Source organism: Pezoporus occidentalis, unplaced genomic scaffold (assembly GCF_034315485.1).
Source record: "Pezoporus occidentalis ecotype Australia unplaced genomic scaffold, CSIRO_AGI_Poc_V1 ctg93, whole genome shotgun sequence".
In the NCBI taxonomy this organism is placed as follows: Eukaryota; Metazoa; Chordata; class Aves; order Psittaciformes; family Psittacidae; genus Pezoporus; species Pezoporus occidentalis.
In genome coordinates this window covers 2839303-2943414 of record NW_026916294.1, presented here as the reverse complement: position 1 = coordinate 2943414, position 104112 = coordinate 2839303, and the positions used below count along the sequence as shown (strand labels likewise).

The window sequence follows — 104112 nt, the reverse complement described above, 5'->3', positions numbered from 1 at the left end:
AATAGATTCTTCTTTTATTAGCTTGGTTGATCTATAAAGCCAGTTTACCTTCTTATGAATACCGACTGATACTTTGCAAGACTATTTAGAAATACCAGGATATTCCACTATAATTCCCCAAGCAGGAAGCTTTCCATATTCAGAAGTGACCAGCTAATAACAGATCTACCAGAAAATAAGAGCTTCAGGTAAATGGGAACCAGATGACAAAAGCTCTAACTATCTCCTTAGCTCAAATAAAGCAGAAGATGCATTAAAGGCCATGTTCTTCCTCACAAAACTCCATTTTCTCTTCAGTGATTTTGTTTCTTATTCTCCAGTGAGCATTAAAATCCTGCTGTGCTGGGCAAAGGGAGGAGACGTGTTACACCGTGGCCTGGTAACAGTTCATTCATAGCCTTAAATTGCTTTAATCAGAGATATACTGGAACAGCAACACTCATTATTTAGTAGTTGAGAGATTTTGGATCACAATCTGAAACTTCATTAACATTTGCAAAAGCACTTTGGGAGAAACCCACTGTATCCTTAACTGATCTGTCTTCAACACCCTAAGGTACCTTTTTAAACTATAAGAGTCCATGTCATTTCTCTCAGAGGTCTCTCCACCATCTCCATGGTCCTGAAGACAACACAGTTAAACATGTGTTGGATGAAAGGCAACTAATTTAGGTTATCTTCTGTTAGGAGCACTTAAAAAATCATAGTTGTCCCAGTGTTTCTAGTTACCTTGAGCATAGAGGCTCCATCACATACGGCTGATTTATGGCTGTAGCTTATGTGGTGAAGTAATAACAAGACATTTGCAATACCAGAAGCCACAAAACATAGTTCAAATAAATCCTGAAAAGCAGCAATGTGGAAACACCATCCGTAAATCTGCTGTTATGTTTTAGAAATGGAATAGTTTTGCTGTAGCAGCAGAAAGCTGAGAGAAGTCAGTGTTAGAGCTGGATGGGTAAGCTGCATTCACCTCTGGCTCATGTTTCAAGCAGGGTCCCAACTGCAAAGCCTCCTGTGCTACCCTTTTCCTCTCTTGCTCCCTCCCCTATGCGAGCATGACAAAATGCTATTAAATAGGTTTATGCATCAAAAAATCAAATTTAAGACTGTTAAAGAGAAATAAGAATAGCATTTGATGAGCAAGAATCAAGCTCAAGTAGAAGAGCTCAGAATATGCTGCCAGGGCTACACTACCATTTTTATGTATCCCTTCTTAAAGTAGACAGTCACTTTAAAGAACAAACTGGCACAAGCTGGTACTTCAGGCCTTCAGGGAAGTTGTGTTGTGCCTAAATTGCAAGAGCTCATGCCTGATTAATCCCTGAAGTTAAAATTCTGTGTAAAACTAACTAATTAGAACTTGAAATACAAGTTTAGACAGTTTCAACAACTTTTGTGGTCCCTTCACTTATTATAGGCATCCCTCTGCAATGCAAAATGAACTTAAAATGAGTTTGCAGTCTTCTAGCCTCACATTTAAACAAATCCCATATTTTCTGTAGACTTTTACTACTAGAATAACTCAACTTCCCCCCAGTTTTCATCCATCCTTAGTTACAAATTTCACCTGGTTGATATCTCTGCAGGGTTTCCTCAAGAAGCACTGGGGCACACCTTTCATCAGCTAACTGTCCAGTACAATAACCTTTGTCACCTCCATCAATAACCAGTCTTTCTGCATAACAAAGCAGGGCAGATTATTTTCTTCTTGGCAGGAATTAGTAAGGGATAATTGGAGTTACATTACATTGTTAGCTGGATCGCCCAACAGCCAACAACACTAATAAAACCAGGAGTGCTGCAACAGAGCAATGCACTTTAGAGACCTTCAGTGAGCTGGTGACAGAAAAACACCTTATAAGTTGGTTTTGGGGAGGGGTTTTGTGTCACTCATATTCACAAGATTCTTCTGTGGTTAGACAAAGTTTTCTAAGGTACTCCTCTATTTCTAAATATCTTAAGATTCTCCATTTCTTAAGATTTTTCCTTAGGAAGCACTGCTAACCCAAAATTCTGGCCCCAGAACTGGGGCCAGCATTTGTCCCCAAAGCCTAGACAGACATTGATTTCTGGTTCTGCTACTGAACTGACAGAAATCAACAATGTGGCCATGCACCCACATCACTTTTGCCATGCACCTCCACCTCATCAGTTTGGGGAATAAAACTCCTAAAGTTGTCTCGACTGCTTGATTGTTCACTTTCAAATATCATTTACAATCAAAATCCAGCTTAAATGCGGCAACTTCACAATGTACAGTCCAGGAGGGCTGGTGTGTGTAATAGGACACATAAACTAACAATCATACACAAAGCTTTACTAAAGCTTTCAAATAGCTTCAAGTAAAACAGTAAATGAAGTATTACAGAGCCAAATTTGGTCCAACAGTAGATTTTTGGGGGGTGAAATCAGCTTTTAACATCTTCTGTGGCATAAAGCATAACAGCAGAGTTTAAATAAAGCCTGATGAAGCACATCCTCTCCATTCTCCTACGCAAGATACAGATCTTATTTAGCTGGTTCTGTGTCCTGTTGTATTCCTCTTCTGTATATTTGTATCTGGGTTGGTTGAATCCAAAAAACATGGCAACTATCCTTGCAAGGGATTCACAAACTGAAGAAAACTAAAAGGCTAGTAATAACTGGAATATCCTCCTTCTATGAAAGGGCTTTTTGCAACAGGCGTTTTACAGGATGGCAGAAAACTGCGGAGCAATCCTCTGTATGAACACAATGAATCAGCCAATGAGATGACATAAGGCACAATTCACTTAGTGAAAATCTTCTCCTTGCTTGAGAAACCTCCTTCATAACCCAGCATTTCTGGGATAGCCACATCTCCCGTCCTTCATTCCCTGTACAAAACATTTCTCCCAGACTATGCTTCAATTACACAAATTCATCTCTGTTTACTTCATTACGTGACCTCACTACTACCTCAGAACACCCACTTCCACCTCCATATGTACACCTGATTTGCTCTCTGTAGGGGTTGAGAAATGGAACTGGCATCTTTTACATTTTAGGAGGTTGCTGAGGAAAATTAACTGATTGCAACTGATTACAGGCCCCACCTTCCCAGATGCAGCACTGCCCTGCCTATGGCAAGCTGACAGACACCACCTGGAATAAACCTCAACCCACGCAATTCTTTCAGCTTTCTCAGATAATGTTCTTGCAGCAGTTATTGCTTCGACCCCTTTTCTTTATGGCCTCACTTCCTGTCCCTTGGCCAGTTCTTCCTGCTTCACTGGTCCTTACACCCTCCTACTTGTGCACCATGCTCTCTCTTTAGTTACGCTGGTCCAATCTCAGATGCTTTTCATAAAACCCTAACAGATGTAGCTGAAAAATCAACTTGCTGCCTACTAATTAACATAACAGATTGTAGGTCACACTGATTGCAATACACTAATAAAGTTTCCAATAAGTGTCAGTGACCTTTATTTTCAATTGCTGATAATCTGTTGTTAGTACTGAAGTATTTTGTCCCATGTGGGGAAGAAAAAGACTTCCAAATGCTTGAAAACATAGATAGGAATAAAAGAACTTTTTTTCTGTAGTCCATGTTAAAACAATTCTTTGTTGTCTTCACTGCTGTAAATCACAGAGGAACTAGAACCTTTGAGTCTTGAAATAAAGAGTTGGTCACTGGTTCAGCTTTTGCTGTACCTCTGAACATTTGCCCACGACCCAAATATACAAGTTCAAAGTTAGGACACGTGCTTTGGAGGTTTCTTCATTATATTTTTTCATTAAATGCCCTATTGATGTTGAATAATTGAAAAGGGATGATATACACTGTGCTCATGTATCATTTTCCACCTATAAGTCCTATTCTTATCAGTTGGAGAGAGGGGACTTCGGAGTACTGCCTGTGGAGCTGGTCAGGATTGCAGGGCAAGAAAAGCTGTTGTCTATAGGACCCCATCCTCAGTCATGGAGAGCTTGGAATATGTGAATGAGGAGTCTGAAGAGTAAGAAACACTTGCCATCCTTTGGCAGGAGTGTTGACCATTCACAGTCACTACAGATGCACACAATAGAAACACTACCCACAGTGTAGCATGCTAAGTGTCCCATGATGTTTCTAGCTGGATACTCTAAGTGAGTTGTCTGCTGACAATCTTGACTCGTCTTTATTCTGTAAAAAATGACATTGCAGAGCATTCAAATACTCATCTATCAGCTCTCCTCAAGAGCCCAGGGGATGAACAAGTCCCTATTCTGTACTACTTTCCCATGTTGTGCAGCAAATAAAAGAGGACAGACTGCACAGGTATATAAAATACACTGAAAATAGATCATGCTGTCTTGAATGAGTAAATATTCCATGTGTAAAGTCCTCTAGAAAAGTGGTGCATGACCTTGTAATTAAAGCCTGTCATGCTGCATAAGGACGGGGACTGAATTAAGCTTTCATGGAGCTATTCATACTTTTTTGCTTAACTGATTTTGCCATCATAAGTTGCTTTTTGATGTCTAACTGCAATGTAATAATTTTTATTTATAATCAACACATCACACAGTACTAAACAAAAATTAACCTAAGCATCTGACATAATGCTATATATGGAGATGTGGTGTTTATGTGATGTTTAATACCACTGGCAGCAAAAAGTACATTTAATGTGAGAGGATGGAATAACATCAAGTAGCTTCATGTTCTTCAAAATCAGAAAGGTCAGTCATGGCTCTGATCTTATTAGGAAATTAATTACTATTTCACCCTCAGCACAGGGGTTAAAACCGAGCAGGCCTCTGCCTTGGACATTTATACTCAGTATTTTCATCAGTGAATGTGTTGGTGCAATACATGTAGCTGTGAATATATTTTTGCAAATAGCTAAGAGTATCATAGAAAATAGAAATAAATTCAAAAGAATTTCTGTAAAACAAATAGAATCATAGAATAGTTAGGGTTGGAAAGGACCTTAAGATCATCTAGTTCCAACCCCCCTGCCAGGATGTAAGGAAATCTGCCCTTAGACAAGATGGGAAACAGCTGCTTAGGTAGCAGATCTGTACTACTCTGTCTCGGTGAGGCCCAGCTGGAGGCTTCTGTTCTGTTTTGGCCATGACAGCATTTGAAAAGCATGTGGAGAAATGAGAGAAAATCCAGAGGACAGCAATAAGAATAAGTAAATAGCTTAAGGACTAAGACTAAGGCAGAAAGATGCAAAGGGGTGGTGGTGTTTAGTCTACAGATGGAAAATCTAAGGGGAGGCATAGCAACAGTCAAGTACAGGAAAAGGTCATGAAAGACAAAAGGATAGTTTGTCAATAGGGTAAGAGAGGAACTTGAAATATAGACAGCATAGTCTATATGAAATAAAGAAAACTCTATTAGTCAAAGGATTCAGGAACATTACAACCACTACCTGGGTAGCTGATGCAGTTACCATTACAAAATGGTCCACTCTCAATTAGAACCATCCTATTTTGATTCTTCTGCAAGTGCTCTCTGCCATGCTGGTCTAACTGTGAAAGTTGCACAAAATTCATAACATACCCAATATACTACACTCTGGTTGTTACTGACCTGTGTGATAATCAGGTTTTTCTGTTGCCTTCAAATTGGTCTTTTGCTCACACTAAGGCTGGCCCTAGGTATTCAAAACCAAAGGGAAATGCCCTGGAACAGAGCAGCTGTTGGGACACAAGGCAAGAGATTGTCTGAGTTTGCCAGTATTCCATGGCCTTGGCAGTGACCTTTATGAAAAGGTAGTTGCTCTCCTGGTCTCAGAGCATGCATGGGCTCCTAGATGTCCCCATGTAAGTAATGACAAAGATGTCCTTTTCAGCATAACCTGATTAAACGATGTACCTTGTTACAGCTCTTCCCATTGTAAAGCTGCAATACCGTTCCTGGGCGCATACTGTTAGTGGTCTGCAGCCATCCAGAGGGCTGCTGCCTGGACCAACTTCATGCTGTTGACCAGAAACCATAAACTTGCAGCAAAATATAAACTCTGCTGACCCTCAGTGGCCATAACTTCACTATATACTATGGAATTTTATTGTTTTCTTTATAAATTCAAGAGTGCTTTTGTCCTGGTTCTGTTATGCACTGTATTATAGTTTGGGGGGGGGGAGGAGGAAAGGTATTGACTAACCTGCTAAGGGCAAAAACTGGGGAAGTCCTGTCAGCAAGAGAAGAGGATCTGCGTATCACAAACAAAATACCTGACCTTAAGATTATGCAGCAATTCAACAGAGCAAGTGCAATCTTAGATCTAGGAGCTACCAAAATCGACACTGTAAACTGAAGGTGAGTCATTCATTGGGACAGAAAGATTGGAGGCATGAAGCAAAATTATTAGAGACCACTACATGGCTCTAACAGACAGATATGATCCTTGGAGACACCAGGAGGTGCATGTCTGGTTCTGACAGGGAAGACTCAACATGCTCTGCTAGTGAGGCTTCACCTAGAATATTAGACACAAGTCTGGCTTTGAGAGCCAGGCAACAGGAATTTGAACATGCAAGTAATGCCGCAGGGTGACCAGGGGAACTGAAACCCTCTTTTATGAGAGGAACTTAAAGATTAACAGGAGCTGCCACAAAGGTGACTGCGTAAACACACTGACAAAGAAGGATACCCCCTTAGCCAGAGTCCTGTGACATCCCTGAGAAGTTCAGTGGATACCTAAATGATGAGGAGTAGCTGGCTGGACAGAAGAAATGCTGACTGGTGCAGGACAAAGAAATTGTGATCATGAACTGACCTTCCAGGAAAGTAGGAGTCAGCAACAGCTATTCTGGGAACTGCTATCCTGTGCCCACTTAAATATCAACACCAAAAAAGTACAGTAACTCACTCATTACCTACCTAAAATGAGCTTCTCTGCAAGAGATCTCCCAGACAGACTGCAGTCAAATCACGCTAAATGCTATAAAACACAGACCAGAATGACAGCTTTTCACCCAAATGGTTCATGTTTCCCTTATAAGCCAACTGACAGTAAACAGATGTTCACCACCACAGCAGAAGACAAGCAGAAGACAAGACAACCCTTAGGCTGACTCCACAGCTCTCAAAAGCACAGTCCCATCTCACAAGCTCCTGACACTCCTCAGGCCACCCCAGCAGCAGCAGTGGCTCTCTGCCAGTCAATCCCACTTTGGCCTCTGCCAGGACGTCGGTAGCTCTGCTCTAACTGGCATTCAGTTGCCTGAAGATTCCACATGCTGCAACAGTAATGAACAGCCACTCCACCACTTGTCTTCATCTGAACTTCCCTGTGTGTTTTACAGCTCTGCCTCTACATTACCTGTTTATTAAACAACCAACAGACCACATTTGGTATCCCTGTGCTTCTCCAAGCTGTTCTTCATAGAAAACTTAATCTAGGTTTTCTAAATTGCTCACTGCTAGGTATGTCTGATGAGGTGGATAGTTGAGCTGCACGAGAGAATCTCCTTTCTGTGTGTATGTTTATACACCAGCTGCCTGTGAGAACTAAGGCAAAACCATAAGGTTTGCTGTGGTTTTAGAAAGGCAAGTCATTTAAGACAGAAAGCCTGTGCTGTCAGAGGAGTTCCCACACCCCCCCCACAGCTGAAGAGTGCAAGAATGCCAACTTGCATCAATCTCAGGAAAAAGTGCTGTAAGTTTTGTGATTGAGTTAGAAATCTGAGCAACATCATCAGCCCAGATGACATGAATGTGCTAGTCACAGAAGTGTGAGACAACTTAGCTCTCCATCAGCTTTGATCTGCCTGAACTCACAGTTTAGAGAAAATACCCTGCAGACTTTTCCTCCAACAGGGTAACAACACTGAGCCTTGCATTTTCCAAAGCTACTGATAACAAATGAGTCTAGGACTTGCTACTCAGAATCTGTTTTCACCTTCAGAAAGCCAAATCTCATTTTGTTATGGCTTCAACAGAAAACTTGCAAACACAAACCAAAGCAAGCCATGTGCAGACATCTATATACAATCTGTAAAGGCAGTTATAAAACTGGTTTGAAGTGTCCACTCATCCTCTTTATCCCAATGCTGTTAGCTATAAGCATCATTGGTGGTTATTTCACTTCTTACTCAAATGCAGAAGAAAATAAAGAAAGCAATAAAGCATGGAATTCTAGGTTTTTTTTCCCTGTCACTTAGAAAGTGAAGTAGCCTGCAAGGGACTAGAAAAAGCCCACAATAAGACAGATAAGTCTTTTTCAAGGAGTTGGTCAGCTTCCTTAAGTCTGAAGTGTTCTAAGGAACTCATCAGCTGTTTTCAAACATGAGGCAAATTGTGGGTCTTCAGGAGCTCTCAAGAGACACCAGTGACTTTGTGTGAATTGGTAACCTGTTTCAGAGTAAATCTGTTTCAGCAGAGACTGCTGCTGCTAAGATTACTGTCTTTATGGAGGAAAGAAAAACAATAATCCAGCCCAGCAGCTACATGCTAAAATCATGAACCCTCCCCAGATGCTTGGTTGGCTCCATGGTTGAAGGGATGAGCCTGGTGTCAGGAAAAAAAACCCTGTGAATTAGAAACACTTTAGTTTCTAAACCAGTGAGGAAAATTTGTCAGAAAGTTGCTCTCCAGGACATTGTCAGATTCCCAATGCTATGCTCAAATTGTCCAGTCTTCACATCCCCATAACATGATTTGGAATGATCAAAATGAAGGAAAATATAGTTTTAGACAGCCAAACTATTGTTCTCTGAGGTCTATGTATAAACTGAAATCCTTTAAATCACTAGGAAGGAGGAAAAGTTACAGATAATCACAGAATCAGTTACAGATGCTTCTACTGAAGTCAACCTGCATGAATGAAACACCTCCTCTGTAACTTTTTTCAATGGACCTTGTTGAGGGAAGATTTATTTCAGAAAGAAACAGTCATCAGAGTCCAACAGAGACTATTTATTTCTGCTAGAAACTGTGCTAAAGTTTGAGAGGCTAAAAGACATTATGTGTATTTACACTACAAACGGAACAAGCCAACCAAGCATCTGAATACAGAAAGAGATGTTTCCCACAAATCCTATGTTCCCACCTGCTGGCAGTGTAGAGAAGTGACCAGCAAGTAACTTCCCAAATAACCTCTTCACAGAGTATACAGACAGTGTCACAGAGCTGGGGAAGCAGTAGGAGTTTGTGCAGGCATAGGAAATCATACCTAAGTACTTTTAAAAACCAGAAGTTTGGAAATTCCATCTTTTCTCATTCTGCTCCATGACTTGAAGTGCTTCGTTGTAGCTACTACTTCCATATGCACTCAATTCACATATCTTCCTCATTTAAGTCCTCCTTTGGCATACTGCAAGGATAAAGTACTCTATAATCATTAAATTTGCATTAAACTGGAGAAAGTAACATTCAAGATAAACCCTTTTACGTTAAATTTTAAATGACGAAACTAAACCCGATACATTGAGATTGTTTATTTAAGTGGTATTCTGAAACTCGTGGTTAAACATAAATCTGCAAACTATGAAGCTTAAGATTGCATGGTGACTGTCTGCACAAAATAAGGCTGTGTGGTCAATCTTGGAGCTGATGCCACTGAAGTCTGATTATTGGGAGTACAGGATGGCTTCGAGGTTGTAATCCATGAAGGCACCAAAGGAGGCAGGCCTTCCTACATCAAGGGTCCCCTTAGTTACCATGAGACATTGTTGAAACTGAGAGCATCACCAGCAGGGAAAGATCTGAGTGAAAGCAGAGGTCATTGTGGAAAAGCTTTTCTTTATACTGCACTCAGAACCTGGAGACAGGTACCCACTGCAGGGGCTCTTCCATGCCAGTCACATTCTCTGTGCTTTATTCCTCACTCAACTGGGCTAGTCAGAAGGAAAAAGAAAGAAGAAACCCCAAAGCAGCTCATGCTGCTATGACAATTTGGCAATGACCTTTAGAGGCAGATTACTTCTTTTTTAGAGATAATTAATAAGCATGAGCAGGATTTGTGTTAATGCTGAAACAGTTTAGACACAGAGATGGGATGAAATCTATCACCCCAGAGACAGAAAACTTTCATTTCTGTGCATTGACATGGAAGGCAGATGAACTACAGCCTCCTCTCATGTTCCCCCAATACTAAAGGTAAAGATCTGCTTCATGAGTTTGTTCTATACACAGACAATTAACAGTACATTTTAGTAATGTTTCCCATAAAAAGTCTTACCAATAGCACAGTACTGAAATCAATGCAACAAAATCAAAATGACAGGAAGGAATATTTACAACCACATTGTATCGTTCCAAAACTGCAAGATCAGAACTCTCTAAAGTGCAAAGTTCTCTATATTCTACACAGATACAGGGATCTGCTTTCTTGCTTATAGTATGAACCACCACCACCATTACAGACACACCACATATCCATGCTGAACACTGAAGTGACCAAACGTCATCCTTAGGCTGACAGGCAAAAACTCCTCTACTGAATCCAGTGGGAGGCAGACATCAGCATCCAAGGGGCAAATTTAGTCCCTCCATTGTTGGAGTGTCACATGCTGGATGGAGATTAACTACTGTAAACCAGGAACACGAAACAAGGAGGAAGTATATTTAAATACATGGAGAAAGGTATTTGAATAGAAAACTTACAAAGACCTCAATGGTTTGTTTTATAGCAGATTAAAAGGCAATCACTGCATTTTTTAAAGCACAAAATAGAGGGCCCAGCATGCCATAATTTATTTAGCTGCAGTTTTGTCCTAGTTCAGATTGGACACAAATCTTTAAGGACTATTTATACCAAATAGATTTGCAGGTTTAGCCATGAGAGCCTCTAAAACCAGAGAGAGGCCACAAACCCAGACTCTTGCAGCATTAGAGTATTAAAAAGTCACCATTCAAAGTACCTTATTTTTAAAGATTACTAAAGGAAATCATAAGAGAAGGAATATGGCTGTTACATTTCCAGATTAGCTGGAACTCCCAGTCTATTCACCCATATTCCTAAATATATTGGGCAGTTAATCTACATAGTATTTACAATTACTCTTGCCACTAACCAACAAAACCCAAAGAGAAAACTGCTCATTGACACACAGCTCTCTATACTTTGCAAACTAAACTGTCTCCAGTTTCTTATTTTGGGACAAAACTATCCAATGTTTGCTATAGGACTTTAACTACAAGTAAACAAAGTTTGCCTTGAAAAGCAACACATGTCAAGTGAGTTAGTTTGTTCCATTAGTCTATTTTTAAACTACTACATCATATTTACTGAAACAGCTACAGCATAAGAGGTTACACAGCTAGGCTTAAGTAATGCCATAATCTGACATAATCCACTTGGTTATGCCCCAAACTATTTACAATGAACTTGATTCAAACAAACCACTTGGTTCAAAAAAGAGTCCAAAGACTTACAAGTCCATAAAACTAACCTTTCCTAAAAAGTTGTTTGGGAATGATTTAGACATGATCATTTTGTTTTAAGATATTCATATATTGAATTATACCCATGGGCAAAAGCCTCATTGGAAATGAGTCCCAGGACCTAGATGTGTAGTAGATGGGAGGGAAAATGAGGGGAGGAGGGAAACTGGCATCTTAGTCTGCATAGAGGAAGTTAATCAGGATCAGACATATACACATTAACATGCACAAGCATCTGAAAAACAGTGAGCAACAATAAAATCATGATTATGAAACTGAGGTAACTCTATCTTGAGCCTTAAAGGGGGCAGGCTAAGCAAATGGTGATGACCACAGCTTTAAACATTTTCAGAACTGAAATTTGTATAAGCACAGTAGCTCCACTTTCCATTCTGGCAAAACCTAAGCTGGTCTCTTAACAATGCAAGAAGACTAAAAAGTCAGTGGATGAAATTATGAACAGAAATGAGAAAGTCTTCATAAACCATATTCCAGGCCCCCGTGCAGCATCAGAAGAAATGGAGGAATTTTAGATATAAATTCTTCTTGATACTCATCATCTTCTGCCCACCCAAGCCTTTGCGGAAGAGAAACTTCTTCCAAAGGAATTCAGCTGATTTTACACTTATTTTGTGTGCAAAACTGGCTGGAAGAAAAATCCATCACTGGACTGTTCTGCATTTGGTTCGCCTATGCCAGGCAGCACTAAGCATCTGTGCCTTTTGCAGCAACAAATTCTGCAGTTTGGTCCAGTATCTCAGGAAGAGTTTTGAGTTTCCTATTAACCTCCTCAAAAGCTTTTGTTCCATGGGCCTTCAAGGAGCTACAGTCCTGGCTGCTAAGCTAACTTACTCTAAGCCCTATAAAGAATTTCAAACAGAACTACATCACAGTGGAAGATGAACCAATCCAAACAGCACCAAGAGAGGAATGTGTTTACAGTATAGTTCATGGTAAGTGCATATGCCGTCACGTTTTCTTAAAACAGGAGCATTTGCAGGCTGTTCAGTTTCTTTCTCAGGTAAAGTGAGGTGCAACAACCGGTACCTAGAGACTGGAAGGTCTCACTTCAATGCATGCATCAGTCTTTTGTGTTTGCAGCACATCAGAAAGCTGTGTTTTTGTTGACATGGGTGTTCTGCAGTGCTCAGCACTAAAGAATGTTATCACATTTTCCACAGAAGACAGAAATGGAAGAAGCAAATTCTACGAAACACTTTCTTTCTTAGTCTTGACTGAGTTTTGCTTTTAAGCACATTCATATTACTTGCTGCATCACTTTCATATACACTTTGACATTAAAGGATTTTAACTTAAGGACAGACAAGCTAAGTACCTTACTACAAATTCTGATACAAGAACCCTAATCTGTAGAGGGAAGAACAGATACTAATCATTTCAGAATATAAATTGTGCTCCTCTTACACAGAACTTAAGGCTTTCTAAGTCCTGTGAAATACCACAGGGGTGTTACAAACCAAACCCAGATTTTCTTCCCTCACTCCAATTAGATGAATCTGAACACGACAGGGTGATGAGCTTGAATGGCAAAACCTGGACAAATAGAACTGTTCATGCAAACTTTTGTTTGCACAATTTAACATTACATAGCATATAATTTAATGGAAACATCCTCAAGCGTTACAATCATGATACTTCCTTTGCTATTTGCGGGTAGAAACTAAACCCACAAAAAGAAACTTTCTAGAGGCACAATAGGAACATTTAAGCCCATTCATTCTATGATATCCCACTAAACCCAAAAATATGTCAGATAAAAATAAACTCCTAGAAATCCACCACATTCTCAAGCAAGATAGATGCACACTAACAAAAGTAAATTAAATTAGTCTTCTAAATTAAAAAAGAAGGGTCAGAAAAAGGGAGATCAGAACTAAAGCCCCAGAGTCCCATTAATACAGCTTCAAAGTGAATTCATAGCACTTATGGCAGTTAAGAAATCTGGCATCCACTGTCTTTTTGAGGCTTTATATCTGGTTCCTTCAGAGGTTTTACTTCTTCATCTGGTTTTGGTTTAGCCTGCAAGCAAGAAGAAAAAGCCCTAAATACCACAAGTACAAACCACTGTGCCTGCACAGTATTTATGCACAGCTAACTTTACATATTCTAATTTAATAGCTGCCTCTATTTTCGAGGCTGAAGGCTTTGAGCAAGCCTTGAAAAAGACACATATTCTCTGTTTCAGCATCCTTGAATGAATCCTTTTCTAAAACAGAACCTTCTATAGGACTCACTCCTGTAACATTCCAGCATCTTACACACCTTTAAGAACTTCCTCTTATTCAGGACTTAGAAAACAATGACTCCTCATTTCCAGATGCTGACAGTGTAGCAGAAATTAACTGATTGGTCTCCTGGCACAGTGAAAATGTGAGCTCAGGTGGTAGCCCTTAGCTGGGGAATATTGCAGAAAAGTAAACCAGTAACTCTGTATTAGACACAGAATAAAGGTAACAAGAAAACAGCACATGAGATTATCTTACAGCGTCATCCTTTGGCCTCTTGGTGAGATCAAATGCCGCGAGTGTGTCAGGAGTCCAGTGTGCGTTCAAGGCAGGGAATTCAAAAGGAACAGGCTCTACTAAGCCATAGTTTGCTTTCAGCTCTAGCTGGGGAGCCTCTGCTGGCACCTTCTGAAAATAGCTGTCATAGAACACAGCAATATAGTTAAAACACAGTGCACCATCTCTGCAAGCCTTGTTTGCAGTTCTAAAGAAGAACAATCTGTGTTTTTTCAGTGACCCTCACTGCTGCTCTCTTTCTTTATTAAGGTACTGTCCAACATGCATTCTGTCAGAGAGATTCAGAAGAACAAAGGCAATTCCTTCTTGGTATTGTTCATCCCCTCATAACCACATGTTTTTTTTCGCTACTTGATAACCATTATTCCCAGCATTTTGATGAGAAAAGCACCTTTTGTTCCAAAAGACCTTAAAAAACATAGAGTCATATAACACCAGGTTGGAAGGGACCTCAAGGATCATCTGGTCCAACCTTTCGAGGCAAAGCACAACCTAGGCCTGATGTCCCAGCAGCCTGCCCAGCTGAATGTTAAAAGGAGGATTTAAAATACTTCCCAAGGAAGATGAAGAGGATGGTTCTTTTCCTCAATCAGCCTTAATGTGCCACAGTGCATAATAGCAACACCACTGCAACACCCACAAAGACTTGGTACAACATGAAGCCTGAATGGGGGTATAAAATTCAGCTTCATGTACTTAACAATTATTTTTGTTTAGTCAATTTCTCTATTATGCAGGTCTTTAAATACCATAACAAGGGAAATAACAAAACTATTATGGAATCCTAAATCACAAGAGGAGGGGAAGGGAGAAAGAAATGAGCAAAAGAATTCTAAAGCCAAGCTAATCTTGCTGTTTTAAACTGCTTCCAAACTCTTTTTGGAAGGGGTATTAACTAACAGAAAGCCCTATTCACAATATTAATTATACTTAGCCTAGTAAAGCTCCTAGCACCCTAAAGCATGTTCTTCACTGAAAGCATGTGTTTGCTTCCCTGTAGCAAAGCAGAAGCAGCTAAGTCTCTTCTCCATTTCCCTTCTGTCCTCTTTTGCTTACTAGGTCCCAGCAGTTGGGAAGAGAACATTAGAGCAACACAACAACCTCTGCAGGACTCTCTCTGGTGTAGAAGGAAATGAAACAAAGCCACTGAGGAATGAAGGTAGAAAACCACTTAACCTCTCCATGTCAGTCCAAGCTGCCCTGCTGAACTGGCACAGAACACAGAAGGTGACAGCACAGACCCATAGCAAATCTGCTTTAAGTTACATGCCATGCCCTAAAGGAATGTAAGAACTGGAGAGTAAAATTTACCATCCTATCTTGAAATAAAGGCAAATGAGGTAATAACAGCTCATACAGAGCACTGCACCAAACCATAAATTACTTACATGAACCCATTCTCTCTCTGGCATTTTTCTAGTGTGTTCTTAATCAAACTTCCCAACTTCCTAAAGAAGAGATGTCCAGAAGGTTTGGCAGTAGTCCCGGGCCCTTTGGTTTCTCCATATTCTTTGCACAATGCTTCAGCCTTGGCAAAAACTTTGCAAGAAATGTAACAAAAATCATTTACATGACTCTATTAAATCAGGGTTCTGATCTACAATGCTTCAGTTTTAGGAGATACCAGAATCCATTTAGGCTTTTTGCTTCTTAGAAATGAAAATAAACTAGCTCAAAGGCAGCACTTTCAGCCAAGATTTACTGCATCCAAAAAGTGACCAGGAACAGGAAAAAACAAGAGATAGCTTTTTGGGGAGGAAGATGCAGGAAAGCATTCTTCCACACAAGGCAAAATGCAACAATAAGCCCAAGAACTGTGCCACACGGTAGGCAAAAAGAGAGGGAATGAAGGTGTCCACACACAGGTGATGCCCCAGAATAAACAGCACTTAATATGGAGTGGGCAAGAAAACACTCTTCTGTGAATAACAGGCACAGTAAAAACACAGTATTTGGTTTACCGAAAGTAATCCAACTTAACTGCTTCTAACAAATTCTTTATTTATTTTTAAAATTAATATTAAAGGTTTCTCATGTGATGATTTGAGCATTTTTTATACAACATGGTAAAGTTATGCAGAGCAGACTGCTGGGGTAGCAATAGCTTTGAAGAAACACTGAGCTACTGCTAACTTCCCTTAATCTACCTTTTAAAGAAATAGAAAGGAAGTAAGTTACTGAAACCTGTTTAAAACCAAACAATCATGATCTAGATTTACTATTTAATGCAAGACAGAGCAACCTCCACAGCAGAAAAGGCTGCAGTAATTTAACATCCATCAATACCAGACAAGTGGTTCTCACACTGCACTGCACGTAGCTCAAAGCCAGTCTCTAACAGGCTGAGAAGTGAAGATGATATTTTCTGGAGCACTGTTATGAACGCCAGTCTTTGGTAAGATACAGGAAAGAATACATTTGTCTCTATTCAAAATCGTGCTGGATTTTCATCAGGTGACAGATAAAAACCTTAAGTTTATAGGAGACCAAAATAAACATGATACAGCAAAATAAACTAGGCATGTCATCATTAGACCCTATAATCCAGTCTCAATCACACTTACATTTCTCTGATTCCTGCAGAGATCTGATTGCTTCCCCGCATTTATCACTTGCCAGTAGAGTTTGACCATGGTAACAATAAGCCTAATGGGAGAGGACAAAATCATTACCAGCACCACAGGGCACTTCCTGCACCGATTCACCTCTGCTCTTCTTTACTTCAGAGTTGCAGCTCTTTGAAGCTGCCATTCCTTGCAAATAGCTGACAATTCAGGATTGCAAATCAAAGCAGCATTCACTGAACAATGCATTCAACATAAACACCATGAGGAAGGTATGGAGCAAGCTGTGTCAAGTCTAGATGAGAGTCTTTGAGCTGTTTTACCAAAAGCACTAGTATACGGTCTAGTTCAAACCTTTCTTATTGTATCAATGTGCACCACAATCCTGGTGTAATGGTTGGACTTGATGATCTTAAAGGTATTTCCAACCTAGTTGATTCTATGGTTCTATCAAGCCCCATCACAGAAAGAGGATGAACCCCAGTCAAGTTTACAAAGCAAAGATTAAAAACAACCTGAACAGTCAAAAACCAAACCTGCAACAAATATCACTGATGCAGAAGCGATGAAGCATTCTGCTGCTTGACATATTTTGCCATAGTCCAAATAACTTTTCCAGCCCCAAAAGTCCCATTCCTTTACACTTACACTTGAATATAGTACTGTATTCCAGTGAGAACTGAACTGCCTCTTTTCCATTATCAGGAATTGTTGAATTTAAAATACTAAATACCATAGGTAAAGGAACAATCCCATGAACTAATGCCTACCTTGCATTCCTTCCTTTCATTACTCTGTTCTCACAGTATTGCAAGTGGTACCTAAATCTACCATTGCCCATATCACAAAGAACAAAAAAGTACCACAGCATTGAGCCTCCCTCACCTCTCAAACTTGCTAGTAAGGCAAGCAGCTTTGAGCTACAGGTTCAGCTATGTAAGAGAAAGACAACTGTGTTAGCTTAGTTTGGGCCTTTATTACAGTGTGAAAGAGCCGGTTACAGGTTGTGGCAGGCAACAAGAAATAAACAGCAAACTGAGCAGCTGATGATCCCAAGAGAGGCACTGCACTTGCTAAGAGATCAGTCACTCTCAAAGGGACAGCACTTGGAACGGCACCTAACATTGCTTAATGCAGTTTCATTCAGGGAATTCAAAAAGATGATCAGTTAGATTGTGAGGCAGACAACGGAACAGCAGTATTACACTCAACCTGAACTGCTTCACTTAACAATATGGGATCAAAATTAATTCCACATTGCAGTAACTTCACTTGGTTCCACAAACCACTTCAAACACTGTCAACACTGCCCCATCTCCCTTCACAGCACAGAAAGAAAGTCAAGGCAACACTTAAGCCCCCATTCCCTATCTTGTCCTTAGGACAACATTAAAAGCTGTGACAGCTGTCAAGCAAAGTACTTACATAGGCCATATAGAAACTGTTCTTCAAGTTTAAGTACTTCCTCCATTTTCCTGCATAGGTAGCATCCAAACTGGATAATGTTTGATCTATAACACATATGTCAAGTTATTCTTTAAGACATTTCCAAAAAGAAAAATCACACACCCCCCAAAGACCAGAATTCTTAAACTCAGCAACAGATCTTAACTTTAAAGATGCCAGCAACATGTGACATAAATTACTTCTGCAAAAACACAGAGAAACTATAAGAAAAACCAAAACCATGCAGTTTATTGAGCTATCATGCAGTTGTCCCTGGAATCCCTGAAACTGCCATCCACTAAGTTTGGAAGGCTAATTCTGCTAAGTATTTTTAGGCAGCACTTCAAAGCTTGTTCCTAGTTTAATTTCAAGTAGCGACTTATAAAAGCCTACATATGCTACAATATTCCATCTCTTATATTGACTCCCATATTTCTGCTTTGTTCCTACTTGCCTCAGTAAAGCCACAGATAGCTCAGTCATCTGGAAGTATGTACATAATTAACGTGCATTACGCACGCTTTACAGTCTGCATCATCATGTGCTGCCCAAAGGTAGCTGAAACACACTCCATTTACATCAAGCCTCTTGTTTGCAGCTATTATATATCCTCAAGACATTACTCTGTCTTCTGTTTCCCCTCACTAACATTTCCTGCCAGTGGCTACAGAAAAGGATTCCCCAAAACCAAAAGGCTTTATCAAGATATATCTGTTACACTGATAACTGAAGCCTTAAATGGGCTAAATAGAAGCTAAATACACAAAGCATGTGTCCACTGAGAAACAGTGTTCGTATCACAACTGATGGGCGGGTAAAGTATGTCTGCTGGCAAGAATGCATAAACCAGGTCACTAAGGATACAAAACAAGACACTCACCAGCTTTTTGGTAGAAGTTAGCTGTTTCATAAGCAAGAGCAGCTATTAATCCTGGATTATGTTTCAGTTCAATAGCCCGAGCAATTGTCACTGAAAAAAGAAATTTCATCGCACAGTATTTAAGTTTAATTCAAGATGTCACATCAGAGCAGAGGTATTTAGTGTTTTAAACCCCCTGCATGAGCAGAGAACAAGTATTGTGCAGTCAAGCAAACTGCAGAATAAAGACAGATTGTTTCTTGGATAGAATGTTTCGAAATCCATAGAAAAGCTGGAGGAAAGTTAGTTTGAAGACTGGATAGTAAACAAGCTGCAAGTATTTTTTTAAAGGGACTGGGAATTTACATTAGGCAAGCATGGTGGTGAAGAAACTGAAGGAAAGGAAAAACGAAGAGAGAAGGAATGTCACACACAAGTTCTTCCAAACTGGTTACATGTGTAATACCAGACTGATTTTTGGCAGTTTCCTCCTATAATTGTAACTGAAGTTTCTTTAAAAGCAACTCACCCCACTAAACCACAGTACCTCAGGAGAGTTAAAACCAGGCATTGCTGCCAAGCAGACTTCATGAGACACCAAAGTAACCCACAAAGACTGTCATTTCCCAACCCAAACAAACGCAGATTTGAAGATACCTTCTTGAGCTTCAGCTTGGCACTGGATGATGTATGAGTCAATAAGTCGAGCTTCTAAATCTCTTCCCTTTTCTACAGGTGTAATCAGTTTTGGAACGTGACTTTCCTAAGAACAAAGCAAGTCCCAAAGTTAGTTTGGACTTAATACCACAGCTGCCAATGCAAAGCAAGTCCCTTATTCCTGCATGGATGCGACACTGAGTGAAGATCCCAAGACAGTTGGCTGCACTGTGCATGTGCTATCGGGCATTACTCTTCCACTGCCACTGGGAAAGAGTAGCAAGGATTGAGTGGTTGCACAGCATGCCTTTTATTTCTTGCATCATTCAGACAGTCTGAGGTATTTGTTTATTCTGTAACCCTGTCAGAAGAGCAAATGCTTTTCTAAGATAAAGTCAAGTACTTGGAAACAACTTACAGAATAGACAGCAAAGACAGTTTTTCTACCTTCAAGTGTTTAAAGATCCCAGCTGCTATCTTCAGGCTTCTGTGAACGTCTTTTGCTTCATCTTCTGTTATACTAAGAATACAGAATAAATGGATGAAATCTTGGTTAGAAAGGACCTCTAGGTGTCATTTAGTCCCACCTCCCACTTTTGGAGAGCTACAGACAACAGTAGATCAGGTCAGTTATGGCTTTGTCTAGATGAATCCCTGACAAATGGAGAGCCCACTGACTCTTCAAGTAACCTGTCCTGCTGCTGTGCTACCCTCATGGTAAAGAAGTTTTTTTACAGTGTCCAATCATTAAATAATCAAATAGAACTCACTTGAAAAAAGAAATGAAAGACCTTCTAATGTCTTTCAAGTTAAAGGTAACTTCAAGTGTTAAAAGGCAAAAGCTTTAGAACTCTGTAGGGCTAAAAGTCAGCAGAGCTGTAATTCTGAGAATCCTTATTTTGTATCTGGACACTCAGAGCAGGACCGATGAAGGGTTTATTCAGAACTGACACTTTCTCTATACCACAGTCACTTTGTCATAGACGCAAGAAGGGACAGAAGTGCACTTGGACATTACAGCACATGAATGAAGTCCATCTGCCTCCTCGAACTCCTACTGTCTCAGAGAGACTTGCACTATAACAGTCAGAACTCAGAACCTGCTAATTTTTGGGGTGGAATATTGCTGCAATGGAATTACTAAGAAAAGAAAAACACTTACTCTTCTTTTCCAGCGAGTCTTGATGCATATTTTGTGTACCACAGAGCCACATTAAATCCCATGGAAACCAGTTCAAACACTGCATCCTGCTGGGCACTACAGACAGACAACACCCCCCAAACAATTAAATGCTTTCCATTTTGTTCTGACAAGCTCTCTCTGTTGACAGGTCACACAAACATAAATCAATGTTTCTCCCCATAAAACACTTTTCACTTAAGAAGTCAACAGTTTCCCACTTGCTGAACTGCCTAAAAGGGACTTCAGTTTTTACTTATTCCCTTTAAGAACTCAATTTCCCACATTCAGATGCCTCCCCTTCCCATTTGGGAACTTTTACTTTAAAACAGTAACTTGAGAGTTGTTTAGCTTTGGGTGTGGCTGACATTTTTCCATGATTTTTTTTCCTTAAATTGCACATTTTGTGGAAAGCCTTGCTCTGGAATGTCTCCCTTAAACTTGTAGCTCCTGAGTTAATAAGTCAGAGTCTATTACGTCTCCCTCGAATGAATGTTATTGCAAGTATTTATGTAACTGCAGTCGAACAGCATGTGCAAATAGCAGGGAGTTTCAGAAGCTAAAAACATGGTCTGTGGAAAGAGTGAACTTCCAATCACAAGCTCAGGATAGCTTAGAAACTAGTAAACTTTAAAAAGAAAGGTGTGGGAGTGGGAAGAATCATGCTGGCACAAGGACAAGTGCGTATGGCGATGAGAAAACCAGGAGAGAGCCCTAATCAACAGATTGTCTTCCAAAGGGAATAAAAGCTTTGAGGAAGTTGAGCATTTATTCTAGATAAAGCTTGACAAATTTGTAACTGTGGTTATACAACACACTTGCCTACAATAGCAAGGGTGAACTGAATCATCCAGGAGGTTATAGATCTGTATCCCTACTTAAAACAGAAGCTCTGTTTGTTTGTACCAGGAGCACATGCACTGTGAGCTTCAGAGGACAAGGACAAAATGAGATCTTCAGCAATGTACTTCAAAAAACTCAGCAGATAATGGTCAGGCAATAGTGCCAAATATAAGTTTTAAACTGTAGTAATCTGTGTTATCATATACAATTCACTAATACTCTTAAGGTTGTTTTCTGTACTGCTCTAGCTAACTGCAGATATAGTTCGTAGATCAACTGAAACACAACAGACCCTTCTATCACAATCACTTATCACAAAAATCTTTATTTTATTATTATCATGCATTTGGGGCCTACAATGATGCTGGAGAGGACTTCATCAGGGACTCTAGTAATCAGGACAATGGGTAACGGGTTTAAACTTAAACAGGGGAGATTTAGGTTAAATCTAAAGAAGAAATGCTTCCCTGTGAGGGTGGTGAGGCACTGGCACAGGGTGCCCAGAGAAGCTGTGGCTGCCCCATCCCTGGCAGTGTTCAAGGCCAGGTTGGGCGGGGTTTGGAGCAACCTGGTCTAGTGGAAAGCATCCACTAGAAGGGTTGGAACCATGTGATCTTAAGGTCCCTTCCAACCCAATCCAATTCTATGATTCTCTGATCACACCTTTACATAAAGGCAGCACATGCTTCAGAGCACCTAATACAGTACAGCAACTATCAAAACCACACAGCAACAAGGTTCTGAAAACTACTTTGCTACACTTCTAAGTCTTCCTTCACACATGTGCATACACATAATAGACCAAAAGAAAACAGATGCATACCCTGTAATCATAACAGTGTATATACCTTGGAACTTGTCCTTGCAGCGTGTCTGTCCACTTGAAGTTCTGAATATATCTCAACTTGCATTCTTGGGAAGAGTCATCCAGTGAAAGGATAAAACCTGTAGGATTAAAAAAATGTACCAACAGGCAATGTCAAGGTAAGAAACAGAAACAAGTAATACAGGAATAGGGATCAATGAGAACACAGATATAGGTAAAACAGTGTTTCTTGCTGTACTGCTCAAAAACCTGTTACTTGCTGAGGCTTTTATTCCTCAGTATCTTCAGAACAAGATGTGCAAAAAACCCTAACTAGCTACAAGAAACTCCTTGCCCAGCAGGTCTCCAACTCAACCCTGTGAGTCCTGACTGCTCAAGGCAAACCTTGCAGGTGTCTGCATGTCCTCTATGGTAACTAGTTGGGAGTTGGGCTGACCCAGGTACAGGATGACTGAGACTGCTCAAGGTGAGTAAGTGACTCCCTGACACCATAGTGGCTATTGGGAAATTCCAGGAAGAGCTGCCTGGTCAACAGGAAAAGGGCTTATGACTTACCTACTCATTATTCTTTTTTGTCTCCAGGGCTACAGGAAATTAGTCCTTTACATCCAGCAGCTCAGAAAGCAGCAGTCGGTGGACTGAAGTTTATGCCATCAGATGTTCAAATCCTAACACATGCAGGCCCAAGGAATTTTTCAGGGAAGAGTAAGTCTGGCCTTGATCTGATCAGGTCTTACAGACCCCAAGAACTCAAGACTTGCAACAGCAGCTATTTGAGCTATAGCTCTAGGTGCTGACACATTTATAAACTCAGAAAATACTTGCTCCTTTCACATGCAGCAGGTTTTAGCAATCAAGAGTGATGCTTTCCTAAAGAAACTCTCCAAATCTTCTCTGCAGCAACATGGACTGCTATTTTACCTTTATGTCACACTGTTTTACATCATCCCAGTGGCTGAGGGAACTAAACCAACATGAGCTACTTCACTTCCCACAGACTGAAGGATCACAGTTTCCATGAATCAGCTGATTCCTGACAACTCAGTCCTAAAAATCTTGCCTGAGCACCTGACTGCTAAGAGAGAGTTATCAAAATACTGGCAGGAGGAAGGTCTCGAGGGAACGCATCATCATAGGTGACCATCTACTGATACCGTAGCTACTGTTCTAACGAGCACCTATATATACACCTAAGATAAGCACAAAGAGGTTAAAAGCAAGAGGATAGAACTGCCAACACTTAGTACTGGCAGGGTCACAAAGAACACTGGGACTCACAGAAAGTACCCATGACTGGTATCAAGCTTACGGACCCATGAAGATACTCTCCTTCCTGAGAAGTGCAAAGCTTCTTTATAGAAGATTAGCACAACACACATTCTGAGAAGTGTCATTAAACTCAAACTCTGCACCTCTTGATGTATTAGCAGTATTGCTAATTAATGTTCCTACCTTGCAAGAGTGAGAAGTACAGGTCAGTTGCATTCTTCATCATCTCTGGATTACAACTTGAGTCTGTGAACAGCTCCAACAGTCGGGATCGAGATAACCTCAGATCACTATATGGAGGGTATGAAACACAATACAAAGATCTCTAAGAAATTCTACCCAAAAATGTACTATTAAGAATGTACCTATCCATGTATACCACCACCTTTTTGGTCAGACAGCAATGGATAATCAGTACTTATTATTAATCTAAAGTAAAATAACTATGCCTTTATCTACTGAGATCTTGGGTGCAAGGGGAAGGGAAGTAACAAGCAGAAACATTCTTCAACATTAGAATGGGATGACCATCTGAAGAGATAAGCACAGATCTACCAAATAAGCTGAGATCTCTTTTCATTCTATTCGTATCTACAATAGAACATTCATGTCTTATTCACTTATAGAAATGACTTTAAGTAATGTTTTGCAGAAGAATGCACAGTCATCAGAAAGACAATGAAATGTTCACTCTTTCGCCTCCGCATTATTATAATAGGCCTTGCCGCACACTCAGAGACTTGAAAACTGGATAATTCATTCTTTGTAACCAAACACTCGTCTCGCAGCCTACACATTTCTCATCATCTTCAGAACAAAAACTGAAGAGTAACCATTACTTTTAAGAATGCCCCCCAAACTGAGAGACAGCATGAAGTTAACCACAAGCACACTTACTTGCAAACCTTTGCTGCAGCTGGAGTGGTGGCTACCCCATAAAAATTAAATGAAACAGGAGCTGTAGCCTTCAGAGGGTTGCGGTGAAACCAGTGGGTCATTTTCCTTCTGTTGTGTTGTTTGATGCCAAATCTAAAGTGCGGATAGAAATGAACAAGAACAGCTGAGATGCTGTAATGATATGTAATATGCCATGCTCCTTGGCTCACAAAAATATATTCCAAATGTAAACAGTAATAAAAGAAAATAATTTGAAAAGTTGTATATAATCACACAGAAGCAATTATATTTCTTTATCTTTCCCATTTGAAACACTGAGTTTCCATATACCTTGTCTGCATCATCCATGTGCTTAATTCCAGAATGTCACTCCCTTGAAATTCCCTCTTTGCTTTCTGAGGCAACTATTTTAAGTTGGGCAAAAAGCTGTAACCTCCTTTACTCTGTATTGCTGCAAACTTTCCTACTCCCCCCCCCCCCCCACGCATTTGTTGCCTCCTGCATAAGGCTGAATATTTCCCATATAATTTCCATTCACTGAGATAATTCTGTTGTCTCTGATCAATCCATTAGTAGCCTTACTGATACCATTAGTAGCCTTATTGGCACCACTGGTATTGATGAAAGTGCAATTACATGCTAACCCTTGCTGTAAACATGGATGCACTGACATACATGTAACAGACCTAGAAGTTTGACAGAGTACAGCTAAAACACACCATCTTTTTATTTTTCACCTCAATGTCAGCAAACACACAACATCAGCATTCCTATGAGCTTTCAACGGCTGGAGGATGCTGGAGGATAATGGGTGCACATTGAGGTCCGTGCTGGATAGACAGAGAAACTTCACCGTGAGGACAGCGAAACCGAAGAACAACCTGCCCAAAGAGCTGGTGTGGTCTCTCCACCCTCAAGGGCTTTGACGACCTCATGGGATAAGGCCCTGACCTCAGAGGTGATGCTCCTCAGAGCAGGACCGTGGACCACAGACCCCGAGCTCCCTCCATCACCTCACGATCCTCCCCGAATCTTCCTCCATCGCTACCAAACGCTTCGTAGCTCTGCTAACAAAACCGAGCCAAGCAGCGACCTCCCCGCACCGGCCGGGTGTTCCTGACCCGGCAGGTGACTCCCTTACCGTACCGGCGCCCCTCACCACATCCCCACACAGCTGCGCAGCGGCCTGCAGAGCGGAGCGGTGCCGCCGCACTGACAGGAGCTCCTCCGTGTCCAACCCGCCTCAGCCGCACGCCGCGGGCCAGCGGCACACACTGACCGAGCCCGCCCGGCCCCCCGAGCCCCGACCAGGCACCGAGACCTCTCCGACGGGCCCGCCGCCACCTCCGGCCCTGCCCGGCGTCACGCACCCGCCGCAGGCAGCGCTAGCACACAGCCGATGGCATCGTCCCGGCCCGACCGCACCGATCTCGCCGGTTACCCCCACTCCTAGCCGGGTGTCCCCGGTTCACCGCCGTCAGCCCCGCGGCGGGGTCTGACCCGGGACAGCCGACAGAGGCGCAGCCAGGCCCCACAGCCCCAGTAGGGTCCCCTCAGCACCACAGACAGAGGCGGAAGCTGCGCCGACACCCTCCCGAACGGGTGACCTGCCTGCAGCGCTGCTTACCGGGGAGAAGGGAGCAGGACCCCCGCGGCGGCACGGCCGGGAGCGGCGGAGAGCTCACGGGAGAAGCGGGGCGGTTCTCGTCCGGTCCCCGCCGCCGGGCCTCAGCTGAGGGCGGGCTCCCTGCGGAGGAGCCATGTGACAGCCGCCATGACACGTACCGAGGCGGAAGCCGCTGTTCCTCGGTAGCGATGGCGCGGGCGGCGCAACCTCCCTCGCTGGGCGGCGCTCGCCGCGTTTGGTTGTCGCGGCGGCTGGGCAGGGCCGGGCCGGGCTGGGCAGGGCCGCCGGCGGGCGCGGGGCTGGCGGGAGCGGCTGCCCGGCGCGGTGCCCCGGCCCGGGGTGAGCATGGTGCCCTAGTGCTGGGGCTATGTCGGAGGCGGCCCGGAGCCTCCTGCAGCGCTGGGGCGCCAGCTTCAGGAAGGGCACAGACTTCGACTCCTGGGGGCAGCTGGTGGAGGCGATCGACGAGTACCAGATGTGAGTGAGGGACGGGCGGATCCCGCTGCTGCCCCGGCGGGCCTCGGGCGAGGGGACGGGGAACGGGAGCGGCCCAAGGGCGGGACAGGACGAGGCAGAGCGGGGGGGTCCGCCGGGCCTAGGCCGCGGCCCCCTCACCCCTCGGGCCGGGCCGCTGGTCCCCCGCCGTGCTGAGGGCCGCGGGTCGGGCGTCCCCTGAGGCGAGGCGGGGCGGGAGCAGGGGGTATCGCCCGAACCCACCCGGGAGCCGCCCCGGCGGTCGGTGGTGAGTGCTCGGCTGGGCGCTGCCCCCGGGCCGGGGAACGAGGCGGTAGCAGCCCTTCCTTGTGCGAGGGTTAGGGTTAGCGTTGGGCTGTTAGTTAGCGCCGGTGGTAGGCCGTGGGGCTGGTTGGTGGAGCCCCAAGGCGACGGGTGCCCGGGTACCCGCGATGTCCCGTGGCCCTGTACCCCAGGCACCATGCTGGTGGGGAAGGGGGTGCCCGGCTGTGGCAGATGGGCTGCTGAAGCATCAGCCTTACCCCCCAAAACGCCAAAGAACTCACCAGTGTGAAAACTGGTCCACTGCATACTGTGTGTTCCACCCCTGAGGAAACCAGGGTGGGAGAGTGGGGATCTGGGCAGCCCCTGTTAGACTGGCTTGTGCTGAGTGGGACCGCACTATCCATGAATCCTTTGGTATTGATGGAGTATGGGCACTGTAGGGTTCATGGTATCCTTAGAAACACACCTGGTAACTTCAGTCAAATGCTGCCCTCTACTACAGTGTTGACAAGGAAGATGGAAGTTACTCCCTTGTGAAGGGAGTATTGCAGGCAAAGTTTCTTATGGTGAACTTTCTGGAAGAATTCTAGAGGGTTTGCACTTATTCCCCAAGAGAGTTATCTGAAGAGACATGCTCGCCCTTCTAGCACTGTTCAGGACTATTCAAGTTACGGGCTGGGCTGTGACCACACTGGCTACCGGTTCAGTTGCCATTCAGGGTAGCTAGGCTGCTGGCTGTGTACAGCATAGTCATGAGGTGCTATAATCTCACCATTTCATTCACTCACCAGACAGGATGATGCAAGTTCAGTTATTTGCAGTTTGCTGATGGTCTTTAGAGTAGGGCAAGCTGTTACTACAAACCTTGGCACGGGGATGAAAAGTAGCTCTCTTCCAGATCTGTATCTTGGAAGAAAAGGAAACTAATTATAGGAAAGTAAAGGAAGATATTTTTATGTGGACAGGACAGCTGCGAGGAGTCCAGTAGGACCCTAATGCAGATCTTAAGTTTAAAACTTTAATCCTAAATATCAAACTGTCTTGGCAGTCTCGGCAGTCAGTTTCATGTCATAATGTTTCTTCAGAATGAAAGCTCTTCAGGCTTCTCATTCTGAGCTCACTTCATTGAGAATTAAAGTCCTTAGATGTCTGCAGACAGTCCAGTTTGAGAGTTGAAGTATAACTTTTCCTTCCTCCCAGCATTACTGGTGTCTGGTGAGAATTAAGGGGATCCCCGTGCTTTTGCTGTATTCTGACTTTGGAGCAGTGTGATATCTTTGTAAGAGAGCTCCTTTTGGGTAGTAGTATTGTAAGCTGCTCTTACAAGCCTTATCAGTGAGTTTCTGCTGAATAGTCAGTAGATGAACTCTGTGGTTCCAGGAGGGAGAAGATCAAAGGATTACAGGGAGATATTTCATAGGGAGGAGCAGAACCTTTTCAGTGTGCATATCTGCGTCTTGTAGATACAGCAGGTAAAATCAATAACAATTTTAATCTATAAAGTGGACGTTGCAAATAGGAAGCACAGGGCAAGATACCTGTACCTCTGGAGAGACATAACACTATGGCTTGGTGCTGTTGTCCCTGAGATGGGATGCACAAGCATGTTGCTGGTACTGAAGAGGTCTGTTCTGATCAGCACTAGGAGGCTGGGGAGAAGCTGCTTGCTGACACAGAAAGGTTTTCCTGAATCTATGCTAGTTCATTCCATGGACTTAATGGCTATTGATGTAAAATGCTATTATTTGCCTCCTGTGTCCAGGGGACCTGCACCTCCTCAGGTCTTTAAGTTGCTCCTAAAAGTGCAGGAAGCTTGGTGCAAGGATTGGCCCTTCTTCATTCAGGTGCTTGCTTGCACAGGAGCACACCAAGCTGCCAGCAATGCTTCCCTGTTGAATGTCCCCATCTATCGAACCTGGTCTGATCCAGCTTTGAACAAGGTTCAAGTGGGATGCCAAATGCGCATGTGGATTAGTGTGGGTTTTCTTTGCGTTAGTGACAAATGGAAAGTGAGTTGTGTTGCTGATTCTTGTGGAAAAGTTAATACCATGATGCTGCCTGTTGCAGGTGGCATGTTGCTGCTATGGTGATGTGTTTTGTTAAGTTGTTACTTTTAAATAACCTTTCTGTGTGTCGTGTATATCATACGGCAGGGTGGTAGGGACTGAGTGTCCTTTTGTGTTCCAGCATGTTTGTGCATTTTGTTGTAGCCACCACTGTTTCCCCCTTTATGAAGGGAGACAGTGCCACTGAATTGTCCTGTTTGATTGTGTTTCACTGGTGCTACAGTGGCCTCAATCCTTGTGGCTTTTTAAGAGAGCTTACTTTGAGGAAAAGCAAAGAAATAACCGAGTTCTGATTTTTGCTTCTGGCAGGCTTTGCTGATAACCTGTTTTGGTGGATACGTTTTACGCAGGCATGATAAAAAATAACCTGGGCTGATGCCCACTGCAGTGGTGGCAAGAAGCTGAATCCCTTTAACAGTGCAAACTTGGGAGGTTCCGAACAGAAGTGTACTGTGATGCCCCAGTACTGCTGTTATCCGTGGGTTTGCCTCCCTCTCTGCTTTGAAAAGGATAATGATTTGCAGGGAATGGCAACAATTGCCCAGAGGTTTTGCTTGTTTAATATTCTCCTTCCTCCCCAGTCAGAAACTGTAACTCTTCCCATAGCTTCCTTTCGCTTTCTGGAGCTGTTTGCTTACTGTTACTTTCCAAACCTCTTGGTGATCCTGTCTCTGTGGTGAGCAGGGGTGGGGGCTCTGCTCCACATGTGATGCTGACAAGCGCAAATGTGAGCTGATACACCCCGGCCTGGCGCTGCGCCTGGCTCCCAACAGCCATCGCCTCCTGGAGCCACACTGGCCTGAAACACCCCCTGAGAAGTGGGCGTGGGCTTGTACCACAGTGGGTCCCCACAGGGGTTATAGGTGGCTGTTATAAAGTAAAGCGATGGGCAGAGGAAAAGGGTCAGTGCTTTCAAAGGGGCTGTTGGCTAGAAGGACCTTCTTACCTGTTCTTTCTTTACGATACTTCATCAGGGACTGTAGTGATAGGATAAGGGGTGATGGGTTTAAATTTAAACAAGGGAAGTTCAGGTTAGATATAAGGAGGAAGTTCATTACTGTGAGGGTGGTGAGGCGCTGGCACAGGTTGCCCAGAGAGGTGGTAAATGCTCCATCCCTGGCAGTGTTCAAGGCCAGGCTGGGCAGAGTCTTGGGTGACATGGTTTAGTGTGAGGTGTCCCTGCCCATGGCAGGGGGTTGGAACTGGATGATCTTAAGGTCCTTTCCAAACCAAACCATTCTATGATTTTCTGCCTAATATAGTTGCATACTTTGTCCATCTTCTGGGGATTTTTTAGTTTGGCCTACTATGGTTATAGGCACCTTTGTATAAAAGAAAACCCCAAATCCCCAAAAAAACAAAACAATAACAAAAAACAACCACAAAAGAAACAAAACAAAAAAAAAAAAAAAAGAAGCCACACCAAGAACTATTTGGAGCAGCAGACTGTGGACCTTTTGGCTGACACGTTTCCTGGAGACTGGGGTGTGTGTGTTTGTGTTGTGTTCCCACTCTACAACTTTCTTTCCCCCCCATCCAGATTAGCAAGGCATCTGCAGAAGGAGGCACAGTCTCAGCACAACAACTCGGAATTCACAGAAGATCAAAAGGTGAGTATTTGTGCAGTCAAGGAGCTTGATGGTGGTGTGTATTCCGGTGTTTTAGTGCACAGACAAGAACCTTATGAGACCTTCTTTCCTCCCTCAGTATACGCAAACAGAATCTGAGCCCAGCATGGCTAAAACAGTTGCTGTCATTAGATGTGGCAGATGCTCTGCTGCATAATATTGAGTGTCATGTGTGCTGGCCAGAGCCCTTCATAACCTGGGTGTTTCTTTTTTGGGTGACCTTTTGATAACTTGCTTATACTACGTTAGCACGATTTATGGTGTGAAGTCTGAACATGAAATGTCTGGAACTGCAGACATGATGGGTGTGTGAGGAGGATGTTCACTTAACATGTAACACCTGATGGGAAAGGGTCTTGGCAGAATAGTGCTTAGCAGTCTCTTAGAATGTGATTTGTTTATAATCCTTCAAAATACTGAAATTACTTTACTCCTTCCTCCCTGCCTTCAATTTAAAAGGCTGTTTCTTGTCTTAACATCATATTCATGCAATTCTGTGACAGGATTTTAAGTGGAAAATGCTAGCTGAAGTTTCACATAGTTCAGAATTTCAGCAAAATAAAATCTGGTGAGATGCAAGGTCCTGCTCATTTTTCATGTCTTATATAAAGGCATGTTTTTCTTGGGAATACCAATTTAGAGAATCCCTATATTTCCAGATTCCCAAGTCATAAAATCACTTGTTTGAGCAATAGCATTGCCTGAAAGTTGACATTTTCTAGCCCAGAATCTTGCCTATGGTAACAGGGTGCTAGAGTAATGGGATCTGTGTTTGGAAATGTTGGCCCTGAAAACAAGTCCTGGCTACAGGAATTGGAGATGAGCTTCATGTGTTTGAAGAAACTCATTGCAAAGAAATGTACATTTGTACAGAGTGTGGCAGAGGTTTGTAACTGTCTTCTCGAAATGTATCAGTGAGAAAAGCAAAGAGCCAATCTTCCATGTTCTTTTTGTCTTCTGCAAAGAGGAGGATCAGGCTTGTGATCATCCTAAACAGAGACATAATCTTGGAGAAGGATTTGATCCATCTTTCCCGAACTGAAGGCTTTAGAGCCTTGTTAATGTAGGACAGCTGTTTGCTCTTTGATTGCTCCTGCTCTCCATCCCTTGCTGGTAGCTTCCTCCACCATTCTCAGCTATAGGCATCTTTACAGCATGCTTCCCCTCTGTGGATGCTTTTGAGAGTATGGTTACTTCATGAAAGTGAAGCTATTAATCTCACAGCTGGAGGCATCATCTCCTGTGAATATGGGAACCAGAACCGCACAGGGCTTTGCTTCCAGATGTTCCCTGAATCTTGTGGAAAGGACCTTGGACCAGACTGTGGAAGTGAGTGAGGTCAGCCATGAGAGAAGGCCTGGGGGGCTCAGGAAGCAGAGATAACTGACCTCAGATGTTACATGCGCAACTGCGATCATGTCTTAAGGTGACAGTCTTCTGTAAATAAAAAATGAGTGGCTGTTTTGAATCCTTGCAGGGCTATATGCCTGGTTCTAAAGCTGATACAGAAGAGGTTGACGTTTCTATCTCGCGCTTGTTTGCAGCTCAGTGAGGGGCTGATGCACTCAAACTTTGTGCCTGGTTATCAAATGGTGGTGCCTATTTCATTAGCCACATACACAGGCAGATTACCCAACATTTTGTTGAGAGAATATTCTCTTTCTCTTCCTTGCCATGAGGAATTCTAGTCACCACAAAAAGTAAGAGTCTTGCTATTGCTTTGAAAGGAACACTGAATATTCTTTACAGAAAAACCGTTTGGTTTGATATTAAGCTCCTTGCTGTTCTGGGTTTCCCTATTTCTGCAGGAGCTCAGCCATTCATTGCAAGTATCATTTACTTGACACATAGGAGTGAAGTTTAGCACACTTCTGGGTTTTCAAGCAGTTTGGTTAAATAGAAGTGTATCTTCTCTCACTACTCTTCAAAAACATCTATATACCAAACCCCAAAGCTACCTTTGCTCAACTAAGTTCCTGCCAGTGCATGCTATTCCAGCATGCTATTTCCTCCGGGTTCCTAATGTCTTGTCTTTCTGACGTTCTGTATGTCATATAAGAGCCACCTCTTAATTTTAATCAGTGTAAAAGTACGTGTCAACTTCAAGGTTTGCTTATCTGGTATTACTGACCAGGAGTGCCCACAGAATTCCATAGATTGGAAAAGGCAAAACTGTGAGGCTAAATATGTTTTCAAGCTGCTTGATCTACCCTCATTCCAGTCTGTGTAGATTTAGAGCTAGCTGTTGTCCAAAGGACTATACGTATGGCTGAGAATTACTGTGACACTGTCGTTGTTTCTTTTACTTGACATACTCTGTGGAGAAGATGGATTTTCAGCAGTGTACCAAGGGAAAACTACTACTTTACAGCTACAGAGAAAGGACAAGGCTAGGTTAAGATCCTCAGCCCCATCTGTCTGTATAAACTTTTACCATGTTTGGGTTTATTTCATGCGTCGCAGGTGGTGTTCCAGTGCAGATATGGGCACACCATAAGTGATGGTATGTTACTTGCTTATGTAATCATACCATGTGTTAATCTAACAACACTTGACAGATACCACCAATTTCTTTCCTAGGCATACTGTTGTTTATGGTAAGAATTCAGACTTCTAAATATTCATATCTTGCCTTTTTTGCTCTCTATCTGAAGGGTCTATTTTGAAACACTGTGTGCTGGTTCCCTTGGTAGAGCAGTCTCCGGAATTGCTGTTCATTTCTGGATTTTCATTTTCTTTTGTCTTATATCTATTGCTGGACATAATTCTGGAGTTCTAGTCCTTAGGGAAGGCTCTGTCTTGACTTGGATAACTGACAGTGCTGGAGTCATCCTTAGTGATTGTGAATTTTGTTGAAGAATTTCTCTGCAGATAAATATTGTAAAGAGCAAATGACTGTGTTTAAATGTAGTCAACCTTTCAGGAGGCTGTGCAACAGTTTCACTACCTTGAAGCTGCGTGTATGAAATACTGATACAGTTACTGGTGGATTTACCCCAGTTTTACCCTCTGCATCCTGCTGTTATTTTACCTTAATTCCCTAACAAAATCCCATCTTCATTCATGATCTACCACTGTGTTTTGCTACTTGAATTGTTCCAGTTAGGTTTGGCTATGTTTTCCACTTGCCTCCAGCTATAGTTAGTCTCACCCAGTTCTCTATGCAGTAAATTTGACCTTTCAAGCCCTCTTCTAACCACAGTTGTTGCTTCTCGTGTAAATGTTTTTGTGCTGGGCTGCATTTTCTTTGGTATTAGAAAACCATGCACTGCTTTATGCAATGGTAACTCACTGAAATAAGAGCACTGTTGAACACTCTTAGCATGATTCATTAAACTACTGGTCTCCTAACAGCCTAGACCTCTCTTTAGAGCCAAACTCCACTCTGGCTCTGTATTTATGCAAACATCTTTGCCTGCATTACAGTTAGCACAGTCATTACTCACACGACTGCACTGAAGAAACCTTGACTGTGAGATCAACTGACTTTTTTCCCTTTCTAATCACGAGTTTACATAAAACTGAATCTTAACTATTGTAAACTAGCAAGGTTAATTATGGCTTCAGTCTTTCTAATGAGATGCAGGATGTTTTCCCTGCTTCAAAAAGGAGCCTTTGCATGGGACAGTTGCAGCTGAAAATGATAGCAGTGTTCAGCTGCAGTTTTAACTTTTGGGCTGGGTGTGGTCCCTTAAAAAAATAGTTATGAATAATGCCTGCTGGGAGCTCGCCATGTTTCAATAGATTCCATATAAAACCTATTCTTTACTATTTTAAGACTTCCAAACTCTCTTCAATTAATCTGTTTCTAGAGACGTTATTGCCCTTCAGCCCCCAGGAGCCAGAGGACACACATTTTGTATTGCTGTTTGTCCTAATAGGAAGTACGTAGTTCAGGCAGTTTTAGGAATACACAGTTATGAATCTGCAGGATAGGGAGCAGGGGTGTTGGTGTGCTTATTGGTGAATTGGCAAAGGAGATAGGCGTTGAACAGTGCTTCTTGAGACCTCATTTATGGTGTGGGCTTAATGCTCTGCATGTGAGACCAGGAGGAGAAGAGCCACTTGAAAATCTGTTTCCATGTTCTGATTCCATGCTGGGGCACCCTGGGAGCCTGTGGGCCTCTGTGTGGTGCAGTCAGAGGGGGAATGGGCATGCTCTTTGCTCAGCAATCAACATCCAAACCATCCAAACAGCTGGGCTTTAGCAAATGTTAGAGCTGTAGTCAAACCTCTGAGATTTCCCCTCCCTCCCCAAGGGAACTGGTGGATTCCTTTCTTTTACCCATTACTTCACACCTTCCTCTTTAAGATTCTACCTTTGCTGCAAACATATCTTTCCAGATGTTCTCAAGTGTAAAAAGGAATTCCTTTTGTTACACTGCAGCTGACGAGACAGACAGTGCATTCTCACCCTACTGACTGAGGATCTGCTTCTGTAGTACTACCTGGTGTCCTCCCATCCAGCTTGAAGATACATGTAAATACAAAACACCCATGTGTGGGTCTGAAAGTGTCAAAATGAATCTAGGACTGTACATACTCCTTTGTTTTTCAATAGTCTGTGGGTTTCCAAGTTATGCTGGAGATCCAGCCATGAAATCTCTGTTAGGTAGCAGGATTTATTTTGGAGAGGTAGAAGTTCATTGAGTGAACCTAGACTACAAAATGAACCTTCATGGAAATGGAGCTGTAGTGTGGGAGCTGTAGTATTTTTTACTCTGCCATGCTGCTTGCAAGTATACAGTTGTGGTGCTCTGTATTATGATTCCCAAACAGCATGTAACTGTAGCTGCATGTGCTGCATCCCAGGAAGAGGAGAAACAGTATGTGTCCTGTGCTGGTAAGCATCACTCACTGGTTTGCTGGAAGGTGCTCAAAAGAACTAGTTTTCTTTAAGACCTCCATGCAATGAACAGCATATAAAACGTGAGGATGTAAAGTCTGGGCTAATGTCATGTTCCACCAGAGTGTTTAAGAGAAGAGGGGATACCAGCTGGGGAGAAATGGCTTTGAAAGCTGTGAGGAGCCTATGGTAGAGGTGAAAATCAGGTGTCTGAGGCTTTTACACACTTCAGCTGTTGGCTTTGCCCTTGAGGTATTGGTGTCTGACCTGCTCATCATTCAGCTCCTGAACTCTTTCAACTGGCATAAGGTGAACTGCAACTGGAGCCACTTAGCTTTTAGCACAGCCTGTTGGAACTAGGGATGGCCGATTGAGAAGAGAGTTGTGACATCCCTGCAAGGAGAGTCAGGGCAGATGGCTGGGAAAGCATGTCTCTTTTTTTATCTGCTGCTACAAACCTCTTGGAGCCCTAAAATGTAACCCTCTTTTAAAGGGATGTTTTGCCTTTTGGTTGGTATCTCAAAACTTGCCAGATGCCCGTACTCTTGTATTCTTTGATGCTAGAGTTGTGCTCTAGGAAATCTTCCTTCCCCTTTGCATCCAGCTTGTGGGGGAGCTGGTTTTATACTGCCTGATTTAAAAGGAGAGAATGAGTTACAGGTGTGTATTTCAACTTTAATCTTCCTTCTGGGGGGAAAACTCATTTTGGAAATAAGCTGCTTTTCTTTCTAGCTGCATTGTTGCTGTTTTTCTTGCGCTATAAATGTTCCACGGGGCATTTTGAATTATATTTGGCCCTTATCTCTGCAGATAGTTGCAGTTTTTCTTCACTAAAACCTTTTAGTTGATGAACAAACACATGATGGTCAGGCAGGGTAAAACATGCCTTGCAGTTGTGCCCAGTGATGTCCATTATGGAAGTTTTAACTCCTCCTTTCAGCTGGTAGTATTAGAAACAAATGTGGCTGTTGCTGGAGCTTCTTGTTTAGGGAGAAATAAAAGCTGAAGTAGCACTGTCTTCAAAGTAAAGCTGCTAGCAACAGGCTATTTTGAAGCCTTTCCCTCTTGTACATCTTTAAATGAAAATGAGAAATGACTTCCCAGTTGTACTCAGAGATATTTTAGGTAATGACAAGTGTGGATCAATAGATCTCATGCTTCACTCGGATCTCTTTAAAACTGCAAAAATTGAAAGTTGGAAAAATAATCTGCCTTTTTACTTCCTCTCCCACCAACACCCACAACAGTGGCCTGTGTTTCAGTGCTGAGATACTGGCTTCTGGAACTTCTGAGGAGGCATGACTTGATCTGCTCTGGGCCTGATAGATACATATATATACCCATATACTATAGGTATAACTCCTGTAAAAGCAAATTAGAACACGTTACTGAGGTTCTCAGAAGGTAGTTTGGTTGGCTGTAGTTTTAATCTTCCCTTTCACTTCAGAGCAGTTGAGTTTATAAACGATTTATGCTGTGGTAGGCATCCTTACAGGTTCTGCTGGGTGAATGACCCCTGTCTATGGTGATGGGCTGTGGGAAGGGAGTTAAATGGCAGATGTAATGTTCCATCTCTTGTGCTTTTCTTTTGCTTGTGTATAAAAAAGCTTTTGATAATAATGGATCTGAAATGTTTGCAAGAAAAAGCTGTTGTTTGTATTTATATTTGTTTATAAAATGTGAATGTGGAAGAATACAGTTTCTGTACTGAATTAGTAATATAGTTGTGTTTTTCCTTTCAGAAAACCATAGCTAAAATTGCAACATGCTTGGAACTGAGAAGTGCAGCTTTACAGGTACAGCTCTTTTTTCCTATGTGACTTCGTACTTCAGTGATAGGTAACTGTAGAGCTTTTGAAAGCTAGTTTAGGGTATTCAGACATAGCCAGAACTTCTGAAAACAGAGTGAGCAAACTGCTGAGCCCTTGGACTTTCCAGATTGTCACTGTGATTCCCCAGGTGGCTGCCTTAAAACCTTTTTAAGTGCTTATATGAGTATGTGTTGGGGTTTGTACAGGAATTTAACCACAGGTTTTGTGTCTTTGGTTCTTTGCCTTGTTTTCCTCCTTCAGAATGGATCAGTTTGTCTTCCTAACCTGTGTGCAAGGGTAAAAAGATCTCCAGAGTGATCACTGCACTAATTCAGCTGCTTCACAAGTGATAATAGAGCATGAGGACAAATGTGTGTATAGAATAAAAATTACTTTTGTAACAGTCATGAAAATGGGCAGGTCTGTAGGCAGATGTGTGAAAGTAATGATTTAGAGGCTACTTCTTGGTCTCCTTTTTCTGGACTGAAAGTAGATGTCGTGGAAGTGAATTTCTTTTTCTCAACACAATCTTATCCCAAAAACAAAAGGGAAGTGAGTCAAATTTCCAGAAGAGTGCAGATGGGGAGGGATGAATCAGCTGAAGCAATATTTGGTTTACTGCATTACCTCTTTACCAACAAAGAGTGGTGGCAGGCAAATTTTACATCAGGTTACTCACAGCAGTGCTCCTGAGTTCCTCATGTTGCTGTACAAGGTGCAGCAGCTATGTTGTGCTGCTGTCAGTTGCCCAAGAGGCTGGAGTATAGTGGTGATTTAGGCAGGATGCTGGAGCTGGACTGATGAGGTGAGGCTGAACAGTCTTGAGGCTGTGCAAGGTTTGAAGTATTATTTGGGTAGCTTTACTTGTCTTTCTATTTTGATCTAACCTGGGGTGTTGGAGCAGCTTTGCACTTGGTCTGAATCACTGTGACAAGGGCAGACGTGTTCCATTGTGGGACATCTCAGAGCAACAGTAGAATATGCAGCAATGTCATAACCTGCACAAGTGAAGAGATGATGTCTTGCAAGAGCAGTAACTAGCAGTAACTAGCAGTAACTAGAGGATTTTATAACCTTGTGTGAGGATACCAGAACTTCTCATCCACTTCGCTTTGGCAAGTATTTTACTTGCTGAAATTTGTTATGGTTTCTTAGCAGAGATTAAAGTAGTTGAGTGTTTATCTTTCCCCATTCTTCTAATAGCATGGGTATAGCTGCTTTACTGTCCTTCTGGAGTCTTGCAGTAGGTCCCCAGTGGCATTTGGGCAAAATCAAGGGGAAAAAAAAAACTTGGGTCTTAAAGAAATATTGAAAACAATGGGTAATCTTAAGAGATGCCAAGGGTGCAATGACACAATAGGTAAGACCTGATCCTCTGCCTAAAAGAGGATGTCCTGTGTCAATCCGCTAACTTGCAGCACTTCTCTGATGACAGCTCTGCCACTTTTCATCTCAGAATAGGCTACTTGAGCTTTCCAAATTGTCAGTAACTACCTCAGAATAAAAGGTTACAGACTTCTCTGTGGAGTTAGTCAAACGGGCTCACTGAGAGGCAGACATGTGCTACAGACAGTGAGGAAATTGCATCCTCAGAGTTGGAGAAAGGAGAGATGGGAAGCCCTCTTCCATTTGCAGCAAGCTCTTAGCTGGGCGTTTTGTCAAGCTCATCCTATATACTGTACTTTCTACCAGTATTATGCTGTTGGACATGTTTTTTACTGTGAATGGTTCTGTTGGAGCATCACTTTGCAGTGCAGTCTTACAGCTGATCTTGCTTCAGAACAATCTGACTGGGGAAGAATTAAAACAAGTCCTCTGTCTTAATGTTCCTGTGTGTAGTAAGTGTGAAAGAGCAACAAGGTGCTTTAAAAGCATTTACCTTGCATTAGAGCTTGAAACATGGGATAGATTTGTTCTCACGAAATGAGAAGTAATGTACTTTCTGACTCACGTGTGAACCTAGCCTGTGTTGAGGAGATGTTTGGGAGTCTTTAGGATGTAGCTTTGAAGTAACGTGATACACTTGAACAACAGAAGCACCTTGCATGCTTGTTCTAACATATGGGAGCTTTGTCTGAGGGGAAGATGCACACTAAGATCTAACTCTTTCTTTGTAATGTCCTAGTCCACCCAGTCACAGGATGAATTTAAGCTGGAGGATCTGAAGAAGTTGGAACCAAGTAAGTAGCATCTTTGTATTTTAAGTGAATGGCATTTATCATTACAGTGGAAAATACAACAGCAGCATGAATACCAACTGACCACAGTGTGGTTTGACAGTAATACTGGTTTATGTGTTTCTTCCAAATACCTGTTGCCATGTAGACAAAACCTGATGTATATCAAAGAATGTAATGTGGGTAAATTCGAAGTATAGTAGTCCTAATGTTTCAGATAATATATTCTCAAATCAGTAATTCTTTGGGTGCTGCTAGGTTTGCACAAAGTAGTAATTTCAGCTCTCAGAGTACCGTACCATCAGCTGGGAAATCGACCTGCACGTTTCTTATTTGAACTGAATTTCAAGACTTTGTGGTCTTCTTCCCAGCAGCATGAAACTTGTTTTTTTTTGCATCTGAAAAGATTTAACTTGTGCTCTTGGCAGCCAATCACCCATCACCTACCACTGCCATGCCACCAGACTAACCAGGTTAAGAGGATGTGACTCAGTCTTTGAGGGGGTTTGTGTGATGCTGTTTTTTCCCAACTGATTCTTGGTCAGTTCTTGCTATGTCAATCCAGAAATAGCTTTTTCATGTAGGAAGTATCTATTTATCTGCTACATTTTCCTTTCCATAACACTGGCTGCTTTGTTCTCAAAGCATCCGTATGATCAGAACTTCCACGTCGTTATCAATATTATCCTGAATGTTAATGTTTCTGCAGTTCTGGGGGACCAGGACATGTGGAAAAGCTGCTTTCATGCTGGTAAAGCTCATTTTATTTTGCCTCTGTAACAACTGTAACACTAAGGGGGATGTTGGTGATAAATGTGGTGGGCAGGCAAGTGTTTCCACTTCATGAATAAGCTGAGCTTCTCTGCACTTCCATTCTCTAAGTAACTGGCACTGGATCCCACAGGATCAAGAAGCAGGCATTGAACTGAGCTTCCTAATGTCTCTACCAAAACAGAGTCCAAATACTTTCAAACTATCCCCTGAAAACATAAAAGTATGTTACAAGATGGCTATGTCAGTGAAGGCCATAACTCAGGAAAGGGTTTAACAACGTGTTGGAAGTGTTAGGTCTTTCTCAGTATACATACTGCATGTCTGGCCTCTGCACCTCTGGTTTGGCATTATTTTGTATAGACACTCCTGCTCTCTGTTTTCAAAGTATTTAAGATGTTGTCATTATTTGATGACTGTGGATTTCAGACTCCATTGTGCACATGCCCTGTGAGTGACTGAATGATGGAAGGGGGAGGTGTCATGTTTTAATTGATCAAACTGTTCTACAAATTGAAAGTGACTATTGAAGGCTTCAGTCAGAATTTATATTCTGCCAACAGACATCAAGCTTCCCTTGAAATGCTCCTTTTCTTAAAAGCCAGAATGTCTATTGCAGAGCAACAGTCCTGTTGCTTCTCTTGCCCTCCATCAGAGAATTCATTGTTAGCTGTCAAAAAACCTGGTGAACAGTGTGAAGTGCATTCAGTCCATGCCTCATACAGTTTCCTGTTGTATTAAAACTGAGGCAGAGTGTGTGGCCATCGGTTTTCAAAGACACTGAGTTGTTTTCCTTGGAGGGGAACGGGTGCTTCTACAACAACAATTGAACATTGATGCTCTTAATGCTGCTGTCTGACTGTGATTGTTCCAGCCTCTTTCTCTCTGAATCATGCCTTTGTTTTGTGGATTTTAAGTGTATCTTGAATAGAGTAAATCTTAATCAGGCCAACACCAATCATCTCATAAAATACACTGTGAAGTGTTTTCATTTGTGTGTTGTCAATTTGCTCTTGTGTTCCAGTAGAAAAAGCTTAAAAATAAATCTGGGTTGGCAATGCAAAGAAGTGATTCCTTTGATAGGGCAGACCATTCTGTTAGGGTGGAACGAAAACAGCTATTCAGACAATTTGGCTTGTTTTAATTACTTTTGTGCCTGAAGCTGTCAAAATGCTCAGAAATTTGGTTTGGGTGGTGGTGTAACAACCACAGCCCTTAGTTTTACATATCTTGTGTTGTCAAGTTCTAACTTTTCCTATTAAGTTGCATTTCACACTGCTTGGAACGTGAAGCAGTTGGGTAGTTCTGTTTGTTTATAGGATTTGTCACTGAATCTTGTGTGCTAGAATAGAATATAGGAGGGTCTGTACATGCAAACAGTTCTTTTGAGACTACACTGTGTGAAATCATGGCTAACTCTGGATCCCAGAAATCCTGTTGTGAAAGCTTATACCAGTGTTGTTACAGATGGGTAGGCTGGGATGTGCCATGGGCCTGTGTTTGTGTGGATAACTCTAGGCACTAAGGTACTAGTTTCAAACTCAGTGTATCTGTGTTATAAGAGAAACAGATACTGGGTTGTTGTCGTGGTTTAAGCCCAGCTGGCAACCCAGAACCACGCAGCCCCTCTCTCACTCCCCCCCCATCAGTCATTTTTCTCCTTCTTAGTAGCTGGTGCAGTGCTGTGTTTTTGACTTTCAGCCTGGGAACAGAGCTGATAACACCAATGTTTTTAGTTGTTGCTCAGTAATGTTTATTCTGACCAAGGACAGTTGTACTGGGGAGCCTGTATCTGACTTACTTTGTTTTGTCTATTTAAGAAAGAATAAATCAAGACATACAAGTATCATTTAGGCTGTCACTAAAACTGTAAGTGGACAGTGGTCTTGAGTTAGCATGTACTGGTGTTGATAATTTCAGTTAACATCTTTCAGGAGCTGATAAAATCAATGTGATGTTGTCCACGGCTGTTAAAGAACAGGCTGAAGAGCCTGCAGAACAGTATTTGAACTAGATTCCTGTTGGAAAAGCAACATAACTGGAGGCCACAGTGCTGGGATCTGCCCACTGGTTACACACATGGGGAACTCCTTGAATCACGTTCTCAGCAGCAGAACAGAGGGGAAGTGCTCTTTCTCCCAGAGGTGATGTGTGGTTTTAAAACAAAAGGCAAAAAAGCCCAAACCAACCTCTTAACACTTGGGTGTCTTACACAGCATTGGAAGGGAGATTCCTGTTCTCTGTAATCTAATGTTTTTTTTTCTGTAATCTGGTTATTTTTATTTAAACCAGCTGAAACTCTCCCCTGTGATACATGCAGAAGATTTTCCTTTTCCTCAAAGGAAGATTGTTGTGTTGCTTTTTTATTGCTTTGCTTTTCCTTAGTGACTTTAAACAAGCATTTCACCAGGCTGAGTGCTGTAGATCCACTTCTTACCATGTTGATTTTTAAAGCAGCACTTTAGTAAATCACTGTATAACAACTTGGCAAAATGATTTGCTATTGGTGATGACACAGAGTCAAAGCCCCTTTAATAACATGATCCACAGCTTTCTGTGGCAAAAGGCAGGAGATTCTGGATGGTGTTTCCAGAAGCGTTTCCGAGCATCCCCTCCATTACCAAGCCCGAGAGATGCCCGAAAGCAGCAGCTCCCGTGGGCAGGGCGGGTACCAAGGCCCGTGTGCAGGGCTTGGCTGCGTGGAAAGAGGGTGGATGCTCAGCAATGCCTCCGGGCAGCAGCAGCAAGAATTTAGGTGCTGTAAAAACTTTTCCTCTTTCCTGCGCTCAGTGGAGTATTTTATGCCCTCTAGTGATGGCTGAAATGTATTACTGGAAGGTTTTACTCGGTGGCGGTTCATTCACGTAGAGAGAGAATCTGTTTGCTGGGAAGAGAGGAACATAGTGCTTACCGACCTTTGGAAGATGGGAGGAGAACTACTGTGATTTCTATTGCTTCTGTATATCGCGCCTGTGATCTGGAAGAGATCTCGCTTTACTGAGATTTCCCTGCCTGGGTTTCACTTTCTGTCTCTGCTCTGATGCAGCTTTCCAAGAGCTGGGGAATTCTGAGTAATAAAAATCCCCTTCTTTCCCTGGACCTCAGCTGTGCTGGAAGGTGACTGGCTGCTATTAGTCGGCTGCTTTTCTGTTGGGAAGTGGCTGTGATTCTTGGCCACCATGTTGAGATCTGCAGTACCAATTCCTCAGAGCAGAAGTCTTTAGAGAGAGAAAGAGATTTGGCATCAGTTTTGTCTGTCACCTCTCTGACTGAAGGGAGCTTAAAGCTTTCTGTGTGTTCAGGTGTTGTGTCCAGCTGGAATCAGGCAGTACCTCTCAGGTAGTGGTATAGAAATCAGAAACAAAATCAGAATGAGCAAAGGCTGGAAAGACTTTCTGGATTCTTTGTAGTTTCCTGGAGGGATTATTTATCCATTGTAGCATGCAGATGGTGTCTGGTAAATTACTAAGTGCTGTGCTTAACAAGACAGGCAGGAGCTCTCCTACACTGCCTGAACCACAGTGTGCAGAAGCAGTGTACAGAGGGGCAGTGGCTGCTTCAGCATAACTGGTATTTAAGTACCTCTGGGTATTTGTGTAATTTTAACATTGTTTGTTCTCACTCACTAGTCCGAAGGGGGGATTTTCTGTGCTCTGAGAGGGCTCATTGCAAAGCAAAGCTCAGTGAGAGGACTCAGTTTTCTGCCTGCTCTGCCCCTGCCCAGTCTGGGATATTCCTTCTCTGGTAGGAGAGTGCCTCTCCCTGCAGGTATTCCCTTGTAAATGTGTAGGTCCTCGTGCTGTCATGAACTGCTGATTTCTTTCACGTGCTTTTACAAGTTTTGCCTTTACTTATCTCTTGGAAATAACAGCTTGAGTCGCAATTGCTAAAACTTGAGTAAGTTTGCAATACAAATGGCAAAGTCATGCTCCACTGGGTGCTAGAGACTATAATGGGTGTCTCTGGGGCTTGATGCTCAGATATTGCACTGTGTCTCTTCTGAATTTTGCCAATCTACAAAAATTCGAGGGCAGACCAAAAAGTAAAACCAGACCAAAATCCCCACTGACAAGCCTCCTCATGAAAGAGTAGGAAATTTCAACTAAGCAATGTCTTACCAGCACAGTTGGACTCCACAAATCCAAGCCTATGTTCCTTGCCTACAGCACCACCACCCTCCCTTCAACAGCCACCAAAGATTGCTACCATTACATTACAGTTTTTCCATGCTTCTTTTGGTCATCTTGTTTAAGTGTGGTGGTGATTATGTGCTGGAGTTGCCATTAGCCTGTCTGAATGTTACTGTAGCACAGCTCTGGTCAGGACTGTACTGGTATTTACAATGGCAGATGGTGGGGTTTTGTATGATCTGAATATGTTTTTAAATGCCAATACTACTTGTGTGAAGATGCTGTGAGAATGGACGTAGCTGTGCAGAGCAGTAGAATTAATGCTTGTTTATGGGTTTGGATTCTTATTTTTTCCCCCCTCTCTGCAGTCTTAAAGAATATCCTCACTTACAATAAGGAGTTCCCCTTTGATGTTCAGCCTGTCCCACTCAGGTAAGAGGGAACTGGGTCACTTCATGTACAGATATGTGTCTGAATGGGAGCATAGCCTGGGACCTAGTGTACACCTGAAACACTGCAATTCCCAGAGCCACCTACTTGCTGCACTGCTTTGGGTGATCTGGTTAATAAAAGTACTTTTGAATTGTGTCTGTCTGGGTACCACCAAAAATCACACCTATGCTTTTGGTAAAATCAGGATGTGGCACATTCCTACCTCTCTCTGTATTGTCTCTTGGGTTTAGACTCTGTGCTTTCTATTGGGCTGAGCTCCTGCATTCTCTCTCTGAGGCTGTGGGTACAGGTTAATAAGTATGAAATGACATTAAAGCATGTTGGCCCTGCTCTATATTCAGATACTGAGCTGTGAGTTGAAAGCCAGATGATGAATGATCTTTGGTCTCATCCTTCTTTCTCATGTTTTCCAGGAAGATTTTAGCACCTGGAGAAGAGGAACACTTGGAGTTTGAGGAGGATGATGAGGAAGGAGGAGCTGGAGCAGGGTCTCCAGACTCTTTTCCTGCTAGAGTTCCAGGTAGGGTCACTAGCCTTGCCATGCCAGCCTATGTAGCATGTGTAAGTTGTGTCTCTGAGAAGCCTGTTTCTCCACCTGTGATTTGCAAAGTTTGGGTGAGGAGCAGCAGGCTAATGTAAACTCTGATGCTGTATTAGAGAACCACAGAGGTGGCTCAGCAAACAATATCTTACTGCAAAACAGAGGTATGGATAACCTGTGAGGGTGGTACCATCTACCTCAAATAATTAGCTTTAATTCCTGTTCAAACTCAGTATCCTAATTCTATGCACTTTCTTAACTGTGCTACATTAAGTGTTTCAAATGCGTTCAAATGTAAATTGTGGCACTGTTTCTTCTGCAAGGAGTATCACATTCTGCTAGAGAGGTGATAAGGTGTTGCTGGTTATTTGTATTGCATCCTCTGGTGAGACAATGGTTTAGACTAAAGCCAAGCTCTGAGAAGATAAAAGAGCTTTGATTTTGATAGCTGAAGCTCTTGTCAGTGTGAAAGCACTGATGGAACTGGGTATACCTACAGATCCTGAAGGTCTTCCTGTAACTTCAGCTTTTGACAGTTTACCAGGTAAAGGAGTAGGATGCTTCAGCAGCGGTTCTTTTGGTTGTCGTAGTTTCTTTGCAGAGAAACAAGTTTCTAGTTTCAGAGCAGGTTAGCAAACTTTGTATTTCAGGAAGGAGAGAGACAACAAGTAGGGAAACTAGTACTGGAATTATAGTTGAAAGAGCTGGATTGGAAGAATGCTGCATTACTTATGCCTGCAGAAAGCATGTTTTTGTCCTTGGATCTGAGCCAAAGCATGCTATGGAATAAGATCCCTGCAGGCTGTACTGATGTAGGGATGCACAGCCTACGGTTGCACAGCCTACAGTCGTTTATGCTAAATTCACAAGTAGGCTGTAATATATTGTGATATTTTATTGCTGACATTTACTATTTAAATCCTTGTTATTCACCATGATAAATCCATTTATGAAAATGGATTCTGTGTATCCAAAGTACAGCAGAGAGACCTTGAGTAGCTCTTGGTATAGTGGTGAAGACTGTGATCGTTACCATAGTGTCAACAGTTACCTCTGTGCCACTCAGAGCTGTATGTATATAGTGGACATGGAATGTGTGCTTAAGAAAGGCTCTAAGTTGATGATAGATTGAATTTATAGTCACATCGTTTTTCCAAGTGGTAGCTAAATCAGAAAGAGGAGAAGTTTGGGGCATTTACTTTCTTACAGAATTATTCCTCAGTAAGACCATGCTTTTAAGGGAAAGTGAGAGCAGTGCCAGAACTTACTGATATTTTACATTGTCATCTACTTAATAGACTGCAAATCTAACCTTTCTGTTGTTGTTTTTTTACATTAAGGTAGATTTCCCCATAGCTACAATAATTCAAACTGTAAGGAGGTCTTGTACTACTTGAACACAGATCTCATTTTCCCACTGAGTGTAAATGAATGTGGTATTTCCTTACCTTACTGGAGGTTGGTCTGTTGCTCTTTCTCTGGGTTATAAGGGTTAAACAAAAGCAGTTTGCAGCTCTCTAGGGTGAGCCTTATGAGTCAAGTGGACTTTCCATGTTGAATTGATAGAACTGTGTTCACTCTTTGCTTCTATATGCCTTTAATCCATAGTGCATAACTATTGTCTAACTGATCATGGTCTTGTCTTCTACATGCATGGCTTCATCGTTATCACATTGCACCATTCATCTAACCCAGGAGCCAATGAAGGTATGAAAACCTTTTAGTATATACAGTTATTTCTGTGATCATATCTATGTAGCTGTAGTGTTCTTCATTCAGCTCTTAGTTTCAACCCTCAAGATACAATCCTTAGTAACATTCCTAGTACATCTGTGGTGTTGGCATCTAGGTGTTGATTTGCATTTGCTGTGTGTACCAGAAAGAGGGATGGTCATGTTCATTGACCCACCTTTCATAGCTCTCTAGAAGTTCTGCTCTGCTCATAAAGACAGCCTGACTTGCAGTGTAGCCAAAGGTAGGTGTAGCTAGATTTTCTTTAGTGGAACACACGTTTTATGGGAAATCTGACACAAAGAGTACTTCTGTAGTTAGACATCTGAGCTGTGCAGACCTGAACTGACCAATGGCTTGTTGCCTCTAACAGCAAAGGTTTCCTGCCTTTCTCCTGGATATATACTTCTTTATTCCAGTGCTGTGCTGGCAGTGGATCCTTCTGTGAACCATTTCCATTTGTGAATCCAGCAGGAGACTTGTCACTTTTTCCCCTTTCTGTGAATTGGCCTTTGGGAAGGGAGAGACTGAACTCAGCCTACGTTGGTGGCTGTTGGGTTGGCTCACCTTTGTGTATCTGAAATGCACTCATAGGAGGTCACTCACTTCGCTTGTAGATGCTCCCTTTCGCCACTGGCAGTGATGCCCTGTGGTTTTGTCTGAGGTGGTTGGCAGTTTGCTCATGAAAGCCTCAGTGTGAGCCTGCTGAAGGTGAGTGAGTGGGCCCAGGCTGTGGTGGCAGCCTGGCAGTGTGTTGCCCGGCCCTAGCACAGTTATATCATAGGGAGTTACTATCAGCCGGTGGCTCCTCTGTGGAGTGACTACAGAAGCTTCAGCAAAAGATCTGCTTGGGTGGTTGTGGCTCACATGAGGCAGGCTACAGTCCTTGGTCTGTTGCTGGCTTGGGTGCTCCTCCTGCTGAGGCAGAGAGGAAACTGTGTTCCTTGGAGACCATGTGTCCTTCTGTTCCCTTACCAGCTGGAAGTGAGCTGGACTTTTCTGTTTGTTGCAACTCTGCAATTTCACACATTCTGGAAAGCATTTTTCAAGAACGGAATAACTTCTGCCACTGTTTTTTATAATAGATGCCAGTCCGATGCATCTTTCAAATGATTTCTCTGCCAAGTATCCCATCACTTAGTCCTTTGAAGTGATGGATAGGAAAACTGAAGGGTACAGTTGTTCTTCGCTCTTGGGGGCATACTGCTTTTAGGAGACAACAGGAAGATGGCAGAGCAGAGAGAGTTTTGTGCCTACAAGGACAGGTTTACTTCTACCTTCATTTAGATTGAAATAAGAACAACTCTGTCTTTGAACATCTGGTCAAGAGAGACAGCAGGGTTAACTGGAGTGTGGATGCTGCTTTGCAGAAGTGGGTGCTCTCTAGTAAGTTTCCCTTCTAACATTTCTCATTCTATAGGCAGAAGCCTGTCCCATTACTTCAGAACGGTGGGTCAAATTCTGCCATGATATGTTGTGGTGTGTCTGCAGTTGCAGAAGCTTGGAGGTTGTGAGCCTGCTAGCAGCCAAGATAGGGAATACAGACATGTACTACATCATAGGTGTGAATTCAAGCCTTGCTGGTGATCCTGAAGGAGGGACTGGATGTAGGAATGCTCACAAAATCTTGCTGAAGTTGTGGCTCTACTTCCAAGTGCAGAATACACGGTCCCCTCTTGCAAAGCCAATCTCTCATACAGGACAGAAACTCCTTGCTGCTTCAGTTCGTCAAGCAGATCAAGAGGGGAAAAAAAATACCAAGAAAAACCCATATTGGACTTGTCAAAGGAAACTATTACTTTGATTCTCAAGCCTTGGAATAACGTTTATTTTGTAATTAGAAAACCAAAGCTTTAAATCAAACTCACTTTTGAGTCTAAGCATTTTCTGACTTGGTGCTTATTCATCTCATACTGGACAGAGGCCTGAAGCTTGCCAGTTGTCATTAAAAGCAGCATGAAAAAACCCACTCCATTGTTGATGACAATCTGATGGCTTTTAATGAACAGTTTGGCTTTCTTGCCAGCTCCACACTCTTCCTCAGTGCTGTGTGGATGATTTATGCTGACCACGAAGCGTTGATACTAAATGTTCCTGATGCAGAGCTGGGAGCACCTTCCTTAAGGCAGAAGGGAACTCAGGAGGTGCAAATGCTCTTTATTCCTCATTTTTCCTTTAAGTAGAGGACAGGAGAACTTGAGTAATTAAGAATTTCTGTTCTGGTTCCCTTCTGTCCAATGGGATTTGCAGCAATGCCATTTTCCTCCTTACTCTCCCAGGCTAAACCAAGCTATGTTCAGTGGGGTGGGACTCCTGATTAAGTGTCTGAACTTCCTGCAACTGTAGATTGAATCCAGCCTTCCCAATTTAATCCTTGAAACTACATGAAGTGAGCTCCATGAATGAGTTATTCTGCATGAGAGCAGGAAAGAACACTTGAAACAAAGCTACTCTCTGTTCTTATGCATTAAGTTGTTGTGAATTCATTTGACTTGTGGCAGTTCTGTTTTGTTGGTTTTGGTGTGGGCTTTGAAACCTGTCAAAAGCTGTACAGACTTTCCTGTAGTACTGTGTACTCTTGGGATATGAATCCTTGGGCTTTGAACCTCCTACAGAGCACAGCCTCTTCCATGAGAGCTGGTGGGATAAGCAAAGCCTCTGCTGTAAGATGACACAAAGGGTTAATAATTAATAACACTACTACTACTTTGCTCTTTGCAGGTACTTTATTACCCAGATTGCCATCTGAACCCGGGATGACATTACTCACCATAAACATAGAGAAAATCGGTCTGAAAGATGCTGGGCAGTGTATTGATCCTTACATCACAGTCAGTGTGAAGGGTAATGATTTCTGTTTCTTGCTCATCGTTTCTGCTTTGGAGGGAGTGTGTTTTCTAAAAGCTGTATTGATTTTTTCAACCTGCTGGGAGAAATACTCCCTGGTACTTGCATTTCCTGTTGTGGGCTTAAGGCTTCTGCTTTAATCAAGAGAGGAGACATTCTGTAGTTGAGAGATCCTGGGAGGTGAATCCCTGCAGCAAACACACTAAGCTGTGCGCTCTGGTGTGCATTCACTGTGCAGGGAGCTGAGCATCAGTGACTCTTCACCAGTGACAGAAGCACTGTACTCCTCTATTCCAGCTTCTTCAGCTGACTGTTAAGCAGAGATCTGTTTGGACTGCTTGTACTCCCCAGCCAAATACTGGGCTTTCTGGAACCACAGCCCACTGACTCCATTTTTGCTCTGGTATTGAACTAATTTTTAGTAAAACAAAAATCATCTTACCAAGGCTTAAGGTTTAGAGGAATGGGTATGAAGCAAAGCTTGCAAGTGAGATAACATACAACATTTGCTTTAGCCTTGGCAGTGGAATATTTCAGCCAAAGCCTGGTGGGCTAAGAGCCTCCCCCTCTGAGAGCCTCCTCGACTGACAAGAGTGAGAAAGAACCTCTCTGTCAGTCCATGATAGACAACATTAGGATTTCTCACTCTTTCACATGACAGCTTTTGCTTGAGGCTGAGACTGTTGAGATTCAGGCTCTTTCTAGTGAGATCATCTGCCTCTTCTCTTAGCAGGAAGCCCCTGTAGTCAGAACTGCTTTCCATATCCTGCCCTGCTTGACTTCTGCTTATCTGTAGTCTTTTAAGGTATATGATTTTTTTGCTTATCATATAGAAATCTGTAGCTGAGCCAACAGCCTCTTGCTATTTTCAGCTGCCATAGTGACCTTGTACCTGTCCTCTTTCAGTGTGCTACTGAATACCAAATGTCAGGATAAAATACTTGTTAGATGTGTGATCAAGTGCTTCCTCCAGCAAACAAGCTCTTTGGCAGAAGCAAGGGTCACACGGTATTGGATGTCTCTTGAATCCCAGTGGTGTTCTCAAGTATTACCTACCCAAATACACAGATAGAAAGATGTAATCCTGTTTTCTCTGATCCTCCCTGGACCTTTGAGGAATTCACCTGGTTGGGGTGGAAGATGAAGCATGATTCTTACTTCTCCCCCAGAAGATACAACTGCCGTCTTGTGTTTTCTGCCTTGGAAACATGCAATATTTCTTTGTTTATGCTGCGTTGCCTAAGGTTTGCTGCATTGCATTTAGGTTTTGTAACTGTTCTTTGGGCTCCATTTCTCTAGTCACTTGTGGATCTTGCTTTGCCTCTTGTATGCCAGAGAGCCAAGGGATGGGTGACTTCAGTGGTGGGGATGGCTACATGGGCGTGGGTTTAATCAAATGTAATTCTTCCATGCTGAGTTTCTCTTGGCCAACAGGAAAGTACCAGCCCCCTGACAGGGCTTTAGCATTGTATCCTGGAACTCATCAGAACTTGTAACACAAGCATTCGTTGTTCCTTGCTGCTGGAGTGTTTGTCTGTCTTAACTTATTACATGTTGTTAAAACTGGTGCTTGCCTTCAGGGCTAGCTCTCCTTTCTGGAGCTAAGGCAGACTGTATTGCCAGGCTTACTTTCCCAACAAGTCTTTCTGTTAACTTGTGGTGCTCTATTTGCAACCTCCTATAAATGATGGCTGCCATTAAGACTGGTGACTTTTTATACTTTATTTTTTGAGATTTTTGGTGAGGAAGAGTAACTCTGAAAAGTCTTTTTTTTCCTATTAGGAGTCTGAGGGCACTTAGTAACTGTTTTCCTTCATTCTATACCAGGCTGCTCCTCTACAGGTCTGGGGAGAGGTCTGTTCCTGATGCCACACTGGTGGTCCCAGCCTACTCCTGGGACAAAGTGCATCAGTGGTGCTCCATGGCCCCAGCTTGTACCCCAAGCACACTGCACGTGTTCTGTACTTGGAGGCTTGGCCTTGTCATTAGCAGCTTTGCTCCACCTGGGGGAAAGGGATCACTAGCGAGAGAAGGAGTAAGAGGACAAATGTACTTGTGTAAACAATGGAGGCTTCTTGAGAAACAATGTTATCTGTGGTGGCTGTGCCCACACAATACAACCTGTGGCCATCGGTGGAGTCCAGCCGTGGCCCCAGCATGCCTCTGCCAGTACAGAAACCAAGAGGAGTTCTGCATGTTGAGTCCAGGCAGCACTGCTGGGTGTACACATCGTGTCTGAGCTGTGCCTGCAGATCCTGTGTGCAGGGCAGCCTTTGGTGCTTATCTGTTCTAGCTTTCTGGTGCAGAAAGAAATGTGCTTTTAAAAATGAAAAGAGGAATAATTCCAAGCTTTCATCTTGAATATTATCAGAACTTTACTTGTTTTCATGTTGCAATCCAAAAGAAAACTCACTTGCTGAAGGAGCAGGATTGCCCCTTTCCTGAGCTTAGGGAGAAAATCCAGATGGGCATGAACTTTTTGTGGCAGCATTAGGAGTGATCTATAAATGTTTTAAAGCAGTAGCTTGAAGTTGAAGAAGCTTCTGCCATTCTCACGCTGTTTCTTTCCTGCAGATTTGAATGGGATAGATCTGACTCCTGTGCAAGACACTCCTGTGGCTGTGAGGAAGGAGGACATGTATGTCCATTTTAACGTGGACATCGAGATTCAGAAACACATTGAAAGACTAACAAAAGGTATGTGGCATCGGAGACCAGGCTCAGGGTCCAGGAGCTTTGCAGGCATAGACAGACACCAGCCTGCTCCTGATCTAATAACCAGGCTGTGCCTGAGCTGCTGCTGCAGGGCTCTAGATCCAGACAAGGATAAAAATAGACCTTTGCATCCTGTTTCTTGCAAGTTGGTCACTGTGATGACTTGCAGACAGGGGAGGAATGAAGAAAGATAAATGCAGCAGTCTGCTTTACTCCAGATACTTGAGCTGCCTTATCACCTTCTTAGCCATTGGAAATACTGTTACCTGGATATGAGTCATTGAGTGAAGAGCAGAAGCTCTTGTTAGCCTTCTAAGAACATGGTACAGCTCTTGAATAAATAACACAAGTACTGGACATAATTCCCTCCAGTGTATGTAGAGCATCTTAATGGCAAGCTAATGGCCCTAATTGCTAACTTCTCTGTTAAACCATTTTTCTCTCTAGGTGCAGCTATTTTCTTTGAATTCAAACACTACAAGCCTAAGAAAAGGTTTACCAGCACCAAGTGCTTTGCTTTCATGGAGATGGATGAAATTAAACCTGGGGCAATTGTTATAGAACTGTAAGTGACTTGTGATTATAGATGCCAATGACAGAGGAAATGACCTAGACCTCAGTTACAATGTGTGGCTCGTTGCATTCTTGGAGTCGTTAGATGGACTTCCATAAGGAATATTCTGCTTTTAATAAAGAAGGGAAGATAGAATGTTTTTAGGCAAATAAAGTGGCTGGAGGCCCTTCTCAACCTAGACTTTTTCCAAATAAAATGCTGGTGTTTGTAACTACATTTTCGATGAAGTTAACAAATTCTGCATGGCACACTTTCATTTTGACCTTAACTTGAGCATCAGATCAGCTGTAGTTAAAGAAAATCAACTCGCACAGTCTTTTGGTACAGAACTGCTGTAGAGGAAATCTGATTTGAGACTTGGGACACTGCTTTGTAGCTGAATGTTATGAACATTTCAAAGCACTGTTGGGTACACAAACCAATAGATGAGGCAGTTACGTGGCTGTGATGTGCATCCTGCCCTTGCTGTGTGGCTGAAGGGCTGAGTGTGTGGGGGAAGTTTGCAGTTCTGGGTGCTCAGGCTGTGCAAGCAGGAGGGCTTCATTTGAAAACAGAAATCTTTGGTTTGTTAAAAGAAGAATCTGGAGAAAAGAGTGGTTTTGAGTGTCTCCTTTTAAGCTGCTCACTATTGTAGCTTCCAGTGAGTCTTGTCAGATGTATGTAAAAGATTAAGGTAATAAGATCTGTACAGGAGGCACTTTTCATCTCCCCTCGCAGCCAGATTTAACTCACTTTCTTGTGGTTACAGGTACAAAAAACCCACTGACTTTAAAAGGAAGAAACTGCAGCTGTTGACCAAGAAACCACTTTACCTTCACCTCCATCAAACACTGCACAAGGAATGACCCGCCCTAGTTGTGAGACTTCTGTGAACTGCACCACCGGTCGCGGTAGCTGTGTGTAGTAGCCTTCGCAGGGCAGGAGAACGACTAATCATGCCAGTAGGTCAGAAGGGACCATCACACACTGCACAGTACTACTTCAGGGTCAGGGGCAAGCCACCCTTCCAGTGCAAGATTAGTTTCTCAGTATCTTCCAGATCCAGGTTTTTCTGAAAGCCCTGAAATATTTGACTGCTTTTCCTAATTTTTGCTGTTTATCACTTTTTATCTTAACCGTTATCCTTTTGCCTCAAACTCCACCTAAGGATGGAGACTGCCCCTTTGCCAAACCTGTAGCAATAAAGATGTGGCAGGCCTACTAACTGTTTACACTTGCTGTGCTATTGTAGTTCCTCTCATCTGCATTTTGGAGTCCTCTGTAGTGGGCTGGGTGGGAGAAGACCAAAAGGAAGGTGAGGTGGGGTGGGAAAAGAAGCTTGAGGTGCTGCACGTGCTTAAAGATGAGAGAGAGGAGGATGCTGGTCCAAGTGGGGTGGCCACAGAGGAGCTCCACAGGCAGTGGTTCTGCTTTGGTCAGGCCAGGAGGACAACTGCAGATGAGAACAAACAACTGCAATTGAACAGCCTTGCCTGATCCACTCGTGCTGAGCTCTGGGTACCTGTTACAGTCCTTTAATTCACTGTTACTCCCTCATAGAGCTGATTCTTCTGTATCTCGTCACAGATTTTCAAAGGTAGTGGGGGATGGAGAGAGGCGGTCACCAGTTCAGTGCCAGCAGCAGAGCTTTTTGGTACAGCAGGCCTGGCTGGCATGTGGTCCCACCTTTGACATGAAACTGCTGTTCTTGGAGAAACTGTATGCAGTTTTCTGCCTGTTTTGTGCAAGTCTGGAAACTTAACTCTAAAAATTACCTTTTAATGGAAGTAGACAGGATTATCATTTATTTTCTGTATTCGGGATTTGGTGTGTAATAAGCTGCAGGACATTGGCTTATTATGACACACTTGCATTCAGTTTTTGACCTAATAAAGGGACAGAAGTAGAACCCAGTCAAATCTTTCCTATATTTGTGTGGATATTTAATACAGTAAGGTTTGAAATACTTCTTGCATATCTAACTAAACTAGTGCCTAAATACTCTGCTGTGCTAACTGAAGACCCAGCCCCCAGAATAGTGTCCATTATTGGGTTTATTTTCAAGTTCGGATGCAGCTGCATCACCAGTTCCTCTTTCTGTCCTGTAATCCTGAGGTGTTACATGATGCTTTAATGGAAGGGATGTTACTTTTCCTTGTGGTATTTGTCTGGCTGCAGGCAAGTGTTCAGCAGTTTTGCCTTTACCCTATTGATTAGGATAAAAAGCTATTTTTGAATGTCCTAATCTTGCCTTCCCCCTGTTCTGGTATAACTAGGGCTGATGTTAGTTAGGTGTGATGACACAAGTCAGCAACACTTCCTCAAATCCCACTACTGGCTGGAAGGGGGCAAAAAGTGCAATTGAATTTTCCTGTTTACGGGTCTTTTACAATACCCCAATGGTGTTACATCAGATACATTGAATATCAAGCCCTGAAATGCTATCGCTCCGAGTTATGGAAGTACCTCTGAATGCAGAGTTGTGGATACCGGACAAAAGGAGGATACCTACCTTCCTAAAAAAGTAAAATTATCCTTTGAACCCTGCAAAAAGATGGAGAGGAGCATTGGGCTGTGGTGGCAAATAAATCCCAGCTTGATCAGCAGCTGTGTTACCTGAAGTGTTCCCTGGTTGTAGGTCTCTCTGACCTTCAAAGAAGCTGCAGCATGGAATGTCCCTGCAGTGTGTTCAGGCCATCTTCTCAGCAAGGGTTGATGCTGGGGCTCCATCTGGCTCCGCTGTCCTCCATGTCTGCTGGTGCTGCTCATGGCCGGCAGGTCCTGTGTCCCCAGGAGCCACAGCACCTGGGGTAGGCAAGGGAGGGGACACTGAACATCACTCAGCTTGGTCCTGGGCAAGGAGCAACCCTGGACTCAGAGAAGTCACCTCTTCAACACGGCTGTTGATCCACGTGCGTGTTGACAGCCACCACAGAAACAGAACACTTGCGCTTGAATTGCAAACCCCTTGTTCCAGCTGCTCACCTCTTCCCAGCTTGTAGATGTATGTATTAACTCCTGTTATAGCAAATGGCAACTGAAGTATTTTTGTTAAATACACAAGTAGAGCTTTGTATTTAACTAATTGTGGACCGATGGCTGTAGAGTGTGAAATACCATTTTTAAAGCTGCTTCTATCCTTAGCGCTTTTTTCCATGACCTTTCTTTTACCAACAAGACTACTTCCTGCTCCCATCACCACCTCCTGCATTGCTTTATGCTGCAGTGACCTTCTACCTTGTCTTTCACCTCAAATCTAAAGCTTAGTACTTGTACTGTAAGAATGCAACACCGAGATGGTGAGGTTAAGGCTGCTTGTGCTCTGGCAGTAAAGCTGTGACAGCCTTTCAGTGGTGTTGGTTATTATTCCAAGTTGTTTTCCCCCTTTTTTTTTTCTTCCCTAAAGCTTACTTCAGTACAGAGCACTTCTGAAAAACCTCAGAGTTAGATAAGCCTTGTATCAACTAACATTCAGGGACTTTTTGAGCATCTACAAACACAGGGTGTGCTTTTAAAGCTATTTTGTGTATGCAAACCCGTTTAAAGCACTACAGCTGAATACAGCTCATACACACTCCACTTAAAAAAGGAAAGAAAACAGAAGTAGCTCTCTGTAAGTAAAAAAAGGCTGTAAAAGTACAGACTTACTGCTAAGGAAACTGAATTGAGCTTAAATACTGAGTTAAAAGGAAACTTCTCTGTCAAACCATGCTTAATGCTGCAAGCCAGTCATGAAAGCCAAAAGCCACCATGAAATTTCGTAGTGTCTGCAACCCTGGAGCATTTGGCTGCACTTCCAAACTCGCTCCACAACATGGTAAAGATTTGCAGCTCTGCACTGCCCTTCAGCTGAGGAGGGAGAGATCCCCCCCCATTGTCCTCATTCACCTGAAGCAAGACCAGTTCGGGGCGAGTGTAACACAGTCATTATAGCCTCACAGCAGCGGCCGTTGTTCAGTCTTGATTCAAATCTCTGGTTCCATTACTGAACTAATATCATTCCTGGACAAAAACCGGCACTGAACGAAAGCCTTCAGGGTTTAGCAAAAGGAATTTTGCTTTTTATTATGACCTTCCTTTGCCTACAGTGTCATCTGTGCTTCTGAGCTCAGACCAGGCATCTTTATTTCCCCTCTTAAAAAAGCCCAAACAGACCTCACAGTCCTGATGTAAACCCCTGGCCTACCCCAACTGCAGCTCAATGATGTGGTGGAGAAGGCAGGTAGGATAGCATTTTACTTAAAAAATTATTTCCACAGGAAATGATTTGATTTACATTTTGTCACAGAATTAGTTCATTCACCAACTGGTTACAGAGGCTACATTTAATTAAAACTAGCCACACAGGTACTTCCTTTCTATTGCACGTTTAGAGGAGGTTCAAGTCCATCACAAAAAGGTTCTTGCAGGCCAAGAGGATGGATGAGTTTAAGGTGATCATAAATGCACATGTCTGTAGCAACTGGGTAAAAATTAATCCTGCAAAAGCCAAAATATACTGAAATGAGACAAATGGCCTTGACCAGAGAGCCATTTCCTAAAATCCTGACTGCAGGAAGTGCGCTCCGAGTCCCGTTCTGCTGAGCTGCTGCCCGGGCGCTGCGTCAGGGGTTCTGCGCTGGAGGCTGTGCATAGTCCTTTGGGGCTGCAGGGCAGTCCCTGGCTCCCGAGGGAGGCAAGTCTCTGCTGGGAGAAGGTGCATAGTCTCTGGAGCCAGGCGGGGGGAGCCGTGGGCCTGGAGGATAATCTCGTGGGCCAGGAGGACCTAGGGGTCGAAAAGGAGGGTGCCCACGTCCGTAGCCCCTGGGGTCTGGAGGCGGCAGGAGTGGGCCAGGAGGCAGATCTCTCATCCCTAAGGGTGGGCCAGGTAAGAAATCTCTTGCAGCTGGAGGTGGCAAGGGAGCACCACGAACTGGAAAGGAAGGAAAAGACAGAGTTAAACAAAAACCTTTAACCTAAGCAGTGAAGCTCCAGACTCATTCCTCATTTCTTCATTTTCCAGAGCAGCTCTGGAATGGGTCACTGTCACATGCAGACTTCACAGGCCGTGAATTATATTGCAGCAACTGTTGGCTGCTGGTTTCTCCTTTAGACTCAACAAGGAATACCTTAGCACTAAGGAGCCTGGAAAAGCTCGCTTGTCCCAGCTTACTGGGCAAGGCAGCAGACCCCATGAAGCATGAGGATGGCAGGTCTCAGCTCTGCAGAAGGCTCCCAAGGAGCACAGTGGGCTTGAGTTTCAGCACACAGCAATGTGACCGTACCTAAGGGCACAGGGAGAGGGCGAGGCCCAAAGTGCCCACGGAGGGGAGCCGGCGGCGGTCCGTAGCGAACAGGCGGTGGAGGTGGAGGTCCCATCACTGGGGAGGTCATGATAGGTGTTGCAGGGAAAGAAGGTGGGCCTTTGGTACTGGCATTAGCCTGTGTGAGACGAGGTTATACCTGAGTGTGTTACTGCACCAGAGAAGCATGGACAGTGCTGCACACCAAAACCACTCGCCCAAAGGCCAAGAGATGGAAGAGAGAGAAAGAAGAAAACTGCACACCCCCAAAACACATTAAACAGGGAAAGTTGCTGCACCATTGTCCCTTCACCAAGAGCACTGCTTGCGCTACCTAGGAGTGCCTAGTGTACCGTCTGAGATGACAGGTTTTCTTTAGCTCAAGTTGTCCTAAAGAAAAATTTGATCCCTTTTGAAGGGTCCTCAGCAGACACCCCTTCGGAAAAGGGCCTGGCACCTGGAATTACGTATGGAATTGTGCTTAAATAACACAGTTAAGTCAGCTGCTTCAGATTATTGGTGTAGTCACTCCAAAGTGTTTGCCTGCAGTCCTAAGAAGAAAGATTTCATTTCCATAATTCCATGAAAACCATGAGTTTACACTCATTAGAGAAAACTTTTGAGACAGAAGTGTAAGCCCTGGGTTAGTTTTGTAGAGCATTCTGTTATTTAGCAGCTCAGAACACCAAGCCTGTTACTCCTCTCCATCAAAGCAGAGTAACACCATGTGCAGCCTCTGAATACTCACTGTAGCTGGTTCAAGAGATGAAGGTGAATCAGCAGCTGCCCAGGGGGCTTCAGACTCTTTGGGAGAGGATTGCTTTTGGGGTTTTTTGGACAGCAAATAAGGATAGTGACAGGATATGGACAAGACAGAAGATGATACAGTTAAAGAAGAAGCAGGAAGTACAGCAAATCATGTCTTAGAAACACTTCCTGAAGGTCAGGGTGGTTTCAGCTTACCAATCCATCCATTGCTGAGGAAGGGGAGGAGGTTCTTGGCCCACTGCTGACGAGGGATGCTACAGCAGGCCCAAGGTCTGCAAAGAGAGACACAATGCATGTCCTGCCACACTTGGGGTAAGGAGCTTTTAATTTACATTTAGAAAGTGAAAGACTAGTGAATAAGTTGAGTTGGATGCAAGTCCCATGTAACTTACCCGGAACAGACATCCTTCCAGCTAACTCTGGTGGCCTTCGTGGAGCAGGGGGCCCATCTACCACTGTACCTTAAGGGAAAAAAGGACCTAATCAATATATGCCTGAGCTATTTCTGCTTTTCCTGGGTCTGTAGCACAAAAGGCAGCTATCACAGCAGGGAAGCCTCACTGCTTACCAAATTCACCTCTTGAGCCTTCCCTGCGAGGAGCAGAAAGGGGCCGCGCAGGAACTTCGATCATCTGTGTGGGTGATGGATTTCCTCCACTCACGGGTGATGGGCCAAAAGAGCCATCTCTGCTTAAGGGCCCTATGCCAAAGAATTAAAACCACTTGATTTCATTTTCTACACTATGTCAAAGCCCTATTTTTCTAGGATATTCTGGTTCAAAGACCAAAGTTTTGGGAGAAAAAGCAGGATTTACCTCGCCGTGGTGGGACCTGGCGGTCAGGTCTGCCTGGAGTTGGCTTTACAATTAAAGGTCTTTGAAGCATGACGATTTTTTGGTTTACCTCTATTAATCTAATTAAAAAAAAAAAAATAAAGCTTTTATTACTCAAGTTATATTTGTTATCATGCAACAAGGCAAACTGCCCTGTAAAATGGTACAGCTTTCACCAAGAAATCTTACTTTAACCCTAATAGTTTAAAAGTAGTAACTCAAAGATGCATTACACACTCTGAGCAAGCAGGCTGCCTGAGCGCCTCACACTGTTGGAGCTCCTTCTCTCCCAAGCAACAGACAGCACGTTCAAAGAGCAGTAACAATGGTCTGTACTGTACTTACTTTTGCCTCAGGTTGGCAGCTTCTCTCTTTTCTTCAGCCAGAGCTCTCTCAGCAGAGCGGGCAATAAGCTGTTAGGAAAAGTTTTGCCAACTGCATTAACTGCACCAACCTGGAGTCAAATATAAGCGGTCTCTGGGTTGGAAAAGGAATAACGTTCTTACCCAATTGTCATGTGCCTTTTTCTCATGGGCAGCAATCTGAGAAGGTAAGAAGTGGTTTGGTTTATTTTGTGCAACTCCTAGTATTTCCAGTAACTCACTACAGAGCACTAGAACAATACAGTAAAAGGTGATACAATAACCAGCAAGCAAGAAGTTTACCTGGTTTTTGTAAGATCTCTCTGTTTTTTGCAATTCTTCTTCCATATCTTGAATCCTTTGCCTGTACAAAGGGGAAAAAGAGAGGAAGGAGAAAGCTTTAAATGAGTTTTCTTCAACAGCTGAAATAAAGGAAAACAAGGAGCCTTTAGAAACTGAAGTTACTTGTAAACTTTCACTTCCTCGATGGCCAGCACTGCTTTTTCATCAGCAGCAGACAGCTTCTGCTCCTTCTCCTGACGCTCATACTCTTCCTGAGTTAGTTTTCTGCATGGAAAAACAAAACAAAGCACCATCTATTCCACTATCCTACATCTACTACATCTCAAAACCAAAGTATTCCCCTGCTAACAACAGTGATAAGCAGAATGTATAAAAATGAGTGACACTACAAAGAGAATAAAAAGAGGTTTGAGGCTTTTTAAGAGACAGAAATACCGTCTTCTGAAACCAACAGACAAACCCACTATGTGTAACACCTGAAAACTAAGGAGGCAGAGTTGACTGGAAAGTTCTGTCAGCAACTAAGTTTTGCCAGAACCTAACAATTGCAAGACAGTTCATCTCTTTTCATCCTGTAGTTTACTTCCCAGGCCTACAGCTGGTAATCCACCTTTACAAAGGTACAAACAAGGAAATACACAGAACTAACATCCAACCAAGGGAGACAAAGAAACGAATGTGTAGTAAAAAGGGAGAAATTTAGGAGTCAGGTGATACACACATTCAACAGTCATCAAACATGTGGAAAGAAGCTTACTTCTAAGTTCTCTCTCTGGCAATGTATTACACAACACATTTCCACAGTCTTTTTGTGACTCCTCAGTTCACTACCTTTGTAATTTTTCATACGTTTCTTGAAGTGTTTAAGGGATTCTTATGTGATCCTAACTTACAAGAGTTAGAACCACATAACTGAAACCATCAACCTAGTAGGAAGTTAACTATTGCTAATAACCATTCCTTGCCTACATGAACATACATAGAATCATTCTAGCCAAGAAGCAGTAACAGGCAGTGTACCTTCATAAGAGTTTTGGAAGCTATAAAAACTCTTCAGAGAGGTCAAGAGGAAGTTTTCCTTGAAAGATGGGCTACTCTATACCACTCCACTATGTGTTTACTACATCTGGATCCTGAAGTTATTAGGTCAGGAAGTTTCACTACTTAGCTTGTTCCAACCCTATGCTTCCACCAACCTATACACCTGAACCCTAGAACTTTCAGTTGCTTCTCCACCACAATTTCAGCCTTCCTATGGAATTCAGCTGAAAATGTCCCTGAATCTGTTCTCAATTTTCCCCCCAAAATTCAGACAGTATTACAGACATTTCAGTAAGTAAATAAATAAGGAATGAACACAGATACACAACTAGTTCTTCACTGCTAGCAATTCATTCATCTCGGCTGCACCACAAAGTCAGCCTTCGTTAATCCCTTTAAGAATGCACAAAGCTCCCACAGCTAAAATACTAATTCTTCTGCAGGATGAGGATTAGACTGCACTGAACTGAGGTCAGAGTAACTGAAACAAATCTCAATGGCCACTATATTCTTCTGGACAAAGCACAGAATTTGCAGACCAAGCCACACGTCCCCCCTTCTCCAGAACAGCAGAAGGCAATACTGCATGGAACACTGGAAAACAAAGGAGTACTAGCTTCAACCATGCTGAAACAGTAGCCAGCACCTTTCATTCCAAATACAACTCCAAGTAGTTTGATCATTCTGAGCAAAGAGCATTTGGATAGTGGAACAGTACTCAAAGGCTTACTTCTGGAGTGCCATCTCCTTCTGCTGGTAAAGCTCCCCAAGAATCTCCACTTTCTGCTGTAGTGTTTTGCATTCATTTTCTAGCCGAGTTTTGGCCGACTGGAGCGAACAGGAGTCATGTTCTAATTTTTTTATTTGCTCTGTTGGAGAAGCAAAGGTAAGTGAGGAAGGTGAAAGAAGCTGCAATGAGAACCAATATGCCCCATAAATGCTCCGTTTCTTTTTAAACCACAAACAACGTTTCATCTTAAACAATTCTTTTGCTAAGCCTACCTTCCAGCTCATGTCTTGCTGTTACTTCATCACTCAGTTTGGATTGCAGAAGATTTCTGTCTTCTTCAACTATGGATAACATAGTTTTTACCTTAAAAGAGGAGCAGAAAGTTACCATCTTAGGCATAGCAGCAACATGGCTACATTTATTAGATAATACTCTGCTCTCGAGAGACCACATTTGGAGCACTGTGTGCAGTTCTTGTGTCCTCAACATAAGAAGGACATGGAGCAGCTGGAACAAGTCCAGAGGAGGGCCACGAGGATGATCAGGGGACTGGAGCACCTCCTGTATGAAGACAGGCTGAGAAAGTTGGGGCTGTTCAGCCTGGAGAAGAGAAGCTGTGTGGAGACCTCATAGCAGCCTTCCAGTATCTGAAGGGGGCCTACAAGGATGCTGGGGAGGGACTCTTCATCAGGGACTGCAGTGATAGGATGAAGGGGTGATGGGTTTAAACTTAAACAGGGGAAGTTTAGATTGGATATCAGGAAGAAGTTCTTCTTTGTGAGGGTGGTGAGGCACTGGCACAGGCTGCTCAAAGAAGTGGTAAATGCTCCATCCCTGCGCAGTGTTCAAGGCCAGGCTGGACAGAGCCTTGGGTGACATGGTCTAGTGTGAGATGTCCCTAACCATGGCAGGCAGTTGGAACTGGATGATCTTAAGACCCTTTCCAATTCAAACCATTCTATGATTCTATGAGGTATCTTGTGCAGCATACCCTGGATACATCCATCATCTGCTTAATCTGAGTCTTCATCTTCTCACTCTCATTATCTAGAAAAGAAAAATATATTTGTGTTCCCTGTTTTTTATCCCCAATTCCCTGGAGTGTGCAGCTGTCAAAAATAACAATCCCCACACTTTAATCTGGGTTAGGTCTCCTTACTTGGTAAAAAACCCAACCCAAACCCAAAACCATGGGGAACAATGCACGATTGCTATTCCACAGCCAGCACAACAGAACTATTAGATTTACTCCAAAAAGCATTCAGAAGATTACTTCTTGTCACTACTTCTAGCCACTATACTAATATTAATTTGGATGCACTACTTGCTACTGAAGATAGTATCTAAAATCAAAACATGGGAATTTGGAGCCCGCATATATATACATTTTGTGTTTGACAATTGAAGCTGGCAGTCTCTTAACTCACAGGCAGCTATAAATATGGATTCCCCTTGTTCACTGTATGAAATGACATGAGCATACCACTGCATATGCTTTAGCCACTGGGCATATCAGCCAGGAGGTAGAGTGACTGTACCTGGCAACTCTCCATTGGCCAGGTCCTCTCCTGTGCTCCATTCATGCCCTTCGCCATCCTTCTTGGCTTCGGATGCTGAACCCGTGTCTAGCTGCTTCAGCTGCATAATGCAGTTAGTTAAAACCTAGTAATGAAAGCAAAGTTTCACTGAAGAAGAATCACTCTGTGTTTTGTAAAGTATTTCAAAGTAATTTATGATGTGTAATATTTAAAGCAAGCATATAATAGCGAACCTACCTCAATTTCATTTTCCTTGTAGGCAAGTGCTTCTTCTATGTCCTTCTGAGATTTCTGATACAGTTTGATCTGCTCACTGAGCTCAGTATGCCTCTCACTCCAACCTTCAGCTTCTTTTAGCAGCTGTGTGAAGCACCAAGGCAAGATGATTACTTGTTCTATTTTTAGCACAGGGTGTATATCAGCTCTACTGACAACCAACCACCACAGGTGACAGAAAGAGTAAACTTCACAGTTTCCACACTCATCACTAGCCCACTGGTAGAACTGGATGCTCAAAATCTTTCTGCAGTTTATATTATTAGGTAATTTTGCAAATTTTATGTTTTCTCAGCTAATATCCTAACATCAGAACCAAAGTGCTCACATACACTTCAAAATATAACGAATTAGCTGCAGTCCAGAGGTAATTAAACTATATTCTCTAACAAGCCACCTACTTCTCATACGGAGAAAGAAAACAGACAGATATTTACAATTATATGTAAAAGAACTGTGATGGCATTTCAGGGATAAAGGCCTCCCCTGTTTAGCTTAGCTTCAGAATTGCTTTTTGGCAATCCTTTACCACAACTTCCTTCAGTCCTGATCCCAAGTAGCTATCTCCTGACCACATAATGTCTGTGAAGCTGCTGACAAAAACTGAATCACTTGAACTGGCAATGCCTTCATGCTAAAGACATGTGACTCGCCTGTACAAAAAGCTGTGCAGGCAGGCACAAGGGGCTTAAGGTTTATCTTGATAATATGCAATACAGAATTAAGAAAAGAAGAACACACTGAAGCTACACTCAAGAAAAGTAGGAATAAAGCCAAAATACTTAATTCAAAAGATGAACGAAGTTGCCTGGCTTGGGCATAACTTACTTGCTCCTTGCTCTTTTTCAGCCTGGCATTCTCTTCCTGCACATGATGAAGCTCAGATTTCACCTTTTCTTCACTTAGTTTAGCTTCATTAAGGGCTATCTGCACCTACATATGAAACAAAAAGGAACAAAAAGACAAAAAGTCAAACTGCAATGGAACAAGAGTTATGTGTCACCTGATAAAACGCAAAACAGGTATATACGCACAAACAATGTGGAATCTGCCAATCTAGTGTTTTCTGTTACATCCTAGATATGAATTTTCCTAGTACAAGAACTTGTGACTGTTGAGAGGGTGTAGATAATGCCTTACCTCTGAAAGCTCTGCAGAATGTACATTGATAGTGTCTTGTAGTTTCTCCAAGGACTTCTGAGTTTCCAAGATCTAGATAAGAAAATGACTTTAATCTGATATATGCCTTAGCCTGAGTGATTTGGAAGCATAAATGGAAAGTCAAAACACCACCAAATTCCCATTTAAACCAGCTGTTAAACGAGCAGCAACGTACTGCTGCCTTATCAGCAAGGTAAGGAACAGCACATTAGAACCAGCTTCCCCCTTGCGCATCTGCCTGTTCATGGTTGGGAAAGCTCCCTGTACACCTGCACAGTCTAGAATGAAATAACACGTGTTCCTGTCATTAGCAACAACCTTTGATCAAAACAAGACCAAAGAACCTATTGAAGCTTATCGTTAATAGCAGAAAATCAGGCTTTAAAAAGAAGGGGGAAAAAAACCCACATATATACCCTTGGCCAACAAGAATGAAGGACAGCTTAGAGACCTTCACACTTACAACAGATCTAGATGCTTCCTCTCAGTGCAGGAAAATATCTAAACATCTCTTACCAACCCGAAACCTGCAGCTCCTATTGTTAAGGAGCTTTCTGGCTCCAGCTAGGAAGTATTAGACTAGCCCACTAGCCCATTACTTGAACATATCTGTTTGTGTGTGAAAGCAGGTAACCACACAAGTACGTCAGATCTTAAAAAACACAAAAGCCAACTATCATCCCACCCCCACCCCCCCCCCAAAAAAAAAAAAAAAAACACAAAAGCAAAAATTAACAAAACCCAAACAAACAATACAACAACAACAAAAAAATCAACTGATTCTCCCCCTTGAGCTTGGGATGAACCGGAAATTTCATTTCAGTTCTCGTTTTGAGGTGGTTCACCCTGTTTGCTCTACCTCTACCTGTTTACTCATGAGGTTGTGATTGGCTTTTAGGGGACATCAAGTTAAGGACAATACAAGACACAAGTGTGATTGATCCTACCTTGTTCTGTTTCTTTTCATTCTTTTTTCTCTCCGTTTCAAGCATTGAGTGCAGATTTTTTACTTTGTCATCTAACTGACGATTTGCTTCTTCCAGTTCTTTGACAGTATCCTAACAAAGAAAAAAAAGATAAAACCACCAGCTAAAGCAAGTTATTTTACTGATGTTCTTGCTTTTGGCACACAGGCAGTTAATTGTTCCTTACCTTAAGCCCTGCAGTTTCATCAGAGAGAACATCTTTTTGTTCTTGGGCTACCTTCACAGACTCCTTTGCTTCCTTTATCTGAGCAGAAAAACAACCAAACAGAACTGAGGAGATCATCAACATAATAGTAAGAACAGAAAAGAAAAACGTACTAACTGTTGCATGGACTGTGTCATTAAACCAGTAACAGAAAATTAGGGAGCAAGGCATGATAACCTAGAACAATACCTTTTGATCATATTCTGATATCTTTTGTAAGATTTCTGTTTTTTCTTGCAGGAGGTTTTTAATCTTTTCAGCAAGTTGCTTTTCAGTCACTAGGAAGAAAAAGAAAGCTTACAGTAACTGTACTTTATATCCTGGGTGAGGGGAAATAAAAGAAAATCAGAGCTATCATTACCACCACTTTAGGGAACATTTCCGAGTAAGAACTAAAACATAAACCAGGATAGTGTCAATTCCATGGCAGTCAGGCCCTTCTGCAGCACTCTGACCATCTTCAACTTTCAGTGCAAGTTACGACTGAAACAGTAAAGCACTGAAGAGTGATGCAAAGCATACAACTCTTGCATCCACTTCACAGAAGCTGGCCACAGAACACACAGTGGAGCAGAGTAAGGTGCTGGCTACACACGGATGGGGTATGCCCAAGGGGAGAACTGCCAGCAAGGATGTCAGAGCCGTCTCAGACTGCTGCTGTGACACTCAGGGAGACGCAACACCTTCCCTAACAACCGCCTCTTTTTGCTCTATTGAAACCACACGTTTGGTCAGCAAAGATAATGGGATGAAAGCTCTGGAAGACCTACTGGGAACAGAAAAAAGCCTCAGCTAGCAGATGGCATCATTAAGCCTCAAGGAAATGCACCACTTTCTAACAGACTTCAAAAGGGCTGTGACTGAGCAACAGGCACGCATTTTTTCTCAGCCTAAACAAGTTGTCAACCAACCCTTAGGATTCAACAAAAAGCATTAACATACTTAAATTACTTTATTGTAAACTAATTTAAAGAACATCCAACTGTGCTTTTTCAAGTCCTAAACTACCCCCGCATTTGAACACCCCAAGTCCCATTTGCTACACAGCAAATCCTGCAGCACAAACGGGAAACACTGGTTGTTTCAACCGCATCCCACAGGATGCAATGGCACCTGCTGCTCCTCCTTCCCCTCCCACATAAGGTCTCCTGGGCCAGAAGATCCCCAGCTCTTCCTGCTCTGTGGAGAAGGGCCAACAACTGCTGAGGTACCAGGCAGTCCTCAGCAGTTTAAGGGGGACAGGAATCCCTGCATTAGCTTGGTCTCCCAGTTTCACTGCTGTAGTGAAGAGTGGATAGTAGATTTTATCTTTGGGATTCCAAACATAATCTACCTTTTAAAAGCATTTTTGTCACTGTTAATATTCCTCTATTTTAGATAAAGACTTTAAAAATAACATCACCTTTATCATGCTTTAAGAACATCTGTTTGCCCTTAGATTTAGTAGTTTCTATACAGTATCATACAGAAGAATATCTGGGGAGGTTGAGGAGGGGAAAGAGGACGAGACCCATGTTCCTCACTTTTTTGGGGGCATGCTGCTAAGTAATTTCTACACCACCAATACCAACTCTTTTTGCTCTCCAATGACAGTAATTCTTTTGCAGTATAGAAATCATCTTAAAGATCCAAGATGGACTTTTTCCAGCTCACCAATTTTGCATTAATTGTATAGAAGGAAACTGCTGTATAACTACAGTTAAACTAGAGAGGAGTGACTGATAAATAGTATGGTTTGTGAGGAAGAAAGAGGCAGAGCTCACGTGAAGACAATTCTTTTGTATTTTCATTTTGTATTCAACTATTAATTTCAGCAAACACCCTACCTTAAAGTATACTGAATGGAGAAGTAGAATTCAGTTTTATTTACTTGAAGCTGAAGAAATGTTCTTGTAAGAAAGGATGTGCTAGCCACAGGTGTACCTCGTATTTAGGTCTACATTTAGAAGGTCTCTTTGCAACTGCACAGCAGTCAGTTTCAGGGTCCCCTCAATCCAAAAAGGCAAGAGAAACTAGCTAATGCTTTTTGTGAGAAGCAACAAGCAAAGTCAGATCCACTTCTAGTCAGAAGACCAAACCAAACTGCCCTACTACCATCATACCAGTACAGACCACATTTACATTGAACAAGGTGGAGCTTTTCCTTGTCCTTTAATTTGCAGGTGCAAGCTCCATTTTTTCTCCTAATAAAGGCATTACCAAAACCAAACCTGAAATCTTCAGATTCAGTATCTACTAGCCTAGCTTACACAGTAACCTTAGACTGAGCATTCTCTTTGAAAGGGAGTGAAAATGAATACTTGGTTGTCTAAAACAAACTTCAAAGCTTTTACATGCATTAAGTATAAAGTACACTGAAAAGCAGAGAAACTTACCTTGATATATTCTACTCTTTACCTACAGAAGAGGAAAAGAAAAACAAAATTAGCAATAAAAAAGCAGCAAGCTAAAAAATTCACCACTTATACACAGGTTAAAGCAGCATATGGAAAACATATCCCTCACTGCCAAGAAGAGCGTTGAATAATGCTGGAAACAAGCTTAAGCTGTTTCCTAATAGAAGCTTCTAGGTTAATGTCCTGTCCTAGAGCCCTGGTAAACGTCTGCAACCGTCACTAGAAGGGTAGCAGTAACTGCCCACATCCAATTTGCAATAAAGAATATGAAGCCATTTTGCATAAACCAGTCATGAACTTGCAAACACAAAACACACCTGCACCCCGGTTCATGAGAGTTGCTTAGCTTGAAATCAACACCCTTGAAGAGTTTCAGAAGCTTTCTTTTTATGTCACTTTATTAATGTTATTTTGCATTTGAAACTGACCTGGCATATTCAATGTTAAAACTAAGCAAGGAAAAAAATACCAATATTGTTACAGATAATATTTACTTTTTTTTTTATAAAGTATTCCACAGCCTTCCAGAACTCACCAGCTGTGGAATAAACTGCCCTGTTTGATTTTAATCCATCAGTTCCCAAGGAGATGCACTGCTATACTTGAGACCTGGTGATAGTATTTTTCTTGCACAGAAAAATATCTTTGTAGGAAAGGGGAGGACAAACGCAGAGTGAGGAAAAGAGTGGGAAAGGGGCTCTCCAGTGGGAATTAGAAGCAGGTTTTGGGTTTCTAAATGCAGTGCCTGAAAGCTGGACAACATGAAGGGGAGAGGATTAACTGCTTGTTTTGGAGACAGGACATAGTCAGCAACAGGCTCAAGCACATGGAAGGCATTTCAAAGATATGATGACCCTTAACTCATCCTCCTTTATTTACATCATACTCCCCAATCTGCTTTTGAAACTGCCTCTTACTAAGCAATCTTCGATTAATAGCTTAGAGGAATTGCTTCTTAACTTGAAGGAAGATACAACTTACTTTAGTCACCAAGCCCAGCATTTAGTTCATGTTCATGCTATAAACAGTAGAATGGTCTAAAAAATGAAAGACTACATACTGCTTCAACCCTGGTAATTCAGAAACAGTTGAACCATACAAAAGATCATTCAGCAAGTGAAATATCAGCAGGCTTGCAAGCATAAAGTGTACTCACTGAAAGGCAGGTTCTCCAGAAAATTATAGCAAGTGTGGCAATTCCCACTAAGGCAGTGATAATAATAGGCTCCCATGGAAGTCCATGGAAATCTGGCCCAGGACGAATTTCCTCAGGCAGGGTAGCAACCAGCTGAAAACCAACAGCATTGGCAACTATGAATATGTTTTTGTTAAATACTCAGGCAAAATAAGCATAAGCCAAAGGCTTTTATTCCCTTCATAAAACCAGAGAACTACCTAGATCCTTCTGGCACTTTTTAATGTAAACTGGAACTGAAACTGAAAAAAACCACAGAGCAGATTGATGCCTGCACTTCAACTGTAAAGTCTGAGTATGTGGAAGACCCCTGACAGTAACAACCTGCTGACAAGGAACAGCTACACCAGAATAAGTCTATACACACATTCTGTTACACAGCACTAGTAGTTATTTGGATCAGATTCCAAATAAAGCTGTGAGGACGGAAAAATATAGGAAAACAAACAGCTTCACATAAAGATGTTGCAACAACGGCTCAGATCTCTTCCCAGCTGCCACCCTGGTCACAGGGTCATATGTTATGTGCCTCGTCATACGATTCTGAGGGCCAGAGAGCACCGAACGCCTGGAAGAGGTGTGAGCACCTTGGTACAGCTTACAGGACTGATACATACACTCGCAACACAAGCTGTACGAGCCCTGCAGAAAGCCGCCACGGCCTGAACGTGACACTGAAACGATGGCACACACCCTTCCCCGCGCAAAGGGGGCTTTGTCAGGCCCCCCCGTCCTCAGAGCGCGCCGGAGGCCAGGCAGCCGTCCCTGCCGGCAGACACCTCCGCTCCCCCGGGACTGCTCCCACATCGAACCCTTCGGTGTGGCGGCGCAATTCCCGCCTCGACCTGTCTCCCTCAGGGGGCAGGGTGTCGGGGGGGGGGGGGTTGTGCTGTCACTCGGGACGCTTCCTCCGCTCGTCACGTCTGACCCAGCGGCCGTTAACGGTTCGCAACGTCCGTTAACGGCTCCCAACGGCCGGCGCGCCACGACTCCCCCCCCGGCCCGCCCGCCCCGCGCACCTGGTCCATGGCGGCGCGATGCAGCCGCCGGTGTCTGTCACACGTCAGCCCGGACTGACCCCGCACATACACACACACCGCCCCGCCCCGCCACACACGTCATCGCCGCGCGCCGCACGCATGCGCAGCCGCCGCCGCCGCCTCCGCCACACTCACCCGGCGCAGCAGCTCCCGGACGGCCGGGCCCGCTCCGAACGTGGCTCCCTCCTGTGAGGCGGCGGCCGCCTCCGACCCGCGTCCTAGGGGCAGCCCGGTGCCTTCCTCGGGGTCTGCGGGGACAGAGAGACATGTGTTACCTCACGCCTCAGCGTGAGGCGCTGACACGGCCACCCGCTTCTGTATGTCCCCCACCCCGCGGTCTTCGAGTCGAGATTTCAACTTATGGTGCTGAAGGCCAGTGAAAAAACAGGCAAAAATCCTTAGAAAAGGTGGTAGATGCTCCAGAGCCTGATTTAGGAACGACGGACACAAGTACACAGTGACTTTGCCAAGCCTGCTTCAGAGCATGTACAGCTCCTTGAGCAGCAAGTCAGCAACAGAAAAGCACACACGTTCTGATCAATAAATCTACATCTTCTAGTAAGCTTACAGCGCTGTTAGTACAGCACGAGCTTTAAACTGTCTTTACGTCTGCCCTAATCCGCAGCCTGCCTGCTCTTACTGCTACTGTTGCCGTTATTTCAAGTTAGCAGCTAAAAATAACCAGCGTGTTGGTACACTGTGGAACAGCAGTTCTACAAACATCCACCTTGCGTCTTCTCAGCACTAGTACAGGAATTCCTGGCAAACAGCATTCAACAACCATTTAGGAAGGAATGCAAGATGGCCTAAAATACCGCAGGATATCCGACTGCTTAACCACGTAAGTAATCCACCAGCCATTTAAAATCCATAGGTATCTCTGCATTCAAACTAGAGTTTCCTTCAGAAGCTGATCAAAAGCACTTGGCTATGGGGATGATACAGTACCTCAGTAGTATGCAAAAGTTAAGCAAAATGTGCCTGAAGTTCTTCTATATGCTCTGTTAAGATGGATGTATTAAGTATAATCAGAGGTGAATGTAGAACAGCAAAGCTGGGCTTAGCACTGAGAATGGAGTCAAAGGTAGTTTCATGCCAAAACAGAGCTGTTTCCCTCCTTAGCATACTGATGAGTTGGCACACTTGTTCCAGGGGGGAGAAGGCTTAGCAAAACAGAGTCAAACATTTCTCCTACTTCCACAAAAAGCAGGCCAGAAATTATTGAACTGATAAAGGTAAACTACAGTCCCTCTTCCCTAGAAATACAGCTTAGAGTCACAGGTTAAAATGAATGAGAGCACATGATTATATAGCCTAATAGACTGTCAGTCCACCTGCAAGTAGGAGAAAACCTGAGCTGGTGGTATGCTGCCAGAGATATCTGCTCTTTGACTCCTACCATCCTGACAGTCCAGCAGCCCCAGCTCAGAGTTCTGACTGTGGCACTTACAGGAGAACTTCTCTGATTTCTATAGTGCAAAAAGGCAGCAGAAAAAACTGCTCTGCTGACATGAGTGGTAACACTACAATACTGCCACTAGAGGACTGTCACGGGTTAGTGGAAACCAGTAGGATTACAGCAGCGTACAATAAAAGTATTAGTGAAAAACCTTAGTATTTGCCTAAAGGTCATTCCACCACGCTCCTCCTTAAAAGCAGAACAAAACAGCCCAATTCCAAAAGATTACCTGCAGTGATATCTTCCCTGGTAGCCTCTCCTGAATCATTTGACCCAAAGGAAGTATCTTGTAGCAGTGATGTTCCTTCACTATCATTCCCTTCTTCAGCTTCTTCTGAGAAGTTGGACTCTTCATGCTCAGGTAGAACATTAACAGCATTCTCCTCCTTCTCCTCAGTAAGCTGTTCTGGCCTCTTATCCTCAAGCTGCTGAAATTCCTGATTGTTCTCATCAATGGCATTTGGGTTTCTGATGGAAACACCATCATATCTAGTCTCTTCTGCACCATCTGTGACAGACAGGGAGACATGAATTAAGGACTGAGCTAATGTGTGTTTCTTATCCACAGCTGTCTCCAGTGAAGTACTGCATTTGACAAGGCTTTCCTGGCACTTTTTAAACACTTCAGCTTGTGTATTGCTCCCAGTGTACTCTCAGTCAACTTTTAGTCACATCTAATTAAATGTTTATATGGAATTTATGCAAGGTATCAACCACTGACCTTGCTATGAGATACTGTAAGGTGAAATACTGTCATCATACATGACTTTATCATAAATCATATATTTAACATCTACTACTGGAAAAGGAGCCTTGCTAAGAGTGTATCTCACCACCCTGCGCATTAATTAGAAAAACAAGCAAGTTTGCAGCAGACTCTACCACTGGTTCTTCCCCATCAAAAGACCTGTTTGTTCAGTATATGCACTCTTTTACGAATGGGGGCAAAATATGATAGGGAGATCTGAGGTGCATGGATTTAGTGCCTGAACTTTGCATTAATCACTGAATCTTTCATAATTAGGTGATAACTAGTTTGGAAGGAAAAAAATAAAGACTGCTCTACACCCTCCAGAAAATTCAGCACATCAGTATATGTGAATCCCTATTTCTTGAGAGGAGGTACAGACGTGACCTGAAAGTCTTCTTCCACCCACATCTATATACTTACCTTACACAGAACCTGGCCCATAATAACAGACATGCTAAGCTCAACATGTTCTCTCAGGATTTATCCCTGGGCCACCCATCACAATGCCAAAAATACACATTAAAAATAAGCACATTCCCAGCAGGCTGCACAGGGCCTCTTTGAATTCTCCCTCACCTTCTTCTTAAAGCTTCTCTGGGTTACTCAGTGTTGTCTGGGATAGGGTTTTACTGCCATTTCATCTATTTATTAGCCAGCTTAATATCCTACCTTGGATGTGCAGCTGATCATCTTCCACTTCTGGAATAGATGCAAGTGGGACACTCTCACTAGCAGATGAGTATTTACTCCTTAAAGAATATATTAATTCTTGAATATCATCCATCAGTGCACTCTCCTCATCATACAAATCCATCTCTTTCACCACCTCCTCTTTATTTTCTGCCACTCTGGAATCCAGAACTTTTCCTACAAAATCCATAATGCTCGTTTCCGAAAACTCAAGTATCTGGTCCAAAGTTTTTTCTATATCTTCATTATTATGGCTTGCCTTCTGAGCCAGCTCCATCTCTATCTTCATGTCCTGAAACATGGCTTCTATCCTCACCACGTGCTGGAGCCCGAGGTACTTTTGTAGACGTGTTATGCGCTTTTCATCAAGGAAATCTCTCATTATTGTGAGCCGCTTCACAGACTCACTGAAGTCTGTTGCAGTGTCATTGAGGGCTGCTGAGCTGTCAGCAGGGCTGTAGAAATGCACAGACTGATGGTGGTCATTTCTTGTATACTCTGAATTTTGCATCTCTTCTGAGTCTTTCTGTGAAATGTCCTCTGGGAGATGACTTTTTCTTTGGCTAAAGTCATTGTTGTCTTCTATGTCAGGAGATGGAAAATTAAGCTCTTCCCCAGCTGATGGTGCCTTAGCTTCAAAAAACTCATCATCATCATTGTCCATGACATGTTCCATCTCATCCAGTTTAGCATCTTCACTCACTGGTATGTCAACCTCTCCCTTCACAGTCTTGCTGGTATCTTGCATGCTGGTATGCTTTTTAGCCTCCATAGAAAATGGTTTAATTTCCTCTCCTGTTTCATAAGTAGGGCTTGTGGTTCCCAAGACAGCTTCACTTGCCACTTGTAATTCAGGATTTGTACCTTTAATATTTAGCATATTACCCTGTACATGTGCAGCCCTTGCTTGTGACAGCTTTGCACTTGCAGCATTCTCATCTTCCAATAGCTCTTCCACTACTTGTTTCAGGTCAGGGTCATCTTCAGCACCTGGCTCTTCAGATGGCAATTTTGATCTCAGTGTTCTTTCTTTAGCTAAATTTGTGCCAAGATTTGTGTCTGTATCTGCACTCCCAGTACGAGCAGTTCTTTGCTGAGTAAGATTCTCTGTATTAGTATTCTGTGCAGTGCTTTTTGAGTGTGATTCAGGGGAACGTCTCTCAATGCTTTCTTCAAGTACTGTTGTCCTGCCAAGTTTTCTTGAAAGCTCTTCTTCCACACCTGCCTCTGAATACTCAATCTCATTTTCCTGTGGCCTAGGTTGCTCAACAGCTCCTCTACTGCTTGGATCCCCCTCCCCTGCAGAGGTTTCTTTCATGTTTCTCCTTTTCACTTCAGGATCTTTGTTAAGAGAGATGGATTTTTGATTTTCATGATCAGTCTCCTCTGTTTGTTTCAAATCTTCTTCATGTCTTAGAAGCTCTTTCTCCACAGCAGGCACTCCATGCTCCAGTTGCTTCTTCAAGAGGTCAGCATCTCTTAAGTCATTTTGAGATGCATTTTTTACCTCTTCCACTGGTTTGGCTGGAACATCAACAGAAGGCTTGTCCTCAGCTCTTCCTTTCTCCTCTGTTTTCTCCCATAACTTTCTGTGCTTTAAATTGTTTTCCAAGACCTCTTCCAAGTTGTCATCTTCAAACCTGTTCTCATCTTCCTCTGTTTGAGCAAGTAGCACTCTTCCTGGACTTTTGCTGATATCACCAACAGGTGGTTTTAAAGCATCTTTGTTGCTTTTAACAAATGATTTAGACTCCACAACATCTCCTGGACTAGGCAAAACATGAGGATCAGGCACAGCTGTACTCTTCAGCTCTTCAGTATGTGACTCAGTATCATCAACTTTGAGCTGCTCTTCAAACTGCTCAGTTTTGTTTGGTTTTTCTTTTGAGCCCAGATCACCTGTACCTACAGGTTCCCTTCTATGGAGTTCTTTGGAGAGATCCTCACGTTGAGTTATTGCTGGTGCTTCTCTTTTACTTATTAGCATTACCTCATCCTGCTTCTCTTCTGTTTGTTTGGATTCAGACCTGTCCGTGATTATACCATCACCCAAACTCTTGCTCATACTGAAGGCATCCTTATGAACAAATGCATCTGAATCAGGTTCTTCCTCATTGTCTCTTTGGTTATTTAGCTCTGCAGCACCTTTTGCATCTTCATCAGGTTCATGATTTTGTGACTCAATGTCATCATTTTCATAATCTTCTAAATCCACCCGGGATGGAATTTCTTCCTCTGCCATAAAAGACAGCAAAGGAATTTCATCAGACTGATCTGCAAAGTCTGGTTCCTTCTCTGCATCATGAGCATTAATGCTCAAATCTTCATTAAAATCATCTTCCAGAGGTGTAACAAGGCCAGTCACTTCATCATCTGATACAATAGCATCAGCAGTTGAGCCAAATTTTGTTTTCAAGTTCACAGAGAGCTCTCTGTTTAAAAGCGTGTAGGCATTGACATCTTCACTCTCTTTGTCAAGTTGACTGGTTTCACCCTGAGGAATACTAGTGTTTTTGGTATTTTCACTTTCTAGCCCTTTTAGTTTCCCATGTAGCATTCCTTTCAAGTGCTCGTGTGCAATTTGATCTCCCTGAGAGTTTTCTTTGTGACTATTGACACTGGAGTCTCCCCCAGTATTTTCAGTTCCTTCTGTAAGAGAACTGTCTAATTCCTCTGTTATGGAAGGAGCTTCTTCGTCTTCTGTGCTTAGCTCAAGATTGTCTGTCTCCAAAGCATCAAAGGACTTTACTGAATCAACCTGATCCATCTCCCCATCCCTTTCAGTTCCTTCAGCTGGATTTGTCCCTGAATCACTTGATTCAGTTTCCTCTTCATTTGCTATCGTCTCTTGCAATGACTTCAAAAGCTCATCCACATTGTAATTATCAAAATCATCCCTTCCGCCATCAAAGCAAACAAAGTCTGTTTCCTGAAATGGAAAACAGTATGTAGTCACAAATATTATTTGCTTTATTACAGTGATGACAGCAAATCAATTTGGTTGGGTAAGAGAGAGATGCAGCAGCAAAGGAAATTCTATTCATCATGCAGAATTAACCAAAACTATCTTGGAAATTTTGCTGCTGCAAAATAGTGGAAGTTTTGCCCAAGAACTCTTGAAAAACCTAAATAAAAAGCTATCCCTTAGCCCATCAAAGTCCTGGCAAGGAACAAACTGGAAGGAAGCAACGTATCTGACTCATCGTATCTATCTTAAATTGAGAACAAGTCTATTGCAAGTGCCAGAGAAGAGAATCAAGCAAACGTTTAACTTGTTTGTTACAATTTATTTTAGCTGGTCCCTTCTTAAACGCCCAGGTCCTCCAAGCAGGAGCTGCCTGTCACACAGGCTCTGAAAATTACACAGCAGCACAAGGCACCAAGCACAATTTCATCAGGGTCTGAAGCTGCATCCACAAACTGGCCTTACTCAAACAACTCTGAAGTTACTCTCTATTAGTGTGTGAGAGCCTTTTATGTGTGTGAAGGATGAAGGACTAGAATCAAAGGGCTAGTGTATCAGGTTTTGTTTGTTTCTGATAGTACTTTAAACTTCCAAAGTTTGGGTAAAGAAACAATCCTGAATACATCCCAGAGACCCTATATGTGAGTAGCTAGGAGCATCTCTAGAGCTCAATCCAAGCAGATTTTATTAGAAGAAAACTAGAATATTCAAGAAAAGAAATATCAATGCCCACATTTTGGGCTGATGCTTACACATATGCTGCTGCACAAACATCCCATCCCTGACACATGTGCATCTCTGCACATACGCAGCTGCTTACTAACAAAAGGTAACTATGGATGACATGTTCCCGTTCTCCTCCTCAGGGATTTTTATTAATTATATTAATAATTATATTATTGCCAAGGTAAGAAATAGGAAGAAGCCCAATTAAAAATAACAAATAAGACTTACATCTGTTGGTAATTCTAGCTCTTCATTGGAATAATTATGATTTATTTCAAGTAAATCCTTTGGAAAATATCCAAAATCACTTCCAACCTGCCAGAAAGCAAACACAAGCAAACAAAAAGCAGTGAAGAATCTTTCAAAATCATGTGACTATGTTAAAATCCTCATTGCAGTCACTAGTAGCAAACACATCAAACTCAACTATTTCTAAATGAAGTTTAACACAGCAAATAAAACAAAAAGATGAGCAATACCTTATTCATGCAAGAGCTTTCATTGAGGTTTTATACTTGCGTTTCCCAACATCCTTGCAAAGTTGGTTAGTTTTACTGTTCATTTCTTTAAAGCCTGACTTGTAACAGGTTATTAGGAGCTGGGAGTGAAGCCCAGGAGCTCGGGCTTATGTGCTTTAACTGCTACAGAGCACTCTCACTGGCACCACACATGCCTCAAGTAACTTTCACAAGCAAAGAGGATCTTTGACTGCACAATATTATAGCCTGAAATATGCACACTTTGCATCTTAAGAAAAAAAAAAAAAATCTTAATTTTTTAGGAAAATGCAGAATTGCACCTGAGGTAATCCTCTATTTTACAGCCTGAGTGGAAAATAGACTCCTTCTGCAAACGCATTGCTGCTCTTCAGTGACTAATACACACGAAAATCAGTCACAGATGGCTATTTTCAAGCAAGTCAATGTGCTAAGCCAAGGCAAAAATGGTGGAAGAAATGAATCTCTCTGATCACTCACCAGATAAGATCTACATAGTAATGCTCTCACTTGAGAGTTCTGACAAGGGCTGTCTAGAAGCCAATATTAATAGAATGCTGTCACTATGCAGATTAGATAATCCAGGCAGTTAGAGCCTGGTGAACACACCTCAAGAGGTACAGACTTTCCTAGACAACCAAAATATTGGGGGGGGGGGGGGGAATAAAAAGTGTTGGTGATTTCCTCAGGAATTGTTACTCTTCTTCAGTAAGAGCACTCAGCTGAAGACCAAATTCAAAAGGAAACCAGTCATGTCACAACAATCAGGGATATATCAATGTGTGCTTTGTTACACTGGTATCACTGAAATAGGTTAACCTGGGATGAAGTTTACTGGATTTACAATAGCATAACAGAAAAAATAAGGAGGGAAGTAATATGTATTAAAACTTTTGGGGTTTTGTTATGCAAGCAAAGTAAGCACTAATGCATTAAAGGGCTTCCTTCCTTAACTATTTCTCATTCAAATCTTGAGATATCAACCTTCCATAGTTGATATCTCCATAGTTACACATATATTGGGAAAACGAATAAATAAATCAATCTATTGCCTTCTGGCAAACACAGAATGTCTGTGGGGTTATTACTGGGAATGGGAAATTAAACCAGACTAGCCAAATCAAAAGCTAGTCCTTTTGGGGTATACTATAGTTCTATTCTAAATTGGCCTGCTTCTCTCTAAAAAACTTCTATTCCGGTTTTAATGATCTTTCTGTAAACAAAAGCGGAAGATTCAAAGTTGTCTCCTTACACCCTAAACTCCGTGACTACCATTATAATTAGGCACCACAATTTGAAACTCAATAAGCATAATCCAAGCTGTTGACCATACAAGTCCTCTGAAGTGACCCAGTTCACCACTTATGGGGTTTATGAGCCGTATGGGACCTGCATGCCCAAAATCTCATCTGGTCCTCTCCTTACAAGTCCTCTCTTGTAAGGGAAAAAATGCCTCATTGTGCAAATAAAGGAAACATTCTTCATCTGCTATGGACATGATAGAGGAAAGGCATTATGAATGCCAAGTAAATAAGGCAAACACAAAGTGCACCCTTCATTTCCACCCTGTTTCCAGCTAAAATGCTCTGGGTGGATGAACCACATAGCTGTGCATACAGCACCCATCCCCATCAGTGCCCACAGGTTAAGAGAACATTCACCAACCACCACCAAGAAGCCAGACCCTCACACCACCTACCTCAGAGACAGAAAACAGAAAACAGACAGCTGGGAAAGAAGATGTTCAAATGTTTTTAAGCTTATAGCCCACATCCCTAAATCAGCCATCACGGGTACCTCAAATTGCAGAACATTGGTGAAAGAAGAGTTGGGTTGGTCTACCCTTGCTGAACTCCTGAGTTGCTAAGAAAACCAGAAACAACAGGAAAAAAATTCCCTCATCCTCTGGGTCCTCCAGACATATTCTGTCTTCCCATTTTCCCTTAAATTTAGCCTTCAACTTCCTTCTTATTACCTTATGTGCAAGATTTGAAAACAAAAACTACTCCAAAAAAGCCACAATCTGCAGCCAAGTCCACTTCTTGTAATGCAAAGCCAGACAGCTTTCCCAAGCTTGAGTCAAAGGGATAAAGATCAGCCCTTTGCAGAAGATGGTTATTTCATCTTATGGCTGCCGTAACTGCTGAAGCATTTTGTTAAAAAGCAGCAGGGTTTACTTGGAATTATCTGAAGTAGTTTTGGAGTTCTGGACCCTGCTAAAGATGAGGGCAGAGTGCAGGAGAAATGCATGGGAGGCAGGTCTACATAACACAAATTGACGGTATAAGCAATGAGAGTGGGATGCTGAAGAGGAGACTGATTTTAGAGCAGGACACAGTGCACTGGACAATGAGAGTACCCAATGTTCTTCACCATTCAATCGGGGGGGGGGGGGGGGCAGGTCATGAATCAAGTATTTTCCTGGAACTGAAGTATCCATGAAATTCATAGCATAAAGTCACTGTTAAATAATGGTCAGAGAATACTGACCAAGCATTTGGCTTTGCTTTATTAATGAGGTTTAGATAGCTCTGCTAAAACTACATGCCATATAATGTATAGAGTAGACATTATAGCTGGGTTCCAGAGGTTTTTCACATGCTAAATGCTCGCTGAGCTCAATGGGAGTTCCACAAGCAATGAAGTGTACAAGACTGGGATCATAAAATACTCAACAATGGCTTGAGAAGGGTGGAGTGGATTAGAAAAGGAAAGGCAAATAAATCCCACACCCAACTGCTATAGATTCTTTCAGCCTTGGCAAAAGGCTCTTTTCTTATGATATTATCCCCCTTCAGGTCCAATATTCTACTGTATTTCGCATTGCTCCTCAAAATCGATTTCAGGATTAGTCTGCATTTCCAGCTTGTTTGAAATAAGCCCCAGGCTGCAGTAGTTGAAGTTTCTCATACACATATTCCCCTAGCCTCTGAAGATGAGAATACCAGTTATCCCTTGATCTCATACTTTCTACTAAAATACTTTCCTAATGCTTTCCCCTAACACTTCGGGAAAAGGAAAAAAACAGCAGGGCAGATGCATGGGATCAAATGACAGGCATGAACACAAAAAATGCTGTGGCAGAAGGTAACATGCCTTCCACTGTGATCTATCTGATCACAGACCTCACCAGTAACCTGGTTTTAATTAGCAAGCAGCAGCCTCCCCCAGCTCCAAGGCTGCTCACCGCAGGCACGCCTGGTCTGCATAAATCAAGTTGCCTGGCCGAATGTGGCATGGGAAGTCACGCTGCACGAGAGAGACTCCAGCACTATCTGCAAGTCAGAGACAGGGTCACACATGCCAGGGAAAGCACCTCTGACCCTGCTGCAGTGTCTGCACGCTGGTTGTTGCAGCATTATTAACACAGAAGTAGTCAATCAAACCAGGGAGAAAAGAAATACATTATAGCCACCAACTGAAAGGAAACAGTCTGTCATCACTGCCCTAAAAAGAACACAGAAAACACTGTAACGCAATTAAAAACCAACAACAAACAAATGGAACTTGGCAATTCTGCAACTTCAGCTTTTACTTTTTAAAATCAAAGCAAACATCCTTTTAAACTGGAGACACACCTAATTGTTGCATGAGCTTCCCTATCAGTGAAGAGTTAAAGTGAATATTAACTCAGCAATTACCTGAAAGCTGCTGTCTGATCTTGCAGCCTCTATTACACCTTGTTAGAAGATGCAAAATTGGCCCATGCTGCTACTCTGCGTCTCAAGAACTGGCAGCCCTGGAAACCTGCACTGGCTAATTAACCAGATTATTTATGGTACAGTTCATGTCAGAAGGGAATTACCAGCATGATACAATTATAATTTCTTCTTTAACCACGTGCTGCAGTTTTCTGCTCTCTCCTGTATCATTCTAATAGGATTCAGCTCCTGCTGAGAGCTTGGCTGTCCACACCCAGCCTGAACAGGTTAGAGAAAGTGATACATCCTGCTTTTCACTAAACCACTAGTCCCACAGTCAACACCCTATTGTGGCTTTGAGCAGCCCAGCTGTGGGCAGTTGTCTACCCCCTGTAGAAGGCCCAGAGTAAGAAATGAGGTTGACACAAATGATTCTGACACAAAAAGGTATGTTGGGGAAGCATGGAGAGGGGGCAACAGGCACTAAGTCTAAGCAACCTCCAAACCGTGAGCATTTTCAAGGGAAGGCCACAAAAACTTCTCTTCCTCCAGGGAATCTCAGTTCTACTTCTGTCAAGCAAACAAGGTCCTTATCATGAAAGCTAAGAGGAGTTTTCTATGAAATAGCTGCAAGGATGGGGACACTCCTTTCCCATTAGTAGCAGCCTCTCAGATTGCCCAAGGAAGACGACTCTGACAAGGCCACAACTCTACAAGCTGCTACACCACAGCTGAGAAACAGCCCTTTTTAAACCCTATTTTTCCTTCATTCTTTTTAGTTTCACTGCTTTTCCCTCCAACTCTGCTTCCAGCTCAGACAAAAAGGGGAAGACAGCAGCTCGATACTGAGAAGCACAATTAAAACATGTACATGGAACAATCTTTAGCAGTATTACAGCACACAGGATGAGACCGCGTCACGGGTAAACACAAGGGAAGGGAGGCTCAGCTTTCAGGCAGGCTTATGGGCCAACACTTACAGCGTTGCAATGGAGTTTTTCAGCACAAAGGCAGTTTTCTAACAGTTTTTAGCACACATTAGCATTGCCCATTTTCCACAGCACTTAACGCTTTAGGTTTTATCGAACCACATCCCATTTCACACGGGTCTCAAGACAAAATGGCATTCATTATGCTATTTAGCTATGTTCAAAACCTTACACATTTCCCTACAAGGCAAAAGGAAGGACAAAAAGATGACCAGAAAACACCAAGAAGAGCAAGTAGAACAAATGCTTTACAGTACTTACACTTCCAGCCCAAAGCTCGGTTGATTCTCCTATAAGTTTGTAATATACATAAACCGCTTCTCCCTTCTTAAAATTTACAAAGCGACAATCTGGACCTTTAAAATCCTGCATTGCCTTCCCTCGGCACATTAACACTGCATAAGAACGCAAAAAAAGAACAGTATTACTTCAAAATAACAGCAAGAAGAAAACCATTTAGTGAAAAGGGTCTTTGCTAAGCAGCAGAAAACCAGACCTCCCCACACGCAGTGTTTTCCTATTTTCCAGATTAGGTGAAGAGATAAGAACTTAAAGTATAACTAAAATAGGAAAATATTAAAAGAGATTATTCAAAAAAATAAGGCAAACTCACTGATCAAGGCAAGCGTTTGACAAAGCACTTGAGGATTACACTGCAGAAGCACATTATGAAGCTAATTATTAATATTAAATTAGACGGGGTGAAAGATGACATCGGTGTCCTAGAGAACCAGCCCTGAAATGACCCCTGGAACGCATCACCACCCACCCACAGAGCGGGTTTATTACAGAAGGGGTCTGCAGAGAAGAATAAAAAGCCCGAAGGAGCTGAGGGGAGCTGAAAACTTGGTCTGAAGGAGAAAGAGGGACGAGGCGCCTTTCCATCTCCCCGATTCTCCCCAACTTCCGTGCCAAAGCCGGGGTGTGGGGGGGGGAGCTTTGGGAAGCGCCTCCACGAAGCATGCGGCGTCTGCATCTATTCCCGTAACAGCTTCCCGGCGGCGGCTGCCGGGCCGAGCGCCGGGGACCGGGCAACGATTACCCGCACCCCGGCCGGGGTCTCCGCCCTCCCCGGGACACCCCCTCAGCCCTCCCCGGCTGCGGCGCGGCCCCGCTGCCCCCACTCACTGCTGCACTCGGGGTCGGCGCAGCGCTTCCGCTCGGCGAAGCGGCGGCCCAGGCCGGGCCCGGCGGCGGCGGCGGTGTAAGGCAGGAGCAGCAGTAGGGCGAGCAGCAGCCGGGGGTCCGGCGGCGCGGCTGCGGCCATGTTGGCGGGCGCCGGCGGCGGGGAGGGAGCAGACACGTCAGCAGCGCCGGCGGGAGGGCGATGTGGCGGGGGAGGGACGGGCCAAAGCCGGCCCCGCCGCCGCGGAGGGAGGAGGGCAGCGCACAGACCCTCCCCTCTCCCCTCTCCCCTCCCTGCCTCCCGGCGGAGACCGGACCCCCCAGCTGTGATATTGCACAGGGTCTGTCCCCGCCCGGAGCGGTGAGGGGAAAGGTCCTGCCTTTCGCTCTTGCTCTTTCATGGCGGCTTTCTCTAGCAGAGGGTCGCTGAGGTAACAAGAATAGCCCAGCGGTGCAGAAAAGGTGTCATTGCACACCCCTCACCACACGCAAGGGTGAGGATGCTACAGACCCAAACACCCACCTCGCTGCGCTCCCGCTGCCACGCCAAGAAGTTCAGATCTCCCCGTGAGAGGACGGATGCTACCAAGCAAGATGTCATCTCTCCCCACCATGCCCAGGTAAACCACTAGTAAGGTGGGTGTACGGCCTCACTCACCCGCCGAGCACCAAGGAAAGCAGAGGCAAACGAAGGACTGCGCACCCAGCTAAGGAAACCCAGCATCCAACAGGCCTGCTCTTGCTCTGCTGAACCCTCATCTCCCACTTGCTGCTGTTTTAATGTCTGCAAAGCAAAAGAACTGCTCTTTGCAAGCATGACTGCACTTATAGTTACCTCTTCTCCACATCCACTTTACCTATATTGCTTCAGAGATCTGAAATGGCAGAAAATGGTCACACACAGGACAAAACCAGACAAAACTTCTCCTCCGTTCTCTTTTTCAGACCCATGTTACTTATGCAGCACAGGCACTGACCAGACAAAGAGTATAAAAGGTGCAGCCAAGAAGGGGTAGGTAACATAGGAGTCTTCTTGCTGGTTTATCAAATGGCCAAAATTTAACTTTTTCCACCCTCCAAAGGGCAAATGCTGGAGCTGCTCCCAAAACCAACAGTCACTTGGCAGAGCTGATAGTCAAGGTGAAGGATCCTGCTTTTTCATGCATGTTAAAGGACAGCTGCAGACAGCTCAGGTTTTGTTTTAAAGAGCCCTTTTAATGATCTACCACAAGAGCTAGCTATCACCTAATGCTAACTGCATTAGAAGCACTGCTTGTGTTGTTCTTGCATCTTCATGATTATTGATTTCTGTGCTACATACTCTCATTTCCACAGCCCAATCATACAGGGCCCAGGATCCAAAGTTGGTTACTGCTACATAACTTCTGAAATATACATAAGCATTTCATTTCAACCCCCATCTAGAGGGTTTCATTTTAATCATATGATGAAAAAGCATCAAGGTAAAAACAGGTATCTTCCTCAGTGCTGCAATGAACAGCTCTCATACCTCACCAACCCATGTCCCTTGGATATGCCACCATTTCCTACAGCCGACTCATATTAGTATCACGTTATCCAGATTATGTTTATTAAAAGACCAAGATAAAAAGTAGCGGTGTCTATGGTCATAAAGATGAAGGCAAGAAAGGGAGATGTGAAGAGATACAAGATCACATACTGCTTGCATAAGTCATTGCCTTTATTGTGCAATAACAGGTAGCTTGCAGTCAGTATGTATACACAAGTTTACCACTGCAACTGTCCAGTATCCCCTACAATTCAAGTATTTCATAGTAACAATATACCCACTTACTAACAAACCCAGCTTTCCCAGGGTGTGACATAGGAGAGAAATACTTTGCTTAGTTCAATTTAGGTGTTTCAGACAAAATGTCCTTCAGTCTTCAACTCCAGTCTTGGAAACAGGTGTATTCAAGTATGAGAGTAGTCCTGCTCTACATGAGGAGTCAACGTTTTGTGTGTGTCTACAGTTACAAAACTGTTCTCCCACCTCCCCTATACTGAAGTATCTACTAAAGAAACTGACGTCCATTAGCACCATCACTTGGCTAAGTTTACCTAAGAATCAGCAAAGACTCTCAATCATGCATGTTACAAGAAGATAAAAATAACAAGGCAAATGTAAACGTGCTTCTAAGCACACGAGAGCTTTAAAAAAATAAAGTGTGGTGACCTGGGTATCCATGAGATCAGGGCACTGACCTAACAAAAAGTCAGAAATGTAGGAATTGACACCACACTTGGGGAACACCACTGATCAATGAGACACTCATGGGGTACAAAATTATAAAGGACAGATAAGGAAGGTGATGCTGTTAAAGAAATGGTGACATGTAACAGTTTATCATCAAGTTAACTAAGTTAACTTTCAATTAATAATAACAAATAGTTATGAACTCATCATATACTAGAAGAACACAGGATTAATAACAAAACAAAAAGGGAGACTTCCAGTATCCCCACACAGGATTATTAAATGTCATATTAAAGTATGATACTGAGGTTAAATATTTAGATGCTACAAAGAACTGTTCTGCCTTGTACTATTCCCCTGACACTCGTTATTGATTACAGTTGAACCAGGATACTGGATTACATGAACCTTTAATCTGAGCCAGTTTATTATTTACTCACTCTCACATAGCAGGGCCATTCTGAAAAAAACTAAAACCAAACCCAAACAACAAACACCAAACCCAATTGTAAACTCTTGCTCCAAACCCTGGACTTTACACATACCAAAGCACTCCATGGCAAAGCCAGTTGCCAAAAGTCATTTAAAGAAACATGTTCAGCACAGTTTGGTCCAAAACAGATTCTGTGGTTGAGGCAGTTTTCCAGGATCCAGGTGGGAGAAGAGACAATATTGCTGCTCTGCAATGCACAAGATTTTGGTTCAGAATCCTTTCCTTCTGTCAACATGATGTTTTAAGTCACGAATTAAAAGTACCAACACAGCTAATGGGAACAGTGATCACAGGATCTGGTTAACTACCACTTCCAGTGACCACTGCATTACTCACAGCTGTAGTAACCCTCTGATCATGCTACCTGTAGGATTAAGCAGCTCTGCCGCACTACTGAGCACACTCAGGTAGCCTCCCATGTTTCTGATCCCTCCTGCTTCACCCTTCGCTAGCACTTATTCCACACGCGGAGCAGTGCCAGCGCATCTCGCCCACACCAGCGGCAAAGAAGCCAGCTCCCCGCTGTGCTTCCTCGGCTTGGAAGCTCCCAGCCCCTCCGCTCTGACACTCTTATCCTTGGAAAGCTTGCATCCCCCTTACCGCCCTCAGCCCCGCTCCAGCCGGGTGCAGACAGACCCGTGCGCACCATCAGTTCACTACAAACCGAAGTGAGCCCGGCTTCACCAGCCGCTCGGCTCACACCGACCCTGAAAGCACCCCCACCAGGGTCCCCCCAAGGCCTGCTCTGAAGGCGATCGACGCCTTTGCTGAGACCAAAGGCAAGTACGAAGCAGCAGCGGCGGCAGCAGCAGCACGGCTCTGCCTGACCCCTCCGGTACTACCGCAGGCCGCCGGCCCGCCGCTCCCACTCGCGCCGCGCAGGCGCCTGCAGAGGTATCCCTCTTCCATCATGGCGGCGGCACTGCCCACCCCTCCTTTATAGCGGCAGAGACGCTCCTCCTGCCAGCGTGCGCGGGGCGGCCGTTGTTAAACCGCGCCCTGCTAGGGATTGGCCGGCTGCTGGTGTCCGGCTGCGGTGGCTCCCGTCGCGGCGAGGCCTGCCTCCCGAGTCAAAGATGGCCGCCTCCCCAAAGGCGAATGGTCTCCTGCGGGAGGACAGGGTGGGGAAAAGCCCTGTCCTGCCGGCCGGGAGCCCCCTGCTGCCGCCCTTGAACCTGCCCTTCCTGTCGCCGCACTTCTACCAGCCGGGTAAGCGCGGCCTCGACGGCTCCCGCTTGTCCCCGCTCTGCCGCGGCTCCCCGTCCTCTGCCCGCCCGGCCCCGGCTCTGAGGGAGGAACGCTCCGCTGCGGCGGACCTGCGCCCTGCCCTTCGCGCTACCCGTCGGTCTGCCGTTGAGGAAGGGGTTGGGGTTCCCCATGCGAGGCGCTTGGAGGCGGCATGAACGCTTGCTAGTAAAGTAAAGGTTCGTGAGGTGGCTGATGACAGAAGCTTTGTGGCTGCAAAGCCTTTGGACAAGGTGTTTCAAAGTGGCTTTGTAGTGAAGCTTTACCTCAGACTTATCCACATCGTGTCACTTCTCAGCAACTTGCTCAGCAAGAGGTATTCAAAGCCAGATTGGACGGGGCTCGAAGGAACCCGGTCTGGAGGAAGGTGTCCCTGTCCGTGGCAGGAGGTTGGAACTGGCTGAGCTTTAAGGCCCCTTCCAGCCCAAACCAGTATGGGATTCTGACTTACCCGCATTAGCCATGCGCCTTGTATTTAATCTTACGGTGTTTACTGTGGGGTTTATTTTCTTAGTACTTTGAAACCTTTAAGGTTAGAAATAGGCATGAAGACTAAACCTGTAGGTAGGTTGGTTACAGGTAGTTTTGTAGAATGCACTGCAATAAAACTGCTCCAAACCAGTGTTTTAAGTTTGCCTATAGCATCTAGGTGATTCAGTGAGCCTTGCATGTCCTTTGCTGAAGGCTCTTGAGGCTTGAGCATTGTAGGGGGCACATTAGACCGTGGCATACAGATGTGGAAAAGAGGTTTCAGTTTTGTGCTATAACACACATTGGAACCGGTATCTGTGTAAAAAGGTCAAGTGGTTTCTTTCTAGCCTTGTACTCAAATGAGAAGAATTCTCCACATTTATGTAGTGGGAACTGCTTAGCCTTTGGTACTGGAGTAGCCTGTTTGTATGGGTGCATGCAAATCTTCAGCACATTTAGATGAAGATTAGTAACAGAAGAGAGTGGTCCCCAAAATATAACAAACTGCTGTGATGTTATCAAGACACCATGATCTTCTGTGGTAGGGCAGCAGTGTGTAGTATTTGGCTCTTCACTGTTTCAATGTCTGCAGCTGTGTGCTGCTTGAGGAAAATGCCTTTTCATATTATATTTTCAGCTCTAACCATAATCTTGCTGCCCTGGAGATTAGTAGGTGTCTTTAATTCAAAAGCCAGATAGCTGAAGAGCACTTTCTGTAGTGCCTGAGAAAAATGGTACAAGAGGGAGACTGAAATGATAGGTGCATTGTTATCTGAATAAGGGCTGTGACAGTTGTGGACTTAGTTGATTTGTTTGTTTGTTTAGCATTTTCTCATGAACACAAGATAAACTTCAGGAAGAGCAAGGCAGTGTGTTTAAGTTACATTCAGGATGCCCTGCTACAGAAGCAGTGGGAAAGGGCTGCAGAGTTTCTCATCTCCTATATTGAGGCCCTAGAGAAAGACTATTCCACGGAATACATGAGTCCATCAGAGGTAAGCCAATGTCCTTATCAAAGTTCTTTTGCAGTTGAAGAAATACTTGCAAAAATCATGTATAATACTTCAGGACTAACATCCAAATTAGCTAATCTCAGGCTCATTTTCTTCTGTTTTAAAAAGTATTAGAAATAAAGCCAGAAAAGTTGGGCAACTTTTATAAACTAAGCTATTTTCTTAAAAAAAAAAAAAAAAAGGAGCTTCCAAACCCGAATAAGCAATTATTCAGGTGCTGATGTAGAAACTCATGGATGGCAGGTTGCAGGAAGTCCTCCAGCCCTCATCCCCAGTAGTGTTCCAGGCACCATGCTGTCAACTTACCACAGGTGTGCCTCTGCACAGGCCTGCTTTTGCTGTGGGGTTAACCAGTCTTGCTGGAGCTAGAGTTCTGCTGAGGGCTCACTTTTAGGGGCACTAAGAATCTGCAGTGCTGTCTGATCTCTCTTCTGAGAGAGGGGAAAAAAAAGCCTGACTTGGCTTGGTATAAGTTACCTCCATCAGGAGCACATCTGTGAGAAGTCATCTTAAAGGAGTCCTCTAAACCAGAAAAGCAGTAAATGTGTTTGCCATTGGCATGCCATCAGACAGAATCTGTTGGAAAGTTAGTGGCTTATTTAGGAGTTTACCACCTCTTCCAGTACTTGCAAAACAGCTGGCAGGTACTGAGATAAGAGCAGGAGGAAAGAGATCAGAGCCTGATCAGACTGAATACTTGAATATGGCTAGTCTGCTGTAATACTTGGTTACATTGCGTAGGCAGACCTTAAAAATACAAATGCATGTGGATGGGAAATTACATCTACTTGGAAATAATCTTTGTTACTTAATTCAAAGAATTATGTATAGTCTCAGTGGAATCATATCAAAGGAAAATATAACTTCTTTAGTAACATCAGGGGAACCTTCTGACAGCTGCAGTTCTCATAAGCTTTGCTGGAGACCTGCATTTGTAATAAGCAACTGTGAAGCACCCTCTGAATGACTGTAAAAGTCCTACTAGTGAGTATGTAGGTTACTACAGCAGTAGATAATACTTAGAATTTTTTATTTGCAACTCAAATGCCCATCTTTTTCATGTGCTACAGTAACTGTAAATATGATAACACTGTATATGTGGTGACTTGCCAGTTTTGTACCAAGGATGTTTCTGAATCTCTCTCTTCCCATTCATAGATGATTTGGAGAATAGGAACTGAAATTTTGTGCTATCATTCCCATAGCAGCGTGAAAGAGTTCAACTCTTTCATGGAACAGATGAAGGTTTTAGGAGTAAAAAGGTATTTGAAGGTGAGTGTATTTAATACAGACATGTTGATTTTCCACGTTTGGTTGATCACTTAATTGAGTATTAGTTTCTGAATCTCTCTTTTGAAATACATTGCTGACAATGGCATCAAAACCAAAAGAGAACACATTTGAGTTATCAATTGCATGATATTTTAAGGGTTATTCTATACTTAACCGTATCTCATTTGGTCTGTGTGTTTGATCACAGATGTGTAGTCTGTCCTTAGAAGTGCCTAGATCCTTTAATCTTTGAATTTGAAACAGTTAAATTCTTTCATGTGTGCCCCAGTAACATCAAATTATACTTTAACACTTGCTAAGCTTAGCTTCTTGTCCTTAATTTGGTCATTGTGATGCTGACTAAACAGCTATACTTAATTTTTTGCTTTTGCTACCCATTAACTTTTCAAGTAGCTAATCTGTATACAAAACAATAGGCCTTATACTGTGGACCCTGTGTCACCCACGGGTGACACCCTGTGGTGGCTCATTCAAACCTGTATTGTTTTGGTTTCCTTGACTGTTTCTTGCTTGGGATGAATCTTCTGTCTTTCATTCTGTTGTATTTGTTCAAGAGCTTTAACTGAAGCTCTGTGTTAGAGTTAACTAGAGGTTTAGACTTATATCCAGTGCCTAATGAGCATGATAGGGTGGTGGGACACCCCTCTTTCAGGTGTTCTGCAGTTGGGTAACCACATGGAAGATCAGCAAAGGTAACTGGATTCCCTCAAGTAATTTCTGGGCCACCTTAAATAGGTACAGCACTTGTTAATAAGTAGGTTTTAGAGGCCACTGCTTTCTGCTGTCTTGCCAAGTATCATTATCTACCACCTAGATGGGTGACTTTCTGCCTCGTGGACCTTAATCTGTGAAGCAGAAATTATGTGTATATAAAATATGCTTTTAATTACTAATGTTTCTCCAACATCTTCAGAGAGGAAGCATTACTTAGGTTCTTGGCTCATTTCCCTGCCCCCAGTGACACTTGTATTCTCCTATTCCTGCATTTTTCTCCAAAATTCCTTATAAAGACAATGTTTGGATAAAAAGTGTGAAATGCTTTTCTAATTAAAATACTTTACTACCCATGTTTGCAACAGCTTATATGCATGTCAGTAATGAGTCTCACCTTTCCCTGCACAGCTATGTAGATCTTTGCTGTATTGCTGAGAATTGCATTTGTGCTGTGAAATGCTGTGCTATGGTCTGTTTGAATTGCAGGTTTGCCTAGAGCATGCCTTTCACCTCCTTTGTAATGGATTCATAGATGAAGCTTACCAAAACCTGTCCCTGGCAGAAAGCTGGAGGTTTGGAGAGCAAACAGTCTTTCAGGATAAAGAAATGAAACTGATTCAGGCTTACAGGGGACTGTTGGACTACTACAAATGGTCTAAGCAGAAGAACATCTTGTTAGAGCACGGTAAGTGTTATTGCATTGAGCTGTGAACTTGCTTGCCTATGCAGACACTATAGCTTGCAGTGACACCTTTTCCTTTACTAGACTTCAGAATTGGATGGTAAATAATCCTGTATCATAAATGGTGGTACCGAAATGGCACAAAGACTTGCACTTTCCTGAAGTGTCCTGGAATGCTGCTCTGAAGCATTTTCTTCCCCCCCACCCCCCCACTGAATCACATTTCTTGTATCCACCCAGCATCACCTGAAGTAATGATCAAAGGAATGTATTCACTGCTAGGAAAAACCCCCACAACTAGTGTTTGAATTTCAGTTTCTTAAAGACATGTGAGTTGCTACCTGTGTGTGGCATCTAATTGTACATATACCTGCTGACTGTGTGTTATCAGTTACTTTGGATCTGTACTTGTTTCTGTGAAAACTAAGTATTGAATTTGGTTCATTGACCTTGTGCTGGTAGCATCTTGTCTTGAAATACTACCTGTCATGTCCCATAAGTTGAAATCGGGTGATAATAAATTTGAATGAAGAGCAGTGACAATTTCTTGTTTCAGTACTGAGGAAACTGGCCTCTCTTCTTAAAAGCTGACTGTAGTCCTTGCTTAGCAAAATGTCATGATCTTAGGTGCACACTTCAAGATCCCTTTGGATTAGCAGAGCTAACAGTGGCATTCTTCATGTTTTGGTAGGTGAGGATGGATTTGAAGACTTGTCTGTTGAACAGGAAATGCACAGTTGCTTTCGGAACGCAGCAGTGAACTTAAAGGAGATTATTAAAATACCTGGCATCTGGGATCAATTTGTGAAATGCTATGTGGATGTAAGGGCATGTTTTACAGATACCTTCCTTTTGTGTTTCCTTGCCTAACTTTCATTAAGATGTGTGTGGGTGACAACAAATTTGTACATGTATCTCACTGGCTTTGATTTAGAGCATGGTTTACTCCTGGTAGAACTGCAGAACCTGTACAGTGTACAAAAAGGACGATCTGTGCATTGCCAAGAAAAAGAAATAGCCAGACAGCTTGCATATTCTGTTTTTGTGATGCTAGGATAGAAAAATAACTGCTTAGAATTTGTAATTAAGAAAAGAAGTTAATCTTTAATTATCTTTGAAATTATTTACTCATTGTAAATGTTGGTAAGTGCTGACTGCTGTAAGCACATGTTACAGGATTTTGCTCAGTGCTGCCAAGTTCTCTCACTGAGCATTCTTTAAAGACATGGCTGCTTCAGTGTCTTTCCAGTGAGCAAGTGCTGGTAATTCTTTGACAATTAAGAACGTGCTCAAGGAATTTTCACCTGTAGCAGCTTCTATGTGTGAATTTCCATTCATGTGTGATGAGAGTAGCAAGTAAAATGAAAATACACTACTCATAGTCTTAACTAATACGCTGCACTCTTAAATCCAGGCTGTGCTATTGGATTGTTCTGTGGCAGCCCAAAATGGGTTATGAGAGTTTGATTGCTAGTATATGGTAAACTAACAACAGACTTAACTTCCCTTAGTTGCTGGAGTTCTACGGAGACCATAATGAAGCCCGCCAAGTGTTACATGACTATGCCTACAACTCCAAGTTTCCTGCTAATCCCAATGCTCATGTTTACCTCTATCAGTTCCTGAAGAGACAAGGTGAATCAAAGAAATCACTCATTTCTGCACTGAAGGTATATATTCTGTGGTAGATGCAGTCCATGGTCACTCCTATTGCATGCTGGTCTGAGAGTTTGGTTCAGTTGTAATGTTATTTACCCTCTTAAGTTCTTTGTGGGAAGCAGAGGGTTAGAGGAAAGTTAGTGGTAGGGATGCAAATAATGAACAGTATCCTTTGCTGTCTTTGAATTCAAGTCTTTGTTTTGCCTTTAACTGATAGTGAGTAAGCTCAGAGTGTGTGTTTACATGGTTCCAGAAGCCTGTATGAGCAGGTTTGTACATAACATGCACTGATTTCTGTTACAGCTTGATCTTTACAAAGCCGAGGAAGTTACTAGATGCCTGCTCTTCCACACATTGCAATTAGTTTCTCTGCTTCTGTTCACTGAGCTGTGCATTTAAGCTAAAATAGAAGCCAATGTCTACTGATGTTGGCAGACAAGCTCTTCCTGCATTAACCTTTTCTGCAGTTGCTTTTAAATTCCTGCTTTCCTTGTGCTTGCTCATTGATCTTAGTAGCTTCTTGCAAACAATGTTTTGCAGTCTTGTTTTGCCACTTGATGGCACTAAGGTGCTTTCGTTAGGGCAAAGCTTTTAAAACTGCTTCATAAAGTTTAGACTTTTAAACTGTAGCGTAAAAATTGTGATATCTTGTGTCACCTACAGGATAGTGACAAATCAAAGAACTGATCTGTGATCCAGTGCACAGAGCAGCATACAGGAGAGCTAGGCCTAGGAAGGAAATACTTTTGCTTCCCAAAATGGGGACACTGGATTTGGATTTGGGCTGTTCCTTGAGCATGTTGTATTTGTCACACGCAGTCATCAAGGTATTTCATCCATTGTGTCAGAGTAAGGACACAGATGTTCAAGATGAGCCTAGATATTCTTTATATTAAGGCACTAAGGTACTAAGTTGCTTATTTTTCCTCACTAGAACCCCCAGAACATTGGAGCTTGTGCTTCTCTTGAGTGGGCAGAAGTCTGCAAAAGTTTTCACATTAAAATAATGCATCTGGGTTTTGTGGTATTCTTTTTCAGAACTTGCATGATACTGTTCCTTCTCATGAACTGATGATAGATTTTAATCTCATGCTTCAAAAATCAAGTAAGTCTTCAAATATCTTTGTTCTTTTATGTTAATCTAGACTAAGGTTCTGAAATTATTCTGCAGCTTCCTTTCTGCCTTTTGAAGTAGTTTTGTTTGTTAAAACCAACCCAAACCCCCAACTTTCCAGTCACAGGAACCTTTAAGTTGGATGTGTGAGCAGACATTTACAAACTTATTTAAACAAATGCCTTTTTCATTTTAAAGGTTGATCAAAGCAAACTATCATAAGACACATCCAGGAGTTCAAAAATAGAATTGTAGAATGATTTGGGTTGGAAGAGACCTTAAGATCACCTGTTTTCAAGCCCTTGCCAGGGTCCTGTTCCCTTTTTGGAATCTCCAGTGTATTGATTCTTTCTCTTCTGAAGGAGTTGAGATGGATCTTCTTACTGATCAAAGAACAAACTCTTTCTCCTCTTTAAGGGAGTTTTATCTTCAAGCTGGTAGAAAAGTCTTCCCAGTTGGAGACTTCTTTTGCATGCTGATCAGTTGTAATCCAAGCTGTCTGCTTGTGACCTGGTATGTTCTAGCAGGTCAGCAGACTGGTCTTTGAATGAAGATTGTTTTCTCTTCTCTGCTTTTTCTTTGGGAGGGGAAAAACCAGCCTCCTGGCTGAAACCTCCCTTTTTCTGTTCACTCATGACACATTTGCCAACTTTTCATAGCTAATGAGATCAACCTGAATTTTTTTTTAAGTAATTTATACTGATAAATGCAACTTTTCCCACTTTTACCTGTTGTGATACAGCTCAAGTGTTGTTTTAAGAACTCTGCTAATACATAGCTACTGCTGTGAAATAACTTTTATCAGTCCCACATCTGAACTTTGGCATCTCAGATTTGAAGTATTCCAGAGGCACTGTGTTTGCTTCCCATGGGAAGAACATCTTCATTAGAAGCGCTGGGTAGCGAGCTTTGGAAACAGTGACTGTTGTAAACAAGGTAGTGTGAGATAAGTGAGCAGTCCTGTGTGTGCCTCTCTGAGTCAGCAGGTATGGGGATAGGGACAGAGTGTCTCTGATATGAGTTATGCTCTAGAGCTAGGATGTATTCCTTCTTTCTTGGAAGAGAAAGCAACGGTGGGAGCCCTCAATGTTAGGGACAGTAAGAAACAGAATGGAGAACTTTCATTTGTTGGCTACTGATGAGTTAGTTCACCCTGATGTAAGTAACTTATTATTCAGCCTGATCTTTTTCCAGAGAAGAGGAAAAAACGTCGTCTGGGGCTAAAAGTTATTTTTGCAGCCTTGGATTATGCTGGCTCGAAGGAGAATGTAAAAGCATGGAGCTGTTTGGCAAAGCAGCTGAAACAAATTGTAATGTAAGTGTCTCTGATGCAATGTTCTAAAACCTGTGTCAAGTCTCTGTGTTTGGGCAATTGATATAGTGACAGTCTAGCCTTTCTCTTGCTGCTGGTGAAGGGCAGACTTGTGCCCTATCCTGAGTTCAGTCGCAGTGCTTGACTGCAGTGTGCTTTCATTGGGAAGAAGAAAAGAGTTGGAAATTAGAAATCAGTGAGGAGAATTCCAAATTTCCAGCATTGTGATTGGCTGAAAACTGTTAGTTCAGGTTTGGGGTTGTTTTTTTTACCAGGTTAAGGGTTTATGCAGGAGGAATTACTCAGATGTTTGGGTAGCATTTTCTTCCCATCACTAATCTCCCTCTTTTGGGGAGGGGGGAAGAAGTTATTGAGCCTTCTGCTCTGTTACTGTGTGTGCATTATTTGAAGCTGGTTGGAGAGTTGCTGGGCTGCAATGAGGGCATGGCTGGTACCATACAGACTGGTGTGTTGTGTGATGATCATAACTGTTACAGAATGAAGCCAGTGTATTCTTAAAAGCTGAACCAACACGCCTGGGGATTGATGTGTCCTTGCCAACACTGACAGGCATGGCCCCTGGCTTCAGAAGCAGCCATCTTGGGCAGTCTGTGCCTAGAAGGCCTACAATGTCTGAACTTTATTCTAACCAGTGAACAGGGTGTTGTGTTTTTTTCAGCCCTATATATTTTCATTAAATTAATTCAGAGTTTAATTTAACCCATTTTGCTGTCTTCTCACTACCTCCACTTCTGCAGTGTAGAATCACAGATTGGTTTGGGTTGGAAAGGACCTTAAAGCTCATCCAGTTCCAACCCCCTGCCACAGGCAGGGGCACCTCCCACTAGACCAGGTTGCTCCAAGCCCCGTCCAGCCTGGCCTTGAACACTGCCAGGGATGGGGCAGCCACAGCTTCTCTGGGCGCCCTGTGCTAGCACCTCAGCACCCTCACTGAGAAGGATTTCTTCCTAAAATCTCGTCTCAATCTCCCCTTTGTCAGGTTAAAGCCGTTCCCCCTTGTCCTATCTCTGCATACCCTTGTGCCATCATCAGTTTGTCTGCTGTTAAGGTCTAGAAGCTAGTGAGTTACAGCTAGGAGTGTTGTTGCACAGAGCTAGTAAAACCAGTATGATTCTCTAACTTTGCCTGCAGTTTCGTTTTTGAAGAGGCAACTTCAGATAATCTGATCCCTGTTATAGGTAGTTTCTGTTTCAAAACGCTTGGTTTAAGGTCTTTATTGCCTAACAGGTCTTGAAATAAGTATTTAGGATAAGTTAGTCTTTGAGTATGCATAGAGTAACACAAACCTTTTCTTAAAAACAATCCAACCCCTTCATACTACTGATCTGTTGACAAACTTGAAGAAACTTTCTCATTAATACTGACAAACTGGCACACAAGTAAAGACTGGCTTCATTTCACACCATAATCTGTGTTATTGCCAAGTGTTAAGAAGACTGCTGGAGCTCACCTCCTGCCTCATTAGTGCTGCCAAGGATTAAATACAGTTGTTTCTGTATAGTGCAGAATAAGGTCTGTGTGCCTATGCTAGCAATTTATGACACTTGTAGCAAGTTGATTATAAAATCCAGTGTCTCTTAATCATCTTTTGATCCCAATTTAGGCTTTTCTGTAACTTTTTTACCTTTTTCCAGGTCTGAGAAACATCTTGACTGGCTCAAGCAAGAGTGGAGCTCCAGAAAGGACTGGTGGCCAGCCTTCCATTTTAGCCGTTACTTGGGAAAAAGGAATTGGCAGGAAAATCAAAGCCTTTCCTATGAAAAAGCTCTGGTGGCTGGAATCTTACTGGGCAAGGGTAATACTAAATGTTCTTTCCTTTTCATTGCATGGAACAGAACTAATGCCTAGTTCTAGCCCTAATCAGATGGCATGCAGCTGATCTACTTGGAAGAAATGCAGTTTCTTCCTTCTAGGAAGGGTTGTCTTTGAAGCATGAAGAACATGAGAAAAATATTCAAAGTGGTTTGATATTTGACAGTGAGGCATATTTTGCATCCTGGTTTAGAATTCTGTTTTATCTGTTTTTGTTGAGCAGTCACAATACTATTTGTCATATTGTTTTACCTTCAATCCACAATTTCAAGCATGCACAACACATTCCTGAGTGAATGTTGTGAGGGTTTGCTTTGCTGGACACAGCTTTGGCAGTGTCTCAGCAAATAGTAGGGTCGGTCAGGACCATAGAGGTAGGAGGAAAGGGGTGGTGGTGTTTTGAGTGAAAACCACCAGCAGTTTGGTAAGATCATGACTAAAGAGTAGCATTTTTTTGAAGTGCTGCAAAACCCAAGTGGAGTATCAGGGCCAAAAAGCAGCTGCTACACTGAGAGAAAGAGTATGGTGTGGAGATGATGGTTCGTTCCCTAGTGTGAGCTTTTGGTTGATAGGCAACTAGCTTGTCACCTCTTCTGGAACTTTGTCTTCTGGGCTTCATAAAACAATCTCTCATATTGGAAGGGTTTTTTTGGGGGGTTGTTTTTTTGGTTTTTTTTTTGCTTTCAGTAATTTGTTATCAAATGTCCCCCAGTTTTCATTTCCAGATGGTTAATTGTTCCAGCTCTAGTTTTCTTTAATGCAGTTTCTATGCTTATTGGTGTCAACACGAGCTTCTATTTTCCTTCTCCAACAGAGTAAGTTCATGTAAGACATCAGTGCTGCTTTACATTGTCAGTTTTACTTTCTGATCTATGTGAAGAGCAAAAATTAAAGAGAAGAAAATTTTTTGTAAGATGCAGCTTACGGTGATACAGAATCACAGACTGGTTAGGGTAGGGACACCTCACACTAGACCATGTCACCCAAGGCTCTGCCCAGCCTGGGCTTCAACACTGCCCAGGGATGGAGCATTCACCACTTCTTTGGGCAACCTGTGTGAGTGCCTCACCACCCTCACAGTAAAGAACTTCTTCCTTATATCTAACCTGAGCTTTTCCTGTTTCAGTTTAAACCTATCACCCCTTGTCCTATACATGCAGAATGGTTTCTGGGTCAAATGAGGATAGGTTATTTAAAGCTGCAATTACGGTCTGGTGTGCATAGGACCCTATAATGGTTTGTGCTGGAAAAGACCTTAAGATCATCTAGTTCCAACCCCCTGCCATGGCCATGTGTTGGATTATTTTATTACCTTTCATTATTGAAATCGTTGTTGAAAACTTCTGAAATGCTTGCATGTTATTTAAACAATTAAAGCATTTTGTATTTGCTTATATCATGCTATAACTTACAATGCCTTTCTGTTTTTCCCCTTAGATGACAAGTACTTTAAATACATATCCCATCAAGGCTGCAAAGCTCAGATGAAAAGGTTTCGGATACTGAAGAAGTTTGTGCATAAGCACAATCCTGTCTACATGAGAATATCTGGTCTTTGAGTCTTCTGTACAACCTTGATTAGAGGGTGTCCTTAAGGTTCTTGTGCTTCTTCATCTTTGTGAAACCGACTTCTGTAGCTGGCATTCTAGAACTTCTAGGCAGCACCTACTGACTCAGGACTAGACTTTAATATATTTCTGTAAAGAAATGCTTTGGGTTTTATTTATTTTATAATAAAATGAATATAAAACAACTGATAAGGTTGGGGAATTTCTTTAAGATTAGTCCCATATTTCTGTATGAAATGTAAACAGTACTGATTTCCAATACATATTGAAAAATATTTAGTTGTATGGTGTGGAGTTTCTGTGTTGCAGTATAGTAGGCTTGATCCTCATGTTTAGGTGTGTAGATGGTGATTTAAATGACTGCTGAAATCTAGCTTAAATTCCATTCAGGACTAGCAGTGGTATTCACAGGTGTAGTGTCTGAACCTAGGAGCATTAAGCATGTGGTGCACTGTGAAAACACCTCACCCTTCAAAGGTTACATAGGTTGCTGCTTATAACTGATCATTTCCTGAAATCTATGAAAAATTGAGAGGTTTTTCTGTGCATTGTATATGAGAAGAATTCCATGTTGTGAAGATCTACTGCAGCTTCTTTAAAGAGATGATGCACTTCAACATATCCAAAGGCAATTTTCCACTTGTCCAGTTCAGGACTTGTTTTCATATGACTGGTAGGAGAGTTAAGGGTTGCTGTAGCTGCATGGCTGCAGGGGGAAGCTAATGTTGCAATTCTTTGAAAGAGCAAAGGCACAGAACTACTGCAAACTTCTCTACCTTGTGGAAGAGACTTACTGAATCTTCTTACAGTCTTGCCTATGAGGTGAAATACGCAGTGTTGGTGTGTTTGGAAAGCAAATGTTAACATGTTATTGCAAACTGGTGTTCCAGGTTGCTTGAAAACAACAACAAAATGGTTTCCAAATACTACTTCTGTTTTAATGACAGGTCTGTACAACTTTGGTGGATGAACTGCTTGAACTGCTTCTAGAAATCAAATAAAGCTGTCTTTAATAGTGTGGTAGTATATGAATAAGTACAGCTCTGCTTCTAAAAGCTGAGTGTTTATCTGGGATAATATGGGTCTCATGAAATGGGCCTTAAGACAAAGTGTCTTAAACATTGAGCTATTTGCCATACATGTATGTTGTACCAAAAAAGGCTATTATTCCTTGCTCCTGCCCTGTGCTGTTGTGGTGCCTGCAATTTTGACTCCCTAAGACAGCCTTGTTCTATAATAGTTGGGGTTGCTTTTTCCTGGAGATCTTCAACAGAGCTTTGACTATTTCATGTCGATTGTGAGGTTTCAAAATGCTATTGCCAGCATGCTAGAAGGTGTCCAACACCCCTGGGAAGCAACGGCTTTCCCTGAGTCTGAAAGATGATTCACATTGTTGCTCCCAATGACTCGCCTTGATGGGTTTCCTGCCTAGACAGTGCAGCTAAAGCTGTCCTGGGATAGCCCTGGGAGGTAACCAGGCAGGGTATCCATTCCCTGGAGTCCTTATTTGTCTCACTGCCTTCCTGCTCTGCTCCTCAACCTGTAAAGATGGACCTTTGGTGGGCTGATGACACTCACGTGATGGGCTTGGAGCATCCCAGCAGGGTGGTATTTGGGTTTCCCCTTCCATTGTATCTTTGTGTTCCTTTGTGGGCATGCAGAGGAGCTTTTATCATACAAACTAACACAAATAGTATAGAAATGGAATGCTAGAGCCCTTGCTGCTTGTTGAGAGCTCTTGTGTCATTTCCCTTCTGTCCCTTAAGCTGCCTGTAGGAGATGTCTGCCTTGCAGCAGCTCAGAAACCATCTATTGAGGAAGAAAAGTGAAACAAAGCAGAAATTGAGGTGGAGGATGCTGTAAGAAGAATAAGAGGACAAAGAGAAGCTTTATGTCTTTGTAAAAGCTGCTGATCCTTTGTGCTCACAGCTTTCTCTTGTGACCTCTGAAAGCAGGATTGCTGCCAGGGATCCTGTTCTCTCCTAGTGCTGGAACTACTATACCACAGTCAGCAAACAGAAGAGCAGCACGGTCCCAGCTTTCATGTAACTATCTTTAGCATTGCTCATTGCTTTCATGTCCTGCAAGAAGCTTGCTCTTCCCTGACATCACAGTACTTACACTTGAGACAAACCTGGACATCACAAGTCCTGAGTGAATTTTCTTGTGCAAACTATTCAGAGCATACTGGGTTTTCAGGCCTGTGTGTTGTACTTGGAATATGGTAACTCTTGAGTGGATCGGAGTATTCTGCTTTGGCTCCAAATTCTGCCCTAGGTTTGGGTTTCTGACAAATTGTGGTCTTCATCCTCTGAAGTGTAAAACTTCTGTGAGGATTTTCAGCCCCCTCCCATGAAACAAAAAGCATGTCTTTTCTTTGCTGTTCTACTTTATGCTGAGGCAAGGAACTTGTTCAGGGAATCACATTTTCTGCACAGACCCGGTGTCTGGTCTGTTGTCCCTTTGTTTTCCCACCTCTTGTTCTGGTATTTTTAACATTAAAACCTAATGTAACAAGAAGACAAAATTGCAAATCACTTCAGCTCTACTCTGCTCTCCCTGTCATATTTTCCATGCTCTTGTACTTTCCTGTTTTAAGGGTGTCTTTACTGATGTTCAAGAAAAGCAAGCTAATGAAGTGTTGGCTGCTTTTTAAAGCATGCCAACCCCATGTGCTCTGTCCCTCTTGCTTTTCCCCACCAGGTTCTCAGGTTCTCTGTTTTCTGAGCAGCTGTCTCATTCTGGAGACCTTGGGAGGACTTGCCTCAGCCTTCAGAGCAGTGTAAGCACATTGTCAGCACAGAACAAGTGTCTACCTTACCCTTGGAGTACTCCCTGTGGAATCAGAGGATTGATGTGCTATGAACTGGTTTGAATTTACAGTTCTTCAGGGATTTCTGTTACTGGTGTTCTGATCCACTACGGTAAATGCGAAGTTCCACCTGGTCTTTTGTTGCATTTAAAGAATGGCTGAGGTGGTTTGTTGGCCAAGCAAAACCAGACTGCCCACTGCAAGGAGTCCTTGGGTAATGTAAGCAGTAAGCTCTGTGTGTTCTCTCATTGTCAGAATGTGTTTAAGGCTATTCTGGCTCTTCTGCCCTCATCAGGGGTGCAGCAAGGAGTGTTCTTGCCTCCTGGTCAGAAATATCCAGTAACTAGTAATGTCAATTACCCCAAATTGCTCTGTAATGCTAAAGGAATTAAAAGTATAGGGAATTCTCAAGTTGCAGTTACAAATGAGGAGTATGCAAATATCCTCACTGATCCTGTTGTGGCTTCAATATAAGATAATTGCTACAGGACATTACTGTCTTAACTTCAGTGATTGTTTGCAAGGTATGAGAGCAATAACTGAGATAAGCTGATGCTTCAACAGATTAAAATACTTGGATTTAAAATGCTTTATCTCGTGACAGTGCTGAGTCTTGTGAATGGTGTGTTTCCAGTTCATTGATGCCTAAGCAGAGACAGGATTATTGGCAGTGGTGTAAGTTAGAGCCACAGCAAAAGAGAAGCATGTTAAAACCCCAGAGGTTTTTAGAACAAGTGTTTCCCAATAACGACTCCATAAACACACAGTAGTCTCAGCTGTCACGTTACACTGGTGGTTGCATTTTGAAACTAGGAGTGGGAGTTATGACTTCTTTAAGCTACATACAGATAGATCCTGTATGTGTATCTGTGCATTGGTTGTTGTAATTTCTCTTAAGATTTGCAGGGAGGAGAGACTGTAATTGCCTTTTTCAAAATTGCTTTATTCCTCACTGATGTCTCAGAAGCAATAGAACAGATCACAAAGCCTTGCTCTCTAGTAACTTCTGTTGTTCAGTGAGTGTGTGCGTGTTACAGCCTCTTCCTAGCAGCGTCAGGCTGACAGAGCACTCCTACAACTGCGAAGTGAAGATACTTGTCTTCATTGGGTCACTGCTCAGCCTCAACTCATGTGATGCAGCAGAGTGGTGAGGAGTGCTCTGTTGCCTTGTTGCAAGTAGTGATGTCTCTGTCAAAGGAAAACATTTGGTTTTGGTGAAGTGATAAAGGAGCTTGGCTGTGATTAAACTGTGGGAGAGCAGAGTCGGGGAAGTGTCATTCTCAGATACAGGCTGGGTACAATGTGTACTGATTCGGAGAAAACTCCAGGAACAAACTTGCCAGCAGAGTTTCAAGCTGACAAGCAGGTATTCTTTATTGCGGCGCCGGGAGACACGGGGGATAGCTCCTCCTAACGTGTGTCCCCGAATTGCTATACAGGTCATCCTTACATGGTCACTGAGCATATTACATCATTTTCCAAAAGGTTTCCGGCATGCATACAAAACTGTGGTGGTCTTTAAGGGTCGTTTACTTTTCCCAACAAGCTTAATTAACATTACAGACATAGCAATCATCCTGGCCTCCTACTTACCAGTTAGTTTAACTGCTCTCATCCTGGGCATCTGCTAGTCCGGGATACTCCCTAGTAGATGCTTACACCAG

At 43.0% G+C, this 104112-nt stretch overlaps 4 protein-coding genes across 11 annotated transcripts; 2 read left to right on the top strand and 2 right to left on the bottom strand.

Moving 5' to 3' along the window:
* Positions 1 to 9381: 9381 nt before the first annotated feature.
* BROX (BRO1 domain and CAAX motif containing) lies at positions 9382 to 26207 on the bottom strand. Of its 2 annotated transcripts, none has more exons than XM_062605880.1 (13): positions 26056 to 26207; positions 24429 to 24560; positions 23715 to 23821; positions 22285 to 22381; positions 20576 to 20671; positions 19861 to 19933; positions 19414 to 19519; positions 18778 to 18867; positions 17877 to 17962; positions 16452 to 16533; positions 15276 to 15426; positions 13849 to 14008; positions 9382 to 13384 (listed from the first exon to the last, which is right to left on the bottom strand). In XM_062605880.1, the coding sequence occupies exons 2-13, from the start codon at positions 24527 to 24529 to the stop codon at positions 13298 to 13300; spliced, it is 1236 nt and encodes a 411-aa protein (XP_062461864.1). In that variant the 5' UTR covers positions 24530 to 24560; positions 26056 to 26207; the 3' UTR covers positions 9382 to 13297. The 2 variants fall into 2 exon arrangements, with proteins under 2 accessions (XP_062461864.1, XP_062461866.1); XM_062605882.1 differs by lacking the exon at positions 26056 to 26207 and adding an exon at positions 25744 to 25791.
* A 93-nt stretch (positions 26208 to 26300) lies between these two features.
* On the top strand, positions 26301 to 56205 carry AIDA (axin interactor, dorsalization associated). Of its 3 annotated transcripts, XM_062605883.1 has the most exons (11): positions 26301 to 26532; positions 30400 to 30469; positions 37076 to 37129; positions 39270 to 39324; positions 44591 to 44654; positions 45089 to 45195; positions 46912 to 46923; positions 49669 to 49791; positions 52369 to 52491; positions 52957 to 53074; positions 53832 to 56205. In XM_062605883.1, the coding sequence occupies exons 1-11, from the start codon at positions 26423 to 26425 to the stop codon at positions 53926 to 53928; spliced, it is 933 nt and encodes a 310-aa protein (XP_062461867.1). In that variant the 5' UTR covers positions 26301 to 26422; the 3' UTR covers positions 53929 to 56205. The 3 variants fall into 3 exon arrangements, with proteins under 3 accessions (XP_062461867.1, XP_062461868.1, XP_062461869.1); XM_062605884.1 differs by lacking the exon at positions 46912 to 46923; XM_062605885.1 differs by lacking the exons at positions 46912 to 46923; positions 49669 to 49791.
* Positions 56206 to 57094: 889 nt separating this feature from the next.
* On the bottom strand, positions 57095 to 84243 carry MIA3 (MIA SH3 domain ER export factor 3). 4 transcript variants are annotated; one of them, XM_062605871.1, is made up of 29 exons: positions 84025 to 84239; positions 83158 to 83291; positions 77998 to 78084; positions 74058 to 77007; positions 72867 to 73145; positions 71314 to 71426; positions 70100 to 70231; positions 68923 to 68944; positions 66737 to 66825; positions 66509 to 66586; positions 66304 to 66414; positions 65336 to 65407; positions 65024 to 65128; positions 64157 to 64279; positions 63920 to 64043; positions 63373 to 63428; positions 62654 to 62744; positions 62382 to 62520; positions 60773 to 60874; positions 60611 to 60671; positions 60452 to 60487; positions 60291 to 60358; positions 59928 to 60025; positions 59681 to 59812; positions 59505 to 59573; positions 59308 to 59384; positions 59093 to 59164; positions 58327 to 58483; positions 57095 to 57974 (listed from the first exon to the last, which is right to left on the bottom strand). In XM_062605871.1, the coding sequence occupies exons 1-29, from the start codon at positions 84161 to 84163 to the stop codon at positions 57667 to 57669; spliced, it is 6024 nt and encodes a 2007-aa protein (XP_062461855.1). In that variant the 5' UTR covers positions 84164 to 84239; the 3' UTR covers positions 57095 to 57666. The 4 variants fall into 4 exon arrangements, with proteins under 4 accessions (XP_062461855.1, XP_062461856.1, XP_062461857.1 ...); XM_062605872.1 differs by lacking the exon at positions 68923 to 68944 and having other exon boundaries at positions 66737 to 66843; positions 70096 to 70231; XM_062605873.1 differs by lacking the exon at positions 59093 to 59164 and having other exon boundaries at positions 84025 to 84238.
* Positions 84244 to 84405: 162 nt separating this feature from the next.
* TAF1A (TATA-box binding protein associated factor, RNA polymerase I subunit A) lies at positions 84406 to 99828 on the top strand. Of its 2 annotated transcripts, XM_062606054.1 has the most exons (10): positions 87808 to 87941; positions 89274 to 89443; positions 90620 to 90733; positions 91955 to 92153; positions 92842 to 92972; positions 93662 to 93820; positions 94848 to 94914; positions 96118 to 96238; positions 97891 to 98051; positions 99506 to 99828. In XM_062606054.1, the coding sequence occupies exons 1-10, from the start codon at positions 87809 to 87811 to the stop codon at positions 99625 to 99627; spliced, it is 1377 nt and encodes a 458-aa protein (XP_062462038.1). In that variant the 5' UTR covers position 87808; the 3' UTR covers positions 99628 to 99828. The 2 variants fall into 2 exon arrangements, with proteins under 2 accessions (XP_062462039.1, XP_062462038.1); XM_062606055.1 differs by lacking the exons at positions 87808 to 87941; positions 89274 to 89443 and adding an exon at positions 84406 to 84641.
* The last annotated feature ends 4284 nt before the right edge of the window (positions 99829 to 104112 follow it).

Excerpts from the sequence above, each read along its gene's own strand:
- TAF1A (XM_062606054.1), top strand. The coding sequence starts at position 87,809 with ATGGCCGCCTCCCCAAAGGCGAATGGTCTCCTGCGGGAGGACAGGGTG. Across the intron at positions 89,444-90,619 it reads AATACATGAGTCCATCAGAG|ATGATTTGGAGAATAGGAAC; the intron begins GTAAGCCAATGT and ends TCCCATTCATAG. Across the intron at positions 92,973-93,661 it reads TTGTGAAATGCTATGTGGAT|TTGCTGGAGTTCTACGGAGA; the intron begins GTAAGGGCATGT and ends AACTTCCCTTAG.
- AIDA (XM_062605883.1), top strand. The coding sequence starts at position 26,423 with ATGTCGGAGGCGGCCCGGAGCCTCCTGCAGCGCTGGGGCGCCAGCTTC. Across the intron at positions 30,470-37,075 it reads AATTCACAGAAGATCAAAAG|AAAACCATAGCTAAAATTGC; the intron begins GTGAGTATTTGT and ends TTTTCCTTTCAG. Across the intron at positions 44,655-45,088 it reads GTTCAGCCTGTCCCACTCAG|GAAGATTTTAGCACCTGGAG; the intron begins GTAAGAGGGAAC and ends CATGTTTTCCAG.
- MIA3 (XM_062605872.1), bottom strand. The coding sequence starts at position 84,163 with ATGGCCGCAGCCGCGCCGCCGGACCCCCGGCTGCTGCTCGCCCTACTG. Across the intron at positions 66,415-66,508 it reads ATGAAACTGCAGGGCTTAAG|GATACTGTCAAAGAACTGGA; the intron begins GTAAGGAACAAT and ends TTTCTTTGTTAG. Across the intron at positions 64,280-65,023 it reads TGAAAAAGAGCAAGGAGCAA|CTGCTAAAAGAAGCTGAAGG; the intron begins GTAAGTTATGCC and ends TGCTTCACACAG.
- BROX (XM_062605880.1), bottom strand. The coding sequence starts at position 24,529 with ATGACCCACTGGTTTCACCGCAACCCTCTGAAGGCTACAGCTCCTGTT. Across the intron at positions 19,520-19,860 it reads GGATCTTTAAACACTTGAAG|GAAAGTCACGTTCCAAAACT; the intron begins GTAGAAAAACTG and ends CTTTGTTCTTAG. Across the intron at positions 14,009-15,275 it reads CAGAGAGAGAATGGGTTCAT|CTATTTTCAGAAGGTGCCAG; the intron begins GTAAGTAATTTA and ends GTTCTATGACAG.